This window comes from Bufo bufo, chromosome 6, assembly GCF_905171765.1.
Source record: "Bufo bufo chromosome 6, aBufBuf1.1, whole genome shotgun sequence".
Lineage (NCBI taxonomy): Eukaryota > Metazoa > Chordata > Amphibia > Anura > Bufonidae > Bufo > Bufo bufo.
Genome location: NC_053394.1, coordinates 95,186,684 through 95,330,862, shown reverse-complemented (window position 1 = coordinate 95,330,862; position 144,179 = coordinate 95,186,684). Strand labels below are relative to the sequence as shown.

The window sequence follows — 144,179 nt, the reverse complement described above, 5'->3', positions numbered from 1 at the left end:
TATGTTAATATTGATGACCTATCCTCAGGATAGGACATCAATGTCAGATCGGCTAGGGTCCGACATCTGGCACCCCTGCCGATTAGCTGAATAAAGTGAAGGCCACGCATCGTGCATATGCAGCCATCCCTTTATCGTTTACCAGCCCGCCGTCGACATCGCAGTGAGCAGGTGGAATTACAAGAAGCCATCCCATTTACTTAAGTAGGGCGGCTCATTCCTTTACACGTCCCATAGAAGTGAATGAGATGGCTTCTTGTAATTATGCCAACCAAAAAAAAAATAATAATTGAACTATCTAGAGATGCACAAACACAGATTTTGGCCTAGTATTTCACATTAGAGATTCGAAATGTCAGCCTCTGTATTGTAGGACACACGGATATATATATTGCTATTTTCTAAAACCCCTCAAAAAATTAAACTGTCTGGAGATGTCCTGACAGATTTTGAGCTAGCATTTCACTCAGAGATTTAAAACACTAAGCTCTGTATTGTAAGACACACGTATAAAGCTATTCCCCCCCAAAAAAAATAAAAAAAATGTAACTGTCTGGAGATGACTTGACACAGATTTCGGACTAGTATTTCACATTTTCACTCAGAGATTTAAAACTCTATCCTCTGTATTGTTAGAAACATCTATATTGTGAGTTTTTCAAACCCCAAATAAATAAATAAATAAATGTAACTGTCTGGAGATGTCTTGACACAGATTTCAGACTAGTATTTCACTCAGAGATTTAAAACACTAAGGCTGGTTTCACACTAGTGGCAAGGAACTCCTGCAGGCTGTTCCGGAGGGTAAACAGCCTGTCGGATCCGTTCTGCCGCTAGTGCACGCGTGCCCCCTGACTACCGCTCCGGCGCCCATTGACTATAATGGGGGTGGGCCGGAGTTCCGGCGGCAGCACGGCAAACATGCCGAGAGGCGGCCGGAATAAAACTACGACATGTTGACTACTACGACTCTGTATTGTAAGATATATGTATATTGCAGAACAAAAGTAACTGGGCACTCTCAGGATATCTGGACCATTTGAAATTTTTTAACATATAATAGCATGAATAACTGTACTTACTGACAATGATAATATAAAACTGTAATTTAAAATACCTATCCACTACACCATAAAACACAATATGCAGTAGTCCAATATGGCAAATACTAAGATATAAAATACTAAAATTCGAGGAATAAAATAGAATATTCAATAATTCGTACGAATATTCGGCAGATATTCTTATGGGAAAGTCTAATATTAAAATTTTTTGTCGATAATCCAATGTCCTTTATGTACGTCCCTTTCGATATATAACAGGGATATCCAAAAATAAGCAAAGTCCCAATGCGCAATCAATGAACAAACTCAAGCGGCGTCCCGCTAATAGCATCCACCAGCAGCGTCCCACTGGAATAGTAATGCAGTTTTTAAATCGCTGGATAATAATTGCTGGATAAAATCGTACGGTCTTACCGTCTCCTTTGATAAGTCGACAAAGATGCAGTTATGGACCTCTGAGTTTGCAGCCTATATCTCGTAGTAAACTCTCGCACCGGCAATTGTTTGGCACATGTATTCAGGCCTTCACCATGGAATCAGGCCTTACACATTATTTTCCAAGTATACCTTTCGTGTGACAGATGGTTCTTTCTTTGCGACTTTCCAGTCAAATCTCCAGCTTCCCAAGTGGTCCAAATGTTGGGGTCCTGTCTAGGCTAGACGCGTTTCAGGGTTTAGAAGTACCCCTTCCTCAGTAGCTGTCAGTCCCCCAAACAATCCCTTTCTTATATAGTGGGAAAGTTCTTCCAAAAGTCTTTATAAGATGTTCCAAAAACCTGGAGTGGATCGATTTTTGATCCACTGTTTCTTTGAGTCTATTCCCATTAAAATCCTCGCTATATCATATAAAATCACATTGCCAAATAATTTTAATATATATAAAAAACACACATATGTTACAATGGTCTTAAAATTTCCATGAAATAAAAAATAACATTCTAAATAGATAAAAACTAAAATATGCTCTAGATTGTGTTTGCAGCTGGGTATGTGAAAATCCTTTAATCCCCATATTGATGTAAGTCAGGTGCTTCTAATGGACCAAAAAACGCATCTAACACCATGCGGTTTCCATGCTGTTTTGATGCGTTTTTTGCAGCAATCATCCTGGACCCCTCTGTGTGATATTTCTACCTTCACTAAAGTGTCCAGGATCACAATATAAGAGCAGTACTTACTAAAATGCAACTGGTAACTCATGAGTTATTTATTGGTGAATACTATATACTCCAATATCTTATTTCCTAATATCTTATTTTCAGGGAGAAAAGATACCTTGCTTCAAAGTCTATATTCCACACTAACATTAAAATTATTCAATATATAGAAACAAAATATGCTCTAGATTTTCTTTGCGGTTTTCATGCGGTTTTCATGCGGTTTTCATGCGTTTCTGATGCGTTTTTTGCGGCAATCATCCTGGGCACCTGCGTGTGACATTTCTACATTCCCCGGAGTGTCCAGGATCATAATTTAGCCACAGTATTTGATAAAATTGCCTGTATCAGCCTCCTGAGTCATTTAATGGTGAACGCTATGTATCCTAATAGACTAATTCCAAAACATGAGTTGTCTTGCTTGACAATCTGTGTCCCACAATTCAACTCAAACTATTCTGGATAATGTGAATAAGGGTGGAAGCTGGAGATTTGACTGGAAAGTCGCAAAGAAAGAACCATCTGTCACACGAAAGGTATACTTGGAAAATAATGTGTAAGGCCTGATTCCATGGTGAAGGCCTGAATACATGTGCCAATCAATTGCCGGTGTGCGAGTTTACTACGAGATATGGGCTGCAAACTCAGAGGTCCATAACTGCATCTTTGTCGACTTATCAAAGGAGACGGTAAGACCGTACGATTTTATCCAGCAATTTAAAAACTGCATTACTATTCCAGTGGGACGCTGCTGGTGGATGCTATTAGCGCAGTGTTTCCCAACCAGTGTGCCTCCAGCTGTTGCAAAACTACAATTCCCAGCATGCCCGCACAGCCAAAGGCTGTCCGGGCATGCTGGGAGTTGTAGTTTTGCAACAGCTGGAGGCACACTGGTTGGGAAACACTGTATTAGCGGGACGCCGCTTGAGTTTGTGGATTTAATAACTGGTTGAACCTCCTTTGGCAGCAATAACTTCAACCAAACGTTTCCTGTAGTTGCAGATCAGACGTGCACAGCGGTCAGGAGTAATTCTTGACCATTCCTCTTTACTGTTTCAGTTCAGCAATATTCTTGGGATGTCTGGTGTGAATCGCTTTCTTGAGGTCATGTGACAGCATCTCAATCGGGTTGAGGTTAGGACTCTGACTGGGCCACTCCAGAAGGCGTATTTTCCTCTGTTTAAGCCATTCTGTTGTTGATTTACTTCTATGCTTTGGGTCATTGTCCTGTTGCAACACACATCTTCTGTTGAGCTTCAGCTGGTGGACAGATGGCCTTAAGTTCTCCTGCAAAATGTCTTGATAAACTTGGGAATTTATTTTTCCTTCGATGATAGCAATCCGTCCAGGCCCTGACGCAGCAAAGCAGCCCCAAACCATGATGCCCCCACCACCATACTTCACAGTTGGGATGAGGTTTTGATGTTGGTGTGCTGTGCCTCTTTTTTTCCACACATAGTGTTGTGTGTTTCTTCCAAACAACTCAACTTTGGTTTCATCTGTCCACAGAATATTTTGCCAGTACTGCTGTGGAACATCCAGGTGCTCTTGTGAAAACTGTAAACGTGCAGCAATGTTTTTTTTGGACAGCAGTGGCTTCCTCTGTGGTATACTCCCATGAAATCCATTCATGTTTAGTGTTTTACGTATCCTAGATTCGCTAACAGGGATGTTAGCATATGCCAGAGACTTTTGTAAGTCTTTAGCTGACACTCTAGGATTCTTCTTCACCTCATTGAGCAGTCTACCCTGTGCTCTTGCAGTCATCTTTACAGGACGGCCACTCCTAGGGAGAGTAGCAGCAGTGCTAAACTTTCTCTATTTATAGACAATTTGTCTTATCATGGACTGATGAACAGCAAGGCTTTTGGAGATACTTTTATAACCCTTTCCAGCTTTATGCAAGTCAACAATTCTTAATCATAGGTCTTCTGAGAGCTCTTTTGTTCGAGGCATCATTCACATCAGGCAATGCTTCTTGTGAAAAGCAAACCCAGAACTGGTTTGTGTTTTTTATAGGGCACGGCAGCTGTAACCAACACCTCCAATCTCATCTCATTTATTGGACTCCAGTTGGCTGACACCTCAATCCAATTAGCTCTTGGAGATGTCATTAGTCTAGGGGTTCACATACTTTTTCCACCTGCATTGTGAATGTTTACATGGTGTGTTCAATATAAACATGATAACATTTAATTCTTTGTGTGTTATTAGTTTAAGTAGACTGTGATTGTCTATTGTTGTGACTTAGATGAAGATCAGATCACATTTTATGACCAATTTGTGCAGAAATCCATATCATTCCAAAGGGTTCACATACTTTTTCTTGCAACTGTATATTGCAATTTACCCAAACCCCAAATAAATAAATAAATGTAACTGTCTGGAGATGCCTTGACAAAGATTTCAGACTAGTTTTTCACATTTTCACTCAGAGATTTAATACGCTATCCTCTGTATTGTAAGATACAGTGGTGCCTTGGAACCGAACCGGAGTTCGGGAAATGTTTTTTTACAGTATAAATAAATTTCTGAAGTTATTATGCAAAGTCTCGCGAGACTTCGCGAAGTAATAACTTCAGCTCATCGGAGCCAATACATTCTAATACTGTACGGAGCGCTTGCTCCGTACAGTATTGAAACAAAGTTTTATGCGAATCGACTTCAGATGTTTAATCCGAAGTTGATTCGCTCCTCCCTAGTCTTGACACAGATTTCAGACTAGTATTTCACTAGATTTAAAAAGCTACCCTCTGTATTGTAAGACACATGTTGCACACTTCTTTTTCTGTTAAAAAGAAATGTTCTTGCAGGTAGCTGCTTTTGAGATTCTGCAGCAGCTGCAGCTGTGTCATAAGGCAGTAATTGCAACTAGAAAATATTGCCAGACACACCTAGCCTCAGCTACTCACTTCTTACTCCCTGGCTGAATGCTTTCCCTGCCTTTGCCTATTCTGCACAGTCCTTCTGCTTTCTAGCCTTTCCCTTCAATGTCTCTCACACTAGAATAGAAGCTTGACTGCACGCTGTCCCCAAGATCTATTTCTGTTAGACACTGCTACACCCATCCACCCTCATTTACAGCCCAACACAGAATGACATTCTGCTTGTTCTGCTGTTCTGCAAGGGCACATCCCTGCCTGCTGCAGCACTGATTGGCTCATCCAGGCTGTCTGTCAGCCTGTGAGCCAATCAGTGCAAAGCTCCCCAATCTTCCTCTTTGGGTCATGTGAGCATCCTTCTTCCTCATGCTTTTTCCTGCCAACATGCACAGTAAAATGGCTATGTGCTGTTTTACTGGAATCATCCGAAGTGAACCTGAATTGCTTCGTGTTTGTCTGCTGGACAAAACTTTTAAAAATTCGTAACTGATTTGCACATGTCTAGTATTTATCTGTCCCTTGATATACAGTGGGATGCGAAAGTTTGGGCAACCTTGTTAATCGTCATGATTTTCTTGTATAAATCGTTGGTTGTTACGATAAAAAATGTCAGTTAAATATATCATATAGGAGACACACACAGTGATATTTGAGAAGTGAAATGAAGTTTATTGGATTTACAGAAAGTGTGCTATAATTGTTTAAACAAAATTAGGCAGGTGCATAAATTTGGGCACCACAAAAAAGAAATGAAATCAATATTTAGTAGATCCTCCTTTTGCAGAAATTACAGCCTCTAAACGCTTCCTGTAGGTTCCAATGAGAATCTGGATTCTGGTTGAAGGTATTTTGGACCATTGCTCTTTACAAAACATCTTTAGTTCACTCAGGTTTGATGGCTTCCGAGCATGGACAGCTCTCTTTAAGTCACACCACAGATTTTCAATTATATTCAGGTCTGGGGACTGAGATGGCCATTCCAGAACGTTGTACTTGTTCCTCTGCATAAATGCCTTAGTGGATTTTGAGCAGTGTTTAGGGTCATTGTCTTGTTGAAAGATCCAGCCCCCACGCAGCTTCAGCTTTGTCACTGATTCCTGGACATTGGTCTCCAGAATCTGCTGATACTGAGTGGAATCCATGCGTCCCTCAACTTTGACAAGATTCCCAGTCCCTGCACTGGCCACACAGCCCCACAGCATGATGGAACCACCACCATATTTTACTGTAGGTAGCAGGTGTTTTTCTTGGAATGCTGTGTTCTTTTTCCTCTATGCATAAAGCCCCTTGTTATGGCCAAATAACTCAATTTTAGTTTCATCAGTCCACAGCACCTTATTCCAAAATGAAGCAGGCTTGTCCAAATGTGCTTTAGCCCACCTCAAGCGGCACTTTTTGTGCTGTGGGCGGAGAAAAGGATTCCTCTGCATCACTCTCGCATACAGCATCTCCTTGTGTAAAGTGCGCCGAATGGTTGAATGATGCACAGTGACTCCATCTGCAGCAAGATGATAGGTCTTTGGTGCTGGTCTGTGAGTTGACTCTGACTGTTCTCACCATTCGTCGCTTCTGTCTATCCGAGATTTTTCTTGGTCTGCCACTTCGAGCCTTAACTTGAACTGAGCCTGTGGTCTTCCATTTCCTCAATATGTTCCTAACTGTGGAAACAGACAGCTGAAATCTCCGAGACAGCTTTCTGTATCCTTCCCCTAAACCATGATGGTGAACAATCTTTGTCTTCAGGTCATTTGAGAGTTGTTTTAAGACCCCCATGTTGCTACTCTTCAGAGAAAATTAAAAGAGGAGGGAAACTTACAATTGACCCCCTTAAATACTCTTTCTCATAATTGGATTCACTTGTGTATGTAGGTCAGGGGTCACTGAGCTTACCAAGCCAATTTGAGTTCCAATAATTAGTTCTAAAGGTTTTGGAATCAATAAAATGACAACAGTGCCCAAATTTATGCACCTGCCTAATTTTGTTTAAACAATTATAGCACACTTTCTGTAAATCCAATAAACTTCATTTCACTTCTCAAATATCACTGTGTGTGTCTCATATATGATATATTTAACTGACATTTTTTATCGTAACAACCAACGATTTATACAGGAAAATCATGACGATTAACAAGGTTGCCCAAACTTTCGCATCCCACTGTATGTATTTTAGGTGGTTTTGAATATACACTGCTCAAAAAAATAAAGGGAACACAAAAATAACACATCCTAAATATTCTTCTGAAATACTTTGTTCTTTACATAGTTGAATGTGCTGACAACAAAATCACACAGAAATAAAAAAATGGAAATCAAATTTTTTAACCCATGGAGGTCTGGATTTGGAGTCACACTCAAAATTAAAGTGGAAAAACACACTACAGGCTGATCCAACTTTGATGTAATGTCCTTAAAACAAGTCAAAATGAGGCTCAGTAGTGTGTGTGGCCTCCACATGCCTGTATGACCTCCCTACAATGCCTGTGCATGCTCCTGATGAGGTGGCGGACGGTCTCCTGAGGGATCTCCTCCCAGACCTGGACTAAAGCATCTGCCAACTCCTGGACAGTCTGTGGTGCAATGTGACGTTGGTGGATAGAGCGAGACATGATGTCCCAGATGTGCTCAATTAAATTCAGGTCTGGGGAACGGGCGGGCCAGTCCATAGCATCAATGCCTTCGTCTTGCAGGAACTGCTGACACACTCCAGCCACATGAGGTCTAGCATTGTCTTGCATTAGGAGGAACCCAGGGCCAACCGCACCAGCATATGGTCTCACAAGGGGTCTGAGGATCTCATCTCGGTACCTAATGGCAGTCAGGCTCTGGCGAGCACATGGAGGGCTGTGCGGCCCTCCAAAGAAATGCCACCCCACACCATTACTGACCCAATGCCAAACCGGTCATGCTGGAGGATGTTGCAGGCAGCAGAACGTTCTCCACGGCGTCTCCAGACTCTGTCACGTCTGTCACATGTGCTCAGTGTGAACCTGCTTTCATCTGTGAAGAGCACAAGGCGCCAGTGGCGAATTTGCCAATCTTGGTGTTCTCTGGCAAATGCCAAACGTCCTGCACGGTGTTGGGCTGTAAACACAACCCCCACCTGTGGACATCGGGCCCTCATATCACCCTCATGGAGTCTGTTTCTGACCGTTTGAGCAGACACATGCACATTTGTGGCCTGCTGGAGGTCATTTTGCAGGGCTCTGGCAGTGCTCCTCCTGTTCCTCCTTGCACAAAGGCGGAGGTAGCGGTCCTGCTGCTGGGTTGTTGCCCTCCTACGGCCTCCTCCACGTCTCCTGATGTACTGGCCTGTCTCCTGGTAGCGCCTCCATGCTCTGGACACTACGCTGACAGACACAGCAAACCTTCTTGCCACAGCTCGCATTGATGTGCCATCCTGGATAAGCTGCACTACCTGAGCCACTTGTGTGGGTTGTAGACTCCGTCTCATGCTACCACTAGAGTGAAAGCACCGCCAGCATTCAAAAGTGACCAAAATATCAGCCAGGAAGCATAGGAACTGAGAAGTGACAACCTGCAGAACCACTCCTTTATTGGGGGTGTCTTGCTAATTGCCTATAATTTCCACCTGTTGTCTATCCCATTTGCACAACAGCATGTGAAATTGATTGTCACTCAGTGTTGCTTCCTAAGTGGACAGTTTGATTTCACAGAAGTGCGATTGACTTGAAGTTACATTGTGTTGTTTAAGTGTTCCCTTTATTTTTTTGAGCAGTGTACTTTTGTTGACTAATGAAGATTTTTTTATTTTCATATTATATGGCGGTGTCATATTTTCTATTATAAAAGTAAACAAACCCAACAGACGAGAACACACATATACATAAATAACAAAAGTATTTTATTAAATAGTCACATAAAGGACAACCAAATGGACAATAATAAATATAGTTAATGCATAGCAGTAATGTGGTGGCGCTACGAATCCGCGCCACACCAAGGTTACACCGGATCGCTGTACCCCCTTAATGCACCCCTCCTAATGGCCTGACAATACTGTGCAGAGATAAAATGTCTCACCCACAGGCCAAAGGAAAACGTGCATTGGAATAATCATGCAGGTGATACCATGCCAGCCAAATTGTAATGGTTAATGGACATAGTGTGTGAACATAGTGTCCAAAACATCAGGCACACTAGTGTGCCACATCCATCTGGAACCCAAATAACCACAACAGGCATGTAAAACACCAGTCTAAAAATATAATGGGGAACAAACCTTGGAGCCTTGGTGAGAGCACTCCAACTCGCGTTTCGCTCAGCTTTTTCAAAGGGACGTGTCTATCCTGCCTTCATACCCATCTTAAAGGGCTTATGTCACCCCACTAAACAGTTTTTTTTTTTTTTGGTTAGTTATAATCCCTATACTGCGATTTATGCATACATACTGTAATTAATCATTTTGGTTCAGCAGATTCTGTTAAAAACGTACTTTTAAAATATGCAAATTACCTTGCTACCAGCAAGTAGGGCGGCTACTTGCTGGTAGCAGCCGCATCCCTCCTATCCTAAAGACGCCCCCTCCGCATGTTGATTGACAGGGCCAACGGACGGGATCGTCCTCTGGCTGGTCCTGTCTGCTATCAAGATCTCGCACCTGCGCCGTAACGGTATTCAGTCGGCGCAGGCGCACTGAGAGGAGGGCGCTCGCTCGGCGCTCCATCCTCAATGCGCCTGCGCCGATGACGTCATCAAGTACACCCGGAAGAGATTAATTATTAATAATCGTTGGTGGTATAGTGTTGATAACTGTCATTTTTATAAAATTAATTATTCCCATTTCGTTGGTGGTTTTTGTGGCAGCATGCTTATTACGTACATACTTACCTGATTCGAGCATCCAGCGACGTCACCAGACTCTCCGCCTCCTTCCAGCGATGCCGGCGTCTTCTCTTCCGGGTGTACTTGATGACGTCATCGGCGCAGGCGCATTGAGGATGGAGCGGCCGAGCGAGCGTCCGCCTCTCAGTGCGCCTGCGCCAACTGAATACCGTTACGGCGCAGGCGCGAGATCTTGATAGCAGACAGGACCAGCCAGAGGACGATCCCGTCCGTTGGCCCTGTCAATCAACATGCGGAGGGGGCGTCTTTAGGATAGCAGGATGCGGCTGCTACCAGCAAGTAGCCGCCCTACTTGCTGGTAGCAAGGTAATTTGCATATTTTAAAAGTAAGTTTTTAACATAATCTGCTGAACCAAAATGATTAATTACAGTATGTATGCAAAAATCGCAGTATAGGGATTAAAACTAACAAAAAAAAAACTGTTTAGTGGGGTGACAGAAGCCCTTTAACCGCCTCCGGACCGCCTAATGCAGGATCGCGTTCCGGAGGCGGCAGCCCTGCGCAGAGTCACGCATATATGCGTCATCTCGTGAGACGTCATCACAGGCGCGCGCGTTCACAGGATCGGAAGGTAAGCGAGTGGATCTTCAGCCTGCCAGCGGCGATCGTTCGCTGGCAGGCTGGAGATGTGATTTTTTTAACCCCTAACAGGTATATTAGACGCTGTTTTGATAACAGCGTCTAATATACCTGCTACCTGGTCCTCTGGTGGTCCCTTTTGTTTGGATCGACCACCAGAGGACACAGGCAGCTCTGTAAAGTTGCACCAATCACCACACTACACTACACCCCTCGTCACTTATTAACCCCTAATTAACCCCTGATCACCCCTGATCACCCCATATAGACTCCCTGATAACCCCCCTGTCATTGATCACCCCCCTGTCATTGAACACCCCCTTGTAAGGCTCCATTCAGACGTCCGTATGATTTTTACGGATCCACTGATACATGGATCAGATCCACAAAACACATACGGACGTCTGAATGGAGCCTTACAGGGGGGTGATCAATGACAGGGGGGTGATCACCCCATATAGACTCCCTGATCCCCCCCCTGTCATTGATCACCCCCCTGTCATTGATCACCCCCCTGTAAGGCTGCATTCAGATGTCCGTATGTTTTTTACGGATCCACGGATACATGGATCGGATCCGCAAAACACATACGGACATCTGAATGGAGCCTTACAGGGAAGTGATCAATGACAGGGGGGTGATCACCCCATATAGACTCCCTGATCACACCCCTGTCATTGATCACCCCCCTGTCATTGATCACCCCCCTGTAAGGCTCCATTCAGATGTCCGTATGTTTTTTACGGATCCACGGATACATGGATCGGATCCGCAAAACACATACGGACATCTGAATGGAGCCTTATAGGGGGGTGATCAATGACAGGGGGGTGATCACCCCATATAGACTCCCTGATCACCCCCTGTCACTGATCACCCCCCTGTCATTGATCACCCCCCTGTAAGGCTCCATTCAGACATTTTTTTGGCCCAAGTTAGCGGAATTATTATTTTTTTTTCTTACAAAGTCTCATATTCCACTAACTTGTGTCAAAAAATAAAATCTCACATGAACTCACCATACCCCTCACGGAATCCAAATGCGTAAATTTTTTTAGACATTTATATTCCAGACTTCTCACGCTTTAGGGCCCCTAGAATGCCAGGGCAGTATAAATACCCCACATGTGACCACATTTCGGAAAGAAGACACCCCAAGGTATTCCGTGAGGGGCATATTGAGTCCATGAAAGATTGAAATTTTTGTCCCAAGTTAGCGGAAAGGGAGACTTTGTGAGAAAAAAAAATAAATAATTTCCGCTAACTTGTGCCAAAAAAAAAAAATTTCTATGAACTTGCCATGCCCCTCATTGAATACCTTGGGGTGTCTTCTTTCCAAAATGGGGTCACATGTGGGATATTTATACTGCCCTGGCATTTTAGGGGCCCTAAAGCGTGAGAAGAAGTCTGGGATCCAAATGTCTAAAAATGCCCTCATAAAAGGAATGTGGGCCCCTTTGCGCATCTAGGCTGCAAAAAAGTGTCACACATCTGGTATTGCCGTACTCAGGAGAAGTTGGGCAATGTGTTTTGGGGTGTCATTTTACATATACCCATGCTGGGTGAGATAAATATCTTGGTCAAATGCCAACTTTGTATAAAAAAATGGGAAAAGTTGTCTTTTGCCGAGATATTTCTCTCACCCAGCATGAGTATATGTAAAAAGACACCCCAAAACACATTGCCCAACTTCTCCTGAGTACGGAGATACCACATGTGTGACACTTTTTTGCAGCCTAGGTGGGCAAAGGGGCCCACATTCCAAAGAGCACCTTTAGGATTTCACAGGTCGTTTACCTACTTACCACACATTAGGGCCCCTAGAATGCCAGGGCAGTATAACTACCCCACAAGTGACCCCATTTTGGAAAGAAGACACCCCAAGGTATTCCGTGAGGGGCATGGCGAGTTCCTAGAATTTTTTATTTTTTGTCACAAGTTAGCGGAAAATGATGATTTTTTTTTTTTTTCTTACAAAGTCTCATATTCCACTAACTTGTGACAAAAAATAAAAACTTCCATGAACTCACTATGCCCATCACAAAATACCTGGGGGTGTCTTCTTTCCAAAATGGGGTCACTTGTGGGGTAGTTATACTGCCCTGGCATTTTAGGGGCCCGAATGCGTGAAAAGTGGTTTGAAATCAAAATGTGTAAAAAATGCCCTGTGAAATCCAAAAGGTGCTCTTTGGAATGTGGGCCCCTTTGCCCACCTAGGCTGCAAAAAAGTGTCACAAATCTGGTATCACCGTACTCAGGAGAAGTTGGGCAATGTGTTTTGGGGTGTCTTTTTACATATACCCATGCTGGGTGAGAGAAATATCTTGGCAAAAAACAACTTTTCCCATTTTTTTATACAAAGTTGGCATTTGACCGAGATATTTCTCTCACCCAGCATGGGTATATGTAAAATGACACCCCAAAACACATTGCCCAACTTCTCCTGAGTACGGCGATACCACATGTGTGACACTTTTTTGCAGCCTAGGTGGGCAAAGGGGCCCACACTCCAAAGAGCACCTTTCGGATTTCACCGGCCATTTTTTACAGATTTTGATTTCAAACTACTTCGCACACATTTGGGCCCCTAAAATGCCAGGGCAGTATAACTACCCCACAAGTGACCCCATTTTGGAAAGAAGACACCCCAAGGTATTTCGTGATGGGCATAGTGAGTTCATGGAAGTTTTTATTTTTTGTCACAAGTTAGTGGAATATGAGACTTTGTAAGAAAAATAAATAAATAATAAATCATCATTTTCCGCTAACTTGTGACAAAAAATAAAAAGTTCTATGAACTCACTATGCCCATCAGCGAATACCTTAGGGTGTCTACTTTCCGAAATGGGGTCATTTGTGGGGTTTTTCTACTGTCTGGGCATTGTAGAACCTCAGGAAACATGACAGGTGCTCAGAAAGTCAGAGCTGCTTCAAAAAGCTGAAATTCACATTTTTGTACCATAGTTTGTAAACGCTATAACTTTTACCCAAACCATTTTTTTTTTATCAAAGACATGTAGAACAATACATTTAGAGAAAAATTTATATATGGATGTCGTTTTTTTTGCAAAATTTTACATCTGAAAGTGAAAAATGTCATTTTTTTGCAAAAAAATCATAAAATTTCAATTAATAACAAAAAAAGTAAAAATGTCAGCAGCAATGAAATACCACCAAATGAAAGCTCTATTAGTGAGAAGAAAAGGAGGTAAAATTCATTTGGGTGGTAAGTTGCATGACCGAGCAATAAACCGTGAAAGTAGTGTAGGTCAGAAGTGTAAAAAGTGGCCTGGTCATTAAGGGTGTTTAAGGTAGGGGGGCTGAAGTGGTTAAATAGAGCCGCAGCTGAGAGAATCAACCAATCACATGACACCATATGCCGCGCTATCAAACCAATTATGTCACATCCGCCCCCACTCTGGAACCAGGAAGTAAGAACCATAACATCACCTCCGCCCTCACCGCACCATATACTGCGCTATCAACCCGGATACGTCACATCCGCCCATACTAGAATCAGGAAGTAGGATCCATAACGTCACCTCCGCCCTCACCGCAGTCAGGGGGTAACCTCACACATAAGCTGCATCCGTCCATCATCACATGATCAGGATCCATCTTCACAAATCCTATGGCGACTACTGTGGCCATGGCAACAGGTACTACCAACATGACTCACTCCATTGTGATAATATAACTTCAATCTGAACCGTGACATCTGTCCGCAGTCCCGAGGTCAGCTCCATGATCGCAAAAATATATATATACAACACGCCTCAGCACCACAGACTTACAGCGTCAAAATCACGACAACACAATGGGAAGGGGGATGGACAAAAGAAGGGGCGGTCATGAGAGCAGAGGATGGGGGGGGGAGGGAGGGGAAAGGGGGGGAGACAGGACCTGACACTCATCATTGCCCTTCACAGGATAAATAAGTACGTATCGCAGTGCATATTATGACAGTATGAAAATGTCAATAATTTATCAATAAATACATAAATTAGTCCATACATACACTCCTATACTACTATCAGAAAATACATGATTACATTCAATACATCATTATGCATCATTAAAAATTGCATCATATGCAAACATTATATGCATGATTAAAATACTATGTATATCTATATCTATATGCGCTCATATTGCTGGCAACACCCACAGTCCTAATCAGAAGGTGATAAAACAGTACAATCTATAAATTAATGGGTCTACAACCCATTATACTCAATATAAACAATGCTATTATTATAATAGAATAATGGGATGAATCCCATAGTTAAAGTGCAAAAGTGCAAAAGTGCAAGTGCTCAGTGCTCATGCAGTGAAAAGTGGAAAAATGAAATTAGATAAGCAGAAAATTATATGATAATAAGCGTTATTGTTAATACCTTAATACAGATACAATATATGTGCATGATCAAACTGAAGGCTTATACATGACCAGATATACAGTAGAGACCAAAAGTTTGGACACACCTCATTCAAAGAGTTTTCTTTATTTTCATGACTATGAAGGCATCAAAACTATGAATTAACACATGTGGAATTATATACATAACAAACAAGTGTGAAACAACTGAAAATATGTCATATTCTAGGTTCTTCAAAGTAGCCACCTTTTGCTTTGATTACTGCTTTGCACACTCTTGGCATTCTCTTGATGAGCTTCAAGAGGTAGTCCCCTGAAATGGTTTTCACTTCACAGGTGTGCCCTGTTAGGTTTAATAAGTGGGATTTCTTGCCTTATAAATGGGGTTGGGACCATCAGTTGCGTTGAGGAGAAGTCAGGTGGATACACAGCTGATAGTCCTACTGAATAGACTGTTAGAATTTGTATTATGGCAAGAAAAAAGCAGCTAAGTAAAGAAAAACGAGTGGCCATCATTACTTTAAGAAATTAAGGTCAGTCAGTCAGCCGAAAAATTGGGAAAACTTTGAAAGTAAGGGCTATTTGACCATGAAGGAGAGTGATGGGGTGCTGCGCCAGATGACCTGGCCTCCACAGTCACCGGACCTGAACCCAATCGAGATGGTTTGGGGTGATCTGGACCGCAGAGTGAAGGCAAAAGGGCCAACAAGTGCTAAGCATCTCTGGGAACTCCTTCAAGACTGTTGGAAGACCATTTCAGGGGACTACCTCTTGAAGCTCATCAAGAGAATGCCAAGAGCGTGCAAAGCAGTAATCAAAGCAAAAGGTGGCTACTTTGAAGAACCTAGAATATGACATATTTTCAGTTGTTTCACACTTGTTTATTATATATATAATTCCACATGTGTTAATTCATAGTTTTGATGCCTTCATAGTCATGAAAATAAAGAAAACTCTTTGAATGAGAGTCCAAACTTTTGGTCTGTACTGTATGTGCATAGCCAGATAACTGTGAATAAATACATAAATAAACGGATCTCAGTGTTACAAAATGTATACATGATATTATACGCAATATGGGACGTATCAACTATCCCTATAGGAGTACATAACAAATAACTGGACTGAGGAGGAATTTGTGAACTACATTCGGTTGCTTAATAACAACACTAAGAATATTAAACTTACCTTTAAGGTGGCTCGCACGAATGTGGAGTTTTTGGACGTGATCTTCCAGGTGGATGCGACTGGCCATCTGGGTACCAACCTATATCGAAAAGAAACCTCCGTGAATGCACTGTTACATGCAGGCTCGTCACACCCTGGCAATTTGATAAAGAGCATACCGGTGGGGCAGTTTCTGCGGGCTCGCAGGATCTGCTCATCGGATGAGTTATTTGATACACAGGCTGAGGATCTGAGAAAAAGATTTGGAGAGAGAGGGTATGGTAATCGGTGCATAGAGACAGCTTATAAGAGAGCACGACTTTCAAAGAGAGGTGATTTACTTCATAAGAAACAAACTCGTCAGGATTCGCAACAGATCAGGTTCATTACAGGATTCAACAATAAATGGAAAGAGGTAAACACAGTTCTAAATAAATACTGGAACATGTTAAAATCTGATCCCCAGTTACAGGATGTGATACCTCCATATGCTTCAACAACTTTCCGTAGGTCTAAGAACCTGCGTGACCAATTGGTCCGCAGCTACTATGCCCGCAAGGAAGTAAGACTGTTTGGCAACAAAGGGTCACCATGGGGGAGCAAAGAATGTGGGAAGTGCGTTGCCTGTGCTAATATGGACAGAGCAACCCACTTCCACAATTTGGCAGGGGACAAAGCCTACGTGACGAAGCCTACGTGGCGAAACACGTGTTGAGGTTGAACGAGTGGGGGAACCGTGTCACCATTTTTCAGCAGCAACATGGGTAGGTAACATGGTATCTGGATTTGGGTGGGAATAGTGATTTACAGTTATTGTTATATGCCATCTTTATGAGTAGTATTGCACCGTCCAATTATACCCTACAGCATCCATTGCTTGGACGCTGTGAATAAGAGCTAGGTAGTTGTTCAACACTAGGGGACAGCAATTGCACCCGCAACTACTCCAATATTCACAGCTTCTGTTAATTGTCTGTTACCTGCTGTATATGGTCACATTATCCCCCATTGTGATTCTCCACATTGCAGAGCCCTTTTGTGGCCCAGTCTCCATGTTCTGTCCCTTTTGAGTCTCACCTGTAATGTTCATGTGATTTATATTGAATAAAATGAGATTTTTTTACCTTGGTAAATCCTTGCTCATTTTTTGTACAAGTGTTTAAGATCACACATATAATTACGTGCACGACCATTGGGGTCATTTATTGGGCAATCTGCCCTTGTGATCTCATTTACGTAGGATTAACGTCCCGGCAGTTGAGAAGAAGGGTTAGGGAACACGTTCTTTCTATTGAGGCAGCAAAAGATGAGCAAGATATCACACAACTTAAGACCCTAGCTAGACACTTTAAAGAGAAGCATGATTCAGATGGTACCCTAGTCAGGATTAGGGGTGTCGATCGAGTACTTATCTCCCCAAGAGGAGGAGACTGGAAGAAAATATTAGCCCAAAAAGAAACTAAATGGATCTTCCTATTGAATACAGTTACACCACTGGGTTTGAATGAGGGCAACAGTTTTGCACCATTCATCTAGATGGTGGGGATGTTTGTAATTGGTTTCCTCCTAATCCTCCCCCCTCTCTCCTCCTTCCTCTTTCCCCTCCCCCCCTTGTTCTCCCCCTCCCCTCCCTTCCTCCCCTCCTTTCCCCCCCTTCCCCCCCTTTGTCTCCTCCCCCCCTTCTCCCCCTTCCCCCCTCCCCTCGTTTAGTTTATTCCCGTTTTGTACATACTTCCTTCCGTTCCTTTTGCTGTCCCTATGATACTATTGTCTGTGATGGTGTCTTCCTCGGTGCACTTGGTTCAGATTAGTAGGCTTCCCGTGTGTCATTTCCTCTGGGTCTGGGTCCACTGTCATTTTTAATTGCTTTATATAATTTATTTTAACAGGTCTTGATATATTCTGGTGTCATATCCTGCCATATACTCATAGTATTTTATGTGTTGCAGAAATAGAGATGAGTGTCCGATGCCTGTCACAACTGACGTCTTGCCTTTCATCTGGGACTCCAGGAATCAGATGGATCTTGTTGGGGGGGGGGTTTATTTGTTATGTACTCCTATAGGGATAGTTGATACGTCACATATTGCGTATAATATCATGTATACATTTTGTAACACTGAGGTCAGTTTATTTTTGTATTTATTCACAGTTATCTGGCTATGCACATATATCTGGTCATGTATAAGCCTTCAGTTTGATCATGCACATATATTGTATCTGTATTAAGGTATTAACAATACCGCTTATTATCATATAATTTTCTCCTTGTCTAATTTCATTTTTCCACTTTTCACTGCATGAGCACTGAGCACTTGCACTTTTGCACTTTAACTATGAGATTCATCCCATTATTCTATTATAATAATAGCATTGTTTATATTGAGTATAATGGGTTGTAGACCCATTAATTTATAGATTGTACTGTTTTATCACCTTCTGGTTAGGACTGTGGGTGTTGCCAGCAATATGAGCGCATATAGATATAGATATACATAGTATTTTAATCATGCATAATATGTTTGCATGTGATGCAATTTTTAATGATGCATAATGATGTATTGAATGTAATCATGTATTTTCTGATAGTAGTATAGGAGTGTATGTATGGACTAATTTATGCATTTATTGATAAATTATTGACATTTTATGACAGTGATGCGGATTTATCAGGGTTCATACTGTCATAATATGCACTGCGATACGTACTTATTTATCCTGTGAAGGGCAATGATGAGTGTCAGGTCCTGTCTGCCCCCCTTTCCCCTCCCTCCCCCCCCATCCTCTGCTCTCATGACCGCCCCCTCTTTTGTCCATCCCCCTTCCCATTGTGTTGTCGTGATTTTGACGCTGTAAGTCTGTGGTGCTGAGGCGTGTTGTATATATATATTTTTGCAATCATGGAGCTGACCTCGGGACTGCGGACAGATGTCACGGTTCAGATTGAAGTTATATTATCACAATGGAGTGAGTCATGTTGGTAGTACCTGTTGCCATGGCCACAGTAGTCGCCATAGGATTTGTGAAGATGGATCCTGATCATGTGATGATGGACGGACGCAGCTTATGTGTGAGGTTACCCCCTGACTGCGGTGAGGGCGGAGGTGACGTTATGGATCCTACTTCCTGATTCTAGTATGGGCGGATGTGACGTATCCGGGTTGATAGCGCAGTATATGGTGCGGTGAGGGCGGAGGTGATGTTATGGTTCTTACTTCCTGGTTCCAGAGTGGGGGCGGATGTGACATAATTGGTTTGATAGCGCGGCATATGGCGTCATGTGATTGGTTGATTCTCTCAGCTGCGGCTCTATTTAAGATGGGTATGAAGGCAGGATAGACACGCCCCTTTCAAAAAGCTGAGCGAAACGCGTGTCGGGGTGCGCTCACCAAGGCTCCAAGGTTTGTTCCCCATTATATTTTTAGACTGGTGTTTTACATGCCTGTTGTGGTTATTTGGGTTCCAGATGGATGTGGCACACTAGTGTGCCTGATGTTTTGGACACTATGTTCACACACTATGTCCATTAACCATTACAATTTGGCTGGCATGGTATTACCTGCATGATTATTCCAATGCACGTTTTCTTTTGGCCTGTGGGTGAGACATTTTATCTCTGCACAGTATTGTCAGGCCATTAGGAGGGGTGCATTAAGGGGGTACAGCGATCCGGTGTAACCTTGGTGTGGCGCGGATTCGTAGCGCCACCACATTACTGCTATGCATTAACTATATTTATTATTGTCTATTTGGTTGTCCTTTATGTGACTATTTAATAAAATACTTTTGTTATTTATGTATATGTGTGTTCTTGTATATTGGGTTTGTTGAGTTTTCGCTCACACATGATTTTCGCATCTTTATTGAGGATTATTTCGGTTATACTATTATAAAAGTAGGTTTATAGTTTCACATCAGCACTTGAACGTAGAATTATGGGTAACAAGCCAGATTTGTATCCGTTAACCCACATGAGACAATAAAGACAGCTACAACAGCCTGATTCATTCCGAAATCCTAGAGAGGGGGCCAGGCATACCACTCAGAGCTAAAAAGATCCCTTCTGTAAGTCTGACCTCCTTACGTGCATACAATTACATTATTGTACTTTATTTAACCCCTGTGTAAACACTTCCTTAATATGTCATTCTCTGAGTATGTTTGTTATGTGTTTCTGCTTCTTTTTCCACGACTTCCTGCTCTGAAAATTCTACAAGGGCAAGGTTCAGAAACTGGGACATTACGAAGGGAAACATCTCAGAGACAAGACCCATACGCAGTCACAATGTGCTGACGTGATGATCCTGGCCACGCAGCATTACTATATCCAAACCTACTGAACACACTGTACTATGTGCATAGGACTTCTAACGTGAGGAACCAGTACCCTGACGCTTTTGTGCAGGGTGAGCCTGTTTGTCCTTCCAATTACACTGCCTGTCCAAAAAAAAGTCACCACCTGGATTTAACTAAGCAAATAGTTATGAGCCTTCTATTGGATAATTACTGCATGGGCGATTATCTTTCAGCTGGCAACAAGTTATTTAACCCCAACTGGTGCAATGAGTTGCTTCTCATTTCTTAAACAACCATGTCGAAAGACACATCTCGTGGTCATAGAAAAGATGTTAGTCTGTTTGAGAAGGGTCAAATCATTGGCATGCATCAAGCAGAGAAAGCTTCTAAGGAGATTGCAGAAACGACTAAAATTGGGTTAAGAACTGTCTAACGCATTATTAAAAACTGGAAGGATAGTAGGGACCCATCGTATTCGAGGAAGAAATGTGGCGGGAAAAAAATCCTGAATGATCGTGATCGGCGATCACTTAAACGTTTGGTGAAATCAAATCGAAGAAAAACAACAGTAGAACTCAGGGCTATGTTTAATAGTAGAAATAAAGCGATGGATCCAGCATCGAAGTTCGAAAATATTGTAGGTTCCTTTATTCAGTGTAGTACAGATCAATACAGTGACAGCATCACCTCAGTGTTCCAAATGAACGTCTACGCGTTTCGAACAAACATGTTCTTAGTCGTGACCGATCAGAAATCCAACTGGCCATGTTTAAATAGGTTAGCTGCAACCTCTCCTCCCACCAACAGGTGATAACTAGAAGGAGCTGATTGCAGCTTTCCCAGGACATAGCCAATGGGAGCAACTGAAATTAACATTAGTGCAAATTTAACATCTATAAAAACTAGGTGGGTGCACATAAAATAAATACTATTCAGACTCCTGGGTCCTAAATCAGGAATAGCAAAATATGCCAGTCTCCGAAAAACACAATGACAGACGAGACATTGGCAAAAAAACATATATGAATTCCTGAAAAAAACGCATGGTCTGAACAGTGGTTTACAATGTTAAAAACAGTAAATCAAACATGACGAAAGTATCCACATAGCTGCTGGTCTAGATGGAACAGCACAATGAGAATATATACACTCACCTAAAGAATTATTAGGAACACCATACTAATACGGTGTTGGACCCCCTTTTGCCTTCAGAACTGCCTTAATTCTACGTGGCATTGATTCAACAAGGTGCTGATAGCATTCTTTAGAAATGTTGGCCCATATTGATAGGATAGCATCTTGCAGTTGATGGAGATTTGAGGGATGCACATCCAGGGCACGAAGCTCCCGTTCCACCACATCCCAAAGATGCTCTATTGGGTTGAGATCTGGTGACTGTGGGGGCCATTTTAGTACAGTGAACTCATTGTCATGTTCAAGAAACCAATTTGAAATGATTCGATCTTTGTGACATGGTGCATTATCCTGCTGGAAGTAGCCATCAGAGGATGGATACATGTTCTCATTCTGTTTACGCCAAATTCGGACTCTACCATTTGAATGTCTCAACAGAAATCGAGACTCATCAGACCAGGCAACATTTTTCCAGTCTTCAACAGTCCAATTTTGATGAGCTCGTGCAAATTGTAGCCTCTTTTTCCTATTTGTAGTGGAGATGAGTGGTACCCGGTGGGGTCTTCTGCTGTTGTAGCCCATCCGCCTCAAGGTTGTGTGTGTTGTGGCTTCACAAATGATTTGCTGCATACCTCGGTTGTAACGAGTGGTTATTTCAGTCAATGTTGCTCTTCTATCAGCTTGAATCAGTCGGCCCATTCTCCTCTGACCTCTAGCATCCACAAGGCATTTTTGCCCACAGGACTGCTGCATACTGGATGTTTTTCCCTTTTCACACCATTCTTTGTAAACCCTAGAAATGGTTGTGCGTGAAAATCCCAGTAACTGAGAAGATTGTGAAATACTCAGACCGGCCCGTCTGGCACCAACAACCATGCCACGCTCAAAATTGCTTAAATCACCTTTCTTTCCCATTCTAAAATTCAGTTTGGAGTTCAGGAGATTGTCTTGACCAGGACCACACCTCTAAATGCATTGAAGCAACTGCCATGTGATTGGTTGACTAGATAATTGCATTAATGAGAAATAGAACAGGTGTTCCTAATAATTCTTTAGGTGAGTGTATATAGAGGTGCACCAGGAATGGACCAGATCCTAATAAAGATACATGAGTTCCTTTTTTAAATTCAAGCCATTCGGATATCTTGTTTTTAATCGTAAGATCCAGAAGGCTTCCCTTTGTATTAATCGCCTTTGGAAATCGCCCCCTCGAATAGAGGGAAAAACTCGCTCGATTCCAAAGGCAGAAAAAGTTCGTAAACTCCTACCATGCATCAAAACAAAGTGCACCCACCTGGTTTTTATAGATGTTAAATTTGCACTAATGTTAATTTCAGTTGCTCCCATTGGCTATGTCCTGGGTATGCTGCAATCAGCTTCTTCTAGTTATCACCTGTTGGTGGGAGGAGAGGTTGCAGCTAACCTATTTAAACATGGGCAGTTGGATTTCTGATCGGTCACGACTAAGAACATGTTTGTTCGAAACGCGTAGACGTTCATTTGGAACACTGAGGTGATGCTGTCACTGTATTGATCTGTACTACACTGAATAAAGGAACCTACAATATTTTCTAACTTCGATGCTGGATCCATCGCTTTATTTCTATCATTTCACGGTCTTACCAAGGTTTCCGTGCATCAAGGAAGTTGATACAAGGGATAGAGACATCAGGTGAGCTGCACATTGCTTGCAACAAGATTCCTATGTTTAATAGTGAAAGTAAGAGCATTTCCACACGCACAATGCGAAGGGAACTCAAGGGATTGGGACTGAACAGCTGTGTAGCAGTAAGAAAGCCACTAATCAGTGAGGCAAACCAGAAAAAAGGCTTCAATTTGCTAGGGAGCATAAAGATCGGACTCTGGAGCAATGGAAGAAGGTCATGTGGTCTTATTAGTCCAGATTTACCTTGTTCCAGAGTAATGGGCGCATCAGGGTAAGAAGTGAAGTGATGTAATGCACCCATCATGTCTAGTGCCTACTGTACAAGCCTGTGGGGGCAGTGCTATGATCTGGGGTTGCTGCCGTTGGTCAGGTCTAGGTTCAGCAACAGTATGTGCTCCAAGAATAAGGTCAGCTGACTACCTGAACATACTGAATGACCAGGTTATTCCATCAATGGATTTTTTCTTACCTGATGGCACAGGCATATTCCAAGATTACAATGCCAGGGTTCATCGGGCTCAAATTGGGAAAGAGTGGTTCAGTCAGCATGAGACATCATTTTCACACATGGATTGGCCACCACAGTGTCCAGATCTTAACCCCATTAAGAATCTTTGGGATGAGCTGGAGAAGGCTTTGCACAGCAGTCAGACTCTACCATCATCAATGCAATATCTTGGTGAAAAATTAATGCATCACTGGATGGAAATAAATCTTGTGACATTGCAGAAGCTTATCGAAACAATGCCACAGTGAATGCGTGCCGTAATCAAAGCTAAAGGCGGTCCAACGAAATATTAGAGTGTGTGACCTTTTTTTTGGTGGCGACTTTTTTTTTGGACAGGCAGTGTATTCGGTATTTGCATATTAGCTCTTGCTAACTATAATTAATGGACTGAGCTGAACGTTTTTGTATTTAAATAAATAATAATAATAATGATTTTAATAATTCTATAAATAATAAATACATTTAAAGGGAGTCTGTCTCCAGGCACAATGCCTTGTAGGGCTAGCTCAGCTGAATGTAATGATACATGTAACAGAACGCCTAGCACCCCGACCGGGTACCTCCGTCGATTGATGCTCCTAGTGCTTCCAGAGGACTCCAAGCACTCCACTCGACACCGTCAGCACTGCAGACCCCACGAACCGCCGAAGCTTGGTGGAGGTCTCGCCGTCTCCTACCCACCCTGGACCTACGACAAGCTCCAAGCTCCAGTGGGTGAACCTCTCCTAAATCCAGAGACAGGAACCAGGAGCAAGCTCTTACAAGAGCTTATACTCAGGGGAGTATTATGATATAGCAATCCCCAAGAGTGTAGTTATCCCATGAGCCAAACATGAGCCAAGGCTTCATGAAGGTATAAAACAGGAACTCTCTTTATTTTAACACACAAGCATTTTATACACATCTTCCAACAAAGTTACCACCCCAGGGTTTTGTAAAAACAGCCAATAACCACGTACAATACACTCAGACACTCCCACACAAAATCCTCCCCTCTATCCGTGATAGAATTACCTCACACTGGGTTGATGCAATCATCACAGGCAGACGAATACACAATATCCTCTGTCCTGGAGACAACCGAAAAGTAATTCAATTATCTCTCAGGACAAAGGACATCGCCAATACACACAGAGAGACAATGGAACAGACCTCCCTACTCAACTTATACAATGTCCCACCCTTTTCAATACACATAGACATTTAACATCCCAAAAGGGCACGAATTAGACCAGGGATCAAGTTAGTCCAAGTCCTTTGTGAACAAATGAGGCCTGGCTGATGAGAGGGCCCATAATCCTGGGGCAAGAGGCCAGCAGCCAGGCCCCTCCAAAACCCAGTGGCGAGGTTGGTTTCGCCACAATACATTTCACTTAGTGATCCATTTCTTCATTCTGGAGATAAAGTACAAATGAGCAGTTAGGGGAAACAAGGGTGGGTCCAAGCCATTCTGTGCACCTTTGCTCCTCCTGCTTCCTTTGCCACTCCCTCCTTCTCCTTCTTGGTTGACAGGGGGAGGTGAGATGATTATGCAAAAACCTGGTTCTGTCAGTCCCTAACTCAGAAACAGCATACCGGAACTTGTTGTGCTACACAGTTTCCATATCTCTCATGCATGGCATGTGAGCTACTGAAACAGCTAGCGATTGAGCGCTCCGCTGTTTCCCGGCTGGGAGGTGGTCGGGACTGTGTATGATCTCGCCTTAGTAACCTGCTCATTTGCATATGGATTAAAATAACTTTTTCTCAAGAATGAAGCAATTAGAGATGAGCGAATCGAAGTTGACAAAGTGAAATTCAATCCGAATTTCAGGAAAAATTTGATTCGCATTTTTTTCCTAAAATGGCTGCTGCACATGTGAGGACATGGAGCAAGGAACTCTGGGAACGCTGAATCACCCATAATGCCATGCATGCAGCCAATCAGCAATCAGACAGCCCTGTGATGTCACAGCCCTATAAATAGCCTCAGCCATCTTGGATTCTGCCATTTTTCAGTGTACTTAGTGCAGGGAGAGACGTCAGCAGGCACTAGGGACAGTGCTGGGAAAGACTTAATTGTGCTAAAAAAAAAACAATTTACAAGTTCAGGGAAAGATTATTCAAGGTGTAGGGAAAGGATAGGGAGGAATCATTCCACCACGTTTATGTAGAACAGGGTTCAGTAGGGAAGGTTACAGCCTGGATAATAGGAACAATCCTATTACACCTTGCTGCACTGACTGTTGTTCCAAATTGCCATTATACAGCTCTGTAATTCCAGCAAACCGTTCTTGTTATTGGGATCTAAGTGCTGTTTGATACAGCCATTAACAGGGTTTATTACAAGGAAATATTTATATGTCTTATTTTCCCTTGTGCGGTGCAGTTATATGTTCTAAAGCATTTTTGGCTTGTAGTCATTATGTGAAGTGCGAAAATTACAGCCCTTTTTGGCGTTTATTAGTGGCACAAAAACATTTTTAATTTGCCGTTCAGCAGTGCAATTGTATGTTCTAAAGCCCTTTTTGTCATGTATTAGTGGCAAAAGAAAAATATACAGGCCGTTCAGCAGTGCAGTTATATGTTCTAAAGCCTTTTGTGTAGTGTATAAGTGGAAAGTAGAAAAATATATTTGCCGTTCAGCGGTGCAGTTATATATTCTAAAGCCTTTTGTGTCGTGTATAAGTGGAAAAAAATAAGGGCCTATTTGCTGTTCAGTGCTGCAGTTATATGTTCTAAAGCCCTTTTTGTCGTGTATTAGTGCAAAAGAAAAATATATTTCCCAGTAAGCGGTGCAGTTATATGTTCTAAAGCCTTTTGTGGCGTGTATGTGTGGAAAAAAGAAAAATATATTTGCCGTTCAGCGGTGCAGTTACATGTTCTAAAGCCCTTTAGTGGAGTGCATACAGTAAGTGGAAAAAATATATATATATTTGCCATTCAGCGGTGCAGTTATATGTTTTAAAGCATTTTGTGGAGTGTATAAGTGGAAAAAAGAAAAATATATTTGCTGTTCAGCGGTGCAGTTATATGTTCTAAAGCCTTTTGTGGAGTGTATAAGTGGAAAAAAATAAGGGCCTATTTGCCGTTCAGCGGTGCAGTTATATGTTCTAAAGCCCTTTCGTGGAGTGTATAAGTGGAAAAAAGAAAAATATATTTGCTGTTCAGCGGTACAGTTATATGTTCTAAAGCATTTTGTGGAGTGTATAAGTGGAAAAAAGAAAAATGTATTTGCCGTTCAGCGATGCATATGTTCTAAAGCCTTTTGTGGAGTGTATAAGTGGAAAAAAATATATATATTTGCCGTTCAGTGGTGCAGTTATATGTTCTAAAGTCCTTTTGTGGAGTGTATAAGTGGAAAAAAGAAAAATATATTTGCTGTTCAGCGGTGCAGTTATATGTTCTAAAGCCTTTTGTGGAGTGTATAAGTGGAAAAAAATAAGGGCCTATTTGCCGTTCAGCGGTGCAGTTATATGTTCTAAAGCCCTTTCGTGGAGTGTATAAGTGGAAAAAAGAAAAATATATTTGCTGTTCAGCGGTGCAGTTATATGTTCTAAAGCATTTTGTGGAGTGTATAAGTGGAAAAAAGAAATATATATTTGCCGTTCAGCGGTGCAGTTATATGTTCTAAAGCATTTTGTGGAGTGTATAAGTGGAAAAATGAAAAATATATTTGCCGTTCAGCAACTCATATGTTCTAAAGCCCTTTTGTGGAATGTATAAGTGGAAAAAAGAAAAATATATTTACCGTTCAGCAGTGGTTATATGTTCTAAAGCCCTTTTGTGGAGTGTATACAGTAAGTGGAAAAAATAAAAATATATTTGCCGTTCAGCGGTGCAGTTATATGTTCTAAAGCCCTTTTGTGGAGTGCATACAGTAAGTAGAAAAAATATATATATATTTGCTGTTAAGCGGTGCAGTTATATGTTCTAAAGGCTTTTGTGGAGTGTATAAGTGGAAAAAAGAAAAATATATTTGCCGTTCAGCGGTGCAGTTATATGTTCCAAAGCCTTTTGTGGAGTGTATAAGTGGAAAAAAGAAAAATATATTTGGCGTTCAGCGTTGCAGTTATATTTTCCTAAAGCCCTTTTGTGGAGTGTATACAGTAAGTGGAAAAAAGAAAAATATATTTGCCGTTCAGCGGTGCCGTTATATGTTCTAAAGCCCTTTTGTGGAGTGCATACAGTAAGTGGAAAAAATATATACAGTACAGACCAAAAGTATGGACACACCTTCTCATTCAAAGAGTTTTCTTTACTTTCTTGACTATGAAAATTGTAGATTCACACTGAAGGCATCAAAACTATGAATTAACACATGTGGAATTATATACATAACAAACAAGTGTGAAACAACTGAAAATATGTCATATTCTAGGTTCTTCAAAGTAGCAAACTTTTGCTTTGATTACTGCTTTGCACACTCTTGGCATTCTCTTGATGAGCTTCAAGAGGTAGTCCCCTGAAATTGTTTTCACTTCACAGGTGTGCCCTGTCAGGTTTAATAAGTGGGATTTCTTGCCTTATAAATGGGGTTGGGACCATCAGTTGCGTTGAGGAGAAGTCAGGTGGATACACAGTTGATAGTCCTACTGAATAGACTGTTAGAATTTGTATTATGGCAAGAAAAAGCAGCTAAATAAAGAAAAACGAGTGGCCATCATTACTTTAAGAAATGAAGGTCAGTCAGTCAGCCGAAAAATTGGGAAAACTTTGAAAGTAAGGGCTATTTGACCATGAAGGAGAGTGATGGGGTGCTGCGCCAGATGACCTGGCCTCCACAGTCACCGGACCTGAACCCAATCGAGATGGTTTGGGGTGAGCTGGACCGCAGAGTGAAGGCAAATGGGTCAACAAGTGCTAAGCATCTCTGGGAACTCCTTCAAGACTGTTGGAAGACCATTTCAGGGGACTACCTCTTGAAGCTCATCAAGAGAATGCCAAGAGTGTGCAAAGCAGTAATCCAAGCAAAAGGTGGCTACTTTGAAGAACCTAGAATATGACATATTTTCAGTTGTTTCACACTTGTTTGTTATATGTATATAATTCCACATGAGAATTATGTAGTATGTGGTCAGAATAAAACTTAACGTTTAATTGGAATATTTAGAAAAATGGGTCCCAAGATAAGAGATTACAACAAATTATATAAATATACAGTTGGAGCAACACGGCGGTATACCAAACGGATGCAAATAGTGCCAAAACCAAATATACACCAATGTATGATGCTCGGCGGCACCAAGATAATAACCGGTTGGTCCTATCACTCAGATGGGGTGCTCCAGGATCAGCAATTGTCCGGCCGGTGTTGATTGATGTGCACATGGTTGCTGACGGCAATTGCGTAACGCAGGGTGGTTTGCAGAACTGGCTGGCCCTAGAAATGCCCTAGAACCCTACACTGGCCTATGTGACCGGATGACGGAAAACCGCCACCAATCACCTACAGGAACCTCACCCTGGAATTGTGCGCCCTAGAAAGCCCTTGCTTACCTGGTCCCTACATGCATGTTTCGCTGGGAGAGATGAGTAACAAGCTCATCAGGGGAAACACGGGAGCTTGGGCTGAATCTGTGCAGGGTGCACTGACAATAGTGTCAGTAGTGCGCTCTGCACAGACACAAAATACACCACGATCCAGATGTGGATCTAAGTGGGCGAATTAGCTATAAGAGGAAAGGGTGGGTCAAGATATAGAGCCCTCTCCTAACAGCTCACTGAGACGCATGGGCTGATGTAGCCTAGGTAGCACTTGAGAGACGCTACCTTTTAAAGTGAAAGCCAGCCTCAGAATGAGGCTTGGCTAAAAACACGCCCACCTCAGTCAGAGTGAGCGCTGGACGCCCGCGCATGCGCGGAGCGGTACAGCGCACAGAGATAGGAAGGCAGGGAGGCGGACATGAGTGACAGGAGTGACGTCACCGCGTCCCATCTCGCAAATACACGCGAGATGACGCGACGGTTGCCTAGCAAACGGGACGCTATTCCCAGGCACCGTCGGACCCATTTTTCTAAATATTCCAATTAAACGTTAAGTTTTATTCTGACCACATACTACATAATTCTTCTGTTTGACTCAGGTGGTCACCCTTATTATCTAAATTGCTATTTTGTACTTAATCTTCCTTGGTATGGCAGGTTTCTTGTCTGTTGGTCTCAATACGGACACATGGTTGGATGAGGCAAAGGAGGTCTTCTGTGACAAATCATATGTGCAAAAGAAATTTGTTCCCTCTTTCAAAACTGCATTCAAGGAATTGAACAAACTTTATAAAGAACATTTATCGAGCTGGTGGGAGGTGCAGAGCCTCGATAATTATATTAAGCATGGTATTGTTCCCAGGGGCCTGAGGATTTCAATCACTCCTGTCAGTCGACAGAGAAGTCCTGGCTTTAGTAACCGCTGGGAACAATTAGCCACCGCTAGCTCTCTTCAGTTCATGGTTTTGTTATTGGAGGAGGAGAAGTTGAATCTTGAGAGTCTGGGGGAGCGATTAAAGGCTCAGATTGAAGTCACTAAAACCTTCACCCAGGACCCTGATTTCACTAACAAAGAGAAATTGTTGCAAACGTCTATAGAGAAATATCAATTTTACCTTAGAGAGCGGAAACACCGGCAATTTACCAAGGATCTTGCCGAGTTCAAAGACAACAAAGCGTATTCCGTTCTCAAAGATAAAGTCACGGTCAGGGAGGTGGCCTCCGATCTATCCACTACGGAGACTGACCACTCTGATAGTGAACGTGAGTAAACGAGCTTAGTATCTAGAAGGAAGACTCAATCTACGAGGTCCAGGGGACAAGGAGGTAGGGGAAGGGGTTTACCCCAGAGTTTTTTAGATCAGGCTATCCCCTATCCGTTGAGGAACAGGTCGCGGACACGGGACCAGCAGGCCCCCAGGTAATTAATTTGTCCCAGAGAACATTAAATAACATTGAGATGGCTGTCCTCAGCAAGGGCTTATCTTTTGTCCCCACTCGCCGTTTTGACGCCTTTACCTGGACAAAGGATTTAAATCTATTCATAAGAAAACTCAGGTGGCGCAAGTTTTTTAGACACAAGGATGAACGGCAGTGTCTGGAACTGGGTATCCCCTTGGATATCTTATCTGATGTCAGACTGCTGTACAGTTTGGAGGAAACAGCTGGAGGTTCATCTGGTCTGGGCCCTTTTACGACCCTTAAGAATAAAAGTACCAGAATGCCTCCTTCTAGCGATATATCATGCTTGGATATTTTTCTCCAACTGGTGACAGCAGATCTGAAACAAATCACTTTTCTCCCCTCTTGCAATAATTGCACTAGGGAAGAATGGGAAGCCATCTCTTCACTTAAAAATGACTCCACGATCACCGTCAAGCCCTCAGACAAAGGGGGCAACACGGTGATCCTGGACACGGCTGACTATAGGGGCATGTGTGAACAGATCCTTCGGGACAAAAAAAGTTATGAAGTTTTGTCATATAATCCAACAGACTTGTATTTAGCTGAACTTCTGGATATCTTACAGGATGCTAAAACCAAGAAATTAATTTCCGCAGAGGAATTGGACTTTCTGTATCCCAAGCACCCGGTGATCGCCACCTTTTATAGCCTACCGAAGGTGCATAAGGGGACAACTCCCCTCAAAGGTAGGCCAATTGTCTCGGGTGTTGGCTGTATCAGCCAAAACTTGGGTGTTTACATCGACAAAGTCCTTATGCCCTTCGTGGTGTCCCTGCCATCTTATGTCAGGGACACCATGGACCTGCTTAAGAGACTGGATGGGGTAAGCATTGATCCACAGGCCATTCTGGGTAGCATCGACGTTGAGGCTTTGTACTCATCCATTCCTCATACAGTTGGTCTCAAGGCGGTTGGATACTACCTTAGTATGAGGGGCTGTCAGTTCTCTCAGCATAACATCTTTGTCCTGAGACTTCTTGAATATCTGTTGACGCACAACTTCTTCTTTTTTGGCACAAGACTCTACCACCAGCTCAGGGGCACGGCGATGGGTTGCTCCTGTACGCCGGCGTACGCAAACCTGCTCCTGGGCTGGTGGGAGTCCACCTATGTGTTCTCTGAGGAGATGTCGTCGAGTACCAGGCCCACAAGCCTGTGGGCCCGTTACATCGACGATGTCTTCCTCATCTGGAACGATTCAAAGTCATCCTTTTCCGACTTTGTCGCCAAATTAAACTGTAACAACATAGGTCTGAGGTTCACGCACGAATCTGATCCAGTGAGCCTCCCTTTCCTCGATGTCTCCATATCGAGGAAGGGTAGTGATGAGCTTTCTACTACTATCTTTAGAAAGCCCACCTCCACCAATTCGGTCCTTCACTGGAGCAGTAGCCACCCTACCCCCCTGAAAAGGGGTATTCCGTGTGGCCAATACCTGCGCCTCAGGCGTAACTGCTCCGAGGGATCTGATTTCAAAAAGAGGGTTAACGACCTAAGGACCAGATTTCTCAATAGGGGGTACCCCGATGATGTACTTAGACAGGCCTACCATAGGGCGACCGGTACGGCCCGCTCGGACCTCCTGGTGCCTAGGGTGAGACCACCCCAGGATCAGAAGATCCGATTACTAGGTACTTTTGATGGCTGTGCTGACGAGATAAGAGGGATCCTCAAAAAGCACTGGCCCATCTTGATGATGGACCCCGATATTAAAGAAGCTGTACATGATTACCCCCAGATAACATTTAGAAGGGGCAGCAACTTGAAGGATCTTCTTGTTCACAGCCATTTTACACCTGTCCCTAGGCAAGGCACATGGCTTGACCGTAGGCCAACAGGCTGCTTTAGATGTAGCGGCTGTGTAGCCTGTGGGTTTATTCAACCAGGCAAAACCTTTCACAGCTCTAACTTGTTAAAAACGTTCCCCATCAGGGATTTTATCAACTGCAAGACGCAGGGCGTCATTTATAAGATCACTTGCGCCTGCGGCTTGGAATATGTGGGAAAAACAAAACGTGAGCTGCGTAGACGCCTGGGTGAGCATCTTAACGATATTGCCAATAACAGGGACACAGCAGTGTCAAGACATGTCCATGATCACCATCAGGGAAATCCAAATTGCCTTAAGGCTATAGGAATCGAGCAAGTTGTTCGTCCGACCCGTGGTGGAGACTGGGACCGCACGCTACTCCAGAGAGAATCCCGCTGGATTTTCACGCTGGGCACAGTCTCACCCATGGGGCTTAATGAACAGCTCAACTTTAGCTGTTTTATATAGCTCAATGATGGGTCACCTATTGTATATCTCTTTGGTGCCTTCATGTGCCCTTATGCATATTTATAGTTATGTATGCATATTCATTGTTACACTTCTTTTTTTAAGTGTATACCACTTCCCTCCCCCCTTCCCCGTTTACCCGTCCCTTCCTCCTATGTCACCATTCCCCTTGTGCCCCCCCATACATGTGTCCATATACTGCCAACATAGCCTTGATTCTTATATTGTTTTATCTTAATGCCACTTAATACCATATTCACATTAAGCGCAGCAACATATCTGGAGCTGTGCGGTCCGACGGTGCCTGGGAATAGCGTCCCGTTTGCTAGGCAACCGTCGCGTCATCTCGCGTGTATTTGCGAGATGGGACGCGGTGACGTCACTCCTGTCACTCACGTCCGCCTCCCTGCCTTCCTCTCTGTCACGAGTTGGAGGTCCCAGGAGAGACCACCGCGTCGTCATGCAATAAACAAACGGAAATCAGGTACAGACACAAGAGTTTATTGCATAAACAAAACAGGGAAAGCAACACAGATAAAACATGAGCTCTATGTACCGTCAGCACAGTGGGAGAAAACCCCCACTGCGCCACTGTCTAGTAATACTCCAGAGGGGCGTAACTAAGCAACTCCTGGTTTTCACTAGAGCCCTAGATGGTAGGGTTAGACTTAGCCGCAGAAATTTGCCAGGGTCCACTCTGGAGCGTGACCTAGACAGTGACAGCAGGAGCGAATGGACAACAGGTACCAAAAGGTACGAACGGCACATAGGCAAACATAACAGACAGGTAAATACAAAACAGGGCAAATAATAACACAAGCAGGAGTTCATGCAAGGGAGCAGGAGTGGCAATGAGCAGAGAAGGACTTGCTCCACCAGTAGTAAACTGCATGGCCTTGTCATGCCACTCTGCTGCAAAGGCTTGCTGAACACAGACATATGAATACAAAACAGGGCAACTAATAATACAAACAGGAGTTCACGCAAGGGAGCAGGAGTGGCAATGAGCAGAGAAGGACTTGCTCCACCAGTAGTAATCTGCATGGCCTTGTCATGCCACTCTACTGCAAAGGCTTGCTGAACACAGACATCAGAATAAACACAAAGTAACTAAAACATAACTGGCAGAACAGAAAGACAGGAAAAAGGACGCAAGTGAACAAGTAGGGAAACTCACAGAGCACAGACAGACAGACACAGATCCCATGGGTCAGCAGCATGGGAGAGAGTACAAACCAGGAACAGGACAGACAACACACACCAGGAGAGCTGACCCAGAACTGAGGAAAGCTCAGCCTTATATACAGGTTCCATGGGTGCAGCAAAGAGACCACCCCCATGGAGCAGACAGAGAATTAACTCCTAATAGGAATACAGGGGAGTTAACCCATACAGAACCACAAATAACACACAGGAACAGAACTTCAGCGAGGAGAGCCGAATGAGCAAGAACGGAAGGTCACAGTCAAAGGTAACGACTGTGACACTCTCTCTGTGCGCTGTACCGCTCCGCGCATGCGCGGGCGTCCAGCGCTCACTCTGACTGAGGTGGGCGTGTTTTCAGCCAAGCCTCATTCTGAGGCTGGCTTTCACTTTAAAAGGTAGCGTCTCTCAAGTGCTACCTAGGCTACATCAGCCCATGCGTCTCAGTGAGCTGTTAGGAGAGGGCTCTATATCTTGACCCCCCCTTTCCTCTTATAGCTAATTCGCCCACTTAGATCCACATCTGGATCGTGGTGTATTTTGTGTCTGTGCAGAGCACACTACTGACACTATTGTCAGTGCACCCTGCACAGATTCAGCCCAAGCTCCCGTGTTTCCCCTGATGAGCTTGTTACTCATCTCTCCCAGCGAAACATGCATGTAGGGACCAGGTAAGCAAGGGCTTTCTAGGGCGCACAATTCCAGGGTGAGGTTCCTGTAGGTGATTGGTGGCGGTTTTCCGTCATCCGGTCACATAGGCCAGTGTAGGGTTCTAGGGCATTTCTAGGGCCAGCCAGTTCTGCAAACCACCCTGCGTTACGCAATTGCCGTCAGCAACGGTGTGCACATCAATCAACACCGGCCGGACAATTGCTGATCCTGGAGCACCCCATCTGAGTGGTAGGACCAACCGGTTATTATCTTGGTGCCGCCGAGCATCATACATTGGTGTATATTTGGTTTTGGCACTATTTGCATCCGTTTGGTATACCGCCGTGTTGCTCCAACTGTATATTTATATAATTTGTTGTAATCTCTTATCTTGGGACCCATTTTTCTAAATATTCCAATTAAACGTTAAGTTTTATTCTGACCACATACTACATAATTCTTCTGTTTGACTCAGGTGGTCACCCTTATTATCTAAATTGCTATTTTGTACTTAATCTTCCTTGGCACTTTATAATTCCACATGTGTTAATTCATAGTTTTGATGCCTTCATAGTCATGAAAATAAAGAAAACTCTTTGAATGAGAAGGTGTGTCCAAACTTTTGGTCTGTACTGTATATATTTGCCGTTCAGCGGTGCAGTTATATGTTCTAAAGCCTTTTGTGGAGTGTATAAGTGGAAAAAAGAAAAATATATTTGCCGTTCAGTGGTGCAGTTATATGTTTTAAAGCATTTTGTGGAGTGTATAAGTGGAAAAAGAAAAATATATTTGCTGTTCAGCGGTGCAGTTATATGTTCTAAAGCATTTTGTGGAGTGTATAAGTGGAAAAAAGAAAAATATATTTGCCGTTCAGCGACGCATATGTTCTAAAGCCTTTTGTGGAGTGTATAAGTGGAAAAAAGAAAAATATATTTGCTGTTCAGTGGTGCAGTTATATATTCTAAAGCCCTTTTGTGGAGTGTATAAGTGGAAAAAAGAAAAATATATTTGCTGTTCAGCGGTGCAGTTATATGTTCTAAAGCCTTTTGTGGAGTGTATAAGTGGAAAAAAATAAGGGCCTATTTGCCGTTCAGCGGTGCAGTTAGATGTTCTAAAGCCCTTTCGTGGAGTGTATAAGTGGAAAAAAGAAAAATATATTTGCTGTTCAGCGGTGCAGTTATATGTTCTAAAGCATTTTGTGGAGTGTATAAGTGGAAAAAAGAAAAATATATTTGCCGTTCAGCGGTGAAGTTATATGTTCTAAAGCATTTTGTGGAGTGTATAAGTGGAAAAAAGAAAAATATATTTACCGTTCAGCAGTGGTTATATGTTCTAAAGCTCTTTTGTGGAGTGTATACAGTAAGTGGAAAAAAGAAAAATATATTTGCCGTTCAGTGGTGCAGTTATATGTTCTAAAGCCCTTTTGTGGAGTGCATACAGTAAGTGGAAAAAATATATATATATTTGCCGTTTAGCGGTGCAGTTATATGTTCTAAAGCCTTTTGTGGAGTGTATAAGTGGAAAAAAGAAAAAGATATTTGCCGTTCAGCGGTGCAGTTATATGTTCCAAAGCCTTTTGTGGAGTGTATAAGTGGAAAAAATAAAAATAAATTTGCCATTCAGCGTTGCAATTATATGTTCTAAAGCCTTTTGTGGAGTGTATAAGTGGAAAAAAATAAGGGCCTATTTGCCGTTCAGCGGTGCAGTTATATGTTCTAAAGCCCTTTCGTGGAGTGTATAAGTGGAAAAAAGAAAAATATATTTGCTGTTCAGCGGTGCAGTTATATGTTCTAAAGCATTTTGTGGAGTGTATAAGTGGAAAAAAGAAAAATATATTTGCCATTCAGCGGTGCAGTTATATGTTCTAAAGCCTTTTGTGGAGTGTATAATTGGAAAAAAGAAATATATATTTACCGTTCAGCAGTGGTTATATGTTCTAAAGCCCTTTTGTGGAGTGTATACAGTAAGTGGAAAAAAGAAAAATATATTTGCCGTTCAGCGGTGCAGTTATATGTTCTAAAGCCCTTTTGTGGAGTGCATACAGTAAGTGGAAAATATATATATATATTTGCCGTTTAGCGGTGCAGTTATATGTTCTAAAGCCTTTTGTGGAGTGTATAAGTGGAAAAAAGAAAACTATATTTGCCGTTCAGCGGTGCAGTTATATGTTCCAAAGCCTTTTGTGGAGTGTATAAGTGGAAAAAAGAAAAATATATTTGCCGTTCAGCGTTGCAGTTATATGTTCTAAAGCCCTTTTGTGGAGTGTATAAAGTAAGTGGAAAAAAGAAAAATATATTTGCCGTTCAGCGGTGCCGTTATATGTTCTAAAGCCCTTTTGTGGAGTGCATACAGTAAGTGGAAAAAATATATATATATTTGCCGTTCAGCGGTGCAGTTATATGTTCTAAAGCCTTTTGTGGAGTGTATAAGTGGAAAAAAGAAATATATATTTGCCGTTCAGTGGTGCAGTTATATGTTTTAAAGCATTTTGTGGAGTGTATAAGTGGAAAAAAGAAAAATGTATTTGCTGTTCAGCGGTGCAGTTATATGTTCTAAAGCCTTTTGTGGAGTGTATAAGGGGAAAAAAATAAGGGCCTATTTGCCGTTCAGCGGTGCAGTTATATGTTCTAAAGCCCTTTCGTGGAGTGTATAAGTGGAAAATAAAATATTTGCTGTTCAGCGATGCATTTATATGTTCTAAAGCATTTTGTGGAGTGTATAAGTGGAAAAAAGAAAAATATATTTGCCGTTCAGGGATGCATATGTTCTAAAGCCTTTTGTGGAGTGTATAAGTGGAAAAAAGAAAAATATATTTGCCGTTCAGTGGTGCAGTTATATGTTCAAAGGCCTTTTGTGGAGTGTATAAGTGGAAAAAAGAAAAATATATTTGCTGTTCAGCGGTGCAGTTATATGTTCTAAAGCCCTTTCGTGGAGTGTATAAGTGGAAAAAAGAAAAATATATTTGCTGTTCAGCGGTGCAGTTATATGTTCTAAAGCATTTTGTGGAGTGTATAAGTGGAAAAAAGAAAAATATATTTGCCATTCAGCGGTGCAGTTATATGTTCTAAAGCCTTTTGTGGAGTGTATAATTGGAAAAAAGAAAAATATATTTACCGTTCAGCAGTGGTTATATGTTCTAAAGCCCTTTTGTGGAGTGTATACAGTAAGTGGAAAAAAGAAAAATATATTTGCCGTTCAGCGGTGCAGTTATATGTTCTAAAGCCCTTTTGTGGAGTGCATACAGTAAGTGGAAAATATATATATATATTTGCCGTTTAGCGGTGCAGTTATATGTTCTAAAGCCTTTTGTGGAGTGTATAAGTGGAAAAAAGAAAAATATGTTTGCCGTTCAGCGTTGCAGTTATATGTTCTAAAGCCCTTTTGTGGAGTGTATACAGTAAGTGGAAAAAAGAAAACTATATTTGCCGTTCAGCGGTGCCGTTATATGTTCTAAAGCCCTTTTGTGGAGTACATACAGTAAGTGGAAAAAATATATATATATTTGCCGTTCAGCGGTGCAGTTATATGTTCTAAAGCCTTTTGTGGAGTGTATAAGTGGAAAAAAGAAAAATATATTTGCCGTTCAGTGGTGCAGTTATATGTTTTAAAGCATTTTGTGGAGTGTATAAGTGGAAAAAAGAAAAATGTATTTGCTGTTCAGCGGTGCAGTTATATGTTCTAAAGCCTTTTGTGGAGTGTATAAGTGGAAAAAAATAAGGGCCTATTTGCCGTTCAGCGGTGCAGTTATATGTTATAAAGCCCTTTTGTGGAGTGTATAAGTGGAAAAAAGAAAAATATATTTACCGTTCAGCAGTGGTTATATGTTCTAAAGCCCTTTTGTGGAGTGTATACAGTAAGTGGAAAAAAGAAAAATATATTTGCCGTTCAGCGGTGCAGTTATATGTTCTAAAGCCCTTTTGTGGAGTGCATACAGTAAGTGGAAAATATATATATATATTTGCCGTTTAGCGGTGCAGTTATATGTTCTAAAGCCTTTTGTGGAGTGTATAAGTGGAAAAAAGAAAAATATGTTTGCCGTTCAGCGTTGCAGTTATATGTTCTAAAGCCCTTTTGTGGAGTGTATACAGTAAGTGGAAAAAAGAAAACTATATTTGCCGTTCAGCGGTGCCGTTATATGTTCTAAAGCCCTTTTGTGGAGTACATACAGTAAGTGGAAAAAATATATATATATTTGCCGTTCAGCGGTGCAGTTATATGTTCTAAAGCCTTTTGTGGAGTGTATAAGTGGAAAAAAGAAAAATATATTTGCCGTTCAGTGGTGCAGTTATATGTTTTAAAGCATTTTGTGGAGTGTATAAGTGGAAAAAAGAAAAATGTATTTGCTGTTCAGCGGTGCAGTTATATGTTCTAAAGCCTTTTGTGGAGTGTATAAGTGGAAAAAAATAAGGGCCTATTTGCCGTTCAGCGGTGCAGTTATATGTTATAAAGCCCTTTTGTGGAGTGTATAAGTGGAAAAAAAAATATTTGCTGTTCAGCGGTGCATTTATATGTTCTAAAGCATTTTGTGGAGTGTATAAGTGGAAAAAAGAAAAATATATTTGCCGTTCAGGGATGCATATGTTCTAAAGCCTTTTGTGGAGTGTATAAGTGGAAAAAAGAAAAATATATTTGCCGTTCAGTGGTGCAGTTATATGTTCTAAAGCCCTTTTGTGGAGTGTATAAGTGGAAAAAAGAAAAATATATTTGCTGTTCAGCGGTGCAGTTATATGTTCTAAAGCCCTTTTGTGGAGTGTATACAGTAAGTGGAAAAAAGAAAACTATATTTGCCGTTCAGCGGTGCCGTTATATGTTCTAAAGCCCTTTTGTGGAGTACATACAGTAAGTGGAAAAAATATATATATATTTGCCGTTCAGCGGTGCAGTTATATGTTCTAAAGCCTTTTGTGGAGTGTATAAGTGGAAAAAAGAAAAATATGTTTGCCGTTCAGCGTTGCAGTTATATGTTCTAAAGCCCTTTTGTGGAGTGTATACAGTAAGTGGAAAAAAGAAAACTATATTTGCCGTTCAGCGGTGCCGTTATATGTTCTAAAGCCCTTTTGTGGAGTACATACAGTAAGTGGAAAAAATATATATATATTTGCCGTTCAGCGGTGCAGTTATATGTTCTAAAGCCTTTTGTGGAGTGTATAAGTGGAAAAAAGAAAAATATATTTGCCGTTCAGTGGTGCAGTTATATGTTTTAAAGCATTTTGTGGAGTGTATAAGTGGAAAAAAGAAAAATGTATTTGCTGTTCAGCGGTGCAGTTATATGTTCTAAAGCCTTTTGTGGAGTGTATAAGTGGAAAAAAATAAGGGCCTATTTGCCGTTCAGCGGTGCAGTTATATGTTATAAAGCCCTTTTGTGGAGTGTATAAGTGGAAAAAAAAATATTTGCTGTTCAGCGGTGCATTTATATGTTCTAAAGCATTTTGTGGAGTGTATAAGTGGAAAAAAGAAAAATATATTTGCCGTTCAGGGATGCATATGTTCTAAAGCCTTTTGTGGAGTGTATAAGTGGAAAAAAGAAAAATATATTTGCCGTTCAGTGGTGCAGTTATATGTTCTAAAGCCCTTTTGTGGAGTGTATAAGTGGAAAAAAGAAAAATATATTTGCTGTTCAGCGGTGCAGTTATATGTTCTAAAGCCTTTTGTGGAGTGTATAAGTGGAAAAAAGAAAACTATATTTGCCGTTCAGCGGTGCAGTTATATGTTCCAAAGCCTTTTGTGGAGTGTATAAGTGGAAAAAAGAAAAATATATTTGCCGTTCAGCGTTGCAGTTATATGGTCTTTTGTGGAGTGTATAAGTGGAAAAAAATAAGGGCCTATTTGCCGTTCAAGCGCTGCAGTTATATGTTCTAAAGCCCTTTCGTGGAGTGTATAAGTGGAAAAAAGAAAAATATATTTGCTGTTCAGCGGTGCAGTTATATGTTCTAATGCATTTTGTGGCGTGTATAAGTGGAAAAAAGAAAAATATATTTGCGTTCAGCGACGCATATGTTCTAAAGCCTTTTGCGGAGTGTATAAGTGGAAAAAAGAAAAATATATTTGCCGTTCAGTGGTGCAATTATATGTTCTAAAGCCCTTTTGTGGAGTGTATAAGTGGAAAAAAGAAAAATATATTTGCTGTTCAGCGGTGCAGTTATATGTTCTAAAGCCTTTTGTGGAGTGTATAAGTGGAAAAAAATAAGGGCCTATTTGTCGTTCAAGCGGTGCAGTTATATGTTCTAAAGCCCTTTCGTGGAGTGTATAAGTGGAAAAAAGAAAAATATATTTGCTGTTCAGCGGTGCAGTTATATGTTCTAATGCATTTTGTGGAGTGTATAAGTGGAAAAAAGAAAAATATATTTAAGGTTCAGCAGTGGTTACCGTATTTTTCGCCCTATAATACGCACCGGCCCATAAGACGCACCTAGGTTTTTGGGGAGGAAAAAAAGAAAAAAAAATTTTTTAACCAAAAGGTGTGCTTTTGGTGGGTTTGGAACTAATGGTGGTCTGTGGATGACGGACACTGTTATGGGGGGATCTGTGGATGACGGACACTGTTATGGAGGGGATCTGTGGATGACGGACACTGTTATGGGGGGATCTGTGGATGACGGACACTGTTATGGGGGGATCTGTGGATGACGGACACTTATGGGGGGATCTGTGGATGACGGACACTTATGGGGGGATCTGTGGATGACGGACACTTATGGGGGATTTGTGGATGACGGACACTTATGGGGGGATCTGTGGATGACGGACACTTATGGGGGGATCTGTGGATGACGGACACTTATGGGGGATCTGTGGATGACGGACACTTATGGGGGGGATCTGTGGATGACGGACACTTATGGGGGGATCTGTGGATGACGGACACTTATGGGGGGATCTGTGGATGACGGACACTGTTACAGGGGGGATCTGTGGCTGGCACTGTTACAGGGGGGGATCTGTGGATGGCACTGTTACAGGGGGGGGATCTGTGGATGGCACTGTTATATATGTGCCATCCACAGACCCCCCACCCCATAACAGTGCCATCCACAGACCCCCCCAGCCCATAACAAAGCCATCCACAGACCCCCACCCCTTAACTGTGCCATCCACAGATTTTGTGTGCCCCCCCCTCCCCCGCCGCCGCCGCCCCCCCAGTATACAAATATAAAATGTATTATTTAATTAAAAGTTATTAAACATGCCCCCCTCACTCCTAATAGTACCGTATATCCTAATTGCTTCTGTATAATGCTTCATTCATAAAGTAGGCGGCGCAGGCACGTGACATCAGTGAGTTACGCTGCTGCCCGCCCGGCCTGCCTGCCGGCATTATACAGAAGCAATTAGTATGTCTTGACCAGCAACCCAGTGGTTCTTGAATGGTTGACTCGGTCATTCACTTTGTCCCAAGTGACATCAGACACCCCCAGCCAAGAGTCGTGGGTTCGTCAGACACAACCCTTAGTTGGCATGGCCCGGGAGCAGGACTTGTGCCCTCACCTGTCCTCAACCTGCCTCTGTCCTTTTCTGTTCCCTCAGCCAGAGAAGTATTATATGCTGTGGGCTCAGCCCCACTATACAGTGAGCTACTAGAGGACAGTCAGCAGCTATGGGCCAGCCAAGATGTGGAGGAGACATCCGCCGCTTCCTCCGCTAGGCGGGCAAGTAGTGATGAGGAGAGTGGCGCGGGAGCTGGTGTTGCGAGCTGTGAGGTTCCGGACCCAGAGACCGTTGAGGAGGACATTAGTGACGTGCAGACAGTACTCGATGATAATGATGTAGCTGATTGCACTTGGGAGCCGGGTAAATTAGGCGCTTCATCATCATAGGGAGAAGAGGGAGGCAGCTTGCCCGTGAGACAGCGGTGGAGTCAGCAAGTCGCTAGCATGGCCGGGAGTCAGCAGGGTGGCAGCAGTGGGAGGTCGGTAGCCAAACGTGCCCGGGTTAGACCACCCGCTTCACAGGAGCCTACCTGCCCGGAAAGTAGTGGTGCAGCGGCGATAGCGGTCAGTCAGTGCGTAGTGTTGGGGGTAAGATCACCTACTCGGCGGTGTGGCATTTTTTTGTTAAGCCGCTGGAGGAGGTGAACATGGCCATATGTAGAATCTGTGGGCAGAAGGTGAAGCGTGGCCAGGGTGCCAATGTTGGCACCACAGCCCTTCGTCAACATATACAGCGTCACCATAAAGTGGCCTGGGAGAACCATGGCTCCAATGTAGTGGTCCAGCCTGCCGCAGCAACTGCTGCATCACCCAGTTTCAGGCAGTCAAGGCTCCAACACCTCAGCCAAAGGGAGCTGTCTGTTCTTCCCATCATCTGCTGGTCCTGATGCTCCTCCTTGTCAGTCATTCCGTCAGCAATCGATCACCGAAGCAATTGCCAAGAGACAACAGTATGCCTGCACTCATCCAACAGAGCAGAAGCTGAATGTGCTCCTGTCCAACTTGCTGGTGCTGCAGTCCCTCCCTTTCCAAGTGGTAGACTCTGCACCTTTCAGAGAACTGATGGCTTGTGCCGAGCCGAGGTGGAGAGTCCCAAGCCGTCATTTCTTTGCCAAAAAGGCAGTACCACATGTAGAACAGAAGGTGGGTCAGTCCTTGAGCCTGTCGGTATCTGCCAAAGTGCACAGCAGCACCGACGTGTGGAGCCGTAACTACGGTCAGGGATAATACATGTCCTTTTCGGCCCACTGGGTGAATGTGGTTCCTGTACAGCCACACAAGCAACTTGGCCAGGTGACGCCACTTCCGCCTCCACGTTGCCACGCCATTGATCCTGCAGTCCGCCTCTGCCTCCTCATCCTCCACTGTGTCCTCGGCTTCCACTGCAGGGACAATTCACAGTGCCCCTCTAGCATACCACATGTGCAGAGCATGGCGGTGTCAAGCTGTTCTGCACCGCGATTGCCTTGGCGAACGGAGTCACACTGCTCCGTGTCCTTCATCAAGAAATCGAATCCTGACTTTCTCTGCAACAATTCAAAATCGGAACCATGGTGACCGACAACGGGAAGAACATGGTGTCAGCGCTGCGTGAAGGAGGGCTGAACCATGCGCCCTGCATGCCACATGTGTTCAATCTGGTTGTCAAGTGCTTCCTGAATTCTTCCACTCATCTGCAAGACCAGGAAACTTTGCATGCAATTCAGCAACTCGTACACCGCAAAGCACACCCTCCTTGAGCTGCAGCGGCAGAACAGCATCCACCAACATAGGCTGATGTGCGACGTTTCCACCTGTTAGAATTCCACCCTCCATTTGTTAGACCGACTATTCAAACAGAGAAAGGCCATAAACGATTTCTTGATGATCCAAGCGGACAGGAGTACTCCCCTGTGTAACTTCGATGTCAGCCAGTGGCAGCTCATGCGTTACACCTGCCGTTTGCTCAGGCCCTTTGAGGAGGCCACGTTATTTGTCAGTCGCCAGGACTACGGGATGAACAACGTCATTCCACTGCTTCATGTCCTGGAACAGATGCTGGTAAATCTGGCTGGTCAGGGGACTGGAGACGTGGAGCCTAGATCTCACGGCCACTTGAGTCCTGTGGGGGCTGAACTGGAGGAGGAGGAGGAGGACATTGGAGCACAAGCAATGTCTAGCGAAATGGGTGGTTTTTACATACAGGTGACAGGAGAGGAGGAGCAGCCAGAGGAGCTACAAGGCAATGAGGAAGACGAGGCAGAGGACCCAGACACACCGTGGCAGTATGCAGGGGAGATGGAGGCAGGGAGTCCCTTCGAGTCACTTGCACAAATGGCCCGATGCATGCTCACTTGTTTGCGTAGTGACAGCCATTTTGTCACCATTCAGCAGAGGGGTGACTTCTGGCTCTCCACCTTGTTGGACCCTCGCTACCAGTCCAAAATGGGGGCCTTTTTTACACCCACTGAGAGGGAAGAGAAACTGAACTACTATAGAGACATCCTATGTAGTCAGTTGGCCAATGCCTATCTGCGCCATCGTCCATCCTCTCATAGGTCTGACCGGGGGGAGGGGGGCCCTCTGCGCTCACGTTCCTCTGCCATGGCTGCTGTGGCTGGGTGGGGGGGTAGGAGCAGTTCCAACTCCATCAGCAGCAACTTGAGTCTAGAGTCGCTGATGAGCAGCTTTTTAAACCTGCCTAGTGAAGAAACTACTCACCAGCAGCAGCAGCTAGACCTGGAGCAGGACCTGAACCATAAGGTGATGGCATACTTGGACAGTACCCTGCCACCCCACATTGAAGATCCACTGGACTACTGGGCAGCCAAACTGGATTTTTGGCCGCAACTAGCAGAGTTTGCCCTGAAAAAGCTGTCCTGCCCCACCAGTAGTGTGGCATCAGAGCGGGTGTTTAGTGAGGCATGGGCCATAGTTACCCCAAGAAGAACTCGCCTGTCCTCCCAAAATGTGGAGATACTGACCTTTGTCAAGATGAATCAGGAGTGGATCATCCAGGATTTCAACCCACCAATGTCTGATGCATCAGACTAGATCATCCATGGTGCCTGTCACGGTGGACGTGCACAGTTAAACAGATGACACACCAACCAGGCTCTGGACGAGAGACAGGGGAAGGGTCACCTCCTAATTTATCCCTGACCTCTTTCCCTACAATGCTCAGCCCACAGACAAATCTTGATGGTAGATTTGCTGTGTCCACCAGCCTATACTAACAGAACCCTGAACTCCCTGAGATGGTGAAGTGGGGAGAAAGGAGCAGCCTGCTCGCACAGAACCTGGATGGGTAAGATGACATAAACAACCAAACAAGAAAAGACACTTTGCTGAGAGCAGGAACAAACAGCCAACCTTCCTTTCAAGCTTCCCAGACAATAATGAACAGTATAATCCGCTCCAGGCACTGGGCTGAGGAGCTATTTAAACGAATGACTCCACCCAGTGCACCTGATGAGGGGCGGATCCAGCACGACTCCAAAACAAACACTAAACTCGTGCTGCAATCCTGGCCGACCTCCGCACATCGTCAGAGTGGGGCATGACAGTACCCCCCCTTCTACGGGTGACCTCCGGACACCCTGGACCAACCTTATCCGGATGGGACCTATGAAAAGCCTTCACCAGTCGGCTGACGTTGACATCCGACGCCGGAACCCACATCCTCTCCTCAGGACCGTATCCCCTCCAGTGAACCAGGTACTGGAGGGAACCCCGCAGAACTCTCGAGTCGAGAATCCTGGAGATCTCAAACTCCAAGTTTCCCTCGACCAGAACCGGAGGAGGAGGCAATGGCGATGGTACCACCGGTTTAACATATTTTTTTAGTAAAGACTTGTGGAAGACATCGTGGATCCTCCAAGTCTGCGGCAGATCAAGTCGAAATGCCACAGGATTGATCACAGCAGAAATCTTATATGGACCAACAAATCTTGGACCCATTTTCCAAGATGGCATTCTCAACTTGATATTCCTAGTGGACAACCACACCAAATCACCCACACACAGGTCCGGACCAGTCACACGTCTCCTGTCAGCCATTCGTTTATACCTCTCACCCATCCTCTCCAAATTCCCTTGAATCCCCTGCCAGATAGAGGATAAAGCAGAAGAGAATCTCTCCTCCTCTGGCATCCCGGAGGAACCAGACCCAGAAAAGGTACCAAACTGAGGATGGAAACCGTATGCGCCAAAAAATGGCGACTTACCCGTGGACTCCTGCCTACGGTTATTCAATGCAAATTCTGCTAAGGGCAAGAATGAGGACCAGTCCTCCTGATTCTCAGCCACAAAACACCTCAAGTAGGTCTCCAGGTTTTGATTGGTACGCTCCGTCTGACCATTCGACTGTGGATGAAAAGCCGACGAAAAAGAAAGTTGAATGCCAAGTCGAGAGCAGAACGCCCTCCAAAACCTGGAGACAAACTGCGTGCCCCTATAAGAGACAATATCCGAAGGAATACCGTGCAATTTAACAATATTATCCACAAAAATCTGCGCAAGAGTCTTAGCGTTAGGCAGACTTGTTAGTGGTATAAAATGAGCCATTTTACTGAAACGATCGACTACCACCAAAATCACTGTTCTCCCGGAGGAACTCGGTAGGTCCGTAATAAAGTCCATGGACAAATGTGTCCAAGGACGAGATGGAATAGACAATGGAAGAAGTGAACCAGACGGTCGAGTATGAGCAACCTTAGACCGAGCGCAGGTTTCACAAGCTGTCACGTAATTCTCAATACTCTTACGCAAACCTAGCCACCAGAACCTCCGGGACACCAGATCACAGGTGGACTTACCACCAGGATGTCCAGCGAGAAGAGTATCGTGATGTTCCTTGAACACCTTGTATCGTAGGCCCTCAGGAACAAACAACCTCCCTGGGGGACACGAACCAGGAGCCCCCTCCTGAGCTCCCAACACCTCCATCTTCAATTTAGGGTACAGAGCGGAGACCACCACTCCATCCGCCAAAATCGGCGCTGGATCTTCTGAATCACCTCCCCCAGGGAAGCTGCGAGACAAGGCATCTGCCTTGACGTTCTTGACCCCTGGGCGAAAGGTAACCACGAAATTGAACCTGGTAAAAAACAATGACCATCTGGCCTGTCTAGGGTTCAAACGCTTGGCAGATTGCAGGTAAGCCAAATTCTTATGGTCTGTATACACAGTAACAGGGTGAGAAGCCCCCTCTAACCAGTGACGCCATTCTTCAAAGGCCAACTTGATCGCCAACAACTCCCTATCTCCAACATCATAATTCCTCTCGGCGACCGAGAGCTTCCTGGAGAAGAAGGCACACGGGACCCACTTGCCAGGAGAAGGACCCTGCGAAAGCACCGCCCCAACCCCCACCTCTGATGCATCAACCTCGACCACGAATGGCGGAGATACATCCGGCTGCACCAGAATGGGAGCAGACGCAAAACGCTCCTTAATAGCCGAAAAGGCCTGCAATGCCTCATCCGACCAGACAGAGACATCAGCGCCCTTCTTGGTCATATCAGTAAGAGGTTTGACTAGCGTGGAATAATTAAAAATAAATTTTCTATAATAATTCGTAAACCCCAAAAATCGCATTTCTGATTCTCCGGTCGGTCCCACTCCAGAACCGCCCGGACCTTTTCGGGGTCCATACGAAAACCAGAATCAGAAAGCATGTATCCCAAAAATGGAAGCTCTTGCACCGCAAACAAACATTTCTCCAATTTGGCGTATAATTTATTCTCCCGAAGGATCGTCAAAACCTGTCTCACATGATCCTGGTGGGTCTTCAGATCAGGAGAATAAATTAAAATGTCATCAAGGTAGACTACTACGAACCTCCCCACCAAATGATGAAAAATATCATTGACGAATCGCTGAAATACCGCTGGCGCATTCGTAAACCCAAAAGGCATTACCAGGTTCTCAAAATGACCCTCGTGCGTATTGAAGGCCGTTTTCCACTCATCCCCCTCCTGGATCCTGATCAGATTGTATGCTCCTCTCAAATCCAACTTGGAGAACACCTTGGCTCCAACAATCTGATCAAAAAGATCAGAGATCAAAGGCAGGGGATATGGATCCCGGACTGTAATACGATTCAGCTCCCGGAAATCCAAACACGGTCTCAGTGATCCATCTTTCTTCTTCACGAAGAACAAACCTACAGCCACTGGAGACTTAGATGGTCTAATATGACCCTTTGCCAAACTCTCGGCGACATACTTTCGCATGACCTCTCTCTCGGGTTGAGAGAGGTTGTAGAGCCGAGACTTAGGCAACTTAGCCCCCGGAATGAGATTCACAGGACAATCATAGTCACGATGAGGGGGCAATTCCTGAGCCCCACCCTCCGCAAACACGTCCGAAAAATCTGAGAGATACTGACGCAAGGCTGTAACGGACACTTCAGAAATAGATGTGACAAGACAATTATCCGAACAAAACTTGCTCCAACCAATGATTTGTCTCGCCTGCCAGTCTATAATTGGGTTATGTTTAGACAACCATGGCAACCCCAAAACTATTGGAGCTGGCAAATCCTTCATGACGAAACAGGAAATGATCTCAGCATGTGAATCACCCACCCTTAAATGAATATCATGAACAACGTGAGTAAGGCTCCCTTGAGAAAGAGGGGAAGAATCAATGGCAAAAACACGAATCTCGTTCTCTAACGTGCAAATACTTAGTCCCAAACCCTCAAGAAACAGAAAGTCAATTAAATTTATCCCAGCACCACAATCAAGAAAAACATCCACAAACACATTTCGAGACTCTAGCGCCACCATAGCTGAAAGGAGAAAACGGGAACTGCAGGGAACTTGCATACCAGTCTGCTCTACCACACCATTCATACTACCAAGTGTGAGGGAGTTTTTTTTTTCTTTTTCTTTTTTCTTTATCACTCTTCCCTGTGGTTCAACATATGGACAAGAAAAAACAAAATGACCCCTTGTAAAGGGGGAATATTAATCACCAATATTTATGCAAATATCGATAATTAATATTCATAAATAGGAGGAGCCGTCTATTGATAACTCTGCCTATTTATGCCTTTATATAACAACAATACTTTCGCTATGCTCTACACTGATCGCTACACTAGCTGCAAGCGCCTTACTAGACTATCTATCGCCAATAACTACACGCCACACAGATAGTTATAAACCAAACACAGTATTTATTAATACTAAACAATACACTATGCACGCCGCGCACTAACAATACAGCACTAAATATACAGTCCTAAACTACACTACACGTTCCCAATTCCCCCCATCAACTAACTATACGATACACACATTCAATATTAACCGCCCACCCACCTAGTACTATATACTATCCCTATGGGGTAGACGAAGGTTGACGGTGGTCTTACAAGGGTGTAAGCCAACCACAAAGCATAAATATACCGCGGGAGGTGATTAGGGTAAATCAGGGATCAGGGCAACAAGGGGCGTAAAGGGTTACCAGGGGTGTAGGATTATCAGGGGTAATAGGGGTAAATGGGTAGGGACCAGGGGTATGTAGGGTAGGGTTACCAGGGGTATATAGGGTAGGGTTACCAGGGGTATATAGGGTAGGGTTACCAGGGGTATATAGGGTAGGGTTACCAGGGGTATATAGGGTAGGGTTACCAGGGGTGTGTATATCAGGGGAGCAGGGGATAGGGTTACCAGGAGATATATATAGTGAGGGTTACCAGGGGATAGCAGGAGGGTATATAGTGAGGGTTACCAGGGGATAGCAGGAGGGTATATAGTGAGTGAGCAAGGGGGTATATAGTAGTGGGGTATATAGTAGGGGGGTATATAGTGGGGAGGTATATAGTAGGGGGGTATATAGTGGGGTATATAGTAGGGGGGTATCAGAGGGGTACTTAGGTATAATGCGTGTTGTCCAGGGGTTGCTCGTTCGTCTAGGGGTGCTCGTTAGTCCAGGGGGTCTCCTTTCTTCAGGGTGGGCGGCCGGCTCTCTCTACTTAGTGCAGGGCCTGCCGGACTTATATGTCCGGCCGCCCGCACTGCCGTACCGCCCACACAGCGGCGCGCGAGCGCGCACCACCGTGAAGGACTCGTGGGCCGGCGCGGTGAGATGACGTCACCGCGCCTGCCCGCGCCTCCCTGCACGCGCGCCGCAGGGCCGCGTGCACTTGCTGACAGGCGGGAGATCCTTTGATCTCCCGCCTGTAGCTCTCAGCTTTCCGGACATCGCAATGGTAATTGCGATGCCAGAATGCACATAATAGAGTGAGCGGAGGTATCTCCTCTCTCTCTATTATGCTTAATTATCTCCAGCAGGGCTGCAGATAATTAGAACAAAAGGATTCAAATTCTATTGAATTTGAATCCTTTTGAGTTCACCAGAATGACCGGACCTTGTCCAGTCATTCTGGCGCCTTCACCCAGATTACATCAATGTAAATGCTTGGGGCACATTTACATTGATGCATCTGTGTCCATGTAGGGGGGGGGGGATTTATATGGTATGGGGATATATATGATCATTATAGGATACAGGGGGCATTATAGGATACAGGGGGCATTATAGGATACAGGGGGCATTATAGGATACAGGGGGCATTATAGACATATATCTATTAAAGGGGGCACATACATATATGAATTCCCACAGGGGCATGAATGAGCCCCTGGGGAATATCAGAGGCAGATGGGCGCAGGTGCTGGGCACATCTGCGCACATCGCCCTCTGAGTGGATTATGCACCGCTAATATATACATATATATGCATGCCCAGTAGGCACGCATATGTATTTATGCATACCTGCCACCCTTCCTCAACACCCCTCTTTCCACAAAAGAAACATAAATTGTGCGCTTTACGAAAGTCTCTACTATCTGAATGGAAAGATATCTGACCTAACTGCATGGGTTCCTCTCCTAGGCCAGAATAACAAGCAATATCTCCCTGGGCAGCTGGTGGAACAAAACCACATGCGGGAGGAATCCCCTGCACAGAGGGACCCATACACCTCTCTCTGATACGTCTATCCAAACGTATCGCCAAAGACATTGCATTTTCCAAAGTATCTGGGTATTCATGAAAAGCCAGAGCATCCTTCAATCTTTCAGATAACCCCTGACAAAACTGGCTACGTAACGCGGGGTCGTTCCACCTTGACTCAGTAGCCCACCTCCTAAACTCTCTACAGTAAACCTCAGCAGTATGTTTACCCTGTAGTAAGTTACGTAATTTTGACTCTGCCATTAAAACTCGATCTGGGTCATCGTAAATCAATCCCAGGGCTTTAAAAAATTCCTCCACCGACCGGAGAGCCAGAGAACCGGGCGGCAGGGAAAAAGCCCAGGATTGCGCGTCCCCTTTCAGCAAAGACATGACGATACCCACCCTCTGATCCTCATTACCTGATGAAAATGGGCACAATCGAAAGTACAACTTACATGATTCCTTGAAACGGAAAAAATCATCAGTACCCCCTGCAAATTTCCGGAAGAGTGACTTTAGGCTCCCCAACAATTTGACCTGTACCTGAAGCCAACACCCTCTGACACTGTGTGACCGTATTACGTAGATCCGCAACCTCCAGGGACAAACCCTGCATACGGTCAACCAGTGCATCAATTGACGCCATCACATAAACACCGAGAAATGGCAGTATGGCGGATTATGTCACGGCGGACGTGCACAGTTAAACAGATGACACACCAACCAGGCTCTGGACGAGAGACAGGGGAAGGGTCACCTCCTAATTTATCCCTGACCTCTTTCCCTACAATGCTCAGCCCACAGACAAATCTTGATGGTAGATTTGCTGTGTCCACCAGCCTATACTAACAGAACCCTGAACTCCCTGAGATGGTGAAGTGGGGAGAAAGGAGCAGCCTGCTCGCACAGAACCTGGATGGGTAAGATGACATAAACAACCAAACAAGAAAAGACACTTATCTGCTGAGAGCAGGAACAAACAGCCAACCTGCCTTCCAAGCTTCCCAGATAATAATGAACAGTATAATCCGCTCCGGGCAATGGGCTGAGGAGCTATTTAAACTAATGACTCCACCCAGTGCACCTGATGAGGGGCGGATCCAGCACGACTCCAAAACAAACACTAAACTCATGCTGCAATCCTGGCCGACCTCCGCACATCGTCAGAGTGCGGCATGACAGTGCCACACCAACACTTTGACAAAAGAGACTAGTTTCCTCTGGCTACCTGCCTCAGCTAATATTCTGATGCTGCTACCCGCCTGATGCCACACATCTGATGCACAGTGCTCCTTCTTTCACCCACCAACTTCAGCTGGTACTCGTATTGCCACCCACCTCCCCATTCTGTCACCGGGTCACTTTGTGTTCTTCTGATGCTGCTGCCACCTCCTCACTATGTCACCTTGCTACTCTGTGGTCTCCTGATGCTGCTGCCACCTCCACATTATGTCACCTTGCCACTCTGTGGTCTCCTGATGCTGCTGTCACCTCCACACTACGTCACCTTTCCACTCTGTAGTCTCCAGATTCTGCTGTCACCTTCACATTATGTCACCTTGCCACTCTGTGGTCTCCTGATGCTGCTGCCACCTCCTCACTATGTCACCTTGCCACTCTGTGGTCTCCTGATGCTGCTGCCACCTTTCCAGTCTGTCACTGGGTCACTCTGTGGTCTCCTGATGCTGCTGTCACCTCCACACTATGTCACCTTGCCACTCTGTGGCCTTCTGATGCTGCTGCCACCTTCACACTGTCATTGTGCCACTCTGTGGCCTCCTTCTGATGCTGCTGCTGACGCCACTTCCACACTCTGTCATTGTGCCACTCTGTGGCCTCCTTATGCTGCCGCCACCTCCACACTCTGTCATTGTGCCACTCTGTGTCCTCCTGATGCTGCCGCCACCTCCACACTCTGTCATTGTGCCACTCTGTGGCCTCCTGATGCTGCCGCCACCTCCACACTGTCATTGTGCCACCGTGTGGCCTCCTCCTGATGCTGCCGCCACCTCCAGACTCTGTCATTGGGCCTCTCTGTGGTCTCCTCATACTGCTTCCACCTCACCACTATGTCATAGGGCCACTCTGTGGACTTCTCATGCTTTTCCCACCCTCCTCACTTCATGACTGGGCCACTATTTTGCCTTTCGGCCTGGTTGACATCATCATTTATTTGACCCTTCTTCTGATCTGTCAGAAGGAAGGAAAAATGAGACGCACAACTGATCCTGTCTGTGTAGCAGTTGTATGGCCTGTATGGCCCCATCAGAATTGGCTTGTGATTGAAAACACAAAACACAGAAGACATGCAAATATTCCATTCACGTTTCATCTCTGTTTTGGATCCAATTCAGTTTTTTTGGGCATTAGCAATACTGATGGATTAGTGACCAAATGCTGACTGAGTGAAGGCGGATGCTTAACAGACAGGATCTGGTTTTTGGGGGTTATTGTTCTGATGGATCAGAGGAAGGGCAAAATAATCATACGTCAACACAAACTTACTGCTGACACCCTCTCTACTCTGTCGGGGGGCTCTACTTGTATAAGCGTTTAATAGAACAGGTTCTGTAGACACCTATGTGGAATCAGCTGACGACGGTGTAAAAGGAGTGTGCTTCTTCTTGGCGCTAACATTGACCTGTAAGGCTGAGTTCATACTTGAGTTATTTAGTCAGTTTGACACGCATTACTGCCCAAATAAGTGAAGTGTGCAGTGATTCTAAGAACGACGCCTGTCATCTCCATGTCATACTGACTGACAGTTTTATTTCACGACCACAGCAGACTCCTTATGCGTGTTACTGCAAGGCACAGTGTTCTACACCACTATAAAGGCTCTCTGCAGCCAAGAAATAGCCGTTTTTTAACAAGATTCGCCGCGAACAAACTTGTATCGAACCGAATTTTTTCAAAAAATTCGGCAAACCGGACGAATTAAATTTTTTAAAAATTAGCTCATCTCTAGAAGCAATAGATACCTTCTAGGACTTATCTAGTCCTAGAAGGTATTGTGCCTGGTTTAGTAAGCATCTATTGGTTAGAGTGCACAATAGGGTGAAGAAGTTCCGTGTATATGGTAAATCAAGGAAACGTGAATATGAGAATAATCTAATGAACTGACAGTTTATCATCCTAATTAAGACGCCTTTCACAAATAAGGAAATAAAAATGATGAATGTACTCGATCTGACTTGTATAATCCATCCTTCAACGTGTTTGGTATCTTACCATATGTGACTGTAAGAACCTGCAGAAGGAGAGCCGCCAGGTCCTCTTCAAAGTGTGTTTGACCGGGTCAGGTAGTTACTTATTTACAACTTTGCTATTAGTGATTGGACTTTTGTATGATCCTTATAAAATTTTATATTCTGACCTGTGTATGTACCTTTTGTGCCAGTTTTTATTGGTTGGTTTATTGTGTGTCTTTTTAAATGCCTTCAATGGGGGTGTTGTGTAATTACATTTGAATAAAAGTTTATGTAACTGGTTGATTATTGTAGATGGTTGAGCTTTTAGGTACTAAAAAAAGATTTATTTTACTACCCTACCTCTACATCTAAATATCTTAAAGGGGTTTTCTGGGCTACAGATAAATTCTCAGGATAGGTCATCAATATTAGTGCTGCACCCCTTCAAACATCAAACCCCCACTGCCCCCGCCAATCTGATAGGGGTTAGGTCATCAATATTTGTAGATCAGACAACCCCTTTAAGGCAGAGCACCTTCAGCACCCAGCACCTGAGTCTTGACCACCCAGCACCTGAGTCTTGACCACCACCACTAGGGATGAGCGAACTTGTGTTTGGCGTACAAAGTTCGGGATATCTAAGAATTCTGTTATGGATTCCACTACCACGGACCATAAGTTATGGTCCACTGTTAGCGGAACCTTCTACACCGAACTTGAAAACACAAGTTCGCTCAACACTAACCACCACCCTTCTTTCTCACACACACAGCCTTCTCAGCACTCTGCTGCTAAAGCTGGCTCTCAGGCGGAAATATCAAAGAGAATATGTCTAGATTGTTGCAGAAAATGCACAGTGACAGCCATATCTCTGCGTATCGCTATGTATTTTACCCTTGTCAATGAATCTCCTCCAGTCTGCTTCCTGTAGATAACGTAAAGCTACTGCCAATTAATCATCTCTGCTCCTCTATACTGTGAGCTAGAATTAACAGCTATGGACATCTTTGAACTGAATTTTTTATTGTTTATTGTTTTTTATTGTTTATTTTCTAAATATAAAATTAGGCAAGTTTCTAAATAGTTTTTAATAAGATGTTGTGTCTATTTGCTTCTATAGAGTCCCTCATCTAGGTACTGGTGCTGCTGAATCTGATATTAATCTGTCAGAGCACTTCTCCAGTTTCTGATGGTTCCCCCCTCACTTCATTCAGAGATAGCAGCAAGAAGAGGAAGGATGCTACAGACAGATGAGTGTGAATAGGGGGGAAAGCATCCAAGAAGGGCAGCCCAAATAGGCTGTCAATGAAGAGGAAAACTTGCATAATGCAATCTGCAGGGTTTATTCACATAATGCCCTCTAGTACTGTATGAGAGCAATCCGGGGTCTCTATTACAAATGGGGGGACTATATGTATGGCACTATTTTTGCAGTACAGTATTTGTGGGCCTTGGGAAGCACAGCGGACATAGTATTAGGGGTAGCAGCAGGATGACAATGTTGGGGCATCAGGGGAGGGAGGATGATGTAAGTGAAGAATCTGATGTCTGTGTGCCTAATTCTGCAGAGACGAGGCACGGGAAAAAGAAGTTGTCAAGGTGAGTCTGGTCCATTAACAATAATTTTGTATTGTATTGTATTTAAAATGAACGTTGTCTGTCAACCCTAAATTTTTTGTATGTGCAGCCCATATATTTGTCCGAGTTTGAGTTCTGGTGGCTATTGATACATTAGGAAAAATCCCTCTATAGGCATAAAGCAAACCTTCACTTGCCAACAAATAACTCTGTACATTGTCTTTATGCACATCACGCTATTTGTACATTTTGGGTGAAAATCCTCTTTAATTATGAATGCAAACAGGAGTCTATGAAAAATTGAAGGAACTAACACGTGAAACCTTTCAGCACATTTGATTGGACATTAGGGCTCAGACTTTTAATTTGCATATTGTACACAGAAAATCCCAAATTGCCCCCAACTTAATCTATGTCCAGATAACCATCAAAATGATTTTACTTTAACAGCAGATAACTCTTCCAGTGATCTTTGATCTATAAGACCTCGTCACTCCAAGTTCCGTTCCTTGCCAAATTGGATAATACGGAATGTCTTACCGCAGACTGAATCTGTATAAATGAGTTAAACTGTAACCTTGGAGAGAAGTCATAAATGAGATGGGACTTTGACTTTTCTTACAGTGTTAAAATACAATTTTTTTCATCCACATTATTGTTAATGGGTATTTCTATATTTCCTCATTAAAATATTGGCACATACTTGCAGTACCTTGGAGAAGTTTCAAATTGAAAAAGGTTCCCAAATTTGGGCAGCGGGTCGCTCAACCACTCAGCGTTGTACACCTGAAGTACCGAGGGCAGCATGGTGGTTCCCTGGTTAGGAATGGGGTCCTGAGTTTAAATCTGACCTAGAGCAACATCTGCATGCAATTTGTGTGGGTTTCCTGCAGGTGTTTTGACTTCCACACTCCAAAGACATATTGATGGGGAATTTAAATGAGAAGCCCTACGAGGGACAATGATGACAATGTTTGTAAAAGCGCAGCAGAATATGTTGGCGCTATATAAGCAAGAGAGAAATACAGTATTAGGCATGTTGAAAGCATTTAATATAAGTGCATGGGGCTTAAAAATGTTGCGGCACATCACATTCCTAGTCAAGTTCTCATGAAGAGTGTTTTCCACTTTGAGCAATCAATTTTTTGGCAAAATGACAATAAGGTGATCACAGATTGTTCCTCTGTTGGATCCCCGGTTTTCAACTGTAACCTGCAAGGTAGCCTTTCAACAAATTTGCCCATCAGCACCTCAGTGGTCTGTCCATAGAAATCAAGGGTCCATCAGTGTAATTCACAGCCTTATAAGTCCTTCCAGAGCAAAGGTTTAAGGGTGCATTCACATGAATGCAAAAAATACAGCTGATGTGCGGATGAACCATTGTAAGAATGCCTATCCTTGTGTGCAAAACGGCCAAGAATAGGACATGTTCTATCTTTTTAGTGGGACTGTGGAACGGACATATGGATGTGGACAGCACACGGAGTGCTGTCCGCATACTTTCTGGGCCCCTTTGAAATGAATGGGTCCACATCCAGTGTGCAAAAAAAGCAGATCAGATGCGGACCAAAAATACAGTCGTGTAAATGGGACCTTACTCAGGTTGCCCTAATAGCAGATTTGAAAAGGATTTAATCATGTCATAGTGAGGAAATATTTGCATACGGCAGATTTGTGGCAGAAACTTGTATGACTGTCCCATTTATCTGAATACAGTAATGCATCTCCTTGCCGCTAAAACAACCGCATTAAGGTACAGTAAGTATGGAAATGATTTTCAGAAGCTTCTACAAAAAATATGCTGTGTTTGAATATATCTTAAAGATCCCGATTGCATTACTGTGGAACTTTGATCATTATAAACTTGGTGGGACTGGCTGGTCACGTAATATGGGTGTCTCAGCTCAACACATGTTGAGGAAGATAAGGATCGGGTTGTTGGATTTCAACATGTTCAATCCTTTTGTTCTCAGGGGAGAAAATCCACCACCAGAGATGTCTAATAGCAATTTAAGGTGCCCATACATCTACATTAGCTGTTGGCTGACTGTATCTCCCCTGACACCCCCATACACATATGAGCCAACTGTGTACAGTTGTGTTCAAAATAATAACAGTCAGACATCACTAACCTGATCAATCACTGTTTTTGGTAGAAATTATATTTCTACATGGCAAATAATTTACTAGCAGGTGTAGTAGAGTAATAGAAACCCAACAGACCCAACAGTCATGACATGTATGCTGCTGATTCTCTGTAACTAAATCACTAATTGAAAGGGGCATGTTCAAAATAATAGAAGTGTGGAGTTCAATGAGTGAGGTCATTCTTTCTTACAAAAACAGGTGGCAATTATTGCCCTTATTTTAAGGAAGGAAGGCAGCAAATGTTGTACATGCTGGGGACAGTGCATTTCTCTCTGAAATTCTGAGGAAAATGGGTCATTCCAGACATTGTTCAGAAGTACAGCGTACCTTGATAAAAAAAAGTTGATTGGAGAGGGGAACACATATAAAGAAGTGCAGAAAATGATAGGCTGCTCAGCTAAACTGATCACAAATGCTTTAAAATGGCAACCAAAACCTGAAAGACGCGGAAGAAAGCGAAAAACTACCATTCGAATGGACTCAGCCAACAATCAGCTCCAGGAAGATCAAAGGTCTAAAGTTACCTGTGAGTACTGTTACAATTAGAAGACGCCTATGTGAAGCCAAGCTATCTGCAAGAAGCCCCCGCAAAGTCCAACTGTTGAAAAAAAGACGTGCTGAAGAGGTTACAATTTGCCAAAGAGCACATTGACCGGCCTAAAGAGACATTTTGTGGATTGATGAAAGTAAGATTGTTCTTTTTTGGGTCTAGTGGCCGGAGACAGTTTGCCAGACGACCCCCAAACACTGAATTCAAGCCACAGTACACTGTGATATGGGGACGTTTCTCATACTAATGTGTTGGGCCTATTCATCGCATACCAGGGATCATGGATCAGTTTGAATACATCAGAATACTTGAAGAGGTCATGCTGCCTTATGCTGAAGAGGAAATGCCCTTAAAATGGGTGTTCCAACAAGACAACGACCCCAAAAACACCAGTAAACGCGCAACATCTTGGTTCCAGACCAACAAGATTGACCTTATGGAGTCGTCAGCCCAATCCCTGGATCTTAATACAAAAGAAAACTTGTGGGGCGACATCAAAAATGCAGTTTCTGAGGCAAAACCAAGAAATGTAGAAGAACTATGGAATGTAGCCCAATCATCCTGGGCTGGAATAACTGTTCACAGGTGCCAGAAGTTGGTTGACTCCATGCAACACAGATGTACAGCAGTTCTCAGAAACAGCGGTTATACAACTAAATATTAGTAAAGTGATTCAAAGGAAAGCAAAATCTTCAAACATTTTTCAGTTTATATAGTGAATGTTTGAGTTTGTAAAGAAGAATACAAACACTGCTATTTTTTTGAACAGTCTACTATTCACTTTTCTTCAATTATTTTTAGAGGAACAACACAAATTTGATATATTTTTCTTAATGTTTTGATTTGGAATAGAATGTGTAGTGTTCCCAATGCATTTGTGTGTATGGAAATAAAAGCTATTAGAAGGATTTTGAGCTTTATTCACTTTTTTTAAACACTGCTATTATTTTGAACACAACTGTACAGATGGAGCAGGGTTAGCACTCCAGCTCTTAACTCACATTTCTTAGGGCTGGGTTCACACCTGAGCGTTTTACAGCGCATTCCTATGCGCTGTAAAAGCTCAACAGGCAAAAAACAATGTTTCCCTATGGGGCGTATTGTCGCGCGTTCCCGCTCATAGACTTCAGCTGGAACGCGCCTAAATGGGCGTTTGCTTGTTTCCGCCTTAAAAAAACGCCCGTAAAAAGCGCTTATCGAATATGCTCAGGTGTGAACCCAGCCTTACTCATCATCTTGAGACAAAAGCCATTGAAAAGCAATTGAAGGTGTTTGCTTAGATTAGATAACACAACTCAGAAATCTCAGAAAACAGGAGTGTTAACTCTACTCCATCCGTATGTGTTTTGAATGTGAAGAGAAGTAAAAAATGCTGCTAAACACCTCTGGCTGTAGCTTATCTTTTGGCAGAACAAAAGTATTTGACACTGAAATTTAATGCAATTAGATTGTTGACCAGCACAACCAAAACTGTGATGTGCAGGTGTACAGAACATCCCCACTGCAGCCACTCAATATCCTCAGTGTTAGACCAGTTAGAACAGCGATTGGCTGTAGTGGTCACATCTCTCCTGCCCGAGGCAAAAAGTGAAACAGCAACCCCCCCCCCCCCCATGCCAAATAGGATATCACAGTGCCATATACCTCTTACATCCAGTGATGTCTCCTCAGATGTAGATGTTCTCTTTCCTCATCTTCTCTATTCAAACCAGACCACCATGATGATTTCTTTTAGCCATCTCTTGTGTCTGCAGAGTTTGACAATAAGACATCTTAGTTTCCTACTTTTCCATCATCCTACCACTTTCTGAACACCCATCCTGCCACCCCCAGTACTGTGCCTGCTGTGCTTCCCAATGCTATACTGCAGTAACAGATAATCCACCTGAAAATACTAGTGCCCCCTTCAATAATTATTTGCACAACTTGCCCTAAATACTGCACCAAACAAAGAGTGCCCCTGACACTTAGTGTCGTAAACATAGTGTCCCCAAAAATAATTATGCTCAGCCAGAAATAATAATGCCCCCATGGTGCCCATACTAGTAATCATGTTCCCTATAATCCCCCACTAGTAATAAAGCTCACCATAATGCCCCCCTGGAATTATAATTCTCTTTATAATGTGTGACAGTAGAAAAATTCCCCCTAATATGAGCCAGTACAAAAAATACCTCCTCATAATATGTGCCAGAGCAAAAAAATGCACCCTTATAATGTGTCAGCACAAAAAGTGCCCCCTTATAATGTGCACTATTACCAAAAATGCCCCCTTATGTGTGCCAGTACAAAACTGCCCCCTTAAAATGTATGCCCCATACAGAAAATGCCCCCTTATAATGTGAACCAGTACAAAAAATGCCACCTTATAATGCGTGCCAGTGCAAAAAATCCCCCCTTCTATGTGCCAGTAGAAAAAAATGCCTCCTCTTAGCCCCCCCAGTACAGCCAATATCCCCATAATGCCCCTATAATGTGTTCCAATGCTCCCTTCTATGTGCCAGTACAAAACATACCCCTTCTTAGTGCCCCCAGTAGAACCAATTTCCCCAAAGTGCCCACATAATGTGGGCTAATGCCCCCTTCTGGGTGCCAGTACAAAAAATACCCCGTCTTAGTGCCCTTAGTTGAGCTAATGTCCCCATAGTGTCCGCTATAATGTGAGCCAGTACAAAATGCCCCTATGTAGTGCCCCCAGTAGATGCCCCCATAGTGCTCCCCCCCATTCCTATAGTGGCCCAATAGCATGGTGGCAAATGAAAAATAAAATAAACTAAAATACTTACCTCCATGCGGCTGTCATCTTCCGGCTTGTGTCCCGTGCTGTATGGTGCCCGATTTGGCGATACGATGATGACATCATGGCACCACGATTTTACAGTGCTACTTTCTGTTATAGGAGTAGAACAATGAAAATAATGTAACCATCAGATCTGTTCTATAACGGACGCAAACTGTGCCCAGTGGACTCCACTGGTTATAATAGGGTCCATTGGGTTTCTATCATGGGGCCCGGTATTTTAATTGACAATTTGTCTGTCTTTTAATGGAATCTGAGATGAAGCCTTCAAAGCAGACATAAATGTGCTTTTTTACAGAGATCTTACAAAACATGAGAAAACAAGACATTTAAAAGGGTTTTCCAAGACTTTAAAACCTTATCGATGACTTATCAGTATTTGATCAGTGGGGGGTCCGACACCCAGAACCTCTGTCGTCCAGCTGTAGAAGGCACCTAAAATCCTGTGAGTGCTGAAGCCTTCTCCGTGTTTACTGAGCAAAGCACCGTACGTTGTACAGCGGGGGCGCTTAATATCGCACTCAGCCCCTTTCACTTCAATTAGGATGAGCTGCACCTAGGCCAAGTGACCGATGAATGTGTCTTCACTGGCCTAGGGAACGCTGTGAGAAGGCTGTGACGCAATTGCAAGCGCCTCTGCCTTCTCAAACAGCTGATCAGCGGGGGTCCCAGCTGTTGGAACCCCATTGATCAGATACTGATGACCTATCATGAGGATAGGCCGTCAGTTATAAAGTCTCGGAAAACCCCTTTATTAATGACAAAGTAGGAGGTCTTTTTAACATGCAAATTATTAAGTTAAATTTACATAAAACCCGAAAACCACTTTTTAGAGGATCTGTCAAAAGTCTACAGAGTCATAACTGCACATAATACCTTATATAATTTCCACCGGTCCCCTGAGTATTGAGATGTTTTCTTACCTAATCTCACAAGACCAATCTGGGCCAGGCCATTCTGATGCTGTCCGCCATGAGCGATGAACAAGACTCCATCTAAGGAGAAGAGATATGGTTACCAGCCCCTTGGCAAACAGTCAGTAAGTGTATAGGGCAAGATAAATAAACGGGACCATGTCTTGGGACTTGGTGGGATGGTCACATGAACATTAAAAAAAATGGAATACTTTGAGGACAGGTGGGAATTATGTATGGCATGTGGTTTTAAATCTGTAAGATGAATAAAAGATGAACAAGCTGCAATAATAATCTTTGTGTGGTCCCTGATAAACTTCAGTGTTACATGAGAAATAACACCATCCTTTAAATGCCACATGTAATGTTTCAAAAAGTATTAATGTATTTTCTCAGAGCTGACTTTAAAGGGCAGATTATTATTAAACTAATCAGGCAAATAATGAGCAGTAAATCCGGGACTAGTAATTACTCGTCTTAAAGCCAAGGCGATAGTTTAGCAACACAGAGAATGTATTAATTGTGTGGAAATATTTCAAAACATATTTAAAGGTGTATTTCCATCACTAGGATACGCTATAAGGCATGACACTATAATGGGGGGGGGGGGGGGGGGGCGGGGTACAAACCTCTGGGGCACCCGTCAATCATGATACTGCTATCTTTTTGGCTTATTCCCTGAATAGCTACATTCCTAGCCACTTAGGGTACTTTCACACTAGCGGCAAGGAACTCCGGCAGGCTGTTCTGGCAGGTGAACAGCCTGTCGGATCCGTGCTGCCGCTAGTGCACGCGTGCCCCCGGACTACCGCTCCGGCCCCATTGACTTTAATGGGGGCGGTCCAGAGTTCTGGCGGCAGCACGGCAAACATGCTGAGTAACTGCCGGAATAAAGGTACAACATGTCGTACTTTTATTCCGGTCACGTCTCGGCATGTTTGCCATGCTGCCGCCGGAACTCCGGACCACCCCATTATATTCAATGGGGACAGAGCGGTAGTCCGGGGGCACGTGTGCACTAGCGGCAGCACGGATCTGACAGGCTGTTCACCTGCCAGAACAGCCTGCTGGAGTTCCCTGCCGCTAGTGTGAAACTAGCCTTAAAGGGGTTCTTTTTGTCCTTTGTATGTTTCTAACTAGGCAAATGTAAGGGATTTTCAATTCACTTACTTTGTCTCCAGTGGCTGCTTTCTCAGATTTCACTGAGGGTCACATGACCTGTGATGTCAGCTTCTCTCCCTGCTCTGATGATGTTTCGAGCACAAGCCTGAGAGAGCAGATCTGTGTCTGTACACCAGATGTCACTGTGCTGGCCACGCCCCCTGCACTGGCTGGGCGGCTGCTGTTTGCCCTGTGTCTCCCTCCCACTGAATACTTCGGGAAAGATTAACCCCTTCGGCAGCAGAGAGGGATGGAGGCTTTGGTGGGAAGCTGCAGGCAGTGAAGAGACACATGATCTTCCCTCCTCATCCTGTAGACACAGAGCTGACAGACTGGAGGAGTTGTGCAGAGCATTGCACAAGCACAGGTAGGGAGAAGATCCTGTGTGTATCAGCAGTGTCGTTGTACAGCTGGGACTTGTAGTCCTACACATACAACATGAGTATCCTAGCAGTCAGACATGTCACTCAAGGCAGACTTATTCACTCCCTTTGCAAAGCAGGGGGGGGGGGCACAAATATTCATGAGGAAATCCTCAGAGATTGTTGTTACTACAGGTAAAGGGCCAGAAGAGAACCAGAAGAGAACCAGGGAAATTAGGAAATAGATTTTTTTTTTGCCTAAAACTTGCTTAGCTCAGTTATATATTGCTGACCATCAGATTTACAGTGCTATATATTATTTTTTTTCATTACTCGGACAACCCCTGTGCAATGCGCAGGGAACTGCAATTCATCTCAACCAGCACTGCTTCTTTATTCTGAGGATTGTTGAGGGACCTGCCAGTTGGGATATGCCATCACTTAATTTTGCATGTACATGACCATTATATGACTTGAATTTGGCACTTTTTAGCAGTTCTCATCTGCAGGCTTCATCTTTAATTGCCGTTCTTCCTGAGCTACTGGGTGGAAGCTAACTGCTATGATATCTCCCATAGACTAAACATGATGAAAACAGGAGATTCTTCTCCATTACACTTTCTCTGACCCACTCAAAAGCAGCAACACCACCATTTAGGACATTATAGAGAAATACAGAACAGTATTGAGTTGAATAAAGCTCTTGGGGTGAGACAGAAAACTGTTAGTTGCAGAAGCAGTGTGTCTGTGTCTTTGTGTTTCTGCTTCTCTCTTACTCAACTCCTCCTTTCCACCCTTCTCTGAAAACATCTTTGGGCAGCCTGTAATCTGACTGTCTTGTCTCCCAAGATCGATTTAGCAGTGAATTAAGAATGAGTGCACAGTTTAAGAGAGGATGGAGGAAAGGGGCCTGATAAGTGGAGAAAAAAGCATTTTTATGTGATAAAATATATTACAAAGTTTATCATATTCATCTGGACTATTGATTTATGTAAAGTTTGTTGAAAGTACAATGATCATTTAAGCATATAGTCTAGTGAATCTGTTCTGTGGAAAACATTGAGAGAACATAGAAAACTCCATGAAGATGTTGTCCTTGGTCAGAATCAAACCTAGGACCCTAGAGTTGCAAGGCACCTTTGCTAATCACCGATGAGCCATCATGCTGCCCATGTTCAATCCTCTGTTGCAGACTGCAGCCTGCGTTTGCTGACTCGGTCTCTCTAGCTTACCCATAGGGCACATGCTTCCCAGCTTCTACAGGGCCAATTCATGCACCCTGATCTTTACCAACCATTGGCTCATAGCCCTGGAGTACTCAAGGCACCTTCTCCTATGAGAGGATGCATGAGCAATATGAATATCCAGCTTGCTAGTTCCTGTGAAGGTGTGCTGTTCTGTTTGTCTGACCATTACCAACTTGTGCCTGATTCCTGACTCTGATCCTCTGCTGCCTGACCAGACCTGTGCCAGTTTACTGTATTGACTTTTTCCTGCCTGCCCTGACCTTGGACTCTTTCTCCAATTCGTACATACTCTGCCTGCCCTGACCTTGGCCTCTCCCTGACTACTGTTTTTCCTGATCTCTCGTGTTCTGAACCATTGTCTCTGACCTCCATGGGTCAGCTTTCAACCACACAGAGACTACTCCAGGAGGTAGCTTCCTAGTGGCTCTCCTGCAGTAAAGTCTAGATCTGTATATAGGGGTTAAAGGGTGAAAAACAGGGCATTACCACGATAACACCCTTAGGATTTGCTCAAAGTCAAACCTGCTGATTGATACAGTGATACTACACTCACTGCCGCAACAGAATCTACACACAGAGAAACTTTATTTTCATCTTCCAGGAAGAACTAAGAGGAAAAAAAAGATAAAATGATAACATATTCACCATATTAACCAGTAAGGAAAAGCAATCCCATTATTCTATTTCAAAATCCAATGTATTGATCCATTTACTGATACTCTTTTGAAATCCTTCTATTATCATAACACATGACCCTAGTCGCTCAGATATAATTGTGTGTAAAGGTGATCATACAGTTTACAATTCATCATGCAAAGAGAGCATCAGTGCACTGAAGGGTGGGGCCTAGCTCCTCAGTGCACTGCAGTTTTCTAGTGCTGACCACACTCCTTGGGGCAGTGAAGCTCTCTTTGGCATATAGAAAAAAATGTCATTTTCTTGGGAATGCCACAACTAGAGATGAGCGAATGAAATCCAACAAAGTGGAATTTGATCCGAATTTCAGGATAAGTTCGATTTGCTGCGAAGCTGAATTTCCTTGTGCTTCATGGTAGCAAATTGATTTAACCTGAAATAGTGTAGAAAACAAAAAAAAAATCATACTTGCCTCCTCCATTTGTTTGCGACGGGCCGCCGCCAACAGGATTACAGATCTCGTCCGAAATCCCATGCGCGGTGATGTATACCGTCACCACTCTGGCCAGTGTGATGACGTCATTTTGGGCCGCAAGATTTTGTGCAAGATCTTCAAGCCAGATTGTGGCGGCCGGCCCATCACAAGCAAATGGAGGCGGTAAGTATGATTGAATTTTTTTTTTATGTTGATTTTACACTGTATTATTACTCATGTACTCATGTATGAACGCGGCATCTGAGGGGTACAATGATGGGCAGCGGTGCTACTGCAGCTCCATGTCATTGCACCCACTACTTAAAAAAAATATAGAATTTTCCAAAACTTTGCTCATCTCTAACCACAACCAATTTTCATAAGACGGGAATCATTTTAATCAACAGGAGCAACCCTACAGGGCAGCATGGATACTCCTGCTGACAAGAATTTTTTAACATTATCTAGGTTTTCCGCCACCTCTGCCAGTCAGCAGTTTGAAGAGACTGGGGTGCTTGGGTGAGCGCTGCTTGCGACCACTTTATAGTATACCATGCACAGCGCTGTACATTATATAGTGGCTGTTCTTTGCATTGCAGCTCAATCCCATTCACTTAAATGGGATGAGTAGCTGTAATTACACTGCACCACTGTTACAAGGGAGATAGTGTTCAAGTAAACAGTGAAGATGACCCAGCATGCATACAACCCTGAACCCTTCAAACAGTTGATCATTGGGGGTGCCAGGAGTCGGACTCCCAACCGATAGAATATTGATGACCTATGCTGAGTACAGTTCATAAATATCATGTAACTGCACAAACCCTTTAATCACACATGCAATTGTTTATACCATTTGAAGTGCAGCCAGAAGTGGATTCAGCAAAAAGCCTAAGGCCAGTTTCAGACGAGCACGTTCACTGCATGAAACATGCTCCATGCGGGAGCTGAATTCGTATAGTGAACTCTGCTCCTCTGACTGGACCACTTGGCATTATAATGATTTTTAATGCTGAGTGTCCATGCCCGACCTCAACTCTAAAATTTTATACTGATGCTGTCAGTACAATTCAGTATATCTGAGGTCGGGCAGAAACACACTGGATTATAAATCATTATAATGCCGTACGGACCAAAGGACAAGTCAAAGGAGCAGAGTTCACTATGGGAATTCACTTCCCCATGGGTGTGTTTCACGCAGTAAACACAGAAACTGGCCTCAAGGGGTTGATCATCCCTTAAAACTGCAACTTCCCATTTAAAGGGGTTATCTCATGACTAATGTAAAATATGAAAATCAGACATCATATAGAACATGACAACCTCTTTCTAACAAAGCTAGAACCAGCGCTGTACCTCACATGGATCCAGAGATATCCCCATTCATTGCTCTGCTAGATTTATATCAAGCTGACAGCTCAGGGGGAGGGTCTCTTCTGCTGCAGCTAAGGGGGCGTGTCTCAGCTCTCCCTATCACAGCTCAGGAGGCAGTTGAAGGATGAAACTGAGCATGTGTGGCCATCTCAGGGAGCAGGACAAAGAAATAAGAAAAAAACAAACAGCAGGTGGCGCTATACAGAAACATTTTATTGAATAATTCAGTATCTACGCTAAATTATTAATTACATGCAATTACAAAAGCATTCAGATCCAGGTGCCGGTTTAAAACTGTAGAACATATTTCGTGGGACAACCCCTTTAAGGGCTCATGCACATGACCGTTAGGACCAAAGAATCACCATACGACATTGACTATAATGGGACCCTGTGGGGATCTGGCCTGTTGACCCGAAAAAAAACCCAGTGCTTGCACTAGTCTTTGTCTGGCAAATCCAGGCACTCATGCCCTAAACTGGACAGATCTCCGACGAGTCTCATTATAGTCAATGGGCAGTATCCAGCTATGCCGGATACGATGAACCCCAGCAGGCTGTTCCTCTGCCGGATAGTTTTAACGATAGTGTGAAACTAGCCTATGATGGATTATCGGGCCATTTGCAGCAAGGATGGGGGGGGGGGGTCAGGAACAGGGATCTACTCCTGCTATAAAAATATTTTATAATTGTACTGTGCCAGGAGATTTATCAAGCCTTTTCATCGGTTTTCTGGCCTAGAGAAGTCAATGATTTGTGACAACATTTTTGACTTTTAAGCTTTCGTCGACACTCTTGGCTCTCTTTATGATTGTAGTGCCTCTAACGCCAGCATGGGATAAATTAAGAATGGCATACACAATGTCAATCTTAAAGGGACCCGGTGCTCTCAATCGCGCAGGGCAATGGCATTTTTGTTTATATTTTTTACACTGCTAGGCGGAGGCTTCTGCCTAGCAGTGTTGCCAGTGACATCACTGGCTGTCACGGTCCCTCAGGTGACTGATGCCAGGAAATCAAGGAGATTGGCTAAGCGTGGAGGAATCTAACAGCCTCCTTGATTTCTCTTGATTCAGTGTTGATAGGGTTACTGACCACTTCCTTTTTCTCAGCTGTTGCTCAGTGGTCATCACTTCTACCCTTTATAGTCTCGCCCCACGCTTCTGACTATGTGGTTGATTGCTTCATTTGGGTTTGGCTGAGCTGGTGTGCGATCCTCTCTGTTCTTCCATCTCTACAGAAGTTAAGTGTCGCATTTGTTTGTATTTTTTATATTCCCTGTTGTTGTATCTTGGCCTGAGACAGAGACTTCCATTCGTCCATCTGGGGAGAAATGGGTTGTCTCTGGTCCTAACCTCATTCCAGGGTCTTATAGGGAAATCAGGGCCTAGGTACACTATACTGCTTATGAATATTCCTACCTTCAGGGTCTATTCATATTGATAGGTAGTCAGGGCCTGGCTTAGGGTTGTCTAGGAGGTGACCTGTTTCTTCCCTAGTTTCCAGGGCCAGTTACTATTCCCTTTCCCTCCTGTGTTTAGTGTGGAGTTTCCCCCCCCCCCACACTTATCGTGACACCGGCACTGACCGGCGGGCTTTAGCGCTGCACTAGCCATTTTACATGCTAGGGCAGCGCTAAAGCCTGCCCATCAGCGCCAGTGACTTCACCGGGTTCACTGCTAGGTGGAAGCCTCCGCCTAGTTTTACCCATGGAGAGCCCGGTACGTCACCGGATCTCCATGAAATGCTTTGATGCTCATATCAGGGGGACTGTCTGGGTGAAAATGGGGATATGTCCGGGTTCAGTTGTTTGAAATGTTGGGATGGTTGCATCTATAGGTCAACCATTCTTTGTATGCCATGTTATTTTATGTCAGCATACTGCCAGTCACGATCATGTGCCTGTCTCCTAAACTGAACTGTCTGTATTTGTCCTGTTAATGACTTTAATGCTATTTATGACCAAATATTCCATTAATACGTCTCAAGCCCCTCTCTATGACCTTCTGAGAAGATTAAGATGAAACATTTCTTCCTGATAAATCCTACATGGGAAACAACACGGATTAATTAAAAATTAGGGAACGTGTGAACCCCAGATGACTTGTATCACGTGTAAACTCTGAGGAAAGGCCAGCTAGCTGGCGGAAACACTATTTCCTATAATGCCAGATTCACATGGCTCCATATATCATTAACACCTGGAACCCCCTAATTTCTACAGACCTGTACCAAGATCTTCATAAGGTCCTAAAGCAAGGGCCAGCAACCTCCGGCATGCCAGCTGCTCTGAAACTGCAACTTCCAGCTGTTCTTGGTACTACCTTAATAGCTAATGGGGCATGCTGGGAATTGTAGTTTCACAACAGCTGGGGTGCCAATAGTTGCTGGCCCCTGTCCTAGAATAATTAAAAATTTAGAACTGTGCACCGCTATCTGCGACTTTATCCCGCTGACGCTAGCCCTAAAATTGTGTGCGTGGCTCGCCTCATTTACTATTTTCTACACCTGTTTTAGACGTAGAAAAAGGTCTAAATGTAAGACAGCTCGGAAGCAGTAGTGGATCCACCGAAACTTGTAGAGGTCGGCGCCTCTTGCGGGCTGTTTTTCCTGGATCCGTTTTTTACCTTTTTTTTTTTTCAGTAGTGTTTCCGGTTCCATTCCGTTGTTTTACTTCTGTTTTTCCGTATGGCATTTACAGTATACAGTAATTACATAGAAAAAATTGGGCTGGGCATAAAATTTTCAGTAGATGGTTCTGCAAAAACGGAACGGATACGGAAGACATACGGAGTACATTCCGTATGTGTTCTGTTTTTTTTGCGGACCCATTGACTTGAATGGAGCCACGGAACGTGATTTGCGGGCAATAATAGGACATGTTCTATCTTTCAACGGAACGGAAAATCAGCTGAAATCAGCGCGTCTGTCACTACTTTATGTTGCTCTGAGTGAGGGCAGCATAAAGTTGATGACAGGTTCCCTTTAAGAACGGATTGTAAAACGCCAGTCTTAATAAATGTGCCCTTGTGTGTTTGGGCATCGTAGTCATAAAATAGACCCTGTCACAGCAATGGGAAACCATGTGAAATGAAATATAGTCTAATAGTATAAAAAAAATAGATAATTTATTGTATTTCTAGTTTAAAGGCACTTAGAGGGATATTTCAGGGCATATCTGAAGTCTCACAGCTGGTGATAATCAATGTATAGGGCTCACAAGAAAACCTTTCTCTTGATAGTTGAGGCCCTCAGAAGTCGGTTGCTTTGTGGCACTTTTTGGGCATTTTGTGGTCTTTTTTGGTGGTCTGACTCTGGTTGTGCCTTTTTTAAGCTATTTTACTCCACAAACCTTTAACATTTGCAAAAAAATAAAAAATTACATGTACAAACAGAGAACATTTAAAAGGAGCCACTGAAAATGGATACAAATGTCATGTCTTGTAAGCATGTTGTAATTATGATGGTAATGAATATTAGCCGGCTGTCTCTGGCGTGCTGCTGACGGTGGACAATGGAAGATCACGCTTGTGAAGATCTGTTATCCAGGGTTGGATTATAGAAAGACAAAAGGGGTAATGAGGCCTCTTTCACACACCAGTGAGTCACGGATGTGTGCTTTTCATGTTCTCCATGGACAGCACATGTACCTGTAAGTAATTATCCGCATGGATTCACAAATGAACCACCGACCGTCTTGTCATGGACGTCTTCATGGACACAGATGTGTAAAAGAGGCCTTACCCAGGGGACTTAAAGGGGTTGTCTCACTTCAGCAAATGGCATTTATCATGTAGAAAAAGTAAATAAAAGGCACTTACTTATGTATTGTGATTGTCCATATTGCTTCCCTTGCTGGCTTGATTCATTTTTCCATCACATTATATACTCCTCGTATCCATGATTACGACCACCCTGTAATCCAGCAGCAGTGGTCGTTCTTGTACAGTATAGGAAAAGACACCACCCTATGTGCACTGCCATGGTCCCAGACACCAGAGAGGCTGGCTTTTTTAACTATAGTGTGCAAGCACGACTACTGCTGGTGGATTGCAGGGTGGTCGCAACTATGGAAATGAGCAGTGTATAATGTGATGGAAAAATGAATCCAGCCAGCAAAGGAGGCAATATGGACAATCACAATACATTAGTAAGTGCCTTGTATTAACTTTGTCTACATGATAAATGCCATTTGCTGAAGTGAGACAACCCCTTTAACCCCTTAAGGACCAGGCCATTTTTCACCTTAAGGACCAGGCTGCTTTTTGCAAATCTGAACAGTGTCACTTTATGTTGTGATAACTTTAAAACGCTTTTACTTATCCAAGCGATTCTGAGACTGTTTTCTCATCACATATTGTACTTCATGACAGTGGTAAATTTGAATCAAAATATTTCATTTTTATTTATAAAAAAATACAAAATTTACCAAAAATGTGGAAAAAAAACTTTTCAAATTTCAATTTCTCTGCTTTTAAAACAGATAGTGATACCTCCTAAAATTGTTATTACTTTACATTCCCCATATGTCTACTTCATGTTTGGATCATTTTGTGAATGCCATTTAATTTTTTGGGGACATTAGAAGGCTTATGTTTGGAAGCAAATCTTGAAATTTTTCTGAAAATTTCCAAAACCCAAGGCCCAGTTCAGGTCTGAAGTCACTTTGTGAGGCTTACATAATAGAAACCACCCAAAAATGACCCCATTTTAGAAACTATACCCCTTAGGCCTCTTTCACACGGGCTTTGCGGGAAAATGTGCGGGTGCGTTGTGGGAACACCCGCGATTTTTCCGCACGAGTGCAAAACATTGTAATGCGGTTTGCCCTCGCGTGAGAAAAATCGCACGTGTTTGGTACCCAAACCGAACTTCTTCACAGAAGTTCGGGCTTGGGATCGGTGTTCTGTAGATTGTATTATTTTCCCTTATAACATGGGGTTAAAAAAAACAAAAAAAATTTTTAACTCACCTTAGTCCACTTGATCGCGATGCCCGGCATCTCCTTCTGTCTTCATCTGATCTCTGTGCAGCAACAGGACCTTTGGTGACGTCATTCCGGTCATCACATGATCCATCACCATGGTAAAAGATCATGTGATGGATCATGTGATGAGTGACGTCACCAAAGGTCCTTTACCTGTAAAATGCTCACCACAGGTCCTGTTCAGCAAAGGAGACAGAAGGAGATGCCGGGCCGTGATCAAGTGGACTAAGGTGAGTTACATTTAAAAAAAATATAATTTAACCCCTCCAGCGATGTTTTACTATGCATTCTGTATTCAGAATGCTATTATTTTCCCTTATAACCATGTTATAAGGGAAAATAATAATGATCAGGTCTCCATCCCGATCGTCTCCTAGCAACCGTGCGTGAAAATCGCACCGCATCCGCACTTGCTTGCGGATGCTTGCGATTTTCACGCAACCCCATTCATTTCTATGGGGCCTGCGTTACGTGAAAAACGCACAAAGAGGAGCATGCTGCGATTTTCACGCAACGCACAAGTGATGCGTGAAAATCACCGCTCATGTGAACAGCCCCATAGAAATGAATGGGTCGGTATTCAGTGCGGGTGCAATGCGTTCACCTCCCGCATCGCATCCGCGCGGAATACACGCTCGTGTGAAAGGGGCCTTAGGGTATTAAAAACTGATTTTACAAACGTTGTTAACCCTTTAGGTGTTCCACAAGGATTAATGGAAAATGGAGATGAAAATTTCAGAATTTCACTTTTTTGGCAGATTTTCCATTTTAATAATTTTTTTCCACTAACATAGCAAAAGTTAACAGCCAAACAAAACTCAATATTTATTGCCCTGATTCTGTAGTTTACAGAAACACCCCATATGTGGTCAAAAACGGCTGTATGGCCACACGGCAGGGCGCAGAATGAAAGCCATATGGTTTTTGGAGGGCAGATTTCACTGGGATAATTTTAACTTGCCATGTCACATTTGAAGACCCCCTGATGCACCCCTAGAGTAGAAACTAAAAAAAAAAGTGACCCAATTTTGTAAAGTACGTGATAAGGTGGCAGTTTTGTTGGTACTATTTTAGGGTACAGATGATTTTTGGTTGCTCTATATTATACTTTTTGTTTTGCCACTGTTTTTATTTTTTGTTATTTACAACATTCATCTGACAGGTTAGATCATGAGCTATTTTTATAGAGCAGGTTGTTATGGACGCAACAATAACAAATATCACTACTTTTTTTGGTTGTTTGTTTCAGTTTTACATAATAAAGCATTTTTGAAAAAAAAGATTTTTTAGTGTCTCCATATTCTGAAAGCCAAAATGGATTTTTTAGTGTCTCCATATTCTAAAAGCCATAGTTTATTTTTTATTTTTTTGGGCGAATGTCTTATGTAGGGTCTCATTTTTTTTTAGTATGAGATGACGGTTTGATTGGTACAATTTTGGGGTGCATATGACTTTTTGACAGTTTTTATTAAAAAAGATTTACGGTGTTCACCTGAGGGGTTAAATCATGTAATATTTTTATACAGAAGGTTGTTACGGACGCGGCGATAGCTAATATGTATACTTTTTTCATTTATTTAAGTTTTATACACTAATATAATTTTTGAAACAAAAAAACAAAAATAAATGTTTTAGTGTCACCATAGTCTGAGTGCCATATTTTTTTTATTTTTTTGGGTGGAATTCTCTTAGGTAGGGTATCATTTTTGCGGGATGAGATGACGGTTTGATTGGTACAATTTTGAGGTGCATATGACTTTTTGATCGCTTGCTATTACCCTTTTTGTGATGTAAGGTGACAAAAAAATTGCTTTTTTGACACCGTTTTTTTTTTTTTTTTCTTTAGGGTGTTTACCTGAGGGGCTAGGTCATGTGGTATTTTTATAGAACAGGTTGTTACAGACGCGGCGATACCTAATATGTATACTTTATTTTTTACATTTAACACAATAAAAGCATTTTTGAAACAAACAAAATCATGTTTTAGTGTCTCCATAGTCTGAGAGCCATAGTTTTTTTATTTTTTGGGCGATTGTTCTATGTAGGGGCTCATTTTTTGCGGGATGAGGTGACGGTTAGATTGGTACTATTTTGGGGGCATACGCCTTTATGATCACTTGGTGTTGCACTTTTAGTGATGTAAGGTGACAAAAATGGCATTTTTTACACAGTTTTTATTTTTTATCTTTTATGGTGTCTATTGGACAAGGTGGATCATGTGATATATTTATAAAGCCGGTCGTTACGGACGTGGTGATACCTAATATGTGCGTTTTTTTCTTTTTTTTCTATTTTTTATTATAAAATCAGGGGAACGGGGCATTTTTTTTTTTTTTACTTGAAACTTTATTTTTTTTATTCAAAACACTTTTTTTTACTTTTTTTTTAAACTTTATTTCTGTCCCACTTTTGGTGGTCTGATCCCCTCTGCAATGCATTACAATACATCTGTATTGTAATCCATTGCCTGTTCGTGTACTACTATACAGAAATCACCATATTACAGTTTAGTGCTGCCATCTGCTGGCCTGAACTGTAATACTCAGCCCGGGGGAGGCGTTCCTTACCTGGAAGCGTACTCTTCTGGATTTTAGTAGAATCCGATAAGTTAAATGTTTGCGTTTGGCATTACTGTTGATCGCCGATATTAGCTGTGGGTGTCTGCTGTAGGAAACAGCAGGCACCCGACGGCTGTGGCACTCGCGCCATCTTTAAAGACCTGACATCTGCCGTACATGTTCAGTGGATGTCGGGAACGGATTACAGAGGACCTATCACTGCAGAATGCAATGCAATCTGTAGACACCATGTTATAGGACAGGAAAAGCTGAGAAGATTGATATATAGTTTCAATTCAATAAAACCTGTAATTTATAAATGTATTCATATTTTTTTTACTTCCTGTTATGAGCTATCGGTATAGGGAGGAGGAGTTATCAGTGACTGACAGCTTTCTCTGTATACACACAGTGCTATCAATCACTGGTAGCTCCTCCCTCCTGTACCGATAGTTGCTCACGGGATGTGGACAAAGCAATTATATAAATGTGCAAATTACAGGTTTTACTGAATTTTTTCCCACAAAGCTGTATATCAATCTGCTCAGCTCCTCCTGCTCTATAACATGCTGCTTTCAGATTGCATTGCATTTTGTGGTGACAGGTCCACTTTAAGAACTGCAATGATGGGGGCACTTAGTTTGCCTGATATTGTCTGATCTTCTTTTGGAAATAATTGCATTTTTATTTTATTTTTTAAATAAAAAATTACACTTTTAATAATCCTTATAATCTTTTTTAATAGAACATCCTAACTACTGTATGTCTATGTCTATCCAAAAATCATTATTAGGCCACCTGCACATGAGTGTGGGTGAACGTGCATATGATCTTCATTTATTTCCGTGCGGATTTATTTGTGTTTCTGCAGCATATTCACACCTAAATCCTCAATATCGAATTGCGGATTTTGGTGCGGATTCAATGTGGTTTTGCGGCAGATCTCACCCTTCCATTGAAAAGGGTGAAATCCACAGATAAGGCTCCATTCACACGTCCGTGGTGTGTTGCGGACCCGCAAATTGCGGATCCGCAACGCACCCGCCCGACACCCCTATAGAAATGCCTATTCTTGTCCGCAAGCTGCGGACAAGAATAGGACATGTTCTATCTTTTGCGGAGCTGCGGAACTGAACATCGGGGCCGCGCTCCGCAAATGCGGATGCTGACACCACACTGCTGTCCGCATCCATTCCGTCCTCATAGAAAATGAATGGGTCCGCACCCGTTCCGCAAAAAATTGCGGAACGGATGCGGACCCATTTGCGGACGTGTGAATGGAGCCTAAAACCACAACCCTCATGTACACTTTGCAGATTTTTTCTGTGCGGAAATTGACGCGCATTGCGGATTTCCAAATCTGCAGCATGTCAGTTATGTTTGCGGTTTTAGCTGCAGATTTTATTCTTTTCTTTCCATGGCCATTCGTGTTTTTTTGCGGACCATTCATTTCGAAGGTTCCGCAAAAAAAATTAAAAAAAGGAAGTTACTCTGTGTGCATTCCATATGTCCATATGTCCGTTCCACAAAAAAATAGAACATGTCCTATTATAGTCCGCATTACTGACAAGGATAGGACTGTTCTATTAGGGGTCAGCTGTTCCGTTCCACAAAATGCGGACTGCACACGGACGTCATCTGTATTTTTTGCAGACCGCAAAATACATGCGGTCGTGTGCATGAGCCCTAATACAGTACCAGCAAAGTGCATGAGATTAGAAAAATCCTGTACGCTTTTCTTTTTTTTTTACTTAGATGCAGAAATTAATTTGCTTTGTGTATTTTAGGCCCCTTTCACACGGGCGAGAAGTGACGTCAGCGCAGGTCCTGCTGAATGAAGATAGAAGATGATTAACTTCATCAAAGGTCCTTTGGCAGGTCCTGAAAGAAGAAGAAAGAAGACGATGCCGGCTGCGCGAACAACAGGATGAAGTAAGTTAATTATTATTATTTTTTAACCCCTAAAACCACATTTTAGTAAGCATTCTGTATTAAGAATGCTATTATTGCCCCTTATAACCATGTTATAAGGGAAAATAATAAAATGAATAGAACACCTAACCCAAACCCGAACTTCAGTGATGAAGTCCGGGTTTGGGTCTGGGTACCACATTCAGTTTTTTCTCACGCGCGTGCAAAACGCATTGCACTCGCGTGGAAAAAACTGAACATCGGAACGCAATCTCAGTCAAAACTAACTGCAATTGCGGGCCTACTCGCTCTGCGCATCTGGAGCAAATCTGGGATGCCAGTGTGAAAGAGGCCTTAAAGGGGTTGTCTGGGTTCAGAGCTAATCCCGGACATACTCTTATTGTTACCCAGGCAGCCCCCTTGAGGTTAGCATCGGAGCATCCCTTGCCCTACGGGCTCTTTTATTTTTAATAACACACTGCCTGTTCGGTGACATCACTGGCTCTGATGGGCGGGCCCATCAGTGCCGTGACATCACCGGGCTTCCTGGCAGCCCCATGGAGAGCCCCGGTACATCACCGGATCTCCAAAATATGCCTTTGCCCTGCGCGATTTAGCGCAGGGCAAAGGAGAGCATCGGAGCATGAACTACTCCGATGCTCTTGTCAGGGTGAAAATGGAGGTATGTCCGGGTTCAGCTCTGAACCCGGACAACCCCTTTAAAATCTGGAGCTTGTAAATTGTGTTTTGTTTTTGGGTTTTTTGTGTGCGGTATTCAGTGTTTTCAATGGAAGGGTGAAATCTGCAGCAAAACCTGCACCAAAAGCTGCATAAATACCGCACAAAAATGCGTAAAAACCATGATAAATCATGTAGATTGTACATGTACATGGCAGATTTTGTTGCATAAATTCTTGTGATGGAAGATGAGTTCCATTCTTCCGCATGGGCCAGTTTTGGCGACAAGCACACGGATTTCTGCAAGCCCCGATCAAGTGAATGGAACTGATTTTCAGTATCAGAAATATTCAGCAGCAATATCTGCTGAGTACGAAGGCGCCCATGGGAAAAATAGATATGAAACTCCAGTTACATGATTTTTTTTTTTTTCTGATTTTTATTTAGAACCGCGTAAGCAATAGAAAAGCATAGAGCATCTAGGCAGACGGATAATATCCTAGAGCTAATGTGCACCCTGGGAAATGACAGGCAGGAGAGAGGTGAAGCAGGGGGGGCACAGCTGCTAGCTCTTTGCCACTGGGCCGCCTCTTCACAAGGTACCATCTAGTGATCTTTGTGCTAGCAGCTGTGTGCGACGGCCGGATTGTCCTCACAATTTGCAGAAGCACCCCCCACCCCACCCCCCTTCCTACTTCATTATCTTCAGCACTCTGCAGTTATGGGAACCGGTTCAGACTGGACTGATGTCAGGCAGGGAAAGGAGGTGAAGCTGGGTGGAGAAGAAGGAAGAGGAGGAGGAGGACACCATATAATGGAGCACAAACACAAAATATTCTTTCTCACTTTCTGCAGGTGGACTGTATGGACTTCAAGCCTGGGGGCAGAAGCTGAGATGAGGTCTGCAGAGGTGGCAGCTCCAGGTCTACAGGTAAAGCTAAGGGAGACTTACTGTACATGCTTTCTGTCTTTTCACTTACCATCATCTAGGTAATTACTTGCCTTAATATTTCCAGTCTTCTGAAAATCGTTACCTTTCCTTCCCTAATTTCTATGCCGCAGGTAGAGCACGTTAGTCCAAATGAAAAAGTTTATCCCACTATAGCGGAATTATTACTCTGGACTGTCCTCAGATATTAACCTACCTGAGTAACCACGTATTTCACCCTTTGTTTCACACTGCAGGATATTGTTGCTAACATTTGCAAAAAATCCCTTTAAGCCTGTGAGTAGCGTTGAGCGAACCGAAGCCAAACGTACTGACTTTGATCCAAATTTCAGGAAGAATTTCCTTGCGCTTTGTGATAACAAATCAGTTTTTTTCTGAAATGGCGGTAAAAGCGAAAAAACATACCTCATCCATCTGTGTGCGAAGAGGCCGTCACAGCCATCTTGATTGCAGAAACCACACAAAATCTCACACAGGGTGATGTGCGACATCACCAGCGCGGTGATGTCGCACATCACCCTGTGTGAGATTTTGTGTGATGTCATCAGGTTACTGTGCGAGATTTTTCATGGTGTCTTCGATCAAGATCAAGATAAGGTATGTTAATCCCTGAAAGACATTGATTTTAATCTCAGATGCCGCAACCAGCTATGAACTCGACATCTGAGGGGTTCAATGATGGAGGTCAACGCGTTCGCCGTTCCCTGTCATTGCACCCGCTACATACAAAGGAATGGGCTTAATGACGCAGTAATTCTCCATGAATCGAATTTCTTTGAGAAATTCATCGAAGCAGCCGAATCCAATTTTTCATAACTTTGCTCCTCTCTACCCATGGGCTCTCAATCTTTTCCAGATGTTCCTTGTAGTTCTCTTAATTCATTGTAATGTTGACGTGGTGGGTGGCTCAGTGGTTAGCACTGGGGTCCTGATTCTCACCGTAGCAGCATCTCCGTAGAGTTTGTATGTACTTGTGTGGGATTTAGTCCCTCAATCCACTGACAAATGTTTCATGTGACTCTCCTCCCAGAGCTCACATCGTGAAAGCACATTAATATGCAATTATTATGGGGAATCAAATTGCCAAAAAAATCCCAATTCTTTTGCCGTCATTAGTTCATTGCACCTGTGGGCAACACAACACATTCCTATAGACACGAGCAGAGATGAGCGAATTAAATTCGACCCAACATTTCAAAAAATTGGCGTTAAATCCAAATTTTTGGTGATTTCATATGGGGCTGATTTCTCAAAATGGCACAACCAATTTTTCAGGTCAGAAGACAGGAAAGATGAAGAAGGATGATCACATGACCCCAGGCCAAAAAGTTTAAATTTGTGGCCAAAAAGTAAAAAGATTTCTGCCTTTTTTTAAAAAATTGTTAAATCTTCTTTATTTTTAAAGCGGCTGTTTGTTCCCACCAGCAGCCATGCGTTTACCCATAGACATATATGTCATTGTCATTGCTTGGAATGAGTTGCATACAGTCCTTGGAGACCCCAGAGTGTCATCCACAACTTTTCAGAGCAATTGGAGCACATTCGGTTTGGGTCATATTTATTGATGTGACCAATTCAGCCTCATCGAATCTAAATAGAATTTCAGGAAATTCACTCATCACTAAGACACGAGCTGCTAAATCGAATGATTCTTTACAATGTAATAGCACTTCATACCTGTAAAATATACTTGATGAGAAATCATCATTTCTATGGGTGGACTTACTTCTGCCTGTGGGCAGAGATCTTGGCACCTGCAGGTCTGTATAACGCAGCGTGTTACAAGGCTTATGTACCGCGTCATGTATCCCGCTCCGGTGAATGCAGAAGTGGCTGTGTCACAGGTTTAAAGTGTTTTTACAGTTTTGGCAAAGATTATTCATTGTGTATTAACATACCCGCGGTGGTAGGAGGTGCATGTACTGCAATATATGTACTGGAAGATGCTGGAGTATTGCTTGATTTTGGATAATATTTAAAGGGATTCTGTCACCACATTTTACCCCCTACAGTAAAACATAGCTACTTGTAGGTCTCCCTGAGCTGTATTAAATGATGCCCTTATTAACTAATAGTCTTGATTTATTTCTTTATAAAATCGATTTTAGTGATATGCTAATGACTTACATAAGGTGCCCAAGGGGATGTCCTTTCCTAACTTGGTGCCCAGCCGCACCCCTCGGTCCGGTGCCCAGCACTGCCTTCCTGAGTCCAGCATCGCCTCTAATATAATATATTCAAGAGCCGGCTCGCTGACGTAATCCCTGAGCCTGTTCAAAATCCCGCGCGTGTGCACTACACACTGTAGTCTGCACCTGTGCGGACTACAGGTAATGGCATCGTCAAGCGAAGTGCGCATGCGCCGGCATTCATTATCTACAGTAATACATGAGTAGTACTGCAGATATGAAGCCCAGATCACTATTTTATATTTTCCTACTGTCCCCCGTTCCCCCAGTCAGAGCTATGTTGAAATACATTATCAGGACTGCTGTGCATGTGCACATGAGTCCTCTCCATTATGTTAGATCAGCACAGCAGTCCTGACAGTGTATTTCAGAGCAGCTTTGAGTGCTGAGAGCAGGGAAACCCAGGGCATTAGGAAAAAAAAAAATAGTGATCTGGACTCCTTATGCGCAGTACTACTCATGTATTACTGTAGATAATGGTCCAAAATTGAGGTGACAGATTCCCTTTGAATCAGAACTGCAGCCCCTTCATTCCAGAGCTCGGACTCCCATCCATCATAAAGTGATGGTAGATCTTAGCGATATGTCGTGACTTTATAAGATGGAAATTCCCCTTTAACAAAAGACCTGTTCCCAAACTAGACCATCAATGCATCTGGACCAAGTGCCAATTCAGAAAGTGAAAGATTAGTATTCCTCTGATGTGAAAGACTGCCCTTAATGGGGCTCTGAAGGCTAGAGGCAAAAAACCTGGTTCCGTGAGGAGCCTATGAAGAATGTGCTTGTTATGGGCTGGAGCTGAATATATTGAAAACTACTTCTTAGTGTTTATCTGTAATTAGCTAACATTTATGTTAGTTTTGGAGAATGCAGAGAGCAGGCGCTCCAGGATCGGATGCCGACAGCTGAGTGCAAGAACAGTACATGGACCCCTTACTGCACAGTAGTTTTTCATAGAGTAGCCCCTTTATGTACTTTTCACAAGTAAAATTCAATATCTTATGCATTTAAGTGGAATTTTTTTAGATGGTAAAAAGCTGCTCTTAAGGTTGCATAGAGCCTCCCAACTCACTGTACAGGTTGCATATATGGTATGTCCACCCCTGAGGTGCTCTGCCATCAGTAATGTATATATCCTATATCTCCTGTACATAAACTATGTAATATATGGTACTGCCATTAAACAAACCGCTCCTACTGCAACCTAGGCCCATCCGAGAGCACAGGGTCTATGTTCTGGCTCTCCGATGGCTGTTCAATGAGGCTCATATAGCTATTCCCCAATATTTTCACACACTTTATAGGACATTTACTATATTTTATTTTCTATTCAAATATTTCCTCCTATCTGCCTTTTTCCAGTTTTTATAGTGTTTTCTTCTCATGCAGATTTGGGCCTTTTTAAAGGGAATCTGTCACCAGCGACCTCCCTATTCAATTGCTTGCATAGACACATAGCTGTGGTCCACTTTATTAAAAGAATGTTCTTCTTAAGTTGATCAGAGGCTCCGTTTCCGAGTTATGATACTTTTTCTTAATATGCAAATTAGGCCTTTGGAGCAATGAGGGTGTCACCATTGCTCTTGTTGCACCAAAGCTCCTCTCCTTTCTGTGGCCAGCCAATACCTATCTGCTTTGTTACTGCCTGGCCCTGTCAATCAAAGCAGTGAAGGAGGGTCTGGCCACAGAAAGGAGAAGAGCTTGGGTGCAACAGGAGCAATGGTGATGCCACATTGCACCAAAGGTCTAAATTGCATATTTTAAAAAAGTATCATAACTCTGGAACAGAATCTTAGATAAACAAAATAAAAACAGTGTTTTAATCAGGTGAACCACAGCTACGTGACTATGCAAACAGCTGGATCCAGTGGTGTGGTATCTGGCTAGGCTGGGTACGGTAACTCCAGTAGTCTGTTCCTCTGTCGGAATAGATTACCGGAGTTAAGTGCTAGAGATGTGAACCTACACTTATTCCCATGGGTGCTATGCAGTATAAATAATAAGGAATCTCCAAAACCCTACTTTAGCAGATTTCGGCATTAACAGCTGGGCTACAGCATCACAACGCGACCCCACAGACCTGACAAGTTATAATGGGGCTGAGTCAAGAGCTGCCAAGAAGAGCAAGAGCTGGAAATCTGAGCGCATCAACAGCTGACATTAGTCACACTCACAACCTTTACACTATACGTAATCTACCATGTCCATGAAAGCCCTGCTCTCAGGGCGGCCAACCAGAATTCAAATTTTTTCGGGACAACTTATCCCAAAATCACGGACAGCCAATATTTTTTACGGACAGATTGGAGAACCATGAGTGATTCTAAGTAATCCATATCTATAGAGCCATATACTGGTAATTACTACCAAAACAATCTAGTCGAGTACCGCTAGTCTCAAAGAAATACGGACATGTCTATTTTTTTCATGGACACAGGTAAAAAGTCACCTATTTTTATGGACTGTCCAGAAATTTCTGGGCAGTTGGCAACTCTGCCTGCAGCCATTTCATCACATATTTCATACCACAAGGGTATGTAAAAATATATTTGTGACAACGGACAGTTTTTATACCTGGGTGCAACCACATGTGACTTGTAATAAGCATCAATCCAGACATGACTCCATGTCACAGGGCAGCTAAAGCAGTTTATAGTATATATGCCCATAGCTCAGCTTTCTGGACTGGGACAGTGGTGGACTTTACCACCAAGTAAACCAAGCAAATGCTTGGGGCCCCCTTGAAGACTGGGCCCACCCTGCTGGCCACAAGCAATTGGGTGAAAAAACAGACTAAAGGCTTTATTAAACATCCCGATTTAACAGGCGCTTATCGTGGAGGAAGAGTTTCTTCCCAGTAATAGCCTGCTTGCTAGTGGAGAAGACCGCTGCTATTACATGCAGCGATCTCCTCCTCAGTATAGGGAGGCTCGATCACTATGCCATCACTCTTCCCTATACTGAATGTTTGTTTGCCAGCAGCAGATAGTGATTAGACAGCACAATCTGCCGCCTGCAATCGATGGCTTTTTAATCTGTCGAAAGATTTGGATTGCCCAATGAACAAGCTATTGCTTGCTCATCGGGCAATCGCCGGCAGTATTACACTGCCAGATGATCGCTCACAAACGTTAATACGAAAGCTCGCTAGTGATCATCTGCCAAAAAATCAGCAGGTGTAATGCAAGCATGAGACTAAAGGGGAGAACGTACCAGGTCAGCTGCACAAGGGCTTAGGGCCAGGGCCCCTTCCAGCTGTAGAGCAGTAGCAGACATGTCAAGCCACACTGCTAAACTGAGAGCGGGTCTTAGCGGGCTGATGGGGATGGAGCGTAGCAGGTTAATGGGGGCAGAGCTTAGCGGTGTGATAGGGTGAAGCTTAGCAGTGACCATGGACCTGCAGACATTATTTTACTTAGGGCCTCAGAAATGCCAAATCTGCCTCCGCTTGGGGGAATATTGCGCTTACCTATAGTCACAAATGAATTTACATCCAGTAAAGATCTAGCCCTGGTTAACATACACATTCACAGTGCCACAACTCCCGTCCCCACTATTTTTGTTCTCACCTTAAAGCAGAAGTGATGATGTGCCATACACACACACGTGACTGCTGAGCCATTAGATGTTGGACTGCTCCTTTAAAGGTGTTTTACAGGTGTTTACTATTGATGGCCTATCCTCAGGATAGGTCATCAATATCTGATCGGTGGGGGTCTGACACACAGCACCACTGCCAGTCAGCTGTTTGAAGAGGCCATGGTGCCACTGCCTCCTCGCAGCATACCAAGCACAGTGACATCCATAGCAAAGAGACGGTGCTTGGTTTTGCAGCTCAGACTCATTCACTTGAATGGGACTGAGCTGCTCCTAGGCCACATGACTTATGAATAGTGTTGAGCAAATCGAAGTCAAATGAATTGATTTCGATCAGAATTTAAAAACAAATTTGATTTGCGCCAAAGCCGAATTTCCTCGTGCTTTGTGGTAACTAATCAATTTTCCCTGAAATGGTGGTAAAAACAAAAAAAAAATACATACTTACCTCATCCATTTGTGCGCGAAGAGGCCGCCATGGCCATCTTGATTGAACATACCACTCAAAATCTTGCACGTTGACATCATCACTGATGACTAGTGTTGGGCGAAGCGAGCTTCGGATCATAGGTCGTCAAAATTTTGTTTGAATCCTGTACGGAGATCCATCTCCTTACAGCATACAAATGTATGGGCTCCACCAAAGTGAAATTCGTTATCTCCGAAGTCGCGCAAGACTTTGTTGAATAACTTCGAACATCGATTATTTAGCTTGAAAACAATTTTAAAACAGGGATCAGAAGTTGGCTTCAGTACCCAGGTACCAGTATCCCAGTTTTAAAATTGTTTTGAAGTTGAAAAATCGAAGTCTGAAGTTATGCACCAAACTCTCGCGAGACTTCAGAGATAACGAATTTTGCCTCGGCGGAGTACATACATTTGAATGCTGTATGGAGATGGATCTCCGCACAGCATTCAAATGAAGTTTGATGATGTCACCGTACCCACCGAGCGTGATGATGTGGTGACATCACACATCAGCATTCAGGAGAATTGGTGCGTTTTTTTCAATCAAGATTGCATCTCCGTGATCAAATGGAGAGGAGTATGTATTTTTTTTTTAACGCCATTTCAGGAAAAATGAGCACTCACACAGCTGCGTACACATGACTACAAAAAAAAGTTATCGGGGGCAATATATGGCAACAAAAAAAAAGAAAAAAATATTAATATTAATAATTTTTTTCAACATTGTATGCAATATTAAGTGGTGAAAAATACAACTTGTCCAGCAAAAAAAAGGTTAATCTATTATTGGGTGCAAATCAAAGGGGCTGCATATAGGACTTAGGGCCCATTTACCCAGGCCGGTATCATTGGGCAATGATCAGGAATGAACATCCATATATACATGCACCAATCATTAGAAATACATGGGGAGGAAATATTTGTTCCCTAAGAGATTGACTGTCTTTGGGCCGCACGTCACATTGTGATGTCCTGCTGACAAATGAGGATTTTTTGTGTCGCCTAAAGAATCGGATCAGCGGATAATTAGGGTGATTGGTGGCCCCTTTACAATGGCCAATAATCAGGGACATACGAACCTTCACTCCCGTAAATTGGCCCAATAATTTGTCAATGTAAATGGGCATTTACTCTTAGAGCTATCAATTTTCACACCTTTAATAAATATGCTACTGTCTTTTTAACAGTGATAAAAAAAAAATCCAGGATTCTAGATGCAATGGATCCATTCAGAGCTCTGCTGACAATTAATTGTGGTGTTGGCCATGGATAGTGAAGCAGGGATGAATCCCTGAGGGTCAGTCATGCTAATTCCTATTACAAATTCGTAGTGCAGTGCTTTGTTGGAATGGGGAACCACACACAAGGCTTTCAGAATTAAGTAGGTATCAGCCTACAGTATTCAGGCTGTAAATATGTTCATTTCACTGGTATAAACTGGTATAGGGTATACGTTCCACCTATTAAATTATATCACTGTCGTTTGGAACGCTATATTGCTGCTAAAACTAATACTTTATTAATTCAAAGAAAAAGGGGAAAGGGAACTACCTATATTAAAATTCTAGGACACCATCTAACCAGTATTGAGTCGATGAGATAGACCATATGAAACCGCATGTGCGGTACATGTGACTGTGGATGGGGTCACTAGAAATGCCGCAACTAGTGCTGTACTAAAGGCTGAATCATAAGGCCATGGGGCCGTACTAGATCCAATCCACCAGAAGTATGCACTGTGGCGCGGTCAAGGTGCTCTGAACCATTTCCAGCTGGTATTGCCCTAGGCTAAAATTAATATGGTTAGACTAATCCATTGATAAACATCTACCTGCAGAAACCGACCTCACTAAAACCATCCGTTCAGGGTGAATCAGATGTCTGAGTATCGGTCCTGCAGGCACGAATCAAGGGACACTAGGCTAGGCTGGATGGAACAGAGGGGCCTGATTGCATCTGCTCATCAGCTGCAGAGGGCTGAGAACCGCAGACCTCAACTGCAATGTGAGCGCAATACAGGCACCATGGACACTAGTTTATCCCCACAACACACTCGACGCGTTTCGCCATATTCGGCTCGTCAGGAGCATAAATCTGTGGGTATTGGGACAAACGATCAAAAGCTGCTAAGCCTCCGTGACAGAGGCTGCAGCTGTCAGTATGAGGTGGCTCAATACTGGTTAGATGGTGTCCTAGAATTTTAATATAGGTAGTTCCCTTTCCCCTTTTTCTTTGAATTAATAAAGTATTAGTTTTAGCAGCAATATAGCGTTCCAAACGACAGTGATATAATTTAATAGGTGGAACGTATACCCTATACCAGTTCTACCAGTGAAATTTTCTATTATATATACCGTTTCAGAGTGATGGCAGGCTTTCTGGCAGCGGGTATTTGCAGTGAAAAATGGGATGAAGAAGCCAAAGCGTTTTTTTCAGAAGCAGAATTACCCCCGACCAACCGCACTCTCAGTATCACTGGTTCGTTCAAACTGCTCACCAAAATTTATAAGGATCAAGTCAGAGGGTGGTGGGAAATTCAAACCCTTGAAACATATATCCAACACCAAATAGTTCCCAGGGGTATGCGTATCCCCTTCCTCCCATCCAACAGAATTCAGTCCTCAGTATTCCGCAAGAAATGGGAAAAAGAGGCTGTTGAGAGCTCCCTTAGGCTTATGGCATTGTTGCTGGAGGAGGAAAAGGCCCTGCACATTAAGAATACCACATTGTTGCAGGAGCAAATTGCTGAAGTGAGTAAATTCTCCAGCAACTCTGAATTTACACGTAAGGAGGGCTTTCTGCAACAGACGGTTGAACGATTTACAGCCCAGCTCAAAGAGCGCAAACATTCCCAATTCTTGAGGGACAAAGCGGATTTTAAAGAAGGTCGCATCCTTGAGTTTGCGACCAAAACCGCGAGAACCCTCGAGGTTGAGACAGAACCCTCATCCTCAGAGGGTGAAACTGAATTGGAGGGTACTTCCTACCAAAATAGTCAATACCCCATCTTTCAGCCCTCCAACAAGGGACCTAGAGGGAGAGGAGGTAGAGGTAGGAACCCCGGATCACGGGGGGGTTTTTTAGGGAATCAAACCGCGAGACCCTACAGTCTGAGAAATCGAAAAAACCAATAGCACACCATCACAGGATGGGGGCTACTGGTTATCAGACTGGGGACTCTCCAGTGAAAGACAGGTCTAGGGATAAGTGACAAATTATCAACTTATCGGATAGGTCCCTTACGGAGGTAGAATTGGAACTGCTTAGTAAGGGCCTATCATTTGTTCCCACGTGTTCCTTTAGCTCCTTCGAATGGGTTAAGGATTTGACCCTATTCGTAAGGAGACTAAAATGGAAAAAATTCTTTGCGACACATAATCAACAACAATGCAATGAATTGGGTATTGACATCCATGACCTGCCCGATATCCAACTACTGGTATCCCTTATGGAAGAAGGGGAGAGGGATGTCGGTGAGGGTCCATTCACGGATCTGAAACTGCCCTCCACAAAAAACCCACCCCTGAGTGATGGTACACCGCCTGATATTTTTCTTAAGGTCATGACTGATCAATTGAGAATGCTTGACACATCCAGAGGGATTGAGTCGAATCTCCATAAAAGGGAAATTGATGCATTAATCTCACTGGAACGTGACAACTCCCTTGTCATTAAACCATCGGACAAGGGAGGGAATATTGTCGGAATGAATTGTGAACAGTACAAAACTATGTGTCTTAACATTCTCAGTGATGATTCTTGTTACCGTGTGCTGGAAATGAATCCAACTGAGACATTCAGGAGGCAATTGAAGGATCTTTTGGATACAGCACAAGATCATGACCTTATTAGTCGGTCTGAGTTTGACTTTTTGTTCCCCAAACATCCCCAGATCCCTTGCTTCTATGGGTTACCCAAGGTGCACAAGGGACTTTCCCCATTAAAGGGACGTCCCATTGTTTCAGGGACTGGGAGCTTGACACATCCAATCAGTACATACGTGGATAGGATTCTACGACCCTTTGCGGTGGCCCTATCCTCGTATGTACGTAATTCCATGGATGTGATCAAGAAACTGGAGGGAATCTATCTTGGTGAGAACGTTATGCTGGCCAGCTTGGATGTTGAGGCCTTATATAGCTCCATACCCCATGACAGGGGATGTGGAGTTGTGGCCTCATTTCTCAATCAACGTGGCATCCATTGCTGGCAGCATAACGAGTTTGTCCTTGAACTAATGAAGTTCATCCTTGAACACAACTGTTTTACTTTCGATCACCGTATGTACCACCAGTTCAGGGGAGTGGCGATGGGGAGCCCTTGTGCCCCAACCTTCGCCAATCTCTACCTGGGCTGGTGGGAACGGGAAGTTGTGTTCGCTGATAATCAGAGATGGGCTGACCACATTAATTTGTGGTTACGCTTCATCGACGATGTGCTGATTTTATGGTCGGGGAGTGTAGAGGATTTTAATCGGTTCGTCTCAGACCTGAATATAAATACTATGGGACTATTCTTCACATCGGAGATCCAGGAATCTCAAATCACCTTTCTGGATTTGACCATCTTCAGGGACAAGATGGGTAACATTGGCACACGACTGTTCCGCAAAGAGACGGCGACCAACAGCCTCCTTAGGTGGGACAGTTGCCACCCCAAAGGGCAATACCTTCGGGTAAGGCTCAATTGCTCCAGTATGTCGGACTTTAGAACGGCATCCAATGATCTACAGACCAGGTTTAGGAGTAGGGGGTACCCGCAACATGTACTAGCTAAGGCCTACCACCATTCGTTGGCCCAAAATCGGGATGCCCTACTTACCCCTAAACCAGGATCATTGGGAACGGAGCAGTTGCGCATCATAGCCACGTATGATGAAGCACACAACACAGTGAGAGAGTTGTTGACGACCTATTGGGGTATCTTAAAATCAGACCCAGACATTGGACATATGATAAGCGACACACCTCTGATCACATATAGACGTGGACGTAATTTGAGAGATCGCTTGGTCCACAGCTTCTTTCAGGCCCCTACAACATCCACTTGGCTGAGCACCAACCTCAAAGGGACCTTCCGTTGTGGAGGGTGTGTGGCTTGCCCTGCGATTCAGTTGGGCGCTACATTTGTTTGTAGCGTCACTGAGCGGAGATTCACCATCAGATCATTTGTGAATTGCAAAACCAGAGGTTTGGTATACTTGGCCACTTGTGTTTGTGGAAAACAATATGTGGGTAAAACCACAAGGGAATTCCGTAGAAGGGTAGCAGAACATCTAAATGACATCCGCAAAGGGGCTGACACCCCGATTGCCAGACACATATCAACTGTACATGGTGGTGATGCGGATGTCATTAAATTTCAGGCTGTGGAGGTGGTTAGAAGATCGCCAAGAGGAGGCGACTTTGACAGGCGTCTATTACAAAAAGAGACACAGTGGATCTACCGCCTGTATGCACTCCAACCTCATGGATTGAATGAGTATAACTCCTTTGCGTGTTTTCTCTAAATTCCTTTATAGGGAGTGCAACAGGTGGAATATTAGGAGTGATGTTATACTCTCCGTGATCCCTGTGTCTCATAAATACTGACCACTAGACATCTATCGTCAGCAGGTCATCAGAAGTGTGATTCCCAGGGCTCTTGTTGGGGCCATAAGACAGAAGGGGTATGGGAGTGTATTTACTAATTATGGTTTGTGTATATCACATCATACTAGACACCCCACCCTATGTTATTTATGGAGGGCTCACTACTACTATATATTCGCCTGATTGTTGTGATATCGCCTGGTATGAGAAATACTGCAGGGTCTCTTCCACGATCCTGCAGTGATATTCTGACCACAACTGAGTGATGTCTTTTACACAATGGACCTGAGACCGCTCTGCAATCGTCCCGACTGATGCTATACCATGCCGCCGGATTATTAAGTCGCCGCATGTATCAACTTTGTCTTTAGTGTATGAATGTTGTGACATTCATCTGGGCTCGTCTCACAGAGGGGGCGGAACAATGGAGGCGGGATGGATGATGCGGCGGTGCCGCGCCTCCTACCTTTTCATTGGCCGTCCTGAAGGCGTGACTCAGCATAGGGGAGGAGGACTCTCCTTATATATCGTGCATTTGAGCGGCCGCGTTCGGCCACCTCGTACTGACAGCTGCAGCCTCTGTCACGGAGGCTTAGCAGCTTTTGATCGTTTGTCCCAATACCCACAGATTTATGCTCCTGACGAGCCGAATATGGCGAAACGCGTCGAGTGTGTTGTGGGGATAAACTAGTGTCCATGGTGCCTGTATTGCCCTCACATTGCAGTTGAGGTCTGCGGTTCTCAGCCCTCTGCAGCTGATGAGCAGATGCAATCAGGCCCCTCTGTTCCATCCAGCCTAGCCTAGTGTCCCTTGATTCGTGCCTGCAGGACCGATACTCAGACATCTGATTCACCCTGAACGGATGGTTTTAGTGAGGTCGGTTTCTGCAGGTAGATGTTTATCAATGGATTAGTCTAATCATATTAATTTTAGCCTAGGGCAATACCAGCTGGAAATGGTTCAGAGCACCTTGACCGCGCCACAGTGCATACTTCTGGTGGATTGGATCTAGTACGGCCCCATGGCCTTATGATTCAGCCTTTAGTACAGCACTAGTTGCGACATTTCTAGTGACCCCATCCACAGTCACATGTACCGGACATGCGGTTTCATATGGTCTATCTCATCGACTCAATACTGGTTAGATGGTGTCCTAGAATTTTAATATAGGTAGTTCCCTTTCCCCTTTTTCTTTGAATTAATAAAGTATTAGTTTTAGCAGCAATATAGTGTAAATATGTTCACCTGCCCCCGAACAGCCCATAACAAAAGGTTTTGTTCCATCGAGATCTACTCAATCCTTTAGCATCTCTAAACTTTGTTGTTTCAAATGTATATCAACTAACTTGACTGGTTAAATTGAAAAGCAGTCAGGATAATAGTCTTAGCAATCTTGCAGGGCAATAGTAGAAAGTACCCAGTATTCAGAAATATATCATATAGAGGGTGAGAGTTGGCTGCAGCAGAAAGGACCCTGAGAAAGTGCACACGCCCCCTGAGCTGCCAGCTTGAAATAAATCTAGCAGAGCAATTAAAGCAAGGAATGAGGAGATCTCTGGATCCATTTGAGGTACAGGGCTGGCTCTAGGTTCTATATGATGTCTGATTTAAAATTTTTACTTTACTCATGGGACAACCCCTTTAACTAGGTACCAACCTTTTCAACTTGGAAATGCTTTGACCTTTCCAAAAGCCTTTGTGTTTGTCTAAAGGCAGCAAGGATAACACCTTGACAATTTTACAAATCATATGGAGATTAAGGATCACCAAATTGAGAAGAAACCATCACTGCATGATCTATGATAACTCCACATCATATTTATTACATTGTATGGTTATTTATTTTTTCACAGAACTTACAGTAGTTGCTAAGAAATGAAGTACCAGAAGCCACCAGATGGAGGATGGGGCTGGGTTATTGTCTTGGCCTCCTTCTTTATTCAGTTCTTGTGCTACGGTTCTCCACTTGCTGTTGGAGTCCTATTCGTTGAATGGCTAGATGTTTTTGATGAAGGAAAAGGAAAGACTGCATGGGTTGGCTCGCTGGCAGCTGGAGTAGGATTACTTGCAAGTAAGTAGACATTGCCCATCATCACATTTATTTATTTCTCTCTTGAGGCTTGTGCGTTCATACTTCATGTTCCTATTTCCAGTTCTATATGGTGTGGGGTTTCGCTCTGGTAGATAGGGTATGCGGGCGCAGTACAGAGGCAAAATATAAGTTCTTAACTCAAAACGTCAGTGTTTATTCACACTTGAGGAAATTGCACAAAACAGCACGTAACTTTGCAGTCTTGGTGTTAATTCACACACAATGGAAAGTTTATATAACACAAGTCACCTTGCTGGCAGTTCTGCCTCCAGTAGTCCACAGCAGGCTTTAGGGGGCCTGTTTCCCCAGTGTGAAGCTCTCAGCCATCCAGAACGGCAAAAACAGACATCTCTGCTGAGCCCAGCTGCCTATTTAAGGAGAGCCAGGTGCTGCCAAAAACCCAGACTGGCACTTAAACTCCAGTCCGGTATTTGACCTCACCTGGCTGGAAATCAGTCCAGCCGCACATGCTGGGAGGAAAATACCTACCTTGCCAGACACAACCCCTCACTGTGTTACATACCTCCCCCTTTGTTCAACCCTGAGGGGGTGGACACACGCCAGACAATGCACCCGGGACAGGGCATCCGCGTTTCCCTGCATCTGGCCTGCTCTGTGTTCTATCGAGAACTTAAAGTTCTGCAGAGACAAAAACCATCTGGTGACCCGGGCCTTCCTGTCTTTGGCCTGGCTCATCTACTTGAAAGGGGAGTGGTCGGTCATCAAGCGGAATTTTCTCCCCAACAAATAGTAGCGGAGAGACACTATACTATACCTCGTCTTTGCTGGGGTGAGCTTACGGCTGAGGAAGACAACGGGATGCTCCTCCCTGCTGACTTACTGAGCACCGAGGCCGTACAGCACCAAGGCCTACTTCGGAGGTAACCCGTTTGTACCACGAACTCCCTCTTGAAGTCGGGCGTCACCAAAACCAGTGATCCACACAGGGCTGACTTTAAAGCGGCAAAAGCCTCTTCCGCCCGATCATCCCAGCGAACCATTACTGATTTTCGTTCCTTCAAGAGCCCTGTCAAGGGTGCGTCTAGAGTAGAAAAGTGGGGAACAAACCTCATGTAATAGCCCTCCATTCCCAGAAATGACTTTATTTGCCTAGTTGTGACAGGTTGGGGCCAATTCCATATCTCCTCGATTTTGTTCACTTGGGGTTTGTTGACCCCACGCCCAATGACATACTCCAGGTACTTAGTTTCTTCTAACCCTATCGCACATTTTTTTTGGATTAGCGGTTAGGCCAGCTTTGCGAAGGGAGTCCACTACAGCCTGCACTTTGGGTAGGTGACTTTCCCAGTTGGTACTGTGGATGACAATATCGTCCAGGTAAGCTGAAGCGTACCGACGATGTGGACGAAGCACAATGTCCATTAGTCACTGAAAAGTGGCGGGGCCGCCATACAGACCAAAGAGTAAGAACTTATATTGATATAGCCCCTCAGGCGTGATGAAGGCAGTTTTCTCTTTGGCAGCCTCCGTTAAGGGCACCTGCCAGTACCCTTTCGTGCGGTCCAAAACAGAAAAATCCCGGCTTGTCCTAACCTCTCGATGAGCTCATCCACCCGGGGAATGGGATGCGCATCGAATTTGGAAACCTCATTAAGTTTTCGAAAGTCGTTACAAAACTGCAACGTCCCGTCCGGCTTGGGTATCAATACTATAGGACTACCCCACTCACAGGTTTCCCTATCTTTCCACGGTTTGAGTAAATTCACATGGTAAACCTGCTCCGGCTTTCGCTGCCCTGGCTGGTGTACCTTGTAGTTTACATCTCTAATTTTATCGAGTACCTCATAGGGCCCCTGCCACCTAGCCAGGAACTTACTGTCCACGGTCGGCACCAGAACCAAAACCAGATCACCCGGGTTAAATATCCGGACCCGAGCCTGCCGATTATAGACCCGATTCTGGGCTTGATGAGGTGCATCCATATGCTCCCTAACAAGAGGCAACACTGTCTCTATCCGATATTGCATCTGGGTAACGTAATCAATGACACTTTTATGTGGAGTGGGTTGTTGTTCCCACGCTTCTTTGGCCACGACCAAGAGACTGCAAGGGTGTCTACCATATAGCAGTTCGAGGGGCGAGAACCCAGTAGAGGCCTGGGGTACCTCTCGCACTACGAACATGAGATAGGGCAGAAGGAGGTCCCAGTCCTTCCCATCTTTAGACACTACCTTTTTCAACGTATTTTTTAATGTTTGGTTAAACCGTTCTATCAGACAGTTCGTTTACCGTCCGTTTACCGTCCGTAGTTGTTTTATGTGCAGCAACTTACAGAGTTCCCTCATCACCTTGGACATAAAAGGGGTCCCTTGGTCGGTCAGAACCTCTTTAGGTAGTCCTACTCGGGAAAACATCTCCATTAACTCCTTAGCTATGAGTTTGGCCAAGGTATGTCACAGTGGCACCGCCTCCAGGTACCGAGTGGCGTAGTCTAGAATGACTAAGATGTGTTGATGCCCTCTGGCTGTCTTCGGTACTGGGCCTATGAGGTCCATAGCTATTCGGTCAAACGGTACGGTACTTCGATAATCAGGAGAGGTACTAGGGAACTACGGAAATGTGGCTGGGGGCTAGTTATCTGCCAGGTCGGACAAGACTTTCCACTTCTTTGAATATGCTGGGCCAGTAAAACCGCTATAGAATATGATCCTAAGTTTTGGTGGGCTAGATCTAACACAAGCTTGCGATAAGCCTTATGGACCACCAACTGTTCAATAGGCTCACCCCATAGTTGGTTTACCTGATATAACATATCCTGATGAACCACAAAATGGGGAAACACTGACTCTGCCCCCCTCCCAAAAGAACCCCCCTGTAACAGTCTTAGTAGCCTCGTAGCGCTCCACCAGGTCCACCATTACTAGGGCGTTGCCAGGAGGTATCTGGCTGATCCAGTGCTACAGAGGGGGTGGCAGAGCCCTCCAGAACATATCAGCCAATAGTCTATCCAGCATAGCCGTGGGACTCAGCACATCAGGCTGTAGCCACTTTTGCAAGAGGTGGAGTAAGTCATAATACTGGGTCCTCGCAGGCTCAGCCAGCTTAAACCCCCACTGATGTACCCACTGGGCCCGGACCAACACTTTCACCCCCAGTCCTGCCAAAATCTCACCCTTTACTTTTTGGTAGTTGGCCGCTTGATTATCCGGCAAGTCGAAATACAGCCGCTGGGAATCGGATGCCAGGACTGGAGCGACGACCTCAGCCCACTGGTCACGGGGTAGCTTTTTCATGATGGCCACTTTCTCGTACATCGCCAGGTAGGTTTCGATGTCATCTGCGGGGGTCATCTTAGGAATCGCGGCACGGACTGCTTTCCGGGCATCATGGACCCTTGGGGTTGCTCCTGCTGTCTGCAAAGCCATCACGTGTTGTAGCAGAAACTGGTTAGTCTCCTGCTGCTGCTTATTAGCCTCGCGTTGCTGCAGGTTTGTCTCTTGTTGCTGCAGATTAGCCTACATGAGGGCTTTCACAACAGCCTCCATTTTGTCGTGGGGCACTGGTTGTAATACAGCTGGTTTAATGTACGACATACAACCATGCCTGTAAAATGCAGAAACCAAAAATATCGGCGTTACTGCTCTTGCCCGCATTCTCCACCAATTGTGGGGTTTTGCTCTGGTAGATAGGGTAAGCGGGCGCAGTACAGAGGCAAAATACAAGTTCTTAACTCAAAACGTCAGTGTTTATTCACACTTGAGGCAATTGCACAAAACAGCACGTAACTTTGCAGTCTTGGTGTTAATTCACACTCAATGGAAAGCTCATATAACACAAGTCACCTTGCTGGCAGCTCTGCCTCCACAGCAGGCTTTAGGGGGCCTGTTTCCCCAGCGTGCGGCTCTCAGCCCTCCAGCACGGCACGAAGCCTCAGATCCCAAAAACAGAGACAGTGCTGCCAAAAACCCGTACTGGCACTTAAACTCCGGTCTGGTATTTTACCTCACCTGGCTGAAAACCAGCTCAACCACACATGCTGGGAGGAAAATACCTGCCTTGCCAGACACACACCCTCACTGTGTCACAATGGTTTAAGAAATACAGATTTCTCTTGACTTTTAAGTTGAAGAGACTTAAAGGGACTCAAGTCCCACAGATACTGGTCATCAAGACATTTCCAACAGATGTAAAGGGTAAAATAAATAAAAAAGATGTTGGCCATACATTGATTTCTCCTGAGGTTACATCATTAGCAGGTAAAATGTCAGATTACATGGAGCATAGGTCTTTACTGTTACTTTTAGAGTCATCACAAAAATGGGAGAACATATGTATATAACATTCAGCCAGGCTAGTTATTTGTAAAGAAGATATTCAGCTCAGTTTAGACATCTCACCTACTCTATGGTCAGTATTGACCAAGCAGGGCTTCTAACCTGCATAGAGAAAGAAATCTGCCAATTAAATGACCTACACGTAGAGAAACCTGCAAATTTCTGCGAAATCAACCAGAATATCAAATGTGTCATCTATCCCATTGGTAGCTGTTAGAAGGATCAGGCATAGGATTTCAACATTATCCTGCTATGTGGATTTCGCATTAGCACTTATGTGATCCATGTAACCCAACACCATGATACTCAATGACAGGAATCTCCATTAGCTAAAAGTCATTTTCAGTTTTTGGAGGTACCGTAGGTGAAAATAAATGTATAGAGCAAACAGACAACCCAAAGTTATTTACATATCAGATTACAAAGTGTAGACACCAATCCTAGTTTTTTGCATAGTTTAAGATAAAATAAAAAGGACAGGTTCTTGTTTTAAAAAATAAAATAAAAAACTCCCAGTCCCAGGGATACCATAAGTCTGTTGTTGACAACACCTCAGTTTAGAAAGTGCACTCCTATGGCTAGAATACTTGTCAGCAAAGTACTTGCAGTTATAGCTCGGAGCACCCGTTAAGCTCCTCAACTCATGTTTATTCCATAGAAATTCTTGCCAAGATTAATATGAGTTATCTGAGGAATTAAAATGGATTCAAAGTTTGTTTTTAGCTAATCTAATGGTTAAAGAAAGACCTACTTTGTAACCAACTAAGGCTACTTTCACACTAGCGTTTCTATTTTCCGGTATTGAGAGCCGTCATAGGGTCTCAATACCGGAAAAAAACGCTTCCATTTTGTCCCCATTCATTGTCAATAGGGACAAAATGTTACTGAATAGAACGGAATGCTCCAAAATGCATTCTGTTCTCATAATAACATAGTAACATGGTAACATAGTACATAAGGCCGAAAAAAGACATTTGTCCATCCAGTTCGGCCTGTTATCCTGCAAATTGATCCAGAGGAAGGCAAAAAAAAAAAAAAGTGAGGTAGAAGCCAATTTTCCCCACTTTAGGGGAATAAAAAATTCCTTCCCGACTCCAATCAGGCAATCAGACTAACTCCCTGGATCAACGACCCCTCTCTAGTAGCTATAGCCTGTAATATTATTACACTCCAGAAATACATCCAGGCCCCTCTTGAATTCCTTTATTGTACTCACCATCACCACCTCCTCAGGCAGAGAGTTCCATAGTCTCACTGCTCTTACCGTAAAGAATCCTCTTCTATGTTTGTGTACAAACCTTCTTTCCTCCAGACGCAGAGTATGTCCCCTCGTCACAGTCACAGTCCTGGGGATAAATAGATGATGGGATAGATCTCTGTACTGACCCCTGATATATTTACACATAGTAATTAGATCTCCCCTCAGTCGTCTTTTTTCTAAAGTGAATAACCCTAATGTTGATAATCTTTCAGGGTACTGTAGTTGCCCCATTGCAGTTATTACTTTAGTTGCCCTCCTCTGGACCCTCTCCAGCTCTGCTATGTCTGCCTTGTTTACAGGAGCCCAGAACTGTACACAGTACTCCATGTGTGGTCTGACTAGCGATTTGTAAAGGGGTAGGACTATGTTCTTATCACGGGCATCTATGCCCCTTTTGATGCAACCCATTATCTTATTGGCCTTGGCAGCAGCTGCCTGACACTGGTTTTTGCAGCTTAGTTTGCTGTTTATTAAAATTCCTAGATCATTTTTCATGTCAGTGTTACCGACTGTTTTACCATTTAGTATGTACGGGTGAATTGCATTATTCCTTCCCATGTGCATAACCTTACATTTGTCAGTGTTAAACCTCATCTGCCACTTATCTGCCCAAGCCTCCATTCTATCCAGATCCCTATGTAGTAGTATACTGTCCTCTTCAGTGTTAAAGGGCTTATGTCACCCCACTAAAGTCATATATATTTTTTTGGGCTACTTATAATCCCTATACTGCGATATATCAATATATAATGCTATTACTCATTTTGGTTCAGTAGTTAATTAAAAAAACAGACTTTTATAATATGCAAATTACCTGTCTACCAGCAAGTACAGCGGCTACTTGCTGGTAGCAGCCGCATCCTCCTTTCATAAAGACGCCCCCTCCTCATGTTGATTGACAGGGCCAGCGAACTCGCTCGTCCTCTGGCTGGCCCTGTCTGCATTCAAAATCTGGCGCCTGTGCCGTACCTGTCTTCAGTCGGCGCAGGCGCACTGAGAGGAGGACGCTCGCTCGGCCGCTCCATCCTCAATGCGCCTGCGCCAATGACGCCACATCTACACCCGGCGCAGGCACACTGAGGAAGGAGCGGCCGAGCGAGCGTCCTCCTCTCAGTGCGCCTGCGCCGACTGAAGACAGGTACGGCACAGGCGCCAGATTTTGAATGCAGACAGGGCCAGCCAGAGGACGAGCGAGTTCACTGGCCCTGTCAATCAACAAGAGGAGGGGGCGTCTTTATGAAAGGAGGATGCGGCTGCTACCAGCAAGTAGCCGCTCTACTTGCTGGTAGACATGTAATTTGCATATTATAAAAGTCTGTTTTTTTAATTAACTACTGAACCAAAATGAGTAATAGCATTATATATTGATATATCGCCGTATAGGGATTATAAGTAGCCCAAAAAAAAAAAGACTTTAGTGGGGTGACAGAAGCCCTTTAATTACTTTACACAGTTTAGTGTCATCTGCAAAAATTGATATTTTACTATGCAAGCCTTCTAAAAGATTATTAATAAATATATTGAAGAGAATAGGGCCCAATACTGACCCCTCAGGTACCCCACTAGTGACAGTGACCCAATCTGAGTGTGTACCGTTAATAACCACCCTCTGTTTTCTATCATTGAGCCAGTTACTTACCCACATACAGACGTTTTCTCCCAGTCCGAGCATTCTCATTTTATATACTAACCTTTTATGTGGTACAGTGTCAAATGCTTTGGAGAAGTCCAGATATACGACATCCATTGATTTGCTGCTGTCAAGTCTAGAACTTACCTCTTCATAGAAACTGATTAAATTATTTTGGCATGACCGATCCCTCACGAAGCCATGCTGATATGGCGTTATTTGCCTTTTTCCATTGAGATGCTCTAAGATAGCATCTCTCAGAAAACCTTCAAACAGTTTACCCACAACAGATGTTAAACTTACCAGCCTATAGTTTCCAGGCTCTGTTTTTGGACCCTTTTTGAATATTGGCACCACATTTGCCATGCGCCAATCCTGTGGGACATTCCCTGTCAGTATAGAGTCCGCAAATATCAGAAATAAGGGTCTGGCTATGACATTACTTAATTCCCTTAGGATACGGGGGTGTATGCCATCCGGTCCTGGCGATTTGTCTATTTTAATCTTTTTAAGTCGCTGCTGTACTTCTTCCTGGGTCAGACTGGACGCTTTTAATGGGGAATTTATTTTTACATTCTGCATGTCATCTGACAATTTATTTTCCTCAGTGAATACATTGGAGAAAATTTTTTTTTAATAGTTTTGCTTTCTCCTCGTCGCTCTCTGCGACTCCCCCCTCATTACTCTTTAAAGGGCCGACACCTTCAGATTTATACTTTTTAACATTTATATAATTGAAGAACATTTTAAGGTTAGTTTTACTCTCTTTGGCAATCAATCTCTCGGTCTCTAGTTTGGCCGCTTTTATTTGTTTTTTACATGTTCTATTTTTTTCCTTATAGTTTTTCAGTGCTTCCGTGCTACCCTCCTGTTTTAGTGATTTATATGCTTTCTTTTTGTCATTTATTGCTTTCTTTACAGTTCTATTGATCCACATTGGTTTCTTTTGTTCCTTAACCTTTTATTTCCATACGGTATGTACATCTCACAATGAGATTTTATTATGCTTTTAAAGATATCCCATTTTGTGGCTGTATTTTTATTTTTGAGGACTTTCTCCCAGTTAGTTAGGCCTATGGCCTCTCTTTGTTGGCTAAATTTAGCTTTTTTGAAGTTTGGTATTTTTGTTCCTCTCTGTAGAAACGCTCTTTTGAATGATAATTGGAAGGTTATTACTTTAAGGTCACTATTTACCAGGTGTCCCCCAACCTGCACGTCTGTTGTTCTGTCAGGCCTATTGGTTAATACTAAGTCCAGTATGGCCATCCCTCTAGTCTGGTCCTGAACCAGTAGGGAGAGGTAATTGTCTTTGGTTATTGCAAAGAACCTGTTTCCTTTATGAGATATACAAGTTTTAGTTTCCCAGTCTATATCTGGGTAGTTGAAGTCCCCCATGATAACCACCTCATTATGATTTGCCGCCTCATCTATCTCGTTTAGTAGTAGATTTTCTGTGGACTCTGGTATATTAGGTGGTTTATAGTAAACTCCTATTAGTAATTTATTGTTGTTTTTAGCTCCATGTATCTCTACCCACATTGACTCCACATGTTCATGTCCCTCACTTATATCTTCTCGGACTGTGGGCTTTAGACAAGATTTTACATAAAGGCAAACCTCGTGCCCTCTCTGGTTTTCACAATCCTTTCTAAACAGATTGTAACCCTGTACATTAACTGCCCAGTCATAGCTATCATCCAGCCATGTCTCAGTTATTCCCACTATGTCATAGTCCTCCTCACACATCACTAATTCCAGCTCCCCCGTTTTATTAGTCAGGCTTCTGGCATTACTATACATACATTCGAGAGGTTTATGTATATTTTTTACCCTACACCTTTCCTTCTGAACTGTTCTAGTCCCTCCTTCCATTCCTCCCCCAGTCCCACTACCTTGACCCCGGTCTCTATACTGGAAAGCAAACCGCAGCATGATGTGGTTTGTTTTCCGTCCTGGGATGCGGAGTCATTGACTTGCATTTTGGGTCATGACACCATAGAAAATGGATCCGTCCCCCATTGACTTTCAATGGAGTTCATGATGAATCCGTCTTGGCTATGTTACAGATAATACAACCGGATCTGTTCATAATGGATGCAGCCGGTTGTATTATCAGTAACGGAAGCGTTTTTGCTGAGCCCTGCCGGATCCAGCAAAAACGCTAGTATGAAAGTAGCCTTTTTGGTGGTCATACATGGTCTAGGAGCTAGGAGCCATGTGACTGATGATTTACTGAATTCACACATAAAAATAGCATTGAAGAGATACTTTTGGTGAACCGTCTTCCATGCTGTTTTTATATTGGTATGTGTATTGGATTTTTGATTTCTGATCTTGGAGATTATAGGACTAATATTTAACCAGCCTAAGTACATAATGGGGGAGATTTATCATCTTCCTATGACTACTTTTTGGTGTTAAGAAGTCACAAAACCTGGTTTTGGAACCTTTTAAACACTATTCCAACTAAATCTAGTTGCAACTGGTGTTCTTATGCCACCCTTGCCCGATTCCGAAAAGAAGGCTTGGTGAGGGCAGTGCATGGGGAGGACCATTGGTCCTGGTACATTTATCATCATTTAAGCCAGAAACTGGTGTAAATGATGACCGAAATGTACACCAGCTACAAGCTAGACTAGATTGCAGTCAGATACATGGACTGCCAGACTAAGTATTTAATTTATGAGGAGGCCTGTGCCTTGTCAAAAATTAAATGCCTCCTCCGGTGGTACAGGCCCTATCAAGACTAACTTTCATTAAATTATTGAATGTCAAAACCAGGTGAAGAATGATTCACATAAAATGTTATATGTAAATGGTAAAATAATCCAGATCTACCAAAAAAGTCTCAAAGAGTCTAATATTTAAAAATGTCATAATCCTAAAGGGGGCATATTGCTAAGAAGTTTTGTAACTCATATACGGATCCTTTGGAGGCTTCGGAAATTATCTATTGTTTTTAAGAATGATCCAAACTCCAGAAGACTGGTTGGCATTGAAAACATACAGTAGTCTGAGTAATCTGTAAAACTGGCTATGCACTTAAAGGGCTTCTGTCACCCCACTAAAGTCATATTTTTTTGGGCTAGTTAAATTCCTTAGGCTGGGTTCACACTTGAGCGTTTTACAGCGCGTTCAAACGCGCTGTAAAAAGCTCAACACATGAAAACCAATGCTTCCCTATGGCCCTGGTTCTCACTTGAGCGTTTTACGCGCTGAAAATCGCCCTACGCTCAAACAAGTTCTTGAGCTTCTTTGGGGCGTTTTGACGCGCGTTTGTGGCCATAGGACACTGCAGTCAATCACACAAACGCGCGTCAAACGCGCGTTTACTATTGCAAAAAACGCGCATAAAAACGCGCGACAAAAACGCGCGTTAAACGCGCATATAAAATGCGCTCAAGTGTGAACCCAGCCTTATACTGCGATATAGGAAAATATAATGGTCTTACTTACTTTGCTTCAGCAGTTTCTTATAAAAACGAACTTTTATAATATGTAAATTAGGTCTCTACCAGCAAGTAGGGCGTCTACTTGCTGGTAGCCGCCGCAAAAAACCGCCCCCTCGTCATGTTGATTGACAGGGCCAGCCGCGATCTCCTCCTCCGGCCGGCCCTGTCAGCATTTCAAAAATCGCGCGCCTGTGTTCATTCGGCGCAGGCGCTCTGAGATGAGGAGGCTCGCCTCCTCAGAACTCCCTCAGTGCGCCTGCGCCGATGACGTCTTCTATTTCGGTGATGTCATCGGCACAGGCGCACTGAGGGAGTTCTGAGGAGGCGAGCCTCCTCATCTCAGAGCGCCTGCGCCGAATGAACACAGGCGCGGAGGAGGAGATCGCGGCTGGCCCTGTCAATCAACACGACGAGGGGGCGGTTTTTTACGGCGGCTACCAGCAAGTAGACGCCCTACTTGCTGGTAGAGACCTAATTTACATATTATAAAAGTTCGTTTTTATAAGAAACTGCTGAATCAAAGTAAGTAAGACCATTATATTTTCATATATCACAGTATGAGGAATTTAACTAGCCCAAAAAAAAATAATGACTTTAGTGGGATGACAGAAGCCCTTTAAGTTAGGCTACTTTCACACTGGCGTTTTGGCTTTCCGTTTGTCAGATCCGTTCAGGACTCTCACAGGCGGTCCAAAACAGATCAGTTTTGCCTTAATTCATTCTGAATGGATAAGGATCCGCTCAGAATGCATCAGTTTGCCTCCGTTCCGTCTCCATTCCGCTTTGGTGTCCGTCTGACGAAACTGAGCCAAACGGATCAGTTCTGACACACAATGTAAGTCAATGGGGGGACGTTTTCTATGACACAATCTGGCACAATAGAAAACAGACCTGTCCTCCATTGACTTTCAATGGTGTTCAAGACGGATCCGTCTTGGCTATGTTAAAGATAATACAAACAGATCCGTTCTGAACGGATGCAGACGGCTGTATTATCTGAACGGATCTGTCTGTGCAGATCCATGACGGATCCGCAGCAAACGCGAGTGTGAAAGTAGCCTTAGGGTCCATTCACACGTCCGCAAATGGGTCCGCATCCGTTCCACAATATTGGGAACTGGTGCGGACCTATTCATTCTCAATGGGGCAGAAATGGATGCGGAGAGCACACTATGTGCTCTCCGCATCCGCATTTCCGGAGCGCGGCCCCGAACTTCCGGTCTGCGGCTCCGCGTAAAATAGAACATGTCCTATTCTTGTCCGCAATTGCGGACAAGAATAGGCATTTCTATGGGGGGTGCCGGCCGGGTGTATTGCGGATCCGCAATACACTACGGACGTGTGAATGGACCCTTAGCTGTTGATCAAAAAGCTGGTTCAGCTGACAGCTATTCCTCCCGGCTAGGGATCGACCGATTATCGGAGTTTGGCCTCATGCACATGAACGTTTTTATGTTCCGTTTTTTGAGTATACAGAACCATTCATTTCAATGGGTCCGCAAAAAACCCGAAGGTACTCCGTATGCCTTCCGTTTCCGTATTTCAGTTTTTCCGTTCAAAGATGGAACATGTCCTATTATTGTCTGCATAACGGACAAGGATAGTACTGTTCTATAAGGGGCCAGCTGTTCCGTTTTGCAAAAAACAGAATACACACGGACGTCATCTGTATTTTTTGCGGATCTGTTTTTTTGCGGACCGCAAAATTCTGCAAAAGCCATACGGTTGTGTGCAAGAGGCCTAACCGATATTATCAGCCGATATTCATGATTTTCAAAGTTATCGGTATCGGCATCTAACCTTGCTGATAATGCGTCCAGCGCGCTATCATAGAAACATAGAGGGGTTAACTGTTGCCGCTGATCGCAGCTCCCTGTCAGAGGCAGGGTGCCGGCTGTGGGATTCTGCCGCCGACACACCCGCCTCCTGTATTAAACCTTAATTATCATTGGTGGCGCAGTGTGCCCTCCCCAGTATTAAAAACAGTGGTTACACAGTGCGCCCTCACCCCCTGCCAAAGTATTAAAGTAATTGGTGGGGCAGTGCGCCCTCCCTCCCACCCCCCAGTATTAAAATCATTGATGGCGCAGTGCTCCCCCCAACCCCCCCCCAGTATTAAAATCATTGGTGGCAGTGGCCACAGGGTCCCCTCCCCTCCTCTTCATTGGTGGCAGTGGCAGTTGTGATCGGTGCCCCAGCTGTGTTATCCTGGGGCTCCGATCTGTTACCATGGCAGCCAGGATGCTACTGAAGCCCTGGCTGCCATAGTAATCTCCCTATTGCTGTGTGCACTATGCACAGGGCAGCAGGGAGAGTGTGAGATTCTATTCACTATAATAGAGCTCTATTAGGGTGAATAGGACAAGGGATTAAAAGATCTCAGGTTCTAGCCCCTAAGGGGGCAAATAAAAAGTAAAAAAAATTAAAAAATTAAAAAAACCTCACCAAAATATTAAGTATAAATCACTCCCTTTCCCAATTTTACATATAAAATATATAAATATTAAATAAAAAAATAAATATATCACATATTGCCACGTCCGAAAAGTCCAAACTATTAAAATATTTTTAAAAATCTCCTAATTTTCTAAAATTAAAATGCACAGAATATCGGTATAGTTATCGGCTATCGGCCTGAAAGTTCACAGTTTATCGGTACTGGCTCAAAAAAATCTATAGCGGTCGATCCCTACTCCCGGCTACACCATCAACAAGCACGCTCATCTGAACATGCATGTTTTTTAATCGGAATAAGCCAGACCCCTAAGGTCAGAGTTTAGCACCATCAGGAACAAATTGTTGAGATTCTACTTTTCCCCAACATCTGATACCAGGAGAGAGTAGATTGTCTGCTACACACATTAGATAACTGATAAATGCCACCCTTCAAACCCATCAAACATACTATTCGAGTTCACTGGGTACTGATAAATATAATGCACCATTACTAGTCAACTAGACAATGAAATCACTTGTCTGTAGAAGGTATGTTTGTACAATAAAGCCATTGTATGCACCAGCGAGAAATAAGAGTCATACTTAAACTCTGCCCTGAGTAATCTTATGGAAAACTTTATATTAAATCCCCACATGCTATCTGATTACTCAAATCGTTAACAGCGTGTAAATAACTTATTTTGTAAGTTTACAAGAGGCCAAATTGTCCTTAGAAAATTGCCTTAGTATAATGACCCTCACCACAAGAGTTAAGACCCCCATACAAATTATGGTATTATCAGCTGAACCTGCCGAGAATGGGGGATGTTCAGCTGACATTCTAATGTGTGGTGTGTTGAACTCCTGACTCCCCTCAACCTCTCCCAGCGATCATCTTTATTTTCGTCAGATCTTTTTGTTCTCCCAGGAGATAAGTTGCTGCCAGAGGTGTCTGGTGGCAGCTTTCTCCCCTCTCCCCATTTTGGGGTAACTGGGAGGGATAACTGTTGGCCAAACCATTGGCCCATATAATGAAGCAGCCAATTAACTGATGAGCAAGCAAATGCTTATTCATCGTCTGGAGGGCATCTTTTATCAAGAAGAAAGATGCCTGATTATCGGCAGCACACCTGCTTCTGTAATCAGGGATGTGCTACCCATCTAATATATAAAGCTGAGTCTATGTGTGTGTGTGTGTGTGTGTGTATGTCCGCTAAAGGAATCCACACCGTCGCATTTACAGTCACGAAATTTGGCACACAGGTACATCAGGTGTCCGGGAAGGCTTTAGTCTCAGCTCTCTAGGATGTACCGTTCCTGAGATTTTCCCCAAAAATGCATCAGCCGATAGAAGATCACAGGCCCTTAGTCTCCACATACACACAGTTTTACACCAAGTTTCCATAACAACCCAGCCATTTTTTACTGCTGTAGGTCAGCTTTAAAGGAAATCTGTCACCAGGATAATCGCTATTGAAGTAAAGCCATAGCCTAATAGCACTTAGTACCTTATTTCTTGGTGTGCCTTTGTTCCAGCAATAGATGTTTTCTATCTTCTGAAAATCCAGTTTATTTGGTATGTAAAGGAGCCAGTGAGGTGCCCAGAGGGGCGTTATTCTTGCAGGAAGGAGTCCTGCCACAATGTTTCCATGCACCTCTCCTACATCACATTCAAGCCATAACTCTGCCCCCCTTTTCCCTGCTCCCAGCATGAGGGCGGGGTTGGGCACTAACGGAAGACGTGCCTGGGCTCCTTCCTGCAAGAGTGACGCCCCTCTGGGCACCTCACTGGCTCATTTGCATAACAAATAAACTGGATTTTCAGAAGATAGAAAACATCTATTGCTGAAATAAAGGCACATCTGGAAATAAGGTACTAAGTGCTACTAGGCTATGGCTTTACTTCAATAGCGATTATCCTGGTGACAGATATTTCCTTTAAAGGGGCAGGGCGCTGTGGATGACACTGTTAAGAGAGCGGAGTGTTGTGGAGGTCACAATTCAGGGGGCAGGTAGGGTGACCATTTAGGCTACCCTCAAAAGACGGACTTAAAAGGTAAAAATCAACTTCTGTCAGCTGCAGGGGTTGGAGGGAGGGTGACTTTCTCCCTGCAGCTCATGCTCAGACAGCACAGTGCTGCTGTCTGAGAGTGAGCTGTTCAAAAGGACATCCCTGTGTCCATCCAGGCCCTGTGCTGGACGGAGGACGGTGAGTCTGAAAGCCAGACTGTCCGGCCTAAAACCAGAGCTCTGGCCACCCTAGGAGCAGGCTGCTGTGGAGGTCACAATTAAGGAACAGTCCACTATGGAGGTCAGGGTTAAGGGGCAGATTGCTGTAGAGGCCACTGTTAAGGGGGCGGGGTGTTGTAGAAATCACTGTTAAGGAGACGGGTTACTGTGGAGGTCACTAATAAAGGGGCAGCCGCTGTGGAGGTCACTGTTGAAGGGGAGGGTCACTGTGGAGGTCACTGTTAAGGGGACAGGATGCTGTGGAGGTCACTGTTAAAGGGGCAGGTGCTGTGGAGGTCTCTGTTAAGGGAGCAGGGAATGGTGGAGGTCACAGTTAAGGGGACGGTCCGCTATGGAGGTCAGTGTTAAGGGGTGGGGTGCTGTAGAGGTCACTGTTAAGGGGGCAGGGTTTTGTGGAGGTCACATTTTAAGGGAACAAAGCTCTGTGGAGGTCATTGTTAAGGGGGCGGGTTATTGTGTAAGTCACTGTTAAGGAGACAGGGTACTATGGAGGTCACTAATAAAGGGGCAGGCCACTGTGGAGGACACTGTTAAAGGAGTTAACACTGTGAAGGTCACTGTTAAGGGAGGAGGGTACTGTGGAGGCCACTATTAAAGGGGCAACGGGGTACTGTGAGGTCACTGTTAAGGCAGCGGGGTACTGTGAGGTCACTGTTAAGAGAGCGGGGTACCGGGACAGTCGCTGTGGAGGTCTCTGTTAAGGGGTCTGGGAATGGTGGAGGTCAGTTAAGGACACTGTAACCTTTGGTCAGTGTTAAGGGGCGGGTGCTGTAGAGGTCACTGTCAAGGGGGTGGGGTGCTGTGGAGCTCCTGATTTAAGGAGACGGGGCACTGTGGGGGGTCAGTGTTAAGGGGTGGGGGGCTGTGGAGGTTACTGTTAAGGGGGTGGGGTACTGTAGATGTCACTGTGATAGTGGATACTGTCGATATCTTTTAACGACACACACAAACATTAAATTAAATAGATAAAATACCCGTGTGAAGCCAGGTCCTTCAGCTAGTATAAATAAAACAGAATGAGAAAGGAATGACTACGGTAGTACAGTGCCCTAGAGCAAGGGTACTTTGGAGTGTGGGTGTTTGTGGACATTTACCCCTATTTACCTACTATGCAAAGTCATTAACTCCCTACCTTGTTTGCACTTGAAGGGTTAACTTGCACTATGTTTTATGTCGTTTACAAGTATACTGCTTTATATTGTTGAATTGCATTTTATATGTTTTTTGTACTATATCCTGTTCATTTGCATGGTTATTGCACTATAGCTGCACTGCACTGCACTGTGGAAAGCATTAATGCACAGCCAGCTAATACTGAGAGACTTTTGGACTTTCCATCTATGCACTGAGAAGTTAGAAATCTTCCACAGTTACTATAACGCACTATGCAAAGTTTTGGAGGAAAAAAACAGCTACACTGACCATTTGACTGTCTGGTTTAGCTCTGTTGTTTACAGTATGTCTGAAGACTTGTTTATGTCTTTTGGGGATTCGCTTTGGTAGTTGGGATAAGCGGGTGCAGTACAGATGCAAAGTACAAGTTTGTAATCTAAATGTCCGTGTTTATTCACACATAAGGTCAAACAAAAACACTCTTTGCAAGGTTGATGTTTGTTCACACCGAGTAGAAAGTTTGTGCATAAAAAAAAACTTCACCTTGTCGGCGGTTCTGCCTCCAGCAGTCCAAATGTAGGCTTTAAGTGGCCTGCACTCCCAACACACAGGTCTCAGCTTTCCAGCCCAGAGCTCAGTTCCCACACCAGCGATTGCAAGAGCTCCTCTGTCAGAGAGAGGTGATCACTCCCAGCTGACACTGCCGGTTGTGTTTTTTATAGGACAATCAAGACCCGGCCTGGAATGTGGGGAGTAGTCACCCACCCAGCACTTTGACTACTCCCAGTAAGAGCTGTCCCGGATCAGCTATACAGCCATACTAAAATAGTAAAGTGTCAATCATCCTTAGCTGCCGTTGACACCTGAAAATACCAGCTCTTACTTCACCGAGGCCAGGAACCTCGGTGACACATACCTTCTGTCAACGATGGACCCTTGCGCCTTCCTACAGTCTGAAAACTGCTAAGTCATTCTTATTGACTTGTATTGTGGCTCAATACAAGTCTATAGCAGACTGAAACTACATCAATGTTCGGTATGCCAGACCTTGCAGGGGAATTATGTGTGAGGTCACGATGTGAGCAATAGGTGGGCCGAGGTAAATACAGTTCTGGTTACTCACGGTTATGTCGTCCCTGGGCAGGCTCGCATAAGTGAAAAGGAGATTGGCACAAGGATTCTCTGGGGCACACTCTGGCGTAAGGGACACTGGCCAGATGTGGGTTTGAGGTTCCCTTGGTGGTCTGTATTAATGTGCCAGTGGCAATGTCCCTTGTAATCGTGACGCCAGTACCTTTTGTATGGAGGTACAACCATTTACTATAGTGTTAATAGAGGAACTGAGTCTGAGGCAAGCAGGGTGAAACTCTAAATGGCACTTTACTGATGATTCTTGATTCCAATACATCCATAAGCATTAAAGTCTTTTGATACAGCCCTGATCAAAAGTTTAAGACCACTTGAAAAATGGCAAAAAATCCTATTTAGCATGGCTGGATCTTAACAAGGTTCCAAGTAGAGCTTCAACATGCAACAAGAAGAAATGGGAGTGAGACAAAACTTTTTTCGAGCATTCAATTTAATAAAAACAACGAATAAACTGAAACGGGCTGTTTTTCAGCTGATCAAAATTTTAGGACCACATGCCTTTAAAAGGCCAAATCTGTGCAAAGATGTGGATTCATTGTCATTTTCTGTCAGGTAGTCACACATTGTGATGGCAAAGGCAAAAACACTCTCCCTTTTTGAACGTGGTCGGGTTGTTGAACTGCATAAGCAGGGTCTTTCACAGCGTGCCATCGCTGCTGAGGTGGGACGCAGTAAGACAGTAATTTGGAATTTCTTAAATGACCCTGAGGGTTATGGAACAAAAAAGTCAAGTGGAAGACCCAAAAATTTCATCAGCACTGAGCCGGAGGATCCAATTGGCTGTCCGTCAAGACACTGGATGATCCTCGACCCAAATTAAGGCCCTTACTGGTGCTGACTGCAGCCCCATAACCATCAGACGGCATCTGAGACTGAAGGACTTCAAAAACAAAAAACGTCTTCAAAGACCTAGTCTCCTTGAACGCCACAGAACTGCTCGTTTGGACTTTGCAAGAGAGCACCAAACATGGGACATTCAAAGGTGGAATAAAGTTTTATTCTCTGTTAAAAAAATATATAACCTTGATGGTCCTGATGGTTTCCAACGTTACTGGCATGACAAGCAGATCCCACCTGAGATGTTTTCTACGCGCCACAGTGGAGGGGGCGCCATAATGGTCTGGTGTGCTTTTTCCTTCAGTGGAACAATGGAGCTTCAGAAAGTGCAGGGGCGTCAAACGGCCGCTGGCTAGGTCCAGATGTTGCAGAGAGCATTCCTCATAACTGAGGGCCCTCGTCTGTGTGGTAACCACTGTTTTTTTTAACAACGCTACAGTACACAATGCCTGCAGGACAAGGGACTTCTTCCAGGAGAATAACATCACTCTTTTGGCCCATCCTGCGTGTTCCCCTGATCTAAATCCAATTGAGAACCTTTGGGGATGGATGGCAAGGGAAGTTTACAAAAATGGACAACAGTTCCAGACAGTAGATGGCCTTCGTGCGGCCGTCTTCACCACTTGGAGAAATGTTCCCACTCACCTCATAGAAACGCTTTCATCAAGCATGCCGAAACTAATTTTTGAAGTGATAAACAATAACGGCGGAGCTACTCATTTCTGAGTTTATGTTTGGAAGTTGGATTTCTGTTTTGGGGGGGTTTAGTTTTTTTTTGGAGGTGTGGTCCTAAACTTTTGATCAGCTAAAAAACAGCCTGTTTCAGTTTATTCGTTGTTTTCATTAAATTGAATGCTCAAAAAATGTTTTGTCTCACTCCCATTTCTTCTTGTTGCATGTTGAAGCTCTACTTGGAACCTTGTTAAGATCCAGCCATGCTAAATATGATTTTTTGCCATTTTTCAAGTGGTCTTAAACTTTTGATCAGGACTGTATAATCCAGCATTAAGCACAATCTTCCATGCATATGGGGAAAGGGAAATGCAAATCCTCAATGAAGTACAGGCTCTTGTAATACATAAGAAAACTACTGCTCAGACTAGGCTGGTAATAATGAAAGTCTTACACTGGTAACAACTCCGGCCTGACTCTAATCCTTGACTAAAAAGGTGCTTTTCTGAATCCTGAAACTTCTATTCCAATGCTGTTCTGACAGTTGGCCTGACTGTCCTCAGGATTTAAACTGGAGATGTAGATGCTTCAAGCTATCTCCTCCACCTATTACAAAGGTGCTTAATAAGTCCTCAGGTAATGACTATCTTGCTAATCCTTTGTCTTACATAAACGTGATAATTCCTTATATACTCGGCTGCATACAGTTTAGACATTGGTCACCCTGGAAGAGCAATCTATAGAAGTGGATTGCTCACCTCTAGGAAAAATACTTGCAGGCCTTAACCCTGGGTTATGGAACCGACAGGGACAGAGTAGAGAGGCTAGGAATATGCCTCCCTCCAGATATTCAGCTACATGGCTGTTGCTTTCTTGAAGGCTCATGAGAGAACTGCATTCAACTGAACTCTCACTTGGATTTACCTGAGCTCATCTGCACTGGTTTGGATTCACCTCAACCAGGAACTGAACTGCTCTGCACAGCACACAACTGCACAGGACTGCACACACGGCACATGACTGCACCGCCTAACTTAGGTCTGAGCTAAGCTATTTATACACACTGACACTGCTCCATCCTGTGGAGAATCGAGTGTAGTGCACCCTGACTAGGCCTGTATAAAGGATACTTGCATGTAAAATCACATTGTGACATGAAGAATATGACAGGAGATAAAATACAAAATAGAGGCATAGCACATGACATTAATACATGGTAAAAACACGTTTGCGGGGCCCACGGTTACTTGAGTGGGACACTGCATACCCCCGTAGTATAACATGTGTCGCCCCCGACACATCCAGTAGTAGGAAGACGGTCATCTGAAAAACACCAATACATACGCCATATACAGTCACCTCCAAAAAGAGAGCAAATATAAAATGTTGACTTTGCAAATGTATTGCAAATACATTATAGGCAAATATGTCACATAATACATATCAGTAGTTTGGGTGAATAATGGGCGTTGATATCTTTCAGTACTTGACGGGGAAATATGGGCAAAGATCATAAGTAAGAGCAATAAAAGAGTCCATGGCAGGCAATAAAAAGTCCTTAGAAGCATTGGCATATATCAAAGTGCAAATATAATATTATAGCATATAAAACTTTTAAGAAATAGTTTAGTGCAATAATCACAGAAAATGTCTTTCTGGGCTTTTGGCTTAAAACATTATAAGACATGGTCCATTGCAAAAATCCCTAATCAACCTGAAAAGGGGGTTAAAAGGGAAAAATGTGCAAAAATAAACAGGCACACCGGTGATGAAGAATATTGTAGTGTTCAGTAGGGAATCCTGAAACAGGCACAATGTGGCATTGGATCAAAAGAGTGACTTCAGGAACTTGTCACTAGCCATGGTGAACTGGCAGCAGCTAAACATTGTAGCAACAATGGAAATCCCAAACTGGAAAAGTAATGGTAAATTGGAATTACGTGAGCAGGCCTATTCACAAATAAGTATCCATGCCTCCTTGGTCATCAAAGATGGTGAATCCAGGCTTTGCTTTTAGCTGTGGTCGGTAATTTGGATCAAATAAAGGGTTAACCTTTGTAATGGCATTTGCTGGTAAGTAAATTGGGAAAGGACCTACCCATTGCATTGACTCTTTAGGTTGTGGGGCAGGTGCTTTTGGTATGCGAACCCTGCTGGTAGCATAGGATAGTTTTCTTGCAGATGCTGAAATCATAGGCACATCAGGAACAGCTTTTGTGTTTACAGTGTCAATTGACTCTGATGTAGCAGAGTCCATAGGAGTGCAATTTCTCTCGTCTTATTGCATTTGTTCACACTCACCATGTTGAGTCTGGGCTGCTTGGAGTGCAGCAATGTGGCGTAGATCTTCTAGATGTACCTCTAGTCTGGCAATTCTCTCTTGTAGATTTTGGACTTTGGCATCAGGCTCTGCAGCAGTTTTTATTTTGTCTTGACGCATTTGATCTAAGTATGCACTGAACCGTTTCTGGTTTACAAGGTCTTCCGGTGTTTGAATTTTGCGCGGCAGCTCCGGTGATGGATATTGGCTGATAGGGCGCTCCAAGACTGTAGATTGCCAGAAAATATTAGGTCCAATAAAGGTGGCTTTCTCTTGGTTGACGTTATGGATCGGCTTACTGGGAACCTCTGGGGTAGTTTCGGATAGTTCATCAGCGTCCTCCCAGTTTTCTTGTTTAGGCGGCGGGCGCGCCACAGCAGTGGCGTACGGACCTCTCAGACCCTCCGCAGGGGTAAATTCAATGGGTTCACCTTCTCGGAGATTGTGCATGTATCCTGGCAAGTAGCTCAGTTTCACCGATCTGCGGTTTACATATAGATCACGGCCAGTGGTGAGATCTTTAATAAAGCCGAACCCACGATCTTTGTCAAAGGTGATTACGGTGCCCGACCTCCGTTCCAGGCTTTGGCAACTTCTGCAAAGTAGATTTTAGCTTATGTCGTTTTCTGTACTGCAGCGGCACGTATTTCTTGCATTAAAGTAGGCCATAAAGGATTCGGCCTAGGGAAATCTCCATTCAAATTTAAGCAGGGGCAGGGCGGCCTCTCCGTTCCCGGAGAGTAAGCTGGCGGCTCACCCATTTCACATGCTGTGGCTCCGGGCTGTGCATCGTCAGATGCTGAAGTTTCGGTAATGGTTCCGGTGCCAGTTGCTCTTGGGAGCGCAGTCTCTGACATGCTTGCAGACCTCAGGACATTCAACAGTTCTCTCCATTGCTCCATCAGACTTCCTCTCTGTTCGGGCACGCCCCCTAGGTAATCCGGTATAGGGGAGGCGGTGCAAATATTGTAATCCATGCTAATGAGGCTTGGTCTGTGGCGCAGCAGAAATATTTCTACCGTTTTCTATCAAAATGCTGTGGCGCCAAATTTTCCCACTTTGAGAGGGGGAGTGTCTTTAGTTTTTACCGCCAAGCTGCTCAGTGATGGCGCAGCAAACAATTACAAGTCCTTTGGCAGGCATTTTAAATGCAAAACAGTCCATTCAAATACAGCAAGCAGCGCTACTGACTTTTCAAAAATCCACAATTTTGCAGTTTTAACGATGCGGTTTTGTAGTAGATGAATAGCACAACACATGCAGACAGTATTTAAGCAGTTTTAACAGTTCCTTAGAAGCAATAAACAGTTGGGGCTTATTCACAATCGGCAATCCACAATAAAGCAGGGTTTTGCAAGTCCTGTTCACACACAGTGCCAATTTCAATTATTGTAGTGCACAACAATACACCAATGCACAAGTCCAGTTCATTAAAGCACATAGGATATTTATCAGAAATCCTGTTCGTGACGCCAATTTTAATTATGCGGTATGCCAGACCTTGCAGGGGAATTATGTGTGAGGTCACGGTGTGAGCAATAGGTGGGCCGAGGTAAATACAGTTCTGGTTACTCACGGTTATGTCGTCCCTGGCCTCCCTCCAGATATTAAGCTAAATGGCTGTTGCTTTTTTGATGGCTCTTGAGAGAACTGCATTCAACTGAACTCTCACTTGGATTTACCTGAGCTCACCTGCACTGGTTTGGATTTACCTCAAATAGAAACTGAACTGCGCTGCACAGCACACAACTGCACAGGACTGCACACACGGCACATGACTGCACAGCCTAACTTAGGTCTGAGCTAAGCTATTTATACACACTGACACTGCTCCATCCTGTGGAGAATCGAGTGTAGTGCACCCTGACTAGGCCTGTATAAAGGATACTTGCATGTAAAATCACATTGTGACATGGAGAATATGACAGGAGATAAAATACAAAATACAGGCATATCACATAACATTAATACATGGTAAAAACACCTTTTCGGGGCCCACGGTCACTTGAGTGGGACTCTGCAAATGTTTCTGTTAGGCTGTGCTTCTCCACTCCACCCCTCCCACTAAAAGGTTGCAGTTCATCTAGAAACCATATATAGCGAGAGCAGTTAGAGATCCTAGTTGTCTGCAGATGAGAGACTCTGCCAGAATGCACAACTGACCAGAAGAATCACGCCTTTGACAAGGAGCCATCCAAATGACAGAGCAGCAGACCCTGGGCCACCAGGCTTTTGGCCAGGGTACCAGCCTTCTGAGAGAGAAGGACAGCTAGCTCAGGCCTTTCCTCAACACAAAACCTTCTTCTGCCAGGGAGAATACTGGAGAAGCCAGCTCAGTGTCTTGCCTGTATTGCTTTGCATGAAAGAAGCACACTGGTTTACTGCAGACCCTGACTCTCTCCATTTATTTACGATTAGGGTGCACCACACCTTACCATCCCCTCCGGAGAGCAGCAACACATTGTGACACCTTGACATGTCTGGCGGATCAAGCATAATATTGGGACCACCTCAAACCCAGCCACTGCAATGTGCCACAAAGTTTTCATCAGACTATGTAATCAGGCCAGTGCAAATGAGCACCGCTGTATGTGTTTATCCATCGTCGCTGGCACTGACTGAAAATCAGGCAGTGTAATAGGCCCCTTAGACCTTCTGTCATAGACCTAGATCAGGAGATCATATCTAAAATTATAGTGTGCAAAGTGCAAACCCTTTTAGTACTGCTGAGAGATTTTCATCACTGAAAATTTCTGTCACAACATTCAAATGTATGAACAGAGCTTTACTTAGAATGTTGTGTCAGAATTTTTCAATAACTGATGCCAAAAGGGTTAAGACACAGCTCTGACCCTTTCGTTCTGGAAATAACTATTGTTCTGACATCACAAATCCAACCAGTGTTATCGTCTTAGGATATATCCAGTGCGATTGAATGGGGAAGGAAATGGAGAAAAAATATGTGTGGAGTATTGACCACACTGCAGATCTTAAATGAGTTGTAAAGCCCCTCTTTGTTCTTGACCCGTTATCATGCGCGAGAGATGCTTATACGTTCTGGGCAGGACTGTTGCGGAGAAAACCACCTGGCAGCCAGCCAGTATCCTGCCTGTGCCCTATTAATTAGTATAGTACATGAACACAATACCTGCTGGGCATCAAATGCATGCTTAAGCATCTGTCCCATTCAGCAGTATTTCTCAACACAAAATATCAAATCAAAGAGAAAGGGGCTGGACAAAATCCTTAAAATCTGCAGAATGCTCTTTAGGGCTCGTTCACGTTTGTTTTGCCGACCCATTGACTTGAATGGAACCACAGAACGTGATTTGCGGGCAATAATGGGACATGTTCTATCTTTCAATGGAATGAAAAAATGGAAATACGGAAACGGAAAGCATACGGAGTACATTCCGTTTTTTTGCGGAACCATTGAAATGAATGGTTCCGTATACAGAACGTATACGGAATGCAAAAAAAAGGTTTGTGTGAATGAGCTCTTATTCTGCATGGAAAAGCCATGGATTATTGGCCCCATTGGCTAAAAAGAGCTAATCCTCGTGTGGATCCACCATCACACGTATGTGAGAAATATGAGTGCCATCCTTGGAATTCTGTCATAGTTTCTTCTGTTGCCATGGACAAATCCTGAATGCGTTAACATAGCTTTACACATATTGATCATTGATCCCCACACATATTGATCCCCACTTTTTTGTGGAACATATATGTAAATCTTTCCCAGTCTCCTTGTGTTAAGAATCACCATGCAGAATAACAATTAATCTGAGGCCATCTGGTCACCTTATGATAAAGGTTGCACAAATTGCTTTTACTATCATAATGTACTGTTAGACTAACACATTTATTTCAGAGAAGTGCCAGATGATATGTTATCACAGTATTTTTGACCTTTAGTGAACATAAATTCTGCTGACAAACATTAACAACAGGAAAAAGCCCTCACGAAATCCATCAAGCGTTTAACCAGCTCAAGTAGCTTAGAGACCAGTTTCTCTGATTCTGTATGGACAGACAAAAACATTAATACAACATATAAAGAAAAAAATAGAGCCAATCACAAGATCATGCTATGACCAGTTTCAATAGGATCAGATATTAAGCTCTGTATAACAGCAGAAATACTCAAGAACCCATGTGGTCCCACCAAACAGAACATCAACCTTAATAGGGTTCTCTGTCAGCATCTGAAAAAACATGCATGTTCTCGGTAGCCCAGACATGTATTACATCTGCCTGAATTTGGCTTAGGAAGAAACATATGTAGGAAAAAGAAGGATTAAAGTTTAGAGGAAGGTCCCATGAGTTGAGAGTGATGGTCAAAACTAGGGAGTGGAGTAGACTAAATGGTTGAAAAAATCCAGCAGAAGTGAAAACAGCTTATCTTCTTGGGATACAGTCCAGTAGCCAAGAGGTTAGCTTAGATATCGAAATGCAAATAGGGTCAGTAGTAATAAGGCAGGCAATGTCCATCTCTAACCAATAATAGGCTTTCCTTTATTATTATGATGCATATAAACTTTTATTCTTTTAGGCACAAAGCTAAGATAAATATATTTACTCTTCTCTCCAGGTCCTTTGTGTAGTGCTTGTGTCTCTTCATTTGGTGCTCGCCCAGTTACCATCTTCAGCAGCTTCTTGGTAGCTGGAGGACTAATTCTAAGCAGCTTTGCTCCCAATGTCTACTTTCTTTATTTCTCATACGGATTTATGGTTGGTAAGTAAAGTATTTTATACAGTTCAGGCTCTGTTCACATCTCGTCCAAGCCTTTGATCAGATGTAAACTGTGGGGGTATACGCCAATATATACCTGTAATAAAAGGTTCCTCACAGTAGATGCACACAGTAACAGACGTTACCCATAGCCACCAATGTTAAATATTTTGTGGTTGTCCACTGTATAGGGAAGTACTGTACGGTATGCTGTGCTTTCCTATGCAGTTGAAGAAGAAAGGTATGCCCAACGGAGACCAAAAAGTCACAAAAGTGCAAACAAAAAATGCACACAAATGTTTACAGCTGAATAGTTTTCATCTCGGGGGTATATGAATATGACATCTGGTGAAACCTGATATTCTACTCTATGGGACTGGGAATGTGACTTGAATTGGCACTAGAATTCTTGAATTTATGAAATACTTACAGCAGAACCAACGCCCTGACAGCAGTACATGGCAGTACTTTGCCTCTTCAAAGAATATAACAAAACAACTTGTTTTAGTATATCAGATTAAACAACTATATCCACCTAATAGAAATTTGTACCAATGGCACACAAGAACTTGTCCAACACTAGGGATAAAAAAAATGATTCAAATTGAATAAAGAATCAAAACAGCACTCACGCGTTTCAAGTACTACACTATGTACAATACAAGATTCTGTCTAATTCTTTGCTGCTTATCCCTGGACTCAATTAAATTTGAATAAAGCTTGGATTGTCTTTTATCCCTGGTGCTAGACATGTTCTTTAGCTTTCTGCTGTGAACATAATCCAAGCCAGAGACTGGACACAAGCATGGGATTTGAAAAGTACATGGGCCATGGTCTGGGCTAGATTTTTGGCCCTGATTTATCAAGGCCGGCGTGTGCTACACTGGCTATGATAAGATAAGGCCTGCGCCTTATCATAAATTACATGCCTCCGGCAGCTCAGGCCCTGTCAGGGCCGTCATAACATATGCTGGCCTTGATAAATCAGGATCTTTGTGTTTTTCATAACCTATGGTAATATTGATAAGAGTCTGATTCTAGGAGGCCGGCAGTATACACTATTATAGATTGATTATCAATATATTCAATCCACAAGGTAACAACACCTTCACCTGACAGGAATACTCAGTTATACTACAGAACCAACAACAGATGAGTAATACTCTGTCCCTTTAAAAATTCACTTTTTAATAATTACAGTAGGGATTCAAACATATAGCGCCATATTGCATATTCAGTCACAGAAACATAACAGCATGATAGTATAAAGGTACCAAAAATCTTTTAATGCCCCGCATCTATCTCATTAGAGTAAGGAATGGCCGACTACCTCTTTTTAGTTAGTTACTGACAGCTATGATATATGGGGTTAGCGTCACATATCCTGGGCAGTTCAATACCGCCTCTAAACCAACCCCTAAATCATTCCAAGTCTTCCCTTACTATACAATGGATGATAAAGATATAATATCATATAGTTGAGCTGAAATTGGACCTTCCTATCTGTGACATACCTTAGATTTGAGTGTAAAATGGCGACTTCCCCTCAATGCACGTTTTGCGTAATTGCTTATTCAGGAGGAGAGGCTTAAGGGAATACTGGAATAAGATTTTAAAGCGATATTAGCCTATCAGATGCTAAAAACTACTGCATGTGACAAACCCGTCATTAAGGCCGTATTATCGGCGCATGGCCAATCCCTGCCTGCCACGTATGGGCAACTTCCGCCCTTCCCCTGAGTCCGATGCCAGGAAGGGCAACCTCCTGCACCTGGGAGACGTAGGTTGACGTTGCCAGCATCTCATCTCCTTGGAGACTGACAGAAGCGCCGTGGCTGCGGGACTCACCATGCGCACATAGCCATTTTATTAATATCTAGGGAGTGGACTTCTTAAAAAAGAAAATTGTTTAAATTGCATGTCATAACATCAAACCCGTTACTAGGAAAACTACAAAGGGCGGAAGTTGCCCATACGTGGCAGGGGTATGGATTAATTAGCTGACTACAGTGTGACACTTTGAGCCTAGAATATTGAACCTTTTCACAAAATTCTAATTTTAAGCTGCATTAATGCAATTCCTTTTAATTTGCATTACTGAAATAAATGGTCTTTTGCGCAATATTCTAATTTTTAGAGTTTCACCTGTATTTCCTCACTTTAACCCCTTCACGCAACATCACGTACATGTACGTGGGGGAATGTGGTGCCTCACCGCATTCCCACGTGCATGTACGTGATCGGCTTTCACTGTCAGCGCAGGGAGCGAAGCGCTGAAGCTCCAGTGAAGCCGGCGTGCTGGGGTTGCTAGGCAACCAGAGAAGCCGGCAGGAGCTGTATTGTAGCTCTGACCCGCCCACGATCGCTGTGATTGGTCCATTACTGCAGAGGGACCAATCACAGCGCATCGGGGCAGGTAAGGGGGGGTTAGGGAGGGACTATGTGCTTCTCCTTCTCTGATCGCCTCAATTCCTGTCAGGGAAGCGATCAGAGAAGGAGAAAGTGTGAAAATATTCCCCACCTATGACGAGTATACTCGTCATGGCGCACTGCTACTTAGCGCGCCATGATGAGTATACACGTCATGGCATAAACTGTCACCATGTCTGCAGACATGGTGACAGCGCTGAGATCCCGGCTGTCACACACAGCCGGGCACCTTAGGTCAATGCCGAGGGGGGTCCTGTGACCCCCCCATGTCGGCGATCGCTGCAAACCGCAGGTCAATTCAGACCTGCGGTTTGTAGCGCTTTCTGCGGTTTCTGATCGCCGCGGTCCCTGACCGCGGGGATCAGAAACTTTACTATGCCCAAAATAAATATGTTTCACCCACCCTGCACCCCTGAATAATATTATGTGGGCGGGTGGTGCAGGGGGGGTGTCGCAGGCGGTGGGGAGGTGCGGTAAGCTGCGGGAGGCGGGCGGTGCGGCAGGCGGGATCGCGATCCCCCGCCCGCCTCCCTTTCAATGATCGTTGGTGGTAAGTGGGGATACCAGGGTGCCAGCACATTGCTGGCACCCTGGTATAAACGGCTGACATCTGCGATGCGATGTCAGCCGTTTAACCCTTTCCATACAGCGGTCCGTACGGACCGCTGTATGGAAAAGGTTAACAGCGCAGGGAGCTCCCTCCCTCTCCCATCGGGGGGCTGCTGTGCCTTTGCAGCCCCCCGATGGGAGAGGGAGAGAGCCCCCAGAGAGCCCCCCTCAGCCCTGTACTTACCCTTCCCCGTCTGCGCAGTTATGACCAGTACTGAGCAGACGGGGAAGGTTCCCATGGCAACAGGACGCCTCTCAGGCGTCCTGCTGTCCATGGTGCTGAACAGATCTGTGCTGAAAGCATAGATCTGTTCAGACAAGTGTAAAATACAGTACAGAACAATATATATTGTACTGTACTGTATTATACAGACATCAGACCCACTGGATCTTCAAGAACCAAGTGGGTCTGGGTCAAAAAAAAAGTAAAAAAAAGTGAAAAAAGTAAAGTTTCAAAAAAACACATTTATCACTGAATAAAAATAAAAAAAATAAAATACACTACACATATTAGGTATCGCCGCGTCCGTAACGACCTGATCTATAAAACGGTCATGTTACTTTCCCCGCACGGTGAACGCCATAAAAATAAAAAAATAAAAACTATGAGGAAATTGAAATTTTGCCCACCTTACTTCCCAAAAAAGGTAATAAAAGTGATCAAAAAAGTCGCATGTACGCCAAAAAAGTACCAATCAAACCGTCACCTCATCCCGCAAAAAATGAGCCCTTACATGAGACAATGGCCCAAAAAATAAAAAAAACTATGGGTCTCAGACTATGGAGATACTAAAACATGATTTTTTTTTTGTTTCAAAAATATTATTGTGTAAAACCCTGATAAATTATAAAAAGGTAGACATATTAGGTATTGCCATGTCCGTAAGAACCTGATCTATAAAAATACCACATGACCTAACCCCTCAGGTGAACACTGTAAAAAAAATTAAATAAAAACGGTGTCAAAAAAGCTATTTTTTTGTTACCTTACATCACAAAAAGTGTAATAGCAAGCGATCAAAAAGTCATGTGCACCCCAAAATAGTACCAATCTAACCGTCATCTCATCCCGCAAAAATGATACCCAACCTGAGACAATCGCCAAAAAACTGAAAAAACTATGGCTCTCAGACTATGGAGACACTAAAACATGTTTTTTTTTTGTGTCAAAAATGATATTATTGTGTAAAACCTAAATAAATAAAAAAGTATACATATTAGGTATCGTCACGTCCGTAAGAACCTGCTCTATAAAAATAGCACATGATCTAACCTGTCAGATGAACGTTGTAAATAATAAAAAATAAAAACAGTGCCAAAACAGCTATTTTTTGGCAAATTTTCCATTTTAATTCATTTTTTCCCATAACAAAGCAAGGGTTAACAGCCAAACAAAACTCAATATTTATTGCCCTGATTCTTTAGTTTATAGAAATGCCCCATATGTGGTCGTAAACTGCTGTATGGCCACACGGCAGGGCGCAGAAGGAAAGGAATGCCATATGGTTTTTGGAAGGCAGTTTTTGCTGGACTGGTTTTTTTGACACCATGTCCCATTTGAAGCCCCCCCGATGCACCCCTAGAGTATAAACTCCAAAAAATGACCCCATTTTGGAAACTACACCCCTCAAGGTATTCAAAACTGATTTTACAAACTTTGTTAACCCTTTAAATGTTCCACAAGAGTTAATGGCAAATGGAGATGAAATTTCTGAATTTCTATTTTTTGTTACTTTGCCTCACAAAAAAGTGTAATATAGAGCAACCAAAAATCATATGTACCCTAAAATAGTACCAACAAAACTGCCACCTTATCCCGTAGTTTCCAAAATGGGGCCACTTTTTTGGAGTTTCTACTCTAGGGGTGCATCAGGGGGCTTTAAATGGGACATGGTGTCTAAAAACAATCCAGCAAAATCTGCCTTCCAAAATCCATATGGCATTCCTTCCCTTCTGCACCCTGCCGCGTGCCCATACAGCAGTTTACGACCACATATGGGGTGTTTCTGTAAACTACAGAATCAGGGCCATAAATAAAGAGTTTTGTTTGGCTGTTAACCCTTGCTTTGTTACTGGAAAAAAAATATTAAAATGGAAAATCTGCCGAAAAAGTGAAATTTTGAAATTTAATCTCTATTTTCCATTTATTCTTGTGGAACACCTAAAGGGTTAACAACGTTTGTAAAATCAGTTTTGAATACCTTGAGGGGTGTAGTTTCTTAGATGGCGTCACTTTTATGGAGTTTCTACTCTAGGGGTGCATCAGGGGGGCTTCAAATGGGACATGGTGTCAAAAAAAACAGTCCAGCAAAACCTGCCTTCCAAAAACCGTATGGCATTCCTTTCCTTCTGCGCCCTGCCGTGTGCCCGTACAGCGGTTTACGACCACATATGGGGTGTTTCTGTAAACTACAGAATCAGGGCCATAAATAATGAGTTTTGTTTGGCTGTTAACCCTTGCTTTGTAACTGGAAAAAAAATATTAAAATGGAAAATCTGCCAAAAATGTGAAATTTTGAAATTGTTTCTCTATTTTCCATTAAATCTTGTGCAACACCTAAAGGGTTAACAAAGTTTGTAAAATCAGTTTTGAATACCTTGAGGGGTGTAGTTTCTTAGATGGGGTCACTTTTATGGAGTTTCTCCTCTAGGGGTGCATCAGGGGGGCTTCAAATGGGACATGGTGTAAAAAAAACAGTCCAGCAAAATTAGCCCTCCAGAAACCAAACGGCACACCTTTCACTCTACGCCCCGCTGTGTGGCCATACAGTAGTTTACGGCCACATATGGGGTGTTTCTGTGAACATCAGAGTCAGGGCAATAAAGATACAGTCTTGTTTGGCTGTTAACCCTTGCTTTGTTAGTGGAAAAAATGGGTTAAAATTGAAAATTAGGCAAAAAAATGAAATTCTCAAATTTCATCTCCATTTGCCAATAACTCTTGTGCAACACCTAAAGGGTTAATGACGTATGTAAAATCAGTTTTGAATACCTTGAGGGGTGTAGTTTCTTAGATGGGGTCACTTTTATGGAGTTTCTACTCTAGGGGTGCATCAGGGGGCTTCAAATGGGACATGGTGTAAATAAACCAGTCCATAAAAATCAGCCTTCCAAAAACCAAACGGCGCACCTTTCCCTCTACGCCCCGCTGTGTGGCCGTACAGTAGTTTACGGCCACATATTGGGTGTTTCTGTAAACGGCAGAGTCAGGGCAATAAAGATACAGTCTTTTTTGGCTGTTAACCCTTGCTTTGTTAGTGGAAAAAATGGGTTAAAATGAAAAATTAGACAAAAAAATGAAATTCTCAAATTTCCTCCCCATTTGCCAAAAACTCTTGTGCAACACCTAAAGGGTTAACAATGTATGCAAAATCAGTTTTAAATACCTTGAGGGGTGTAGTTTCTTAGATGGGGTCATTTTTGGGTGGTTTCTATTATGTAAGCCTCGCAAAGTGACTTCAGACCTGAACTGGTCCCTAAAAATTGAGTTTTTGTAAATTTCGGAAAAATTTCAAGATTTGCTTCTAAACTTCTAAGCCTTATAACATCCCCAAAAAATAAAATATCATTCCCAAAACAATTCAAGCATGAAGTAGACATATGGGGAATGTAAAGTCATCACAATTTTTTGGGGTATTACTATGTATTACAGAAGTAGAGAAACTGAAACTTTGAAATTTGCAAATTTTTCCAAATTTTTGGTAAATTAGGTATTTTTTTGTGCAAAAAAAATAATTTTTTTGACTTCATTTTACCAGTGTCATGAAGTACAATATGTGACGAAAAAACAATCTCAGAATGGCCTGGATAAGTCAAAGCGTTTTAAAGTTATTAGCACTTAAAGTGACACTGGTCAGATTTCCAAAAAATGGCCTGGTCCTTAAGGTGAAAATGAGCCCGGTCCTGAAGGGGTTAAAGATGACTCCACACCACTTTCCCCACATTTTCTGATCTCTATAGAAAATCACAAAATAATCAATTAAAATCATTTAGAACATATAAAAAAAAACTATCTTTACACAGAAAATCCCCTTATAACGATACTACTGCCTTAAAGAAAGGCGCTAAATCCCACATTTTTATTTAGCCCTCTTGGTGCAATCATGGTTCCTAACCCAAATATCCACCTGCCTTCCATCTGGGCAAGCTTTTTCCCTTTGTCTTTTCCTCTAGATCCTATATGAACCATGTCATCTCCCACATGTTCCCTGATCCTTTTTCTCAATTCCCTTGTTGTAAGGCCCACATATATTTTTTCACACGGGCACTTGGCATGATATATCACTCCTGTGGATGAGCAAGAAATATATTCTCTAATCTCATATACCCTTTTCTTTTCTGCATCTACAAAATTATTAGATCTCTCCATATTTTTCATGCTTTGCAGGACCCACATGGACTATTATAGATTGATTGTGCACATTTAGAGGATGTTCTTATTCTTATGACTTAAAGTGGTCCTGGTTATGAAATATTTGTTGGGTAATACTGCCAATTTAATGTCAAATTTTAATCGTTCATTTCAATCAGATTTTTTTTTTTAATTGTGGCTTACGCCACCTTATTTGTTAATTTTCATACAATTAGGTTTCGGATGTGGATTGCTGTACACAGCCACCGTGACTGTCACTTGTCAGTACTTTGAAAAGCGGAGAGGACTTGCACTTGGAATCGTCTCAACAGGTAAGATCAAACAGTCTTATCCCCATGCATTCTGAATGGAGAGCAATCCGTTTAGGATGCATCAGGATGTCATCAGTTCAGTCACTAAACAGCGTTTTGGACGGAGGAAATACTGCAGCATGCTGCGGTATTATCTCCGTCCAAAATTCCGGATCAGTTGCCGGATTGCCGGATTGAAATGTATTAGTGCCGAATCCGGCATTAAAAATACCGCAATGCCGGATCCGCGCAGACCGGTATAAATGTGAAAATAAATATATAACGGATATGTTTCTCCGGATGACATCTGGAGAGACTGATCCGTTCTTGCAATGCTTTTGCAAGACGGATCCGCATCCGGATCCGTCTACAAATGCTGTCCGTTTGCATGCAGATTGCCTGATCCGGCAGGCAGTTCCGGCGACGAAACTGCTTTCCGGATCACTCTGCCGCAAGTGTGAAAGTAACCTAAAACCATCACTACACCTATTTACATGACCTGACATCACTTCCAAGTTTTGATGCATTTGTTTTGTCAAATGCGTCGAAATGGATACAATCAGTTGTTAAAGTGGCTTGTTGTAAGCTAATCACCTGGGAAGACTGTACAGTGCAGTCAGCCAGTCTGGTGTCCAGCCCTGCTCCTCCCATCTTGATCAACTTCCCCCTTGTGTCACCACCAGCCTTTCCTAAATCTTGTGCATGTGTCATTGCCTAATACTTCCCAGGCATGCACAGAACAGTGAGGCATACTGTGATGAAGCCAGGCATGGTACACCTCACTGTACTGCACATGCCCAGGGAGGACAATGTACATGAGAGTCATTTAAAGAAGGGTCATGGTGACATGCAGCAGCCAAGGGGATGTCAATCAAAGCTGGAGGGATGGGGTCATCAATGCCTAGTTGACTCTTCACAAGTCATTAGCGTGCAGCTGTGGGTCTATATTCCGGTCAGTGGCTTATTTATTTCTTCCTCAGCATGGGCATGGTCACCTGCTTCACTGCAGCCAATGACTGGCTTCAGTTTTGGTGAGTCCATAATAGACATGTCACTGATGAAACTAGTGGTTGGTGACCATGCCCATGTCGAGAAGGATTTAAACAAGTTTTTGACAGGAAGATGGACCCACGGGAGCCAACGCTCAGGACTGGAGTCATGGGGAGCTGGTTAATATGATGTTTTTCAATAGACAAGGCAGCCTGTGGGCATCAGTTAAAATATGTATTCCCAAACAACCTCTTTAACCACCTAACTGTTTTGCCAGAGTCCAACTCCAGCATTGGAAAAAGTAGCTAACTGGAGGGGGGAGGGCTGCTTTAGATGCTGCTATCTCCTGAATGGTAGCAGCTAGAAACATGCAACTGGTCTTGTTTGAAAGCTGACATTCCTGGCTAAAGCTAAAGTTCAAGCAACAGAGAAGAAATCACTGTTAGAAATCTAGTCGGGATTAATTACAATGGGCCGCCTGCCACCAGGGCCCTCTATATCGTGTCCCAGGTTTAGTAGGAATGCCGAGTTGTGTAGTACGGCCTAAATGTCTCTTTATGTGTGTCAGCGTGCTCCTACCTGGATATCGCTGGACCCCAGGCTTTGGCTCCGAAGCAATAAATAGGGGGAATAATTGAGGGATTTGAAAGAATAAATTGAGTCCAGACCTTGAGATGAAGTTCAATTGCAGCTTTATTTGAATAAATGTTTCTTCAAGCAGTTTTCAGGCTTTTTCTTGGTTCCAGCAGGCTTTAGCATAAACTGACAGGCAAACTCAATTCTGCTTTACTGCTTTATCTCTTTCTCTCTGCTATACTGACAAGCTGACTGAATAACTTGGCTTCTTCTCGATGCTGCACTTTTTTACTCTGTAATCGGACTTATGTTCAGCCCTGGAACTATTCTCCTGGCTCCTGAGACTTTAGGTTTGCGCCTCCATGACCAGCAGAGCTTAAGGTGCACTAGCTGGCATGGGCATGTCCAGCAGAGATGTGCCACTGTACTCCCTTCCCCTTGCTGGGGGTAAACTAGACTAACTCTAACTGGTCCCCACCCTTCCTTCAGGAAGTCGGGTTAGCCACTTCTCTCCAGAGGGTGGTTAGAATGGAATGGTAAGTTCTATTCTCTCTAACTATAGCTCTGTCGTGTTTGCTGCCACCTGCTGGTGAACCAGGCATATTACTTGTAGTAAACAGTTGCATAACAATATTATAGATGCACATTGTGGTGGACCTTAACAAAAATACATAAGATGACATTGTGTTAACCCATTAGAGATAGTAGCAGGGTGCAGGAGTGGTAATACCACTCTGGGGTGTTACATAATCGCTGGTAAAACCTGTTTTTACTTTCACTTTCAGCTGCATTCACAGTATGCTGATTTCTATCAGTGATATCTTCCCCTGTACTGAACAGATTGTTATTCTGGTATTGTCTAAAAAACTTGGAATGTCAAACAAGGAGATAGCAGCATCTAAAGCAGCCCCTCCAGTTAGCTACTTTTTCCACTGCTGGAGTTGGACTGGGGCAAAACAGTTAGGTGGTTTAAGGGGTTTTACTGTAAAAATATTTTTTTATCAAGCGCCCGTAGCATGGCCCTGAAAAAGAAGATTCATATTTACCTGCTCCCTGCTGCTCCACTGGTCTGCGCTCCTTCCGCTCTCTCCATCTTCCAGTCCTTGCGCTGTTTACATAAGCTGACAATTGGCATGGTCACATGCACTGCTCCAGCCTATGACTAGCTTCAGTGGTGATGTAGCCACAAGCAGCACATTCCCACTGAAGCCAGTCATTGGCTGGAGCAGTGCATGTGACCATGCCCGTAGCCATCCTAATGTAAACAGTGCCGGGACTAGAAGATGGAGAGAGTGATGGCAGTGCGGAGGACCAGAGCAGTGTGGAGCAGGTAAGTATAAATCTTATGTTTCAGGGGTATGCTGCAGCACTTGAAAAAAAACTTTTACCAGAAAACCCTTTTAAGTCAGGTCTACATGGGAACATTTTTGTAGCAAGATCAGTCATTCCTTGCAATCTGGTATGTTCTACTTGCATCCTCATGCATTTTCATAAAAACATTGTCTGGTCAACCTATCCAATAGATACGTACAGACCCCATATATTATATGCATGCATAAACTGAGAATTTACTATGAATGCATTTTTTCTCTGACTATTTTGTGTGCATTAAACTTTTTTAGGCTCCAGTGTTGGCATGTTTATATATGCAAGTCTACAGAAGGAGCTGATTTCAATCTTTAGAATAGATGGCTGTTTGCTCATTCTTGGAGCACTAGCATTAAATATATTGGCTTGTGGCATCCTAATGAGGCCCCTTCCACAGTTACCGGAAGCTGCAGAGGAAAAACCCTGCTTGGAGAAGGTTCCTGACGCCTACCTCATATACCATGAAAAAGACCAAACAAAAGAAGAAAATATGGGGATGCTTGAGATATCCCATACAGCTGGAGGGGACTGCTGCGCTCAAGAAAATCACCCCCAGAGTGAGAGTGGACTTATGACTCAATGCGACATAGTAAAGGACAATCCTAACAACAATGTCAAAGAGAAACAAATTTGCAAACAGCTTGTCAAAAGCAAGTGCCATACTTACCTGGACTACTGGGAAGACACCATCATCCTGTTCAAAGATAAAGTATTTGCTGCTCTTTTCATCAATATTTTGTTATTTGATATTGGAGGGTTTCCTCCAAGCATTCTTATGGAAGATGTAGTCAAAAGTGCCAATATTGATAAAGAGGACGTAGTAGTGCCCTTGGTGTTCATACTTGGCGTCATGATGGCTGTTGGGAAGCTTAGTTTAGGCATACTTGCCGATTTTAGGTGGATTAATACATTGTATCTGTATGTCTTCACTTTAGTAGCTACAGGTTTGGCAGTATTTGCAGTCCCTTTTGCCAAGACATATGCCACCCTGGCCACTATTTCAGGAACAATAGGATTTTTTACAGGGAACTGGTCAATATTTCCTTATGTAACAACAAACACTGTTGGATTGGATAAGCTCACTCATGCCTATGGAATCCTGATGTTCTTTGCCGGTGTTGGAAACTGCCTAGGACCACCTATAGTTGGTAAGAAGCTGGATCAAAACATTTTTCTTAAATTTTTCTAATCAATATGCATATGCATGTAAGTTAATAATGGGGTAAACAACTTCAAAATCATGCATGTCTTCCTATATGCCAGTTGGCACTCAGTCTGTTTATCTACCTGTCGTAGGACCTTTGGTCTAAAAAGAAATTAAAAAGCATAATTTTAACCCAGAAAAATATAATAACTTAACTGTACATCATATGCATCTAGGGGATGTATGGAGCAGGCTCACAAGCTGAGCCCACTACATGTGCTGTGGATTCCAGCTGGGTAATACAGCTGACACCTGCCAAGAATTACCAGGATCAGATACTGTAGTCAATAGCAACTGTGGTATCAGAGGGGTGAGACAGTAGGGGACCACTCCCTCAGTCCTCCGATCGGAACCTCCATGAGGAAATCACCAGGTTCTGATCAAGTACTATGGCAGACTGGAGCATTTTTGGAGGCTCCCAGGTAGTGTTAAGTGAAGCCAAGCTTCTGAAGCGGAATTCGGTCCAAAGTTTAGGAAAACTTTGATTCTAAATTAATCCGAAAAAAACGCAAACACATTCGCTGAAAAAACTGATTGAACTTGCATGCAAGACCATCAGTTTTTTTCTTTAACAGATCCTAACACAATCCATATCGCTTGTGTGAAAGAGGCCTAATAGGGAGCCTATAAAAATGCCATAGACTACAATAGTATTCTGCTGCAGTCTATGTTACAAGTGATCAGAAAATCACATTCAAGACCCCTTAAAAAAAAGTATATGTTCTTTAAAAAAGTACAAAACAATAAAAAAAATTAATACCTCCCTTTCCTACTTTTACATATAAAAATAAACAATAAAAAATAAATATAAAAAAACTGAATTGGTATCGGCACATCCGAAAACATACAAACTATTAAAATATAAAGATATTTTTCATTAGCGATGATCTAACCTACACTGACTATCTCCCACTAACTATCTGTATTATATATATATATATAAGCTAACTAACTAACTAAAATAACTAACTATCTAATGTAATTATACAGCAAAGCACAGAGCACAGCAATGACACTGCTGTCTCTCTCAGAACTGCAAAAAACTGCAGAAAATGGCTGCTGGGGAGGTCCTTATATAGTAAAGGGGTAGGCAGCTTTCCTATTGGTTGCTAGGGATGTTGCTAAGCTCAGACAAAGATATTGCAGCCTTCTCATTGGCCCACAAGCAAGAAGGGAGGTTACTGATGAAAAAAAAATCTAGAATATTCGAGAATACGAATGTATAGCACTATATTTTAAATATTTGCGAATTCTCGAAGTGGCGATATTCGCGATTAAAATTCGCAATTCGAATATTCGCACCCAACACTATTTATCATGCGCATATCAGAATTTTTTTTTAGGATTTGCTCTTTTTTGGTCACCTTGCCCCCCCCCAAAAAAAAAAAAATGATGGAAAAGTGACCAAAAATATGTACCTCAAAATGATATCTATAAAGATTTAAGGCTCACCCAGAAAAAAAAAAGCCCTCAAACAAATTTGAAAAAAGTCATGGCTTTTATTCAAAATATTGTGATGCAAAGACATTTTTTTTTGTTTTTTATTTTTAAAAAATATCATAAAAACTATATAAATTTAGTATCGCCATAATCACTGTGATTTGCAGAATTACGTTGTCATGTCAATTTTAGTGCACAGTGAACACTGTAAAAACAAACAAAATAAAAACAATGGTGGATTTCCCCTTTTATTTAATTTCACCCCCATTTTCCAAAACAAGATATAGTAAATTAATATGTACCATTAAAAAAATAACGTATACCGCAAAAAAAAATAAAAAAATCATATGATTAGGTATTTTAAATATAAAAAAAAATAAAAGTGTAAAATGAAAATTGGTCCGGTTGTTAAGGGGTTACGAAACTCTCCCATTCCCAATAAAAAGTTCACAATAAATGTATAATGCATAACTTAAACACCTGGTGCCCTCCTTTGGTTCTCTTGTGGATCTTCTAAATAACCACCTGCTTCTCAAATTGCTGTTTGTCCACTGTGATGTGGTAGTCTGAGACACTGCCCCCTGCTCTTGGGTGGCCCATCCAAGGGTAAGGGGAAATGTCTACCATAGTACAGTGTAAACCAAAAAGTCTGAGAAGTTAATGGCCATTTTACTGAAATATAGAGGGGACTAAAATCAAAACAGGAGACTTTTTAACTCCTTAAAGGGAACCTGTCCCCTCCTGTGACTGACAGCGCTTATGCAGAGAGTTTGGCAAAGCCAGCCGAACAGCCGGCTGTCAGTCACAGCGAAGGGGCAGGGAAGGGGGCGTGGTTACCGTGACTTGAAGCAAGTAGGCCGCTGCCCCCTTGACTTCAAGCATGTGTAGAGAAGCGCGCCGGGCAGGGGATAAAACGTTTTCAGTACTTTTGCTGCATCTGCCTTCAGGAAGAAAGGCACCATCAGAAACACACTGCTGGCTACACTCAGGTACTGCTGGCGGCTTGGGATGGTTTTGGGAGGTGACAGGTTCCCTTTAAGGAGTTAAAAAGTCTGTTTTGATTTTAGTCCCTTCTATATTTCAGTAAAATGGCCATTAACTTCTCAGACTTTTTGTTTCACACTGTACTGTGGTAGACATTTCCCCTGCAGGGAAGGCAGCCCGATGCCTTCCTTAGACATCGTGGCTGCCTTCTGGGAGAGCCTGTGAGATCCATCCTCCTGGATCTCACAGGCAGAAAGGCTGTAAGTGTATTACACTGTGTAATACCCTTACAGCCAATGCATTGCAATACAGAAGTATTGTAATGCATTGTAAAGGGGATCAGACCCCCAAAAGTTGAAGAGTGGGACAAAAATTTCAGTGAAAAAAGTTAAACAAATAAAGTTTTACCCCCAAAAAAGTAAAAAAAAAAAATAAAGTTAAATTTTTTTTTAGAAAATAGGTAAAAAAAGTAAAAAGACATATGATATATTAGGTATCGCCGCGTCTGTATCGACCAGCTCTATAAAAAATATCACATGAACTAACCCCTCAGATGAACACTGTCAAAAACATAAAACTGTGCTAAATAAACAATTTTTTTGTCAACTTACATCACTAAAAGTGCAACACCAAGCGATCAAAAAGATGTGTACCCCCCAAAATTGTACCAATCTAACCGTCACCTCATCCCGCAAAAAATGAGCCCCTACCTAAGACAATCGCTCAAAAAATAAAAAAAATTATGCCTCAGACTATGGAGACACTAAAACATGTTTTTTTTGTTTCAAAAATGCCGTTATTGCATATAAATTAAGTAAATAAAAAAAGAAGTATACATATTAGGTATCAGCACATCATTAACAACCTGCTCTATAAAAATACCACATGACCTAACCCCTCAGATGAACACCGTAATTTTTTTTAAATAAAAACAGTGTCAAAAAAAGCTATTTTTGTCACCTTACATCACAAATAGTGTACTAGCAAGCGATCAAAAAGTCTTGCGCACCCCAAAATCATACCAATCAAACTGTCATCTCATCCCGCAAAAAATTAGACCCTACCTAAGACAATAGCTCAAAAAATAAAAAAAAACTATGGCTCTCAGAATATGGAGACACTAAAACGTATTTTTCTGTTTAAAAAAAGCTGTAAAACTTAAATAAATAAATAAAGTATACATATTAGGTATTTCCACGTCCGTAACAACCTGCTGTATAAAAAAATCACATGACCTAACCCTTCAGGTGAACACCGTAGAAAAATAAATAAAAAGTGTGTCAAAAAAGCCATTTTTTGTCACCTTACATCACAAAAAGCGTAATACCAAGCGATCAAAAAGTCATATGCACCCTAAAATAGTACCAATAGTCATATATAGTCATATTTGGTATTGTCGCGTCCGTAACAACCTGATCTATCAAAATACCATATGATCTAACCTGTCAGATGGACATTGTAAATAACAAAAAATAAAAACGCTGCCAAAACAGCTATTTTTTGTTACCTTGCCTCACAAAAAGTGTAATATAGAGCAACCAAAAATCAAAATGTGACATGGCAGCTCAAAATTATCCCAGTGAAACCTCCAAAAACCATATGGCGCTCCTTTCCTTCTAGGCCCTGCCGTGTGCCAGTACAGCACATTTACGACCACATACGGTGTGTTTCTGAAAACTACAGAATCAGGGCAATAAATATTTTGTTTCATTTGGCTGTTAACCCTTGCTTTGTTAGTGGAAAAAAATGTATTAAAAAGGAAAATCTGCCAAAAAAGTGAAATTCTGAAATGTCATCTCTATTTTCCATTAATTCTTGTGGAACACCTAAAGGGTTAAAAAAGTTTGTAAAATCTGTTTTTAATACCTCAAGGGGTTTAGTTTCTAAAATGGGGTCATTTTTGGGTGGTTTCTATTATATAAGCCTCACAAAGTAACTTCAGACCTGAACTGGTCCTTAAAAAGTGGGTTTTGGAAATTTTCAGAAAAAATTTCAAGACTTGCTTCTAAACTTCTAAGCCTTCTAACGTCCCCAAAAATAAAATGGCATTCACAAAATGATCCAAACGCGTCACTATTGTATTATTATGTGACAAATAAAGACAAAAGAAATTGCAACCTACTAGTGAGTGCCGGTCTTATCTTCACATTTGTCTGTATGTGTCAGTGGAAACATGATATTCTGAGTTGTATACCATGGCGTGAGTGTTGTTGAGCAGTGTCAGACTGGAATGCCTAGGGCCCACCAGTACAATTAATTCTGAGGGTCCACTGCAACATGCAAATATTACCTGCACATAGTGGTAGGCAGCATCAAGATGATTATGCGGTCCCTGCAATGACTAAACTGGATAATTTGTTAAATAATCTACCCAGTTTTATATGAACATAGGCTGGTTGAGATGCTGTATGCTGCTTATTTATATGTATGTATGTGGGGGACTAGGGGCCGACCAGGGGATTCACCTGTTCCCCTGTGGGCTATTCCGAGCCTGGTTGAGTAATGTGATGGAAGCAAATATGTTTTGTTTTTTTTTTATGTTGAATAGGAACAGTCAAGTCCTCCAGAAACAGTGGCTGTTATTACCTAACTGTAGACACAGCTCTGATCTGGCGCTATGTTCTTTTTTAACTAGGCCCTCGTTCCACAGCAATCAGTGAGGATATTTATGCCTTCCAATACGCTATTCAGGCCATGCATTATCAAAGGGCGTGATCCTCAACATCCTCAACCGGTAAGTGAACCAGAGCTGTGATGCTCACCAATCAATGCAGTGTCACAGCTCTGGTTCACTCCCTGGTGAGAATCACGTGTACTTGACAGTGCTTGGCCTGAATAGCATATCAGGAGTGGAACATACTGAGAGCGGCGGGTTGCGAATGGGGGTTAGAAAAAAACATCTCAAGATTATCTGGAGCCTGGTAATAGCAGTTGCAGTTTCTGGAGGACGTAACAGGTCCTTTCGAAAAATATGTTGCGATAAATTGTTTTAAAATGTAATTGTCGTTTTGGTTTATTTTTAATATTGTGCAGGGACAAGGATGTTAAAATTTTTTGTAATATACTTTACTTGGGGAAAGATGTTTCTTTGTACTATGAAACAGATGTACAGAATCTTCTTAGCAAAGCTTTAATTGAGCATTACTAAGGAGAGTCTGTCTTCAGTCTTCAGTTCTACTGGGCGCTGAAGACACTTGTGTGTAAAATGCAGAGGCTTCCAGTCGCCTCTTGTCACTACCCCAGTACCTGACTATGTACATGTGTACTAACTATCACTGTCCATCACCCTGCCTATCTGACTTGTTACATATAGATGTCTTCAGTGCTCAGTAGAATGCTGAAGACTGAAGGCAGACTCTTCTTATCAACGCAAAGTTAGAGCTTTGCTGAAACACTCTTTACACCTTGTTTTTAGTACAAAGAAACATTATTTCCTAATAAAGTATATTACAATGTTATATTAAAAATAAACGCCTACACTATAAGTACCTGGTGGGTCACTGGTGGACTGCAGAGGTAGCAGTCACACTTGGGCTCTGGTAACTGAAAGTACCCAAAAGTAGATACAGTACCATTATTATAAATAAAACATGGAAGGTGGACTACCCTGTTAAAGATTTTGCCGTTTGGCCAAAGAGTTTCAGGTTAGACCTCTGGGACTAACATATGAAGCATATACTGTACATGTTGGTCCACTTCTAGCTATGCTTGAGGACAGCCATCATGATTCACTTCTATATTATTAACCCCTGCTTTTTCTTTTGTAGGTTGGTTTTTTGACTGGACACAGTCTTATGATATAGCCTTCTATTTCTGTGGCGCATGCATCATCATGGGAGCTCTGGGCTTGTTAGTGGTGGCACTGCCAGTTTGGAAGAACTGTAAAACGAAAAAGTTGGAACCATCTCAGAAGAGTTACTCTTATAAAGTAGCTTCGGCTGTTTGAAAGTCACCTGCGCATTTATGTTTGCAAAGTTTTGTAGTTTTTAGTTACTGTATGATAATGATGTGTTCATAGAACCTTTTTATATTTCATACTTATTTTAATATGCTGTATTTCTCTTTCGTAAAATTGTGTGGACCTTTATTTCAGAAGGTATTTTCTCAGGAAAGATTTAGTCTCATTCTGTCATTCTGTCTACTGTTCATTCCAGATGCTCGAAATGAAATATAAAACTTTTATAGTTTTCATACATGTCCAAACTCCATTCATGACACGCCTTATTTTATATTCACATAATCCACTTAGTCGTATTAGTCTTATTCAAAAGGTTATTCGTGAGGTATAAATAATACTCACTCTTTTGAAGCTTTGCTTGTATTTTTCAGTCCTTTTATTCATATAAATAAATCTTTATAATGCATAGTAATCCTGAGAGAGCTGAACTGATTGCTACCCCATGCTGCGTGATGTTTCAGGGGTCACGCCCTCTTAATAATGCGTAATGCTATTTATATAAATAAAAGGACTGAAAAATACAAGCAATGCTTCAAAAGAGTGAGTATTATTTATACCTCACGAATAACCTTTTGAATAAGGCTACTTTCGCGTTTTGTGCGGATCCGTCATGGACGGATCCGTTCAGATAGTACAGCCATCTGCATCCGTTCAGAACGGATCCGTTTGTATTATCTTTAACATAGCCAAGACGGATCCATCTTGAACACCATTAAAAGTCAATGGAGGACGGATCCGTTTTGTGTCAGAGACGGATCTGTTTTCACTGACACAATCCGTTTGGCTCAGTTTCATCAGACGGACACCAAAACCCTAATGCCTTCCAATCCTCTATGACTTTGCTGATGTCAAGATTCTTTTACTATAATTTGTCTCAGGAAGATGAAGACAATGTAAAATCATATTCTAACAGACCGATCTGTTAACTGTATTTCTGATTCCTTAATCTCCAGCAAAAAATAAGGTGCGTGGACAGTTGTTTCTAATGTGCAATATAAAGTCGGTACGTCATTTGCTGTTTTGCAACCATTTTTCTATAATGTGTCGCATATACTATAAAGCAACTTTGTAAAACTTTTGATTAAAAACCTCCTACCACTTGATCTCTACAGCTCTTATACACTGTTATGTGTCATCATGGCAACAGACTACAAAGTAACCATGTGCGTAGTCTGATCCTGCAATCATGTATTTTTTAATTGTCCTCTCTTCTACTGTCTATACGTTAGTATAAAGACAGGGCCACTGCAGGGTCAAACTATACATCAGATTTTTTTTTTGTAAACATGAAAGTATATAGATCTTCACAGGATCTGTATACACCAAACAGTTCAATCGTTTTTAATAAAGACTATGGGGTACATTTATAAAGACTGCCGATTTAAACGCGTGGCCTCTACATAACCTTGGCTATTGCTACCACTAGCTGTGCTTTAATCTACCCTAGCTCCCTTGCTGGTGTAGTTTAAGGTAATTATTCAAGCCAAAAACTGGCATAGAAAATGATGAATGAGACGGCCGGACAGCCCTCAACCCCGCCCATGCCGTGCCCCCTTTTTTTGCAACTTTGCAGAAGTGGCGTAAACAGGGAAAATTCGCAGATGTTGCCGCAAAACACCTTGGCAACAAAATCTGCGACGTAAATACACCACAAAGTGGCGGAAAAAGGTTAATAAATGACCCCCTATACGCAAAAGCCTCATTCTTCATTCAAGATGGTTTGGTGCAATAAAAAAAGTCAATTTTTTTGCCTCTCATATTGTAATTGAAGAATAAAAAAAAAATTCTATACGTTTCTGTTTTTCTTTTCTACCTGTCTATTACCTGTGGGTGAGCTAAGATCAGTGACACCAGCTAAGCTGAAATGTCTGCGGAATCCACAGTAATCTGAATTCAACCTCATTATCATTTCTAGTGTTGAGTGAAGTATTCAAAAATTCAATTCGGCTGCTTCGCCAAATTTGACAAAAAAAATGTCTTTGTAAGTAGTGGGTGCAATGACAGGGAGCTGCTGATTGCGGACTCTGATAGCAATATTACAGTGTAAAATAAAAATATAAATAAATTAAATTATACCTCATCCATTTGCTCGCGACGGGCCAGCTGCCATTTTGATTGAAGATCTGGCGCAAAGTCTTGCGCGGACCGTGTTGACGTCATCACGTCGGCCAGCGTGGTGATGTCATATGTCACTGTGCACGGGATTTCGTGCGAGATCTTCAATCAAGATGGGGCTCACCCGTCACAAGAAAATGGATAAGTATTATTATTATTTTTTTCTTTTTTTTCTACACCATTTCAGAGAAAATCGATTTTCCCTGAACTCACTAATCATTTCTGATGACATCATAGATTCAGGTTGCAGCTCTGCTTTTGATCCAAACTGCTTATCCAGTCGGTCTTCTCATTTACTAGTGCTATCTTGTCTCTGCTGTGCAAAACCTGCAATTCCTCTTTAAAGCTTTTTGGATATTTTTAACCTTAGCATCATGCTCTACCTGTGGAAAAAGAAACATACCTGATAACCTGCACACATCACTGCTGACTCCAATGATGGCTACATGTAGGTGTCACATCACACTTCTGATTCAGCAGGGACCAAAATCAGAAGAGAAGGGTGCAGGAACATAAGCATCAGTGACAGGTCATTTTTTAACCTCCCCACCCTAACTGGCAACATGAAACTGGATCCAGGACTGTCTTGGTCTGTATATCTCACTGCATTCTCTCCTATATGTATCTATTTTTTAAATACATATGTTTAAAATAACTAAAAATATAAAATTGGATTAAAAACATGGCTAACAAAATCCCCCCTCTTGAATAAACCCCAAATGATAATAGATGAAATTCGATAACACGTGGTCGTCACAAGTGTTGAATTCCTTCGAGGCCCCAACAATTAGGCATTCACCATACAGAAAAGATCAAGTGATTATGTGCCTGGAGGTATATTAGACGGTCATTGGATACCAATTTTACTGCAGGCCAGTGGAGTACAGGCCCCAAACATTAGGCATTCACCGGCCAGAAAAGGCCTTTTATGCTGCTGTATTTACATAAGACAGGGACCATTATTTGTTCTGTGTGGTGGCGCATATGTGTTGGCTGGCATGAGGAAATTCAATTAAACGTGTTCGTCACAGGTGTTGAATTCCTCCAAGATCCATGCCTTATTCATTTTAAGAAATGTAAGGTAGTCCACACTGTCATGAGCTAGGCGAGTGCGCTTTTTGGTCATGATCCCCCCTGCTGAGCTGAACGTCCTTTCGACAGGACACTCGATGAGGGGCAAGCCAAGAGTTCCATGGCAAATTGTGCTAGCTCTGGCCACAGGTCAAGCCTGCACACCCAGTAGTCCAGGGGTTCCTCACTTCTCAGAGCGTCTGTAACGGGGCACCGAAGGCGCACTCGGTCTCCCATCAGCCGCAGACCTGCTGCTTAGCTTCGGGAGCGAGGATCTGTGTTCAGCCTCGTTCCCAGGGCGGCTTTTGCTAGATGGGAGGCTCCCTGCTCCTAGGTCTGCCTTGAGCGCCGAGCTGATCACTCGGTGCTTGACTTGTTTGTCTGTCGGTCATGTGATGCTGGCCACGTCACATGACCCTCACTCCCCACTATAAATACAGGCAACCTGCTGGCTACAGGTTGCCTGTGATTTTGGTTCCTTAGGCTGTGTATTATTATTGTTATTTAGCTTACCTTTCGATTTGACCCTTGATCTGCTTCCTGACACCTCTTCTGCCTGCTCCCTAAACCTTGACGCTATCTCGATTTTTGACCTCGGCTTGCTTTTGGATTTTGTCTTTGCCTCTTCTATTGTACTGACGTGACCTCCTGGACTGACCCCGGCTAGTTGACCCGCCTCGCCTTTCCGTTTTTGGTGGTACTTTGCTTGTTCCACCTCTCTGTCCGCTCTAGTGCTACCTCTCATTGGCTGTCCGCTTCCCTGCTTTCTCTATCTCTCTGCTTAGGGCGGGTGGTGCAAGTAGGCAGGGACAGGGGACCGGGTGGCAGCTCAGGGGGTGCACCTCCGCTCTATCTTTATACCCGCGACTCTACCCTGTGACAGAATCACAGGCCTTAATTTAGCATGGACCCTCTACAGAGCCTCACCGAACATGTGCAGAATCCAATCTTAAGGCCCTCACTCAGGGGAACCGTCCCGTGGAGGATTATTATACACAGTTCCGCAAGTGGTGCGTTCCCTCGGGTTGGAACGAACCAGCGCTCAAATGTCAATTTAGGGCAGGCTTGACTGAGAAGTTAAAAGACATGTTGGTTTGTTATCCCTGTCCTGACTCTTTAGAGGAGACCATGACGCTAGCCATCAGACTAGATAGACAGATCAGAGAGAGACAGCGAGAGCATTTGTTTTCTCCTCGTACCCTTCTTCATCCTGAGGTTTCCCCCATTGAACCCAAGATGGAGGCCCACTCGGACGAGCCCATGCAACTTGGGATGACGCGAAGAGAGCTACGCTGTCGTCGGGGCTCTTGTTTTTATTGTGGGGATCCCGACCACTGGATCCGTTAGTGTCCTAAAGCTCCGCCTTCTGGAAAGTCATCCAAGTCTGAAGTATCTAAGGACAAGGTACTCCCGGAGGTGGTAAGAAGTAAATTATTGTTGCCTGTTTCTATTGCCTTTGGAGTTTTAAAGGGGTCAGGAAATGCCTTTGTGGATTCAGGGTCAGCTTTTAGTTTTATTAATTACAAATGTGTTGAACAAATGGGAATTCCTATACTAGAATTGTCAACCCCGATCCAGGTTGTCGCCATCGATTCTACCCCCCTGCTAGGGGGCACGGTAAAACTCTGTACTCCGGAGGTTACCCTGTCTGTGGGGGTCTGCCACTCAGAGAAATGCTCTTTCTTTGTTTTAGAGAATCTTCCTGTTCAGGTAGTCTTTTGTATGCCCTGTCTTCAGCAACACAATCCGGTCATTAACTGGAGTTCGGGCGAGTTAGAGAGATGGGGGCCTAACTGTAGTTCTTGCTTAACCGTAGTTCAAGCTGGGGTTTCATTAGATATTATTCCTCATTTTATTTCTGATTATTCAGATGTTTTTTCCACCACTGAGACAGATACTCTCCCTCCCATAGGTCTTATGACTGTGTTATCGACTTGGTACCCGAGTCCAAGGACGGATTTATAATCTTTCCAGTCCTGAATGCAGGCCCTGCATTGACTATAAAAATTTGAATAAAATCACTATTAGGAATCAGTATTTCATCCCGTTGATTCCTGATTTGTTTAACCAGATTTTGGGTGCTTTGTGGTTTTCTAAATTTGATTTGAGAGGAGCGTATAGCCTAGTTCGTATTAAGGAGGGAGATGAGTGGAAAACTGCATTTAATACTCCAGAGGGACACTTTGAGTATCTTCTTATGCCATTCGGTCTTTGCAATGCCCCAGCTGTGTTTCAGAATTTCATGAACGACATTTTTAGAGAACTCATCGGCAAAGTTATGATTGTTTATCTGGATGATATTCTTGTCTTTTCACCTGACTGGGATTCTCATGTGTCTCACATCAGATTGGTTCTTAAAATCCTCAGGGAGAATCATCTGTCCGTTAAATTAGAGAAATGTTTGTTTGGAGTTCAAGAGATTCCTTATCTTGGCTATATTCTTACTCCTCATTCATTTAAAATGGATCCCAGTAAGGTTCAGGCTATCCAAGACTGGGTAAGACCATCCTCCTTAAAGGCACTCCAACGCTTTTTAGGATTCGCCAATTTTTACCGTAAATTCATAAAGAATTTTTTTGTTATTGCCAAGCCCCTTACTGACTTAACTAAAAAAGGTTCTGATCTGGTTAACTGGTCGTTGGAGGCCTGTCGGGCCTTTCATACCCTTAAAAATTGTTTTCAGATGGCTCCAGTCTTGGTTCAGCCCGATACCGAGGATTCTTTTGTGGTGGAGGTTGATGCCTCAGAGGATGACTAACCTGACTAATTTAAGGCCATGCGCCTTCTTCTCTCGTAAGTTCTCTCCTTCGGAGAGAAATTACGATATTGGAAACTGCGAATTACTGGCCATAAAATGGGCATTTGAGTAATGGAGGCATTTTTTAGAAGGGGGTAGACACCGTATTACTGTACTGTCCTCACCGATCATAAGAACTTAGTGTTTCTTGAGGCGGCCAAACGCCTTAATCCTAGACAAGCCAGATGGGCCCTGTTTTTTACTCGTTTAAATTTTTCTGTTACTTTCAGACCAGGTAGTAAAAATATTAAGGCAGATGCCTTATCCCGGAGTTTTAATGCCGTCCAACCTCCTGACAACCCCCCCCCCCCCACCCGGAACCCATTTTGCCGGCAAGCATCTTTGTGGCAGCAATTTCTGCGGATCTTTCCTCTGAGATTCAACGGCCACAGCAACTTGCTACTCCACAAACACCGGCAGATAAGTTATTTGTTCCTGAGTGCTTTCGTTTTCAATTATTGGGTAAATGTCATGACTCCGTGCTCTCTGGTCATCCAGGTATTGCTGCCACTAAGGAATTGCTGCTGAGGTCTAACTACACTGCTCAAAAAAATAAAGGGAACACTTAAACAACACAATGTAACTCCAAGTCAATCACACTTCTGTGAAATCAAACTGTCCACTTAGGAAGCAACACTGAGTGACAATCAATTTCACATGCTGTTGTGCAAATGGGATAGACAACAGGTGGAAATTATAGGCAATTAGCAAGACACCCCCAATAAAGTAGTGGTTCTGCAGGTGGTGACCTGACCACTTCTCAGTTCCTATGCTTCCTGGCTGATGTTTTGGTCACTTTTGAATGCTGCCGGTGCTTTCACTCTAGTGGTAGCATGAGACGGAGTCTACAACCCACACAAGTGGCTCAGGTAGTGCAGCTTATCCAGGATGGCACATCAATGCGAGCTGTGGCAAGATGGTTTGCTGTGTCTGTCAGCGTAGTGTCCAGAGCATGGAAGCGCTACCAGGAGACAGGCCAGTACATCAGGAGACGTGGAGGAGGCCGTAGGAGGGCAACAACCCAGCAGCAGGACCGCTACCTCCGCCTTTGTGCAAGGAGGAACAGGAGGAGCACTGCCAGAGCCCTGCAAAATGACCTCCAGCAGGCCACAAATGTGCATGTGTCTGCTCAAACGGTCAGAAACAGACTCCACGAGGGTGATATGAGGGCCCGACGTCCACAGGTGGGGGTTGTGCTTACAGCCCAACACCGTGCAGGACGTTTGGCAT

The 144,179-nt window shown here is 43.3% G+C and overlaps 1 protein-coding gene across 3 annotated transcripts; it reads left to right on the top strand.

The window, feature by feature from the left end:
• Positions 1 to 78,248: 78,248 nt before the first annotated feature.
• On the top strand, positions 78,249 to 137,623 carry SLC16A9 (solute carrier family 16 member 9). 3 transcript variants are annotated; one of them, XM_040437331.1, is made up of 7 exons: positions 78,249 to 78,307; positions 78,564 to 78,639; positions 92,357 to 92,574; positions 118,605 to 118,748; positions 126,372 to 126,467; positions 129,635 to 130,528; positions 136,776 to 137,623. In XM_040437331.1, exons 3-7 carry the CDS (start codon positions 92,379 to 92,381, stop codon positions 136,952 to 136,954), a joined length of 1,509 nt encoding a protein of 502 aa, XP_040293265.1. In that variant the 5' UTR covers positions 78,249 to 78,307; positions 78,564 to 78,639; positions 92,357 to 92,378; the 3' UTR covers positions 136,955 to 137,623. The 3 variants fall into 3 exon arrangements, with proteins under 3 accessions (XP_040293265.1, XP_040293264.1, XP_040293263.1); XM_040437330.1 differs by lacking the exon at positions 78,249 to 78,307 and adding an exon at positions 78,347 to 78,474; XM_040437329.1 differs by lacking the exon at positions 78,249 to 78,307 and having other exon boundaries at positions 78,482 to 78,639.
• The last annotated feature ends 6,556 nt before the right edge of the window (positions 137,624 to 144,179 follow it).

What these genes read in the sequence shown, in the direction of transcription:
- SLC16A9 (XM_040437331.1), top strand. Translation starts at nt 92,379, where the DNA reads ATGAAGTACCAGAAGCCACCAGATGGAGGATGGGGCTGGGTTATTGTC. An exon ending in ACTTGGAATCGTCTCAACAG is followed by an intron (nt 126,468 to 129,634) that starts GTAAGATCAAAC and finishes AAACTTTTTTAG; the next exon opens with GCTCCAGTGTTGGCATGTTT. An exon ending in CCTAGGACCACCTATAGTTG is followed by an intron (nt 130,529 to 136,775) that starts GTAAGAAGCTGG and finishes TTTCTTTTGTAG; the next exon opens with GTTGGTTTTTTGACTGGACA.